Source organism: Pyrgilauda ruficollis, unplaced genomic scaffold (assembly GCF_017590135.1).
Source record: "Pyrgilauda ruficollis isolate IOZ18807 unplaced genomic scaffold, ASM1759013v1 scaffold10, whole genome shotgun sequence".
Lineage (NCBI taxonomy): Eukaryota > Metazoa > Chordata > Aves > Passeriformes > Passeridae > Pyrgilauda > Pyrgilauda ruficollis.
Genome location: NW_024508101.1, coordinates 12,037,543 through 12,181,258, shown reverse-complemented (window position 1 = coordinate 12,181,258; position 143,716 = coordinate 12,037,543). Strand labels below are relative to the sequence as shown.

Genomic DNA, 143,716 nt, shown 5'->3' with positions numbered 1-143,716 from the left:
GGCTGTTCTCCCGCGACGGCGCGGCGGTGGCGGAGGAGGTGCCGAACGCGGCCGCCTGGCAGGACGGCGCCGTGCTGCAGATCGGGGACGCGCGGTACCGCGTGGAGCGCAACCCGCCCGCGCTCACCGAGCTCCGCCTGCCGCGCTCGCTCCTCGCCGGCTTCCCCGTGTGCCCCAAGGTGAGCGCCGAGTTCGCCGCGCCGCAGCACTGCCTGTTCCGCTGGTTCCGCGAGCAGCGCCCCGCGGGCGGCGGGGAAGCGGCCGGGGAGGCCTGGGTGGAGACGGCGGCGGCCGAGCGCGTGTTCACGCCGTCGAACGCGCTGGTGGGGCTGCGGCTGAAGCTGCGCTGCACGCCCGGGGACGGGGAGCAGCGCTACGGCCCGGCCCTCGAGGTGGAAAGCAGCGGCCCCGTGGAGGCCGGGCCCGGCGCCTGCACCTTCGACGCCCGGCATCTCTACACCAAGAAGGTTTGCGGCCACGGCTCCGTCCGCGCCGTCTCCTACAACATCCTGGCCGACACCTACGCGCAGACGGAGTTCTCCCGCACCGTGCTCTACCCCTACTGCGCTCCCTACGCCCTGGAGATCGACTACCGCCAGAACCTGCTCAAGAAGGAGCTGGCGGGCTACAGCGCCGACCTCATCTGCTTGCAAGAGGTGGATAAATCTGTCTTCGTGGACAGCTTGGCCCCGGCGCTAGATGCATTTGGACTGGAGGGGCTGTTCAGGATTAAGGAGAAGCAGCACGAAGGCCTGGCCACTTTCTATCGCAGGGACAAGTTCAGTCTCCTCAGCCAGCACGATATCGCTTTCAGCGAAGCCCTGCTCTCAGAGCCGCTGCACAAGGAGCTGTGTGAGCAGCTGGCCAAGTACCCCCTGGTGCAGGACAAGGTGCTGCAGAGGTCCTCTGTGCTGCAGGTACCAGCTCTGACATGCCTTCGTCTCTTTTGTCTCTTTTTTCCCACTCTCCTCCTCCCACTGTCTCCAAGTGCAGCTGGGCCAGTGTTGCTGAGCCTCAAGCGGCAGAAGGGAGGTGAGGGATGAAGTGTTTGAAACATGGAACTGTGTTCTCTGTTAGCTGGGGTAATGGATAGAGCAGAAGATCAACTTAGGATCAAAACTAAAACATTGAGATCTTACTGAACTGCATATATGGAATTACCAAAATTTGGTAAAAAAAGGCAATATTATTTTGCTTTAAAATGAAGACAGCTGTTAATATTCTGGGCCAGGTAGTGATTCCTGGCTGGTGGTGTTGGCAGCCAATGTTTCACTACTTACTTTTATATGTCAGAATATATTTTATAAAACTTAGATCTTATAAATCAATTTTAGGTTAGTTGAGTGTGCTTTATAATGCCTCTTTAGCAAGTGAGAGGAGAGAGACGAATAAGGTTGGACAGGTGTGTGAGCTTCCTGATGCCAGAGGGTCTGCCCACGGAGCTGTTGTGCAGGTACAAGTAAGATGTGTCAGGTACAAGTAAGGCTGTGTCAGGAACTGCAGAAACACTGGCAGAAGTTTCCTGCTCATGGACTGAGTAGGAGTAACGGGATTTCTTTGATTATTGAAATCACCTCCAAATTTTTGTTTAATTTAACAATTATGGGATGCTACATTTGCTTGCTAAAAACGGAGATTTAGCTCCAGTTCTGTTGCAGAGAGTGAATAAAAAAGTATTTCAGAATGGCACAGCCTGAACTATATCTTATGAAAAAATATGGCCAAACCAGACACAGTCAAAAGAATATTTGTTAAATGATGTGGTAATATTTTGGCTGATACCCAGACCTTATATAGAAGATGATTGAAAAGTACAGCTTCTAAATTGAGTTTATTGGTTATAACCATCAGATTCTTTGAACTGGATTGCCACAAAGGCATAAGCTGACTAGTGCATTTTAAAATATATAATCTCTCTAAGACTTAACAAAGACTGTTTTCTCTCTTAAAGGTTTCAGTTCTTCAGTCTACGACTGATCCTTCCAGGAAGCTTTGTGTAGCAAATACCCACCTATACTGGCACCCCAAAGGTAATTTTGGCACATTCCTGCATGTAGGATAACTGAGTTTGGAAAGGTTTTTGCACTTCCTTGGGAGGATCGATTTCCCACCATTCTTTTGCAGCTATACTCTTTTCTTCTGGAACTGAGGGTTTCCTGCCTCACTTATTATCTAGATGAAATCAAGCCAGACTCCTAGGTCTGTTTATATATTTATTTTTTTAGTGTGCTTAGGAGTCAATAGAATCCAGCTGAAAGCAAGGCACATCACATTACACACAATTCACCCAAAAAGTAGCCCGTCAAATAGAACTATGTATGTGCTTATGGTTTCCCGGACCTGTTGAACTCCCAGAGTAGTGCCAGCAGGGGCAAAAAGATTGGGCTCCAGAAGCTGTTAGGAGAGATTCTTCTCTTCTCAGTTAGTTTTCTTTTGGTTCTGTGCCTTTTTGGGAATATTATTAGGATGGTTGCCATGAAATGGAAAACTGCTGTATATGGGTGTTAAAGCTTCAGAGTTCTTGCATGGGCGAGTTTAAGTTAAAATTGTCTGTTACTCAAAAACCTTCATAGTCACAAACTTTAAAGGCTTCTTAATTCATGAAAACTATTGTGAAATTCAGGATTCCTGTTTCAGAGCTATATATGCTTAAATGAGCAACGCAGTGAGCACCTCCAGTGCTGTTCTGCATTATTTGAAATAATACTTTTTTTATGTCCTTAGGTGGGAACATCCGTCTGATCCAGACTGCTGTAGCCATGTCTCACATCAAGCATGTAGCGTGTGACTTGTATCCCAGGATCCCAGTCATATTCTGTGGAGATTTTAATAGCACACCCTCGTCAGGAGCTTACAGTTTTATCAGCAGTGGTGGCATTGCTGAAGATCATGAAGACTGGGTCTCAAATGGGGAGGAAGAAAGGTGCAGTATGTCTCTAAGCCATCCTTTCAAACTGCTAAGTGCTTGTGGAGAACCTGCTTACACAAACTATGTTGGTGGGTTTCATGGATGTCTGGACTACATTTTCATTGACAGAAACGCTCTAGAGGTTGAACAAGTTATTCCATTGCCAAGTCATGAAGAAATAACAACCCACCAGGCTTTGCCAAGTGTTTCACATCCTTCTGATCATATAGCACTAATATGTGACTTGAAGTGGAAATAGAGTAGCTCTGGCATGGTGCTTTTGGAGGTTTTTAAACAAGAAATTTAATTTAATGTACTGCTGGGCAGCTGAGGTTAGACCCTGACTTGTATGCTACCAAAAGGAAAGCCAAGATGATTAATGAAGAGTTCATGTGTTTAATGGCTCTACTGAGTATTGTCACACTGTTCAGAATGTTTGCATGACAATTTCCACCTTTTTTATATGCTAATGGGAAAAAATACATTGAAGACAGGGTTTTGAAAATTGGATTATCATATACCTTTTTAGTGGTGTTTTTAAAGAACTAAGAATTATTTTGTTTTAAAAAAAAAAGGAATTTAATCTGATTTGTAAGACAGTCTACAAATTGAACCCTGTTTAATTTGGAAATAAATACAGAACCCAAACCCAAATGGATTTAGTTGACTCCATTTTGATTAATATAATGGTAATTTAAGTTCATAAATTGTCTAGTTCACTTACCATTACTATGGCACAACTTCTAATAAGTTGCATGAACAATGTACTTGTACCTAGCAACTTCTGAAATGATGTTCTTAATTATCAGTGAGTAGACTTTGTCAAAAATCAACCATGTTAAATTCAAAGCTATAATTGATTAACACCTTGTGAAAATTGGACTACATGAACATATGCTCCTTCTGGTTTGAGTCATCAGCAGTAAAAGATACTGGAGTTAGGACAACCAGCTTTGGATAGGAGGGAGCTTTTTATCAGTATCATCTGTTTTCAGGTGGGGAGAGACACAGAGCAATGTGGTGCGTTAGTTATCTGTGCCTAAATGTTTACAAAGAAACGCAAGTGACTTGCAAACCCTTATCACAATGGTTTGTATTTTGTTCCTGTCTTGCATACAAAGACAGCCTGAATTTTTAAATGTTTTTACATGCATTTTTTTCTTTCTAGAAATAGCCTAGTTTGCCCTGTTTTGTAGGATGTGGGGAAGTGTATTTTATCCATACCTTCACGGAATGTGTTGCAGTGGGTTCAGTCATTTAACAACCTTCTTGCCCTGCATCATTCATCCATAGGAAACAAAAACCATTTAGAAACCATTCACTAGATCTTCCTCTTTCACACAATAAAACTCCCTTTTTATCAGTTGTCTGTCACTGTTGTCACTTTGGGTTTTTTTCTAGTTGCTGCTGTATTTCATGGCAAAACAAGTGTGCCTGGGTTGATAAAAGCTGTGTGCTCTCTGCTTGCACACCTGCTCACCTCCCCTGCATTCTGGTGCTCTGTAGCTGGGATTCACTCAACTGTTTAAACACTACTCAAACCAGGAAATCATTTTCAGGTGGGATATTTCTGAGGGTTGCTGCTGCTGTCTCTTGCCATAATAATTGCTATGCTGTGAAGGGTGATGGTGTGTGGAAGCTTTTAAATATCTGCTCTTTTCTGTTGTTTCCAATACAATTGCTACTGTGTTTTGCTGCTGTAATGTCATCAACATGATGCTGGTAGCTGCAGTAGCAAAGCCCTGAAGGCAGGTTTACCTTCAGAGATCATACCAGGCTAAAAAGATACAGGCCCACAAATCTCCAAATGTGTCTCAAACAGCATGATGTGAGAAGACAAATCTCATGAACTATCCAATATTTCATTACCAATTCTGCCCACAGATAAAGGGAAATGGAGAAATTCCAGTACTCTGAGTCTGTAGAAGCCTGTGTTGCTAAAGAGTTCATGTAAATGTCCTCGGAAAGCAGCTTTTCAGCAACATAGGCAGTTAGCCTTCCCTCTTATCCCAAACTCTCTTACCTGATCTGCTTTACCACCTATGAATTGTCTCCTTCTTCCTGCTCATGCCACACCAAACTAAAACAGGGATGTGATCCTGTTAAAAATACAGGGCCTTTAGTTCTCTTGCTTGTACTACCATTTTAGTTCAGGATCTTTATGTCCTGAACTTAGTTACCTTAAAGCCATTTGTGCCCAAAGAACGGATACAGGCTTGGAGGTGGGTGGAAAGAGGTGATGAAAGCTTGAAGCAAGACCTTAACCTGCTCCAGCAGATCCACCCCAAAACATAACACAAGACATCAATGAAATGGTGCTCATTTATTCCAACAGCTTTGTCAGGCTATATGTAAACCCCCAGATTTCTGGTTTTGTTAAGTCAGCAGTTTAGTTAAGCCATATGGTAGCTAAAGCACCTTTGGATACAAAAGGGAAGCAAAATTGAATGTGGCAATAAAAGTGGCAATAAAGGATGTTAGATCATTGCACTAGTGATGGAATCTCTCTGAAAAATTGGACCCTAAATAATTTGGGTGGATCTTTGATCAGTTTTTTAAATAAGTCTAATTAAAAAATAATGTGTAATTCAGTTGTGCATGAGTTAATGTCTACTCTCCTAGACCACAAAGTTCATAATAAAAGTATCACTGATTCATAACTTCAAGATACACGTGTGAGGAGAAAATCTTGCAAACAGAATGAAAGCTGTAAACCCCCTATCTGGGCTAATTTAGTAAATGAGGGAACACTTGCACCTGAAGATGTAACATTTGCAAGCATTTGGCATCTTAAAGGGCAGAAAAATTAATTAGAAGATATGTTCAAGAAAAAAATTCAGTATTAATGCCAGGGAAAACACTAAAAATTACTGCATTACAGCTGAGTCAGAAATACAGAGGCCTACAAATTGTCAGCTCTGAAAAAAAAGAGGGGGGAAAAAAACCACACTCCACTGAGTAAAGCAGGGTTGTGGGCCGGTAGGAGAAATATCTCAGTCACTTAGAACAGTAAGATTGCAATTGTGAAGTTTAGAAGTGAGATTGTGTAACTTACATAGGCTAACTGGGCTCCCCTTGTAACTCGAAAGAACATTGTTGTCCTCATTTTTAATTACTGATCCATTACAACTGGGTTACTTTGTCTTTCCCAAAACATTAAAAATCTGTAACTTGTCCCTGGAACCGGAAGATGGAGCTGCTCAGAGAACTGGTGCTCTGCTTGCCTGGTGCTCTGCTTCCTTTCCAAGAAACAGCAGCTCCCTCCTGCTTGCTATGCTGGCACTTGGCTGCTGCCTCTGCCTCCCTGCAGACCAGGGAGAGGGAGTGCAAAGGGAAGCTGGAATCTGCAGGAAGCAAGTGGTGAGGGCAAACACGGCACTGGAAAACAGGCCCTTGCACATGGCAGATAATCCTTTACTATGTTTAGGAGAAATTCAGCCCTGTGAGCTGATGCTGGGAAATCTCCAGACCCAGTACCCTCCATTTAGTTAGGAAACTGCAGCAGCAGAGGCTGACTGCCAATAGCAGCAATGTGTCAAGAACCTGTCGCATGTCAAGAATGAGAATGCAGCACTAAGGTCTAGATTAGGAAAGGCACAGTTCTAAAAACCTGAGGTTTTTGGAGTAAAAGAACTCTTAGGTACACCTTTGGCCCAGAGCCCCCACGCTCCCAAGCTGTATTTACATCTGTGTAAGGTAACAGATGGTGCTTCCCACTGCACATACGCTGATTTTTAACTCCTATTTTGGCCCTCCCTACATGTCTGGATCTTGCCCAGCAGTTATTCTTCTCTAAATCACATCCAGAACCCACATTTGTACAAGTCCCATTTAACTTGTCTCCATTTTATTTCATAAACCTAAACTCACCTGTACATGTTCCTCATCTAGTAATTGGAAAGCTTCATGCCTTTCACAACGAAAAACTGGGTAGGATTTTCTTTGCATCTTTATAAGTGTAGATGGGATTTTTTTGGTTTTGTTACTCTACTTTCCCAGACTACCTGTTAAGGAAAAAGGAAAATCTATTTGCCTTCTACTTGAATTTCCTATCTCTGATTCATTAAACTTAGAGAGACAGTGCTGCCTCCTACCTGGCTGTTGCCTCAGGAGGGAGAGGTTTCTTCTTCAACAGTGGCTCCTGCTGTGGACAAACTCATCACTCACAAGAATGTTACAGAACTAAGGGCACTCAAAGCACTGACCTTCTGAAGGCAGCACACTTGGCTCATTTTTAGGCTTTGGGTATTGTGAAATGTTTACCTGTGTATTTGATATGTACAAAAGCAACCAAGTTCTGCCAGATCTTTCAGACTGGTCTGGCAACTTGAAACTCCTATTATTCTTTCTCCTGGCCATATCTGTTCCAGACAAAGAGGTCTCATCCTCCTGTGACAGTACTTGAATTCTTGCACATCTCTTGTATCACTCCTATTTTTGAAAGGTATAATTGAAGCATTAAGTAAATACCTATATGTATCATGATAAAACAAGCAAGCATGCCAAATATGACTGACAGAAGCATGAAGAAAAAGAAGGAGAAAAATGGTATGGAAAAAGCAAGGGGAAAAATAACCAGTGTGCTAAGGTATCAGAGCTTTCAACAAGTCAAATTAATTGTGTGGCTGCCTTGTTTCTCATGTTCTTGGCATAGAAGGAAAATAGTTTCAAGTCTTCCGACTCCTACCCAGTAAGAGGAGAGGCCTTAAACATTTCCATTGTGGCAGCTCAGCTTTATTCATAAATCCAATGGCAGCATATAAAATGTAGTTTCTTAAGTCCCCATTCTTGACAAGGGTGGGAAAGACATACTTGGACAAGGTGATGTGCAAAGTTTCATCATATCGCACTCAAACCGCCTTTGTCCAGACCTTTATAGAAGGATTTCTTAGACTAACAAGGGACTAATAATGGGGCTTTGAATTTTCTTTACTGGCAAACCCCAAACCAATGTTTTAGAAAACCTGGGCTATTCTTGTAAGCAACTAAAAAAATGAAAATCATGCATGTACTTAATATTCAAGAAATATATTGTGTCACTGTGGTCAAATAAAAGAAAACACACGCTTTCTTCAGTATTTTGTTCCCTATAGGTAAGCTGGCCATCTGACACACTGAATAAAGCTTCCTGTACACAAATATTACTTGACTAACTCCCCAGCACAGCATAACTTACCCATTTGTTTGAATATAGATGGTAATGTATACAAAGAGACATTTCAGCTACTGGAACACAGGATTTCCTGTCACTACAGTGAATGAGGAACACATTTTTAGCACTCATGCCTGTTCAAGATTTTGAACTTCGGAGACAGCAGCTCAGTTCAGGTACTTGTCTTCTGATAGGGAAATGACAAACCATGTTAGTATCTAAACTCTTAACAGACATGAGAAAATTGGGTATTCATGGGAATTGCATCCTCCTCTGAAGAACAGGGCTGTGCTGTACGTTGTTACTGATATACAACATTGTCTTCCTGCATTTCAGTGCAAGCTGCAGCCTTAACCCTCATGCAGACTCCATCACTCTTAAATTGGGCTCAAGATCTTCATTACTTTCTGACTTTGAGAAATTATTCATTTTATAGCAGAATTAAACCTACTGATACAAAAACCCAAACATGATGACTCAGAAATATGAACTTTGTATACACATGCTGCAACTGAAAAGCATAGTGGCTCAACAGAGCTCACCTAAACCTGAATACTTACTCATTTAAATAATTAAATCTCTACCAAGCAGAATGTTTCCTTCACGGTAATAGGCCTAATTTAAGTATCTACTGTTTCATTTAAAGACTACCTCTAACTGTATAACAAGCATTGTTTATTTTAACCTATGGGGAGTACAAAAAACCAGCCTGTATTAGAGACAAGCTCTCTTTTCTAAACAAGGTGTAACTTCTAAGGTTTAATTCAAGGAACTTCATTGCTAGAAATGTGCACATCCACTGCTACTGATCAAATGCATGGGTATATCAGCTTTGGTTAATAAGTAATCAGCAATTCATTAAAGGTGCAGGCAAAACCCTTCTCACCTTACACTGTCTGCTGGGCTTCCATTACACATTGAAGGCATTTAAGGACTGTTTTCAAAAACTCCAGAATGTTCCCTACTTAGCTGTGCTCACAGTAAAAGCACCTTCTAAGAACATAAACCTCACTTACAGCAGAAGCTGCCCAGGAAGGTGTTCTGAACCAAAACTAGCTCGAGTTTACCAGACCTTGTCACTGGGATTTCTTGTAGCAAGGGTAACCAGACCTGGGTGGAAAATGAGAAGCACTTAGCTTGAAACTGCAACAGAATCATGCATTGGGTTCCTGAAGACATCCAATCAACAGGACAGCACATTTTCTTTGGAGGGCTGAACAGTATTTGCTTCTATTCAGCAGACAGGCAACAGAAAAATAAATTCTAAACTACCCATTAGTAGCAGCCCCAAAACACATATTAATTTATGCCTTTTGAACTACAAAGGTGTCAGGGGACAGAAATATGAAAACAGCCAATAGCAGTTGTGTAGAGATGATTTTTGGTGGGCGATTATCATCATTATTATAATATTTGCTATATCCCTGTAAAAGCACTCAGGTTACCTTCCCAGCTAGCCACCAACAGAGTGTGTGACTCTCCTGCTGGGACCCATGTAGGTTTTGACATGTAGATAAAACTATGAAACAGACATGCATGCTTTTCAGGCAGTTCAAATTTGTTTTATTACAATTTTTTTAACTGTTAGTATTTTCATATCTGGACATCTTGAAAGGAATTTTAGATTTACAACTTCAAAAGACATTACAGAATTATGTAAGCCCCAATGACAGCTACTCTACTGCACTGTATACAACTTGGTTGCCTCCCTTCCATGTCCCACGCTACACAGCTCCAAACAAATGAAAATTTGAGTCTGGTGCTCATATTCAAGCTGCAGGAAAGCTCATTATATGGAGAAAGAATAAGTGATAATTTGCATTCAACTATTTCAGGAATCAAGAAGAGAATACACAGAACTATACATTTTATCATTTTATTAGGAATAATTCCAAGTGGGTTATGAAGAAACGAATCCATTGAGTTTGATGAATTTTCCAAAATTTCCTTATGAAGATATGTTCACCAACAAACAGTAAAACTTCAGCAGAACTATTATACACTGGGCAAAAATAGTCAGGCTGATACCAAAAAGCAACATGCAACATAAAAAAAAGATACAATATAAAGGAAGACAATCTGCTGAATATTAAAAACAACCTCAACATGAGCTCTTCGCAACCAGCACAGAACTATTCTACCCATCAAATCCAATTCACACAAAGGCAAGTTGGGCTGACAGAACCCAAGGATTAACAAAATGTTCCTCAGTGCAGTAGATTTGTATAGTGTTTTAGAGCATTTCCTTGGCTTGGAACAAGCAGTATTAGGAAATCATTTTGGCAAGGGAGAGAAATAAATACATACGGAATGCTACATTTTTAAATCAGCAGACTGTCTGAGGAATGAAACAGGGCATCAGTAAACTAAGAGTAGTAGGGAGAAAAAAAATTAAAACATTAATTTATTTGGGCTCAAAGAGTATTCAAAACAGATCTTAAAGATGTCACAATAACTATATTCAGGCATTTAGGCTAACAAGGGGAATAAAATCAGAAGATACACTTTTTCCAAGTTAAGGAGATTTTTACCCAAGCATATTGCTACCTTTGCAACATGTAGCTCGGTAAACAATAAATTGGCAACAAAACAAGTTGAAACGCTGTAATATCCTGCCCAAATATCAGTTCCAGATACTGTAATAACCAAGATGCAAACTAATTTTGTTGTAACAAGCCTAGACCACTTATATCAAACATGTCCCTGGTGAAAGAGTCATCCAGTTGGAATTAGCGTTTTGAGAGTTCATTTGACAGCCAGTCAAGTCCCTCATACAGACCAGTTCCTTGCGTAGCACAGGTAGCCTGGACATACCACTGTTAATGCAGAACACAAAAACTCAATTTAAATACCGACAAAATGCAAGTTATGACAGTATGAGACACTCTTTAGTGTTGTTATAATTCTGTGTTATACCAGTGTTATTTAAATACTGTTTTGTGCTGTGAGATTGAACAAATGCTATTTTTAAAAATTTTGAGAAGTACATGTAGTGTAGAGAAGGTTCAGACATTATTCAGAAATTCAAGTGCTGGCCTAGCAAAGGCTACCACATAGCTTAAGACATCAAGAAACAAATACAGAACTTATATTTGGTTTACATGCTGAAAAATACTTCTTGTCTCTAAAAGACTTCTCTTTGGGAAGTGAACATGGAATTATCTACATGAATGGACATCTGAAACAGCTTCTATGGTCAGGACCTTAGTGTGCCAACACAGACACTCAGATTACAAAAGGTGGGATGGTTTATGTCAAGCAAACCTGTGTCTCTAAAGCTTGAGCAGAAATCTAATGTTTTAGAAGCTACGTAATTTCCTCCTGGAGGTGGGAATGCAGAATGCATTTGTTCTCCCAGAATACTGAGAAAACAGCAAAGCCCATCACAGACTTTGTGAAATGCTGGATGCTTGCATTTCAATGACAGACTGGAGTGTTTGTATGCTTTCAGAAAAAGGTGAGAAATGAAACACCTCTAACAGCTGAACACACTGGATTATACTTCTAAATCACTTATTTTAAACAAGGACCTGAATTATGCATTATGAAGTTTAACAGCAGGTGTATGCATTTTTCTAGAGAAAGAGGTGAAAACTACCCTTTCCCTTAGAGGAACTTTACATTTATAATATATAATAGAGGGAGAAAAGAGTTCAGCAGTCAGAAAGGTGAGCACTTACAGTTCTGTTACGCAGAGACTGAAGGCCTAGTTTATCTGTCATTTCACTGATTGCCATGGCATTTGGCAGATCCTGTTTGTTTGCGAACAGAAGCAGCACTGCATCTCGCAGCTCATCCTCCTGAAGCTAACAGAAAAAACAGGCATGTTATTAAATTGCCTCAGTTAAATAAGTCAGTTACTTCAACAAACACTAAAAACATCTAAGTACTGATTTAAGGGTTGTAAACATTTTCAATCTTGCTCCTGAAGTCACTAATAAGTATTGAGTGAAATTTAACTAGTATACAACAGAACTCCTGCAATTAAAGAAGTCACCTTTCAATTAAAAAAGTTAAATTTATGGGCACCTTGCTGATGAAATATTCTCTAGCACCAATCTGTTCTTCCAAAATTCTTTTCCTGCTGCATTTCTATCAAGGTTTCACAAATGAAAGGTTCTGACACATTATGGGTTCTCTACAGAGTGGAAATTACAACTCAGTGCACTATGTGACCCAGAATTACCAGCAGAATAAAATACACACTGTACAGACTCCCTAAAACTATAAATTCCTAAATCTCTTAGGGAAGCTGAAAAGCATTCAAAAATAGAACAAGTCAGTCTAACAATTATATCTCAGAAGATACTGATATTTACCATTTTCTGCAGTTCTTCTGCTGCTTCCTGGATTCTCTCTCTGTCATTGCTGTCTACCACAAAAATGAGGCCCTGTAGAAAGTTAAGCAGATTTGAAAAAAACAATGTAAATGTGCAGCACTATTCTTAAACCACCAAAATACTCATATTGAATATTGTGATTGCTTACCTAAGAAAGGGGACAAATTTAACAGAAATTTCTGTTTACACAATGCATGATGTATGTCTGAACAACTACCTAAGTCTCAACTTCAAAATAAAGTTAGGGGGGAAAAATGCAGCAAAATCACATTAACTAACTCTTCCCCCTCCCCTTTCACTCACTCTATTGAGAATCACAAGTGCTTCACCATCTCATATTTAACTGAAAAAACCCACACCCTTAAAGTAATGCCTGAATTTGTTTTAAAAAAATTGTATCAAACAGCACTTCTAATGGCATCTCTGTTATTCAAGTGCTCTTCTTACACAATTCACTTTTAACCTTTCAGTCTGAAAACCGTGCTTTTATCATTCTCTTCAAGGAAAGAGAAGTATCTTTTAGAAGTATTTAGTAACAGGACAGTAATAAGGAACTGAAATGAAGTACTACTCTATTCACAACAGTATGGTGGTGCAAGGTCCCTTTTGTCAATCCAGACCTCTCTATTTTTCTGCACCAGTCATATGCATCATGCTACACACAAGTATCATGTAAACAATTCTATATTCAACACAAAAAACTCCCAAACAAACTCAATGCAGAAGTTTTCTGATACTAATAAGCAACTTACATCACTACTTGTAAACCAAAGGTATCAATTTATGTCCCAAAAACTGATGGTAGTCACACCATTATGAAGTTAGCACTTTTCAATCAACTGGTAACAAGATCTTTTACCATATTTTAGATGCTCAGCTTACTAAAACAAATGATTTAGCACAGTAAAAGCCATATATTTTAAGAGTTCCTCACAACAAACCAGTCGCTCTGGCACATTACAGAAAGAACACTGGTAGATCCTAAAGGACTTGATCATTGAGAGGCTACACTCACAACTAGGTTTGAAGCCTTCAGGGGAACAAACTAGCTTCAACTAGAATAAAATCTGGGTACCCTCAGAAGTTGCAGGAAGTAGTGCAGAGCCTTTCTGAAAGAAAGAAAACAACTTTCCATATGTACTCTTCAAAACACAATGAGGCTTTACAAAGTAGGTCATTAACTAATGCCATCTGAGTACTCTTACCTGTGTGTTTTGGAAATAATGCCTCCAAAGAGGTCTAATTTTATCTTGACCACCAACATCCCAAACTGTGAAACAAATGTTTTTATATTCTACCGTCTCCACATTAAAACCTAAAAATGAAGGAGTTCAGTTATTAGAAATATTTAATTCTAGTGTTAAAACATAATTCTAACCATGTTAAAAATAGATACTTCCCAAGGTACACTTCTCCCGAATATGTATAAAATGGCTTATCAATACTGAACTGGTAAATCAGGAAGAAAATTAATTCAAGAGGGAAAAAAACCAAATCACTTAAATCCAAGTCCAAGTGGCTGAGCAAATCTTTCAGCCACAAACTGTGAGGCTCATGGTGTTTGGGGGAAATGGTGCTACTGATCTGGTTCCTATCCTCCTGGGCATCTGCTACTGGCCATGGTCAGTAGCTGTATTCTGGTCTGGATGTCTCTTTGGTCTGACACAGTTATGTTATGGCAGTACCAGACAGTTATGTTTGTCTTGATTCTTATTCTAACCACAAAGATAGCAAATCCCTGCACTCTTCAGAGGCCTGTCAGGTTTAGAATAACAAGAATAAAGATATAAGAACTGGTGATCTTACCAATAGTGGGAATTGTGGTGACAATTTCTCCTAGTTTCAGTTTATAAAGAATGGTTGTCTTACCAGCAGCATCCAAACCAACTGGAAGGAAGAGAAAACTTGCTTTAGTTCACAAACTGAACTACAACCTGCTAATTTAAAAGCATGTCATTTTACATGCAGAGTACTAGAGGTTTTTTTACTGAGAACAGCTTTTTAAACATTCTCAACTCAGTGCTGATAAACTACTGTATGTTTTTCCCCATCTTCTCTACCCAGCACTGAGAGAGAACAAGTCATGAAGAAAACAAGCTCAATAAGATGCTTCCATTCACAACCTACAGGCTCACAAGTTTCAAGTAATCTTCCTTAGTATTTGTGTTAATTAAGTTTTATCATTCACGTTGAAAGTTTCTTCTGTGTAAATCAGGAAGATTTTAAAAGCCTAGCAACAATCTACAAGCAGCACACAGTTTCTAACTGATCACATATTTGTTACTTCACTAAGCTGGGGAAGGCCTCACTTACTCAACCTCCCACAAAGCTCAGCTTCACAGGCACACGTGGACCAACCAAAGCTGGTACTACACATGAAAGACACTTGTTGTCCCCTTATCCCAGCCTCTCCTCCCTTTGCTAAAACATTTCTTTAGCACTGAAAAAACCACAAACATCAGACAGCTCTCATATCCCTCCACCACAAGGGATGTAGGTATTCTTCAGAATATCATTTCCATACAGTGAGATCCACTAGGATGCTCCCATTAGGAGTCCCCTCCTAATGACTGTTGGTCATTACAGAAGACCTTCTGCACTTAAATGTGCTGCTCCATTTCTAAAACAAAACTTAAGCTTCCTGTTTTTCAATGTAAGCTATGTGGCAAATATGGAACACTTCAGAAATAAAATAAAACGAAGCATAAAAGACATTTTTTAGACATCACCAACACTGTGAGCATACACTGTAGTTTTCTAAAACTGTTTGTGAAACTGCTTATTGTTAAGCACTTTAGAACACAGAAATGTAACTCAAAATAAATTTAAATTAGAACCCAAAACCTAGCACTCAAGAACCTCCATAAACAGCAAGTACTAAACACAACAGCACAAAATGTCTCTTTTGTCAGTAACGTTTGCCCAAACAAAAATACCTCCCATCAAAAGAATTAATTAATGCTTTTGCAAGAAACCAAATGCTATCCTCATTTTATACGGATAACACACATACTTAAGCATTCTGAGTTAACTTCCTACTCTGCAACTGCAATATATTAAGCTTTAAATGGTTTGGTGACTTGCCTATTAATAATACAACTGTTTCCTTAGCATTGCAAAAAAAGGAGGATTCAAAATTACCTACTCATTCAGTATGAAACCAAACTCTTGAAAAACCTTTTTCTCAAGACACAAACTGCTGTTGCAGCAAACTAATTTAAAAAACCCTATCTATAATTGTCCTATATTCTAACAGTGTGCACAGGATTAAACATACTGATGCAGCTTCTTTGTTAATGTCATTGCATATTAAAAAAAAAAAAAAAAAAAAAGAAGTTGTTTTAATTCTTAATGTCATAACAGCTCGAAGGTAATGTCATTGCATATTAAAAAAAAAAAAAAAAAGTTGTTTTAATTCTTAATGTCATGACAGCTCGAAGGAAAGGGGGTGGGGTGGAAATCTACCATCAAAACCAAAGCTACTTGACTCCCAAAATGCTCCAAATGAAATGTACCGGGTTTGAGTTTGCTATTGTTTAAGTGTTGGGTCTCCTTCAGAACCACACACAAACATGAACAAAAAAGTCACAGTGCAGCAGAAACTACACAAGAACTTGCAAGTCATGAAACTTGTAAATGGCACAATTTTCCCCACACCAGTTAAGTGTCAGGTCACCTTACAAAACCCTCTAAGCCGACTTCAGAGCCCTCAAATACTCCACCTATGCTGAAAACCAATGTTTTTAACAGCACAGTGCTTGAGGCCCAACACTATTTTCCCACAGCTCAACCTCAAGTAAGAACTTGTAGGACACGTAGACCTTCATAAGTACATATAATGCCTATACATGATATGGCAGGGTTTTTTCCAGTAAATTAATAATAAGATAATTTAGTGAACCAATTAGAGTTACAACTACTACTCAAAACTCTTCTCTTATTGCACCCCACCAAAAAAATTACTCCATTATCGATATAACAAACACTGATAAGATCTGTTAAAATTACCAGTGTTAGAAAGACGCCATTGTCTACACAAACTGCTTGAGTGTTTGAGGTTTATACTAACAGCACAAAGAAAAAAAGCTAATCTCAGGGTATCAAGATCCATTTGAAGACATGACTCAGAGTTAAGAAATTAGAAACTAGTCAAGAATTTTAAACTACTTGCCATATTACGAAAATATTGCCCCAGTTACCCACTCTACCCTTGTGCACCTCAGTGGTGCTGGCAGAAGGCTACAGCTCCTATGCAAGCACAAAGCCCAGACTTTGCTTAAATCCACTCTTACCCACAACTCTTGATTAAGCTGTTGGACTTTGCACCGAGGCAGGCTGAGTTGTAGGGTTATTTATGGGTTTGTGTTTTCTTCTTCTGACTTCACACTTGAGGCAGAAGCTTAACTGAGGGAAGGCCCTTACACAAATCCCCGTGACCCTATTTGCAAAAACCTCCTCTTCTGACCAAACTGCAAATGTTATGAAGTCTAAAGAAGCAAGTAATGAAAGGCATAGCCTCAATTCATATTTCTTACTCCAATTTGTAATTTACCACCCTTTAAAGAAATTTCAGAGCACTAAATCACATTTAATCTTTTGAGCTGGTAGGAAGTGTAACTATTGCTTTTAGTAATCCAAGAATAAACACGTTTACATTTGAACTGAACACTAAATGTAAACCTATGAGCTACTGCCACAATTTAAACTTCACCAAGATTAAAAGCCACATCTTAAATCCTCAAACAAAGTAAATTCCCAATTCTACATTTCCACTGATTCTACTGCCTAACTCACCACTGTCAAGACCAAGGTGTAAGAGACTCAATGAGGGGTGTAACATTAAGCAACTGTACTGCAAAGCACCAAGACTACAATAAAGTACAAATGGGAAATGCAGACCTGTACTTGCAACCATTCACCTTTAAACTGAATCAAACATCCTCTTCCTCTAGCTGCAAAAAAATATCTACAGTGCCTTCAGGCACTGCTAAAATCACTGTGGTTCTAAGCCCTATACTCCTCTTAAAGGGTGTTTTATTCACAGCCTGCCAGTTGTGTTTCTAAATCTCAAGCTTCTAGTTCACTTGTCCCTAGGTACATCATCCCTGCCCACGTCACATCCTCCATTAACCAACTTCCTACTCTGATCACTGGTGGCTGAATATCAAGCTGCCTCTCTCACCACAGCAGAAAACTTCATAAAAACTATAGAAAGCCAACAGCATGCAAACCAACAGTTGTCTAGAACAACACCTGCCCAAATAAAAAACAGCTAAATAATTATGATCTGTTGCAGTGACACAATTTCCAAAGAATTCAGACATTTTTCACCCAATGTGTTTAATAATTACCAGCATTTGAAGCTCCTGAGTAGTTATATCAGTTAACACTTGCACAACTACACCAAGACACAAAACACTAAATTATGATACTGAAAGGTGCACAGAGAATTGGTATTTTTTTTTTAAGGACAAAACCCCATCATTGAAGAGTTTCACAGACAGTACATGTAGGGTTAGGACTCAGTGTTTCTACTCTTAATGCCCTAGCTGCTGAATCTGACTTTCAGACATTCAGCCCTATCCCACAGGTCTTTCTTTTCCCTCATGTTAGGCCTACTTAAAAAGAAAATGCATGAATCTTCTTTACCTGCATTTCTTCCAAATAGTAACTCATTATTTTTTAAAAAATACTTACTTATTCTAGTGTATTTTTTAAAAAACCAAAGTTTCAGTAACAGTATAACATTACATATCCACTTCATATCATAAATGGAATTTGAGAACATAAAAAATAAGTGAGTGCTGTTGGTAATGGTCCCTGATGAGAAATACTCAAATTCTGCAGAACTCAATAACACCAAGACTGTTTTAGGAGCTAAATTAATTCTAATTAATCTTCAAGTCTGCAGAAACAGAAGAAAGCTGTGAAAAGGAAGCTATAATTACAAATCAATTGTCTGTTGATATCAACTCACATAACATTTTTCCCCTAAGTACTTTACCCCATAAAGTTATTTCTCAATTGGTGTTCTACCTATGGAAACTTAAATGTTTGACCTTGTACAGCCCCATTTTCAAACCATACACTGAACATTATAAACTTAAGGAAAAGTTTTAATTCTATCCCAGCATTCATTCAGACACCTCTCCTCGAAGTGCTGATAGATGATGTAAAATGCTATGAAGAGATTAGTTTTAGTGTTACAGTTATACACAAATAATGTCATATTCAGTGTAACATTCTGCTTCTAAACATCCAATTTATGTCCTATAACAGACTCTCACCACAACATACCCCAAGTTCTACTCTCCTATGCTACCTAACAAATACAGTGTTGTCCTGTGCCCTGATCCAGCCCTGCATTTTAATACAAGGCCTTAAAATAATTTTTTAAAGAAATATAAAAATAAATTCATTTGAACCAACTGCTAGAAAGTGCATATTCCAAAGCCACCCCTAACCTAAATGCAACCTGATTTCCTACCAGTGAAGAGCCTTGCAAACAGTTTAGATCTGCATGACATCCCTTTCCTGTTTTCAGTACTTTGCAAAAAGTAACAGAACTACAAATACCACAAACTCTGTCTCATCCTACATCCTACAGTCAAGCTCACTTGGAGACTTGACTTCATTCATTAAGAGTCATATGAAGAGTCTGGCTGTTAGGGAGACAACAAAATCACCTCCTTGAAACCAACACTAAGTTGTCTTGAACACTAAAATGACTAAGATTATTTTGAAATGGACGAGAGTCTCTAATTTCAAACAGTTAAGACACAATAAAAATTACTGGGTATGCAATAACGAACTTTACCATCACAAAATAGATGGAGAACCTGAAAGATCATAATTTTAAAAACCTGCACTACTGTGTCTGCTGTGCATATCCAGGCAGCACTAAGGATGGGTGTGTGCCAGGGAGTTTCACAGAACCCACTCCCCTTGCTGGCTATATCCAAATGAGCACTTTATTTAGTTCCTTAGGACAAGCTACTTCAGTCAACGGCCATGAACCAAATTCCATTCACTTTGGTAACAGAATCTGAGAAAAAATTGGAGGTTAAGAACTGTTTGTACATAAAGCTCGCAGGGGTGGGTAGGTGGGTGGAAGAAGGCAGGGAAGAACTCGAAGCGGAGGAGGAAATACCAATGCAGTATGTGCTGGCTTTGACCTTTTGAACTATAATCTGAAAGTGAGAATCTTCAAGAGCCACTGGCTTCAACTCCTACACAGTCTGTATCAAGGGAACAGATAGTTTCAAAATAAATGGATATTAAAAATTAATCATTATCGGGGGAGACAGTAAAACTAAGCAAGCACTGCAAGAGCTGCCTAGAGGGTTTTATCTGTTTGTACACGAGGCACAAAGCTCATGCCCACGGAGACTATACCGAAACGCCCTTTCACGAGAGTCAGGATACAGACACTACAGGATACAGCCACTACAGCTCCTACGGCTGCCGAAAATCGGCCATTATACGGCAGCTCTTACGCCCCTGGTGCTGCACACACCAGGCTTTGTCACATCCAGCTCGCGGAGCCGCAGTGCCCGGGCAGGAGGGCACGGCCGGGGCGCGGGGCTCGCTCGGCGCCCGGCCCGGGGACAGCGGCCCTGCCCGGCCGCAATTCCATCTTTGTTCCGCGCGCGGCCCGGCGCAGGTGCGGGAATGGGGCTCGGCCTCGCCGGGACCGGCGGCACCGGGGAGCGGCGGGCGAGGCAGGAAGGGGAACGGGCACACGGCGGGAGAAAAGGAAGGGCAAATACAGCCCGATCCTCACCCCCTCCCCTCCCCGCCGCTCTCCCAGCGCCCCCCCCAGCCCACGGGACGGGCACAGCGCGGTGTCCGCGCCCCGCAGTCCGGGACAGGGCGATTCCCCCGCCGTGACCCGCGGCCTCCCCTCCGCGCTCCGGAGGGACTCGGCTGCGCGGCCCCAGCCGGTCCGGGCTCTGCGGTGGCCCTCACCCATAAGGATGCGCATCTGCTTCTTGCCGAAGAGGCGCGAGAAAAGCGAGGAGATGGTGAGGCCCATGGCGGCTCCGGCGGCGCTGGGCGGCGGCGGGAGAGCGCTGAGGGAAGGAGGGCAGGAGGGAGCGCGGCCCGGCCGGTGTGCGCGCACGGATCTCTCCGCGCGCGAGGCGAGCCCGGCAGCGGCGGCGGGTGGTCTGTGACCGGGGACCTCGCTCGGTCTCTGCCACGTCACGCTCGCCGCGGCCGCCCCGGCTCCAACGCGGACACGATCACGTCACGCTCGCCACATCCCCCGGCCGCGGCACCGCCCTCCGCCACACGGCCGCGGCGCGGCGGGAACTACGGCTCCCGGCATGCGCTGCGCAACTCTGCGCCCCGCGCTCATTTGCCATCGCCGCGGGGCACGATGGGGGACGTAGGCGGGCGCGCCCGCCGGCCGCGCGCAGCTTCCGGGTCGCGCGGGGCACGCCGGTTGCGCGGGCCCCGCCCTGGCCGCGGGGACAGCTGGCAGCCCCGGTAACGCGGCGCTCGCAGCCGCCGGGCGGGGGAACGGCAACAGGCTCTGCTCCCAGCCCGCAGGGAGAGACTGGCGAAACCAATCCTCGGAGAGGCTCCAAAAGCACCCCGATAGCGACAAGGTCATTTCATAAAGAAAATAACAAAAACAACCCCCAAAAACTCTAAAAACCAAACCGAAACAAACGGCAGCGCTGCGACCTATTACTATACTATTATTAATTGCACCTATATCTGCACTACTACAGTAATTATTACTAACCCCGCCCTGGCCCCAGCGGCACCAAACCACGCTCGGTGCCAGACACAAACTGAGCCAAGCCAGGGTCACGTTCTGTTAACAGAAGGTATTTACTTACCCTCTACTAAAGAAAGACATCGTTAATGATCTTTATTGTGATAGTCCTGAACCAGATCCTAACATCTGGCTACTAAGCCAGATAATTGAGGCTGTTCTTTCCATAGAATCATAAAATGGTTCGGGTTGGAAGGGTTGGATCATCTTATTCCACCCCTGCAAGGGACAAGGACCTTCCACTAGACTAGGTGCTCAGTGCCCTGTCCAACCCCACCTGGAACACTTCCAGGGATGGGGCACCCACAATAGCTCTTAGGTATCATGTTCAAAACCTTATTCTAATTCTAAATAATATTCTTCTGAACCAAAACCTGGTGCAAAGTTAGATGGAAAGCTGTATTTTTATAAAAGAAATAAATCATACTTTAAATCTAGTTCATGCCTAAGATGTTAATATGATTCTGACCAACCATGAAACCTATCAGAAAGCTGTAATTTAAGGAGTCCAGTTCTAGGTTTCCAATACTCACCCATCCTCTGTTCACAGCATTCAGTATTTACACTTCTTTTTTGGGCTAGGAAAGTTAAACTGCCCTGTGCTTGAGGATAGTTACTTTCTGGATCTCCAGGCTGGCCTATTCTTAGTATATCTGGGTCGTTCCTAGATACCTTTCACTATTTCAGTTCTTTAAGTACAATCTAACAAACACTTGTTTTAGAATCCAGGCCCTGCCATTTGCTTTGCTGAGGATCCTGCAGCTCTGTCATATTCCAGCATAATTGAACTACAACACCACTCCATCACATTTCTGGTCAGCTCAGGGGTACAGCTTCATCAAGCAGCAGTCTTTGCAAGCTGAACAGCTTTGCTTACACAGGAGAGGGGAAAAACCAAGCAAACCAAACACACCCGTCATCTAAGCCACATAAAGTCCAAAGGAAAAAAAAATAAAAATCAAACTCTTTATTTTTGTTTAAAAAAATACATATTTGCAGTCATGTGCTAGCTGTTACCAGTTTACATCGTTCCAAGAAACAACATAGTGCTACAGATTAAATAGTTAAGATAATTTAGGGTATGAATGGCCACTTAATTTCTGGATTAGAAATGCTTTTCACAGGGCGTGCAAAAAATATGTTGCAAATTAGCGATTAATGCTGAAGTGGTATAGTTTAGGTAACATAATAGATACATTAAACTTTTGGTCGTAATTGTATACAAAACATAACAGTATTAAAATACATTATCTTAATAAAAATACCGTTGTGACACTTTATATCTAAATAAGACATTTTTAGAAATATGGTACGAAATATTTGTTATACAAAAGCATGTTCTTATAGCAGGATTATGTCATAAGATTTAAAAAATTCTATCCAAGCACTTAAAAGCAGAGTCATCTTGTTTTAATAACTGTGATCCACTTGACATATAAAAGTATATGCTGTGTGTGCATTATAGCATTATGTTTGCTCTGCTTGAAACTGGTCAAAGTACAACACTGCATGTGGAGCAGCTGAGTTCTTATATACCACTGAAACTTGTTCAAGAAGATAAAACATCCCATTTTTGTTGCTTAAAATGCAAGAGAAAGGTAGTCTTTATGCACATACTGAGAATAATTTCATGCTACAATCTTTTTTTGCCAGTCTGACCTGTCCAGAGGCTTTTTTCAGCTGGAGCTAACATTTTCTCCCTCCAGCCTCATCACCTCCTCTAACACCTGACTGAGTAAGCCAAAAATAATAATGTTAAAAATTATAACAGGAGCTGACTGGTATGATCTCCAACTGAAACAGACTATCAGCTAACTCTACCAAAATTACCCATTTAAAAATCCCTATTAGAACACCACAGTGTTCATTTCCTGTGATGAATACTGCATGCTTACATTTACATGAGTGATCCAGCTGAAATCCTGAATGTCAGCAGTTTAAAACCACAAATTAGTATATAACTACTTTAAGGCATGTAAGAGCACCCTGATAACTGACACTGAGTGGAAAAGACTTCCTTTCAGGAAATTTTTGTCAGCTGCCTTCTCTTCTTTAAAGATGCTAAATCAGTATCATCTTTTGGAAAGATGGTAAGAAGCAGAAATACAGAAAGTTAAGAATGGATTTGATCATTTCAGTTGCTCCTGAAACAGTTTTAAAAGCAGTGATTTACCAGTAAAATACCTCAATTATAAGGCATTCTGGCCAAATCACCAATATGTCAGTTGGATTTACCACTAACTAAAACCTAAAAGAAAAATAATCAGATACTACATCAACAGGACAGTACAGGATCAATATTGCCTACCCCTGAGAAGGACTGGGTATAGCAGCACCAATTGGAAAACATTCTGCAATGCCAGCACTGCACTGTAGTCCTATACTGTGGCCCAGCTTCATATGCCCACAGATTATTCTTAAGAGCACTTATTTCAAATAGTATTAGACACAAGAATCCCTTTAGTTGCATTGGTATTGAGTGGAAAAAAACTGAAAATGATATAGTGGGCTATCCTATTAGTACAGCCCATTTGTAGTGTTAATGCACTGGTTTAGAGCTGTGTTCCAAACTTGGTAAGCCACTGTCTTCTGTGAGACTACTTGCCGTCTGGTTTTTGGCACCAAAAAAGCTCAGCAGAAATCATGTTGTTCCAGTTTTGAGCAAGATGTCCTGTAAGTCATCTGGCAGTGCCAGTATAATATCATTGATGTGTGTCTGCAGCTTTTTCAGCGTGTCAGTTTTCACAGGAAGATGTTCTCTGTCAGCCTGCAACTGCAAAGGTACCAAAAAACAAGATTTGTACTAAAAATGCAAGGTTACCTTAAGAAATATCGAAGTCATGTATTAGAAAATCTGGAAAATTAATTCCTCATTTGCTGACTGAGTAGGAATTTGGACAACAGCAGGTTTCCTCAGCAACCACACAACAGTGAGAACACTGATTTGGGCTTTCAGAAATAACAACAAAATTTGGTTTTGTTCTTCCCTGGGGATTCAGCTCAGACACAGAGTTCCAACTAATTTTAAAGAACTCCAGCAATACAATGCTTCCAGCATACCCAGATGATATTGGGAAGCCAAATAACTTCTCAGGCATGGCTGAAATTGACTGTTTTGGTTTTTAAAGCCTGAATGAATGACTGAATCATTAAACTACCTAGATAATTATGAGTATTTTCATTTATGTACTTGCAAATCCAACTCTATAATGCTTTTATGTAGCTAAGTCATGCTCAGTTCAGTTACTTACCAGTTTATTTTTTAACTTTAAGACAAGATCCACCGTTTCTACCTCAGTATGCTTCTGACTCCAGAAAACCAAGTTCTAAAATAAAAAAATTAGGCATTGAATTATTTATGGTTACATATGTAATTCTCAAAAGAGGTCTTAATCTATACCTAATGTTCAGAATAGGTATTTTCCTTATTCCTATGCCATTTGTTAACCTCATTTTACTCATGCACTGCCTTTACTGTGAACTACAAAATCTGCTTTATTTGCATGTTTGCCCAGTACTTCACATAACAGCAAACTTGCACACAAACACAATACAAATAAATTAAAGGGGAAAAAAATCCTGCCAAACAGGCTCAGTTTGAGAAAGAGCATCTACAATGCCAAATGGCAGTGAATGATTACCAAATCAGAACTGCCAGCACAATGAAATATTAAAGAAGTTCAGGGCAGTGCTTACTGTTTCTAGGGCATTAAAGGAGATCACAGTTGATAACTGCTAAGATACAATCAGGTGAATTTTCTTATGGAAGTTCTGCTCCCCTACCCCCTTACGACTCACCTATGGAAGACATTACTTCATGTACAAAGAAACATTCATTTTGTTGGTCAAAAGAAAAAAACAAAGGAGCAGAATCAGTAATAAATTTGTAATACTTTTCCTATTCTTTGATTAAATTAATGTCAAAGACAGTTGGATAGAGTCTAAGTTGTATAACTGACCTGCAAATTATTTGGTCTGTTCTACTTGAATAATCTGTTTGGATTTGCTACATTTGTAGTGTTTGGGAATTGATGAGACAAAGGAGAAAAATAAATGGCTTTTGAGAAATAAACAGAGCAATTTTGTTTGTTTGTTTTAAAGCTGTAGTGTTGCCTTACTTTGTTTTTGTTGTTCTTATTCCCTCTCTGGCTGTACAACATCTTCTCCTCTGGCAATTCCTTTCTCTATCAGTTGTTGCAACTCAAATTATATTGATACCCACTTCAGCTTCTTAATTAAGGAATAGATCTTACATCAGAATAGTTATGTGGCATTTTTATAAACAGACTTCACTTCTGAGGTTTCCATTACGATGCATCAGTTGTAGGCTTACTAAATAGATCTAATTAGCTGTCAATTAGAATGTCAAATTTGCTGAATTTTTATCTTTAAAAGCTCCAAACCATATTGTAACTGAAAATATGCTGTCAAGGATGCCAAGGATGGAAGCTGAATAGAGTAACATTGTCAAGTAAGAGGAAAAAGCTTTTTTTTGGAGGGTGGGTATGTGTACTTTATTTGAAAATACACAACAAACCTAAAAGTACTAAAGGCAGGTTTTACAAAGGATGGCAGTTGTTATGACAAGTGAACTGTATTTCATATTGTTCTCTTGTGTTCTAGCTTGTACATGTTTAACAAAATCCTGTTTTGCAAGATCAGGATTCACAAAACTATCAACAATGCCACGTTCAACCTATGAAAACAGGAGTAAAACTGACTTGTGGGAGAATGTATTTCTATTACAAGATGATAAATATAATCATAAGCACACATTTTTCTAACCTCATTACAGAGTGCTTCTAAATGAAGGGCCTCTAACTTCTGTGTCATTTCTTTCTGCCGGCTCCTAAACCAACCATCAAAGTTGGGCGATTTCAAAAAATGCCTGGTAAAACACCAAAGAAAAATACATTTTTTAATTTAAGTACAATGTGGTAACAGTATTTTCTACATCATCAAATGTAATGATATTTGAGATTGAGTAAGACATTAGAACCCTTGCTCTATATACTTTCAAAAAGATGTAATATTGTAAAGTAGAGATTAACATTAATTCTAGTAATTAAGACATAGATTAAGAAAAGAAGGTAAAGAACATGTGTCTGAAACACAATAAAGATTAGGGAATTTCAGGAATAAAGAGATCAAGGCTCAGTTTGAAACAGCCTAATTTTTATCTTTGTGTTTGATTGGAAGGAGGAATCAAGCTAGAACCAGAAATAAAACCATGAATAACACTGATCTACAGAAACTTGTAATGTTAGCAAAAAGATTTAAGCAAGTAAAGTATGCTTAGCCCTATCAATTTCTATTAAAGCATATATTCTAAAAGAAAGTCTTACTCAAATCAACCCTGATTCTAAGTTTCCTCAGGAAAAAATAGCATTAATATTACTGATCTGTTTTAATTAATATTTTTTTTATGCTGATGAAAGAAATTACCTGTAAAGTCCTATCCAATCTCCCTTTAAACCTGAGGTAAGCTGTGGTCCTGCTTTTTCCAATGTCTTCATGAAGTCATCTTGGCTAAACTGCCTTAGCTGTGGTGGACTCTATAGACAGGAAAAAAAAAATTAGCAAACTTTAATTTCTGTAATTACCAATTTCCAGCTCTTTCAAATTACACTTCCTTACCTTCCAGGGTGATATGCATTTCTGCAAAGGCATTAAGCTTGCCACGTAACGTTCCTGGGGAAAGGAAAAGGAAAGGTTGTTTGCATAACCAGTATTAAAGATACACAGTCCACATGTGTGTTTACTTATTGCTTGTGACCACAGTATTTTCTCTCCCCAGTGTTAGTACAGGGTGGGGTTGTGCGTATTTACCACATGAGAAAACAAGGAGCTTATCTTATATAGACTGTATTTCCCAACTCCAGAACTTTGAGCCACTACAGTTCAAGAAGGACACGAGGCAAAGAAGGAGAGGAAGCAAATGCACATATAGCATATCTATATCCTGAACTTAAGCCACTGGTAAACAACCTCTTTCTTTGGAAACAGTCCACAGGTACCTGTGTATCTTGGGTGATTCCAAACAGTAACCACACTGTGTACCAAGTGTTTGGAAGAGATTTTCTGAGTCCCTCACCCAAACATTAGAGTTAGAATTAACCCACAGAAGACTGAGTTGTGGCCATCTCTGCTCTAGCAAGACTTGGCACAGGCACAGCCAGAGCCCCAAGGTGTCCAAGGCACAGGGAGTGGGGCCACTGCCAAGTGTCAGGTGTGACAGCAGGAGGCAGCTGTGCCTCACCAGCTGGGCCCAGGCTTGATTCCTGGAGAGCTACTGGACTTGGCGTAACTCCAGAAAAACTACCCCTTATTACTGATGTAGAAACCCCATTACTCTAAGAACTCACTAAAGGAATAATGAAACTTTCCGTCAATTCCAAGAAATACCGCCGAAGTATCACACTCTGTGCTTCTGTAGGACGTTTCTGTTGGACTCCCTTAAAAAAAACCCAAAACAACAAATCACAGTCAGTCTGTTACTCCAAAGTATGTAGGCAGTTGTGGTAGGTTTACTTTTTCTGAATATTTATTATGAATCTGTATTCATTTGCCATGTGCCCACACACAGCACTTCCTACCCCAAACCAGGGAAGGAAAGCAAGAGCATCAAGTTCTTTTGTACAGACATTTGTCTTTGCAATTACTGATTTTTTTTATTTTCATGTAAAGAAACTCAAGGAAAGAAACGTTTCTATAAAGAAGTTTGCAAATCAGTTAAAATCTGGAACCTCTGATTCTTATACACCCCATGTGTAAGACTTTTAGACCAAAGAGACCAGAGTGGGGGTGGTTTCCGGCAGGGATGGAAAACCTCAACAGACAAACAGATAAAATATCTTTAACTCTCTAAATTATTAAGCTAACTTATTGAGGTCCACCATTCATATAGTTATAGAAGCTGCTAAGAAGGCAGCAGCCCTTCTACAGTAAGGGTGTATATACATCTATTTTGTTATGAACTGGGGAAAAGGAACCAGAATCCAGTTTAATGAAACCACTGTACATCACTACACAAAATACACAATCAGCTGCCATTAAGAAGTGATCTACACCATTACCTTTTGCAACTGCTTAACGATTTCTTCATCTCTGTTCAAGTATGGCTTGTAAGAGGTATAAACACCTAAAGAAAAAAAGCAGCACACAGCCAAAGGAGAAATGAGGTACACCTTTTAAAACGAAAACACTGGCAATTTAACTCTGAAGTTATTACCAGGTTTGGAGTCCAAAGTTTTTAGGTTCTTCAGTTTTTTCACTTTCACCTGCTTTGGAACTTCACCTGCCAAAACACATAGAGCCACCTTACTTGAAGACTATCTAATATTTTAAGGAACATCAGAAACATTGACAAGTATCCAAGTACATATCCAGAAACACCCAGCAAACACATGAGTAACAGCAAACTTTTCATTTCATGTAAGTGTTCCCTGTTGAAAAGAAAAAAAAACCTGAAAAGCCAACAAAAACCGAAACAAGCAAAAAGTGAACCAAAAAAACCCCACAAACAAAACCTGCCTAAGGATGACCTTCTGAATCCAAGCAGCCAATTAACATACAGATATAGAGCAGAGAGTAATTATTTTCTGAATTTCATATTTTTATTCCATTTTCCCCTTGTTCCCCTTAGTGTAAATACTTTTGGGAAGAAATCTTTGGTACCTTGGCATAACTAAAATTTGTATAGAAGAAAATAAAATAGTAGCCATGGATTAAGTGTTGTAAGAAAATGAATTTAAGTCTCCTTTGTCATAGGCCATACTAAGGGCTTTTGTTTTCCCAATTTATCCTGCTCCAACCAGAAGACCCTAAACCCTGTTCACAATATTGCAGCCTCATCAGAACCTCCCTCCTAAATCTATTTGGATGCTCGACTTTAGAAACAGTAACAGTTAAATTGCTCTTGGAACTGCAGAATGGGGGGAAACAAAGGAAAAAAAAAACAACAAAAGATAATCAGAACCCCTCTTTGTCCCTAAAGAAATAAAATATAAATTTTTTAAGACAGGTCAGACAGACATATCTGTATAACTTCCTGATTAAGCATTTCCCATAGCTACATCAAAACTCAAATTTCATACTTGAACCTGTATATCAGATTTGAAGGCCACCTGTTTAAATGGATTTGCAGAGTTTAATTAAGACTCTACTTTCCAAACATTAGCTACACAGCAGCAAAGCAATTCTTCACCACACTACCCTAAGCCTCCACAGGTATTCTGACCATAGACAGACATGATGTTTTAAAGTTAAGCAAAACCTTGCCTAATTATATTGAACACAGTATGCAATCCTTAATTCAGTGTACTCAGAAGTTAAAATTAACTTCTTCTACCAAAATTAATTTTATGGTGTTTTATCTTAATTGCATATTTATGCATTCCCACTGTCAGAACAGCACAGTGAACCTGTAGCAGCAAACAGCTACATTCAGGAAATTCACACCATAATTAGAGTGGTGGCAATTGGCACGTTATCCAAACATCACATGAAAATTCTACTGAATCGTGTACGGAAATCATCCAGACTGAACAATTAATAATTACTGGAATATTGCCAGATTAGAAATATAATATCAAAATATTGTCAACAACTTTTTAGATTACTGTAACATTCAAACATAGCTTTAACATGGGTCTCATAATCTGCGCTGGCTGTGACTAATTTATTATATTCTACTCACACTAAAATTAACATCAATAATATATTATGCCTCATTTTAATACCTTATTAGCAGACATACAAATTCAGGATTCTGTGAAAGGTAAAACATTATTACTAATGAGTATTACTATCTTTTGCATTTAAGATACTAGATTTGAAAAGACATAGAGCAGTCAGGATTCTAATTTCACTTGACAGACTTACATCCATGAAAACTTAGTTAGCATTAAACTAAATAAATGGAACGTAATTACATATGTTTGTAAATAAATAAGCACATAATTAGATCTGCTTGCACAGGATTGTAGAAAATATTTTTATTTTACCTGGAAGTTTGATATCTCCAATTCGGATAATGTGAGGCCAATGTTGAAGTGTTTTAGCAAAAAAGGGATTTGTCACCCCTAGAATGACAGATGGCCTAGAAAAGTAATGACAATGTTTAAAATATGACAGCAAGAGCTTCAGCCTTAACAAACAGAGAAGATCAACTTAAATTCTTTACTTGAAATTATTTTCCTTTGGTATTTAAGAGTTAAATTTTAAATTGCACATAAGAGCACAAATATTTACCAAAGTTTCAATGTTTTAGAAAATAAGACAGGTATCTTAAAGTACAAAGAACAACAACTGCTGTTGAATAGAATAAAAATGACATCATCTGCATAGACGTGGCTAAAGTCTGCCCACTTGCAATGGTGAGAAAAGCGCATTATCTGTTACTAGGGTTTTGTGATGTGTTGGATTTTTGTTTGCTTTTTTATGAGCAGGAATCTGACCCATACATGCAAGACAAATTGCTACTTTTCAAGGTTTGATGATAACAAACTCTCAGTACTTGAATGTGCATGTCATTAAGAAAATGAGACACTTAAAATCCCACTTGCTTTAAGCAGCAGTTATCAAGTGATGCAGCACAAGCACTTTGAGAGCACCGTGCCCCAGCTCACACTCTGCCAGATTTTTCTGCCTGCTCTGAGCTTGGCACCTGGCTTGGGGGGTGCACAGGGGCACACAGGGAACAAGAGGCAGTAAGAGCACAGTGCTGCTGCTACAGCATAGGCCTGAAAAATTGGGATTTATAGCACTGATATGATGAGGTATGAACATGTTTTTCAATATAGCGGTTGCCATCCATTTTACAGTCAAACATCAGCTAAGGAATATAGCAGTAAGTCTCATTGAAACTGCCATCTTAAAAATAGTTTATCATCATTTTGTTAGACTGGTCTTAGAAATCCCAAAGTTTAACACTTTCTGTACACTACCCATAAGTTTCCCTGCTCCCCTCTATTATTAAGATAATAAAATACACAGAATTGGCATAATTTGGACTCTTCATCTTCTTAGAGCCATGGTTTTAAAAACCTATTTCGAATCTTTCCAAATTTTTGTTTTCCATAAGAAAGGGCAATTTCATCTCTATTTCAAATACTAATCCCTGTAGTGACCAACCTTTCTAATTTGCTACAGAGGAGTGGATGGAATTTTGAAACATGGGTTACTAAAGTTTAACCAAATTCTTCCTGGAATTATTTTTAGAAACTAAATTACATACTGCATGACCATTCCCATGAAATACAATCTAAAACATATTGCCTGTGTTTATGTGTTTCTCCACTGCTCTATCTCTGGCAATAAACCCGTTGAGAAGAATACTACAGTTAAAAAAACAACAAAGCAAACAAAAATTCTAAATCAACAATCTCTGCCTGTTCTGACATTAGAAGAAATTTATATTAAAAGATGACTGAATCTAAGAAATGCACTCAATTCCAAAATCAACCTGCATTTAAATGACATATATTAAGAAACACAGGAGGTGTAGGCTCTCAAAATAAGAGGATTTAAAAAAAATAAAGGTAGAAAAAATGTGTCTTTATAGCAGTTTCAAACATCACTGCTTTTGGAATTCACACTCTTAAGAAAATAATTTCTGACTTATTTACATTAATAACCTAATACATTTAGTGAACAGATACTTGATTTTTAAATTGTCTCAACTAGGATACCAACTGACTTAGCTTTACAAAACAGCTGTATGGATGCTGAATTCTAAAAGTCACTTTGTTTAGCAGTTAATTAAAAATTAAAACATTTACAGCAGAATTTCCCAAGAAGCTACTCTGGAGCTGGTGTTGCACAGACAAACCCTCATGGAAAAGCAGGAACTTTTCTTGGGTTCATACTTGCAGTTTGACTTACTCTGTACAGCAGTAAGTATCAAACTCAAGCCTGGTTTAATTATGGCATTGTTTTGTAACTTTGTCTTATCTAACTGGAATAAAAACTTAAATCAGCTAATTACTGCACTCTGCATGATAATCTCACCAAAAAAAAGAAAAAAGTCTAAACCTAATTCTCTAATTATAGAAATCCAGAATAGTTAAACAGTATTTTAATACAAATTTATGGTCATGAGTGGCTTTGAGCAACATCTTCTCCAGAGAGTCTGATTTACTTACGGGGCTTGTGTGCGAGTTGTGTATTCTTTGAATTCACTGTCATGGATGGTGAAGTATGGCCTGAAATCACTGCAGTACTTCAGTGGTGAAATACAGCTGCAAGGTACAAGAAGGATGAGCTTGGTTTATGTACTCAGTGCAAACCTTCATGAAAGACACAAGCAGATCTAAAATTTGTAATGCTTTATTCACACTCAGATAATACAAAGGTCCACTCAGCTGGAATCTTACACTGACTCCTTTAGCCATAGTTAGAAAGCTCTACTACATTTACCTAACAAGGGCCAACACAGTTTCTGAAGATTCTGCTGGTGATGGTGCCATCACAACAAGTGGTTCTCCCAGCAGCACCAGCTCCCAAAGCATCTGAATGTGGAAGAACACTGGACAGAAACACCTAAAGACAGATTGAGGTATTTTAATACATTTCACATCATAAAATACATACTACTTCTGGTTAATAAAGGCATAAAAAAGAAGTTTGTGGTAGTATTTTAGTAGTAATTTGAAAAACATAAAACACTTTTGTAAAATGGAACATTTAATGAACTTGCTTATTTATTGCAGTTTCAGTCTGTATATTGCTGAAACTGTGTTCTAGCAAACTTTACAGAAAAAAAATATTTAAACCAACAATGATAAATGTTAGCTTACAAGCCATGAAATGTGTTAAGGAACTGCCATAAATCAAAAACATGCGGGAGTTCACAGGTAGGAATTAACCAGTCCAAACACCTACCTGAAAAGATCTACTTCATGAACAGTCGGTAAAGCCATGGAGATCTGAGCATCTGCCTAAAAGACATCGCAATGCTTGGTTTTTACTCATCAGAACACCTAGGTATTAAATGAAATGGTTTCCCTTAAATGCTTACAGACAGTAGACAGGATATAGTCTAATTATTTATGCACTGCTGCAGTATATAGTACATTATCTCCACAACTACCTTTGTGTTCTATGACCAAGACATCTCCCAAGAGACACACACACCCCACACACCACCCCCACTTACAGGCATATGGCTTTCAGTCCAGAAAATATATAAAATACTGAAGCTGTTTCCAACAACTGCACATGAAGACACAGATTAGTTTTATAAACATCTTCTATGGCTAAAGACTTTTAATTCTGGATTCATCCTCAAAAAAACCCAAACTATCCAAACATTAAAAGGATGTTCAGGTTAATAATTTTGTCAGCCAATTATCCTCTTCCAGGACCTGGATATCTCTACATGCTCAGGGTAACTGGGTTAGAATACACTTTCTATGAAGAATACAAATCTGGACTACTCCATTCAAAGTTCCAAAGACTGTGGATTTCATTATTATCATAGTATATGATGATTTGCTACCAATCTTTTCCAACTAACAAGTTTAAAGAACGAAAGCAGATCTCTAGCTTTGCCTGGGGCTATATACAATATCAGTATCTAATCACTACCTGGTGCATATTCTGTACTATCGGTGCTGTTCCAGGCTTGTCACGATATGTTGGAATCCGCAACTTGGAAAGAAAAAGAAAGATTTATTTTCCCTTGTATTGAATCCAGCAGACACTTAAAATGCTGACTTAGAAACAATCTGTAATACTTTGAGAGGATATACTACAGCATGATGCTTATTTACTCTACAGAACTTCCACATACAGAATTTCCAATTGAAAACTGAGTAACAGAATATGAAAATAATACTCCAGTTTAAAAAGAGACTATTGGTAAAGTAATTCAAAACTGTTACTGTAATTTCAATAAAAATACCGCTATATTTTGGAAACAATGATCTGAAATAAGGTCTTGGGGATTTAAAATGGTACAAAATTACTTTTAGAAAGAATTCTCTCCTAAAACATCAAGATGTTCTGGCAAGTGAGACTTGCCAGAATCCTAACAGTCTGAACATGAGTATGCTTCTCTGGCCTCACAGTTTGCATCTGTTTGTCTTGAATACTACAAATTTAATCATAGTGGAAGCTGGTATGCACAAATGGATGCCACTTACACACAACACTTAAAACTGCCCAAACAGTATAAAAAACCAGGGACAATATCACTGGACACTAATTATGGCTTTACTCAGTTTAGGAATGCAATTTCAGTTCTCATGGGTAAGAATTATTGATTAGATAAACGCAGGCAATACCCAAAGAAAACATATCTGACACTTCATCACCCAGCATCCAGAACCATTCTATTAAATTTCTGCTTTTAGTATAGTTTCAGAAACTTCTTTCTCTCCCTGGTGATGCACACATGTTTTTCCATGGACTTGAGAGTATCTACTGAGAATTTCATTAATCATGAAATTAATACAACTCCCAAAGGCCCAGTTCTTAACCACTGTTTAAACTCAACAGTTCTTCACTGTGCCCTAGATACAACTTCTTCAGCTTTCTTCAGACATCTTTCACTGCCATTAAAAAATGTAACAGCATAACCAATTATTTCTAGTGTGTGGGACAAAAAAGATTTTTACTCATCAACTTTCAGGAATGAGAATGGTTTTCATTAATATATTTAATTTGCTTGACTGGAATTTAACTCTCAGTATTTTCAAGTGCTACTTTATGTTTGATTTGACAAACATAATTAGTACTAAAGTCTCCTAGAATGCAAATTCCAGTGTGATAATGCAGACACTGCAACTAGTAGTTGTATTGAAACATCACTTTTTAGTGACTACTAAAATTAAATATTAACCTAAGCACTGTAAAAGATCCTCCCCTCCTCCCCTCAATTAAAACACCTAATCAAGATCTCCCAGACCTTCACTCTGAGTGCTGTAAACATCTACTCCTGTTCGGAAGAACAGGACAGTGAAAACAAGGCAGTGAGGAACTGTAAAGTGAAAGGTGGGGAAAACACCCTCAGGGAAGAACAAGTGCAGGAATCCTTACCTTCATTATAAGACCCATAATAGGCAACTGCAGAACTTTCCCTGGAACTGGAGGTGGCCAACGATCAACGTCACTACAAACTGAAAGAAAAATACCAGAGTTTCTGCAAGCTCTAAACCATGATCAAAGAGTCACCTTTGTGCACACTGCAGCTTGAAATTAGTGCTAATAATCCACAGCAGTTCTACTTGTCTCTCAATTACACTAAAGATTTACAGCCTTTTGGACATTATGTATTATTCCATTAGAACTGTAAAGATTTTCATTTCAAGAAAACAATGTTCTTTGGTCTTCCATTTTATGTAGAAACAAGACTTAAAATTAGTTGAAGAAATGTTATCTGAGAAACCATGAAAGTACATACTAAAAAAATTTGAAAAGAACAACAGCATTTATGTATATTGGCTACTGCAGAACCAATAAACACCAGCAGTTAAGGAAAAATCTGGTTTGTAGCTTGGCTAGAAAGTTTTCCAGCAATTTCTTGTAAACCATTATGAATATAATACATAATTCTCATAGCTTCTGCAGAGCTTATTTTGCTCATAGCACAACCTCTCAAGAAAACAGGTGATGATTGACAAATGCAATTCTTTTATGGTTTACACGAACTGTTGGTCAGTGAAAACACAAAAACATTTAACAAAACAATTAAAGTTGTATGGGGCAGGCACAGTACACAAAACGGAGCTCTTCCAGGCAAAGAGCAAATAACTTTTCTATTTGTCTTTGTCCAGCTCTTTTCAGCTCTGCAGTAAGGCTGAGGCACCTTTTACCAGCACTGCTCTGTCACTTTTTCCATTTGGTCAAAAAACAAACAAATCACACACACAAAAAACCAAACCTCAAGCAAGATGACATTTGTACAGCTGCTTAGCAAAAGTTGTCAGACTGCCCAAAAAGACTTGGGTGGTGAAGAGTGCAAAGTAAGGACTGCCATCAGCTCCTTGTGCTCAACAGCTGGTCCTGAAATACACACAACCCTAGATGTGTTTCAGGAGGGACCTCCAACTCTCCCAGGGAAGAGCCAGAATTGAATTAGCTCTGTTCAATGATCTAGAAGTCAAGCCAGTTTGCTGAAACTTCAACCCTCTACCCTACGAGAAGACAAAACCACAAACTAGAACACGACAGTGCTGTTTATTTCTCCAGAAAAAGTTTGTGACAGTGTAAGAGCTCAACGTTACAGGATCACTACCTGCTTCCAGGAAAGCTTCACTTTTTTCAAAATATTCTGGTGCTATTTGCTTAAGCATGGTACGAAAGAGATGGACATAAGGCAGCTTGCTGATGAGGACCAGTGACTGGAATAAAGAGTAACAAAACAGATTTTCAGTCAACATTTTCCCTCAATTCTACTGCACCTGTTACGTTCACACAACACCAAGTGGGACTTCTCTCACACATGCAAGCCAACCACACATCTGACTACAGGCAAACTGCAAACAACCAACTCCCAAAACTTCCCAACTTTTAGTTTTTAAACACAGACACAAAACTATCTCTTCTGACAGCAGAGCTGCAACATAGCATAGCTGATGTAAAATTAGACCAATTTACTATAAATTAACAGCTAATTTAGTTGGAGAGCAAGACAGTTTTCCTGCTCCTCCGCAGTCACTGAAAAATAATTGATTTCCAAATTAATATTTCCCTAAAAGAACTGAAATTACCTTCTGAAAATAGCCTCTTTTTAATGATTTGTCTCGAACTTGTCTGAAATACACATAGCCATAGTAATATGCTGAGTCCTTCTGCAAAAGAAAGGGAAGAATTCAATACAACCAACTGTTACTGCCCTCCTTTTTGAAGCATTCAAAATACAGTTAAAAGCCTATTCCCCTGTGAGCTCCAAAGTTTATTAGATACAATAAACTAGAAGGATTACTGTGTTTATTAGCATTATCTTTTTTAGTAAGTACTTCAAAGAGAAATCATCATGGGGAAACAGCTGTGCTTTCTGGCTTTACTATTTTTATATCTACATTCTCCTGACACACTGTGTAACCAAAACCAGAAATAATTTCTTGAGGAATAAATCAACTTTTATAATTCTGCAAAGTAGCACTAAAAATATTTTAGCAGTTAAAAACCTTAAAGCCATGACTTGAAGAGATAAAACCTAATCTTTCATTGTGTTAATTTCACAAAAGATTCTTGGAGTATTAAGAAGTAGGCTCTCACATTTCAAAGACAAGACATCAGCTTCATCCTTCCTACAAACAGGAATTCAAATATTTGCCACATAAACAGAACTAAATTCAGTTTGAGAATCAGGCTCCCAGAGGTCTCAGTACTCCCTTATGGACATGATGAGAACAACTTTTGGCCACTACCTCTTTTAGGTAACTTCTCCAGCTTCAAAAAGTGAAGAGTGGAAACTGAGACAGCCCAAGTTGCTTGGAATTTTTAAAATTAAGTTATAAAGCATTTCACATTTCCACAACAGCAATGGTTCTTACAATTTGATCTACAGGTTCCCAGTCAATAATGAAATAGATTTGGGCTTCTATTTAATTCCTTGCAATCCAAAATCCATACTAATAAAACAAAGAATAGTTACTAAAACTATTATTATTATTATTAATTTTTATTATGATTATAACAACATGCTACAACAAACATGAGTTTTGACTTTCAGGACATCCAGTTCAGAGATTTTTCTTTTCAAACATTATATTTAAAGGTGGAGACCCACAAATTAGCATTACCCAAAAGAAATTTAACTTCTTTTTTTTCTCATTTCCAACCTTTAAGTAAACTGGTAGATCTCTATCCAATTGGTCCAGAAAACAACACAAGGAGACTTTCCTTCCAGGAGACCGTCGGAATCTAAAACAAAATTGTGTGTCCCCAAGACAACCTATATAGGGGAAGAGATAAATGACAGACAGACAGCATTCTGAGTTTGTGCCTTGTTTAATATCAGCACTTGCTTACAGCCAAAGAGGTATCAGAGTTCTGGTTCACTTATCTTGCATTGCCCTTGTGAACATTGTAATTTCATAAGTGGAAAATTAGGCATCTTTGTCAACAGTAAATATACTGTCTGCAACAAAGAAAGAAAAGTCACTGCCTCACAGTGATTATCATGTCCTCAAACAGGTCAAATGGCTCTCCTACTGCCATTCCCCATTTCATTGGCATGCCCATATAGTTTTGACCATCTTAGCCATGTCATCCCTCTGCTACATGGCGGCACTTTCTTTACCTCTTTTTGTGACACCATACAGTTCATACAGAAGTCACACTGTAGGAGTGCATTATGCTGATGTGTAACTCCACAGGCAGGCCTAGGATTCATCATTCTGAAAGCTGCAAAGCTAATTGCTGAAAACTGAGTGAAATTGAGTAGGACTTCCCAGTAATATCCCCAAGGAGCAAAGTTTTCCTCAATTTCTATCAAAATGAATTTCTTAGAGAAAAACGTAACTAATTCTCCACAGAACTGTTTCACCAGACTTTTCAGTTCCATTTCATCTTCTCTTTCAGTCACACACATTCTGCTGCAACAAGCACAGACAGCCCAACCCCTGAGCCAGATGCTGTGGCTGTGCAGAGGAACACTGACATGCACAGAGCCCCCAGTCTGAGTCTCAGAACCCCTTGAAGCTGCAGGCAGAAATCCTCCATGCACCAAGACAAAACCAGAAGTAGCAAAACATGGTGAGATGGGACCATTCCATTCAAGCAGGTAACAAGCAAGGATGCAATGATAAGAAAAACCACAGCACGTGCCAATAACACACCACTAAATATTTGCTTCAACTTTTCAAAGCTTGTTCCCTTCATCCAAAGGAAAGAAGCCCTCACGAACTATTATAAAAACCTACACAATGAAGACCTAAACTACCTTTAATCATTACTATGTTGAAATATTCAGAATATGATGTCTTCTTATTTAACAAGCTCTTGCAGAGAAGATTGGCAAATGTCTATTCTTTTTTCAATTATCCATGCAGAGAAGATAAAGCATTGTTTTAAAAATGACTGTACTGCAAAACTCAGCTTAAAACCACAAGTGTTGTGTTCTAGTAGCTCATTAAATCAATTTTCTCCTCTAAATTCACAGCCACAAGTACTGGAATAATATCTCTTTGTAGCATTAAGAGAAAAAAGTTGAATTAACGTTTTGAGCCATGAAAACCTGGGATGGGCTGACCTCAAATTTAGCTGCAAGCTAATGACTTCCTTCACTGCTCTATTACATAAAGCTTTTCTTTTTATGCTAAGGCCTATGATGAAAAAATAAATCCTAACAGACAGGACACACTTCCAGCCTTGTGGAAGGCAGGTTTTACACAGGCTATTCCCTCTACATCATTTGAAACTTAAACCTACCAAGAATGATCAAGAACCAACAGTTCTTAATAGGGACATTATGAAAAGCAAAACAGTGGAATTTTTCCCTGCTGAAAGTAAAACCTCCTCACATATACCTATTCTGCCTGAAGCAAAATACTACACTCTTATTTGAAAAAATACACAAAAAGTTTGAAGAAAGCAACCTTTGTTCCTAACACATGATTTTGTACCTTCAAGATACCTTTTAAAGACTGAAGATATTTATATTCATTAAGAATAAGACTAATTAGAAGATACAGTTAACTCAGATTTCAGTAACAGAAAGAAGCTGTGCCTCTATTTGCATACAGAATAGCAAGAACAGAGAAAATACCTTAATTTCAGTGACATTTAGACAAAGGAGAAAAACTAGCCAAAATACTTTGTAAAATTATGTAAGAGAGAGCTCACACACATTAAAAGCACACATCTGCATCACCCCCTATCCAAGCTGTCATACTGCAGAGCATCCAAAAGCACAATCAATGCAGTTAAAGGCACAATGCTGGTCCTGAAATTTTGACTTCTGTACAGAAATGAATGCGAAAGAAAGTGTCTGAACTTCTGTAATTTCTTTTTGCAGGTGGTCCAACCCATCAGCTACATGTCCCAGTTTCTCCTTGGCAGCAGAAGGGCAGAAGTTAAGATTCAAGAATAATTTAACAAGCAGGACCACACACAGCTCCAGGCACAGCAAGAACAGAGAAGATAGCTGAGGTTTTCCTTTCACAACTGTTCTTTCAAAATGCTTTTGAATTTAAAAGTCAGTTTCACTGTTATGAACTTAGAAAATATACATTTAGTCCTTTATGAGAAGAGGGTTCCATATACTTCCATTTGATCTATTAAATCCTTCAAATTCCATGCCTACTCTCCTCTCTACAGTAACAATACTATTATTTTATTTAAAGAGCAAGATTAAGATGTTCATTCTTTACTTGCCCAGTATTCTGAAATGTCTGCACAAATGTCATCTGGAAGGTCTTACACACTTACATAAACCAGAGAAGAATCCTCAGACCTTACTGCAATGCAGACAGTTGCAGTTTTACATTTAACCTTAGCTGCAACATTTCTGTATTGCAATGTTAATTAAGATATATAAATATGTACTTGATCTAAAGCCCAGAATACATCCTGTCAAATTCTTTTTTAACACAGTTTATTCTAACAACAGACTACAAAGAGAAGAAAGCACTTACCCGAATTAGAATCTGGAAAAGACAAATAGCAAATATTGGTTTTCTAAATGGTAGGGAAAAGAAAAGAGAGCTGTTATATTTTCTGAGATATAAATATATTTCCTAAGCTAAAACCAAATGATATATAGCAACTATGACTTACCTCTTTATCTGTGAGTTTGGAATGTGGAGGATATATCACCTACAGGAAAAAAACCAGTATTATTTTATTTGAAAATAAATTGGGCATAAGCAATAAATTTCCATCAAATATTTTAACAGTACAACCCTTGAACAGCTGTAGGAAAACCCCTTCCCAGCTGTAGGACATTTTCAATTGTAAGCTATTAATATTATGTCTCAGTTCTTATCTTCGTATGCTTTTAAGCTTTCTTGATCACCCATCTTTACAAGGTATTTTGGATGCCAGTCAGAGACCACACATGTTCATTTAAAAAGGTATATTCAGAATATACATTCAGAGTAGTTGAGATTTTTTGTGCAAAAGGTCTCAAAGGAGAGCAAGATTACATATTTTAGATTTAACTGGTACATGCAAAACGTAGTAGATGATTACATTTAAAGCAAACACACATTATTGTCTGAAATCAGTTGCAATCAAAAGTTAGGCTGGAGTAACCAAAATTCAACCACAAAACAAGATCTCTATTATTACCAGCTCTTGGAGGATGAACACTAGTCCCTAATGATGTCTGTGGAAGCTCAAGGAATAAACTCGAAGTCATGGCTTTTTGTACTTACAGAAAAACAAATAGATCATGTAGTAAGTTTGCACAACACAGAAATCAACAATGATGCAACACAGCTAAGAAGCGGAAGCACAATTACTTCCGAAAAGAAAGGATGTACAAAATCAGTGATTATGCAAGCAGCTGGGAATAGAATACACACGAAAGAGGACAAACCTCAGACACCTAAATTTCACCTAAAAGGGTCCTCAAAACAACACACAACCTCCTCCAAAACTCCTGAAATGTGTGGCTAGCTTATAAGCAGAAAAAATTTGACATAAATTCCAGGAAAACTGACATAAATGATGTTTCAAAGAAGGTTTCAGGGCCTCCAAAGATGGGACCTAGTTGAAAAGCAGAAGCTGAATGCAGGAACAGTAGCTTCATGCAGTCCTCATCTTACCATACAGCTAACATCCCATTATCTCATTTAATCTTGTTCTACCAAATGCAAGTAAATTTATTTCCTGGTAACACAACACTATCCTACTCTATAGAAAACAACAGATATACCCACTGGCTGATCTCTGACTAAGCACCTTTCTGTCCTCCAGCCATAAAGTCTCCAGTGCATTTTTTTCCCCTCAGTCTCCTATCAAATGGTGGCCAGCTGTGTAAGACATTGTTAGCACAACTGAAGCTGAAAGCAGACACCAGTGGAACACCTGCATTCTGCATGCAGTAAACCTACCACTGTCTTTTTTTCAACTCTTAATACTTTCCTTTGCTATCTTATGCTAAGCAGCTGTACACTAAATGTAACTTTCAGAAGCTGAATGATGCTGAATTATCGACATTTAGTCAGAAGACTGGCATACAGATTTGAATTAATACTCGTTCTCCTCACTAGCAGGTGTTTCTTCCCAGAATTCCTATATAAACTGAAGCTAATTATTCTTCCTGCAGCTACATATTGGAGGGGAAAAAAAAAAAAAACCAACCACCAAACAAAACCAAAACCCAACAAAACAGGCCTTAGTTCTGTAGACATTTTAAATCTCATTTTATATATCTAGTTAAACTAATGAGACTGTCAGCTGAGAAGCCTCAGCCAGGACAGAGGCTGTGCTTCCCTCAGCCACTGAGCACAACACCTGCCCAAGTCACAGGTTATAGAGAAACGTTTGTCTTTGTTGTTATCGTCACCTTATAACATCAAGGGAAGAGAACTCAGATAATTAGCACAGTATCCTGGTATTATCTGCACTTCTTTGTGGCCAACAGTCATGTATTTTACACACTGTAATAGCTTGGTTGAATTTTAGGCCAGTCTGCCATGCATTTACACTGGCACCCCTTTAAGGCAAGAGAAAGAGAAAGAAAAACAGACTTTCCCTGCAGACCAAGAGTTCGCTGCGCAGTCACATGGTGACCAGGGTGAAACAGGATGTGAAAGTGACCCGAACAGTAACTCTTCTCTCATTTCCCAGCACTGTGAGCTCCCCGTGCCCTCTCCAAGTGGTGCCACAGCTGTCCCTGCCCTCCCAATGCGGTGCCACAGCTGTCCCTGCCCTCCCCAAGCAGTGCCACAGCTGTCCCTGCCCCTGCCCTCCCCAAGCAGTGCCACAGCTGTCCCTGTCCCTGCCCTCCCCAAGCGGTGCCACAGTTTTCCAGCCTGTTGCACAGAGCACAGCTGGGAGCCGCAGCCGTGACACTGCCACGGGCCGGCATCTGGCTTGAAGGAAAACACTTCAAACCTGTAGAGAACCTTTCCGCACACCTCAGCGACCTGGAGAACGCTGTTAATAATGAAGATCACTCACGTCCTCCTTATTATCACACTTTTTAACACCTAGATGCCATAGGAATCAGCGCTATTCGTACGCAAAGGAAGCCAACGATGTACTTCATACAAATCTCGGGAAGCGATGCAAGCCATTTACAAGCGCCCGCTGCCAGCACAAGCAGCACCACGAGCAGAGCTGCACCAGCCTCGCTCGGGACAGCCGAGCCGGATCACCGGGTCGCTGCCCGCTCGCCGCTCCGGGGCTCCGTACAGCCACGCTTCCTCAAGCACGGCCGAGCTTCCCCCGCCTCTGTGCAACACCGGGGCCAGAGGAAGGGCCCGATTCCGGCGGGGCCCCGCCGCAGCCCGCAGGGCGAGCGGTGCCTCCCGCCCGCCGCCGCACGTACCTCCACGGCCTGGCCCAGCTCCAGGTCGAAGCCCACCACGCACACGCAGTGCAGCCAGGCTGAGAAGCGGTCCCAGGGCAGCAGCGACAGGCACTGGTCGGGACTCTCCGGCTCCGCAGGCTCCGCATCCTCCGCAGCCACCTCGGCACCACCCGGCCCTGACTCCGGGCCCCGGCCCCGCCGCGACATGGCCCCGACCCCGGCCCCGCCGCGCGGAGTCAGGTGACTCGCGTGGCCCCGCCCGCTCCCCCCGGAGCCGCTCGGAGTGGGAGGGGCCAAGCGGGCACCGAGGGGAGGCCAAACCATTCCTGCGGGGAACGGGGGGGGGTGGGGGCCGTAGGGAGGGAGCGCCCCCGCGCGGCCCGCCAGGGAAGGGGCGCGGTGCGCCCGGGCCGGCCCGGCCCCTCCGAGCGGGCACCGGGCGGGCGGAGCCGGTCGGGCGGGGAAAGCGGCTCCTCCCGGGGCTGCAGGCACCGCACCCGGCCGCGGGGAGCCCGCCCCACCGGTGCTTAGCCGGGTGCTCGCGAGGGCAGCTCTGCAGGCAACGGATCAATCGGCTTTCTTTTCTCTTTGGCATGTCAGTGACAGCACCTGCTGGGGGCCGCCGTGGCTGCCAAGTAATTAACAGGCGTGTGTCCATCGTGAGCTATGCACGGCTGAGCACCGCACGGAGGGACATGGAAATACCCCTCTGGCTCCTGGCTGGACAGCTTCAACCTCACGGGAAACTGGGATAATAAAAAAAGCATCTAAATCTCTTAAACCCTCTTTTAGTGCCTTAGCCAAAGCCCAAGCTCTTTAATAATGTAAGAGCTTTCAAATATTCTTTTAACACAGTCCAACAGCTATTTATATTTCATTATGAAACATTTTGTAGAGTTAAAAGTGCTAAATAGCTACTTTATTTAACAAAAAAAAAAAAAACAAAAACTTGCACTCACCTCCCCTAAAACTCCTGACCTCTTTTAATTAAATTATTCACACTAGATTTTTGGTTGACTGCTACTAGAACAGCTTCAGCAGCAGTAAGTGTGGATGAGCTGCTCCCTGAATCACTACATGCCATTTTTTCTCCAGAACAGGAGTTGTAAATATTAAAACCAAGATGATGAATCTATATATACTTAAAAGAAAACGTAGGACTCCTTGCTCTGTTGCACTGTTTCCTTAAGGCCCATTAACAACATTTGTTTATCTATCAAAAGCAAACTGCTAGAAATTAAAGTATGCTTTGATCACTGGAGTAATTTTCTAGACAAAAGATGAATAAACATATAACTCAGACAAAATAATAACACACAAAATTATCATGGTAATAACTTGAGGTACAGCAGCCTTCAGTTATCATAAAGCATGAGTAGCAAAGCGAATGTTAGATAGACTGAGATAGGAATGGGGCTCTGCAGTGTGCAGCCTCGGGCAGGCTCTGTGGGAAGGTTCTCGCTGTCTCTCAGGTATTTTACAGTGATACCAGGCAACACTCACAGATTTTTCAAGTAGTTAACTCCTAAATTCTGTAGAAGATTACTTTTGACAAAAAGACATGACTATGACTGAGCTTAATCAAGTTCAAACTCAGTGCAATGAGTCTCAGTGGAATTTCATTTGCTGTTTCCATTTAAGAACTTAAATGGCCTGGCCAAAAGCTTTTATCACTTGGTTTAAGAAAAGATTTCATGTCACTGCCTCTTATAAGCCTTCCCTTGTTTATATTCTTGCTGTCATGTGCAAACCAAATTTTTTAGCTATTATCATCATGCATGTCCTTCTAGTTTTTGCTGGCCCCTTTTTAAATTTCCATGTGAATAAAAAAGTGTAAGTGTATCCATGTGAAATAATAAAAAAAAGTACTTAATAAGAGTGATACATTTTATTAAACAGTAAATTAATTTCATTGGATGCTTAACAAATAATCTTTTGGCAGGAGAAAGTTAAGAGAATAGACACACGATCCCTGATAAAAAAAGTACAAAAGAAAGGATTCTTACCTACTGGAGATATTCCCAATAAACAGTGATTCAGAAAGATTTTCACGTAGCCATTTAAAATACATTTTAGTTTTGATAAAATGTGATTATCTCCTTCAGTTGAGAAAGAAAAATATTTCTGCATGTATTGTAACATTTAGAAACATCTGAGTCTCTTCTTCAAGAAGCATCAACGCGGGACAAAAAACAGACTTCAGAGTTGGGAACCACCTGAGAGCATTTTGCTACAAATTACAATAAAGCCTCATAAAACACTAGGGCTCTGCATATGGAATGTGCCCTTAACAAATCTCCAGGAACTCTGCCTTGTTTTGCACAAATACAGCCATCTGTTAATATCTGGAAAGGTTTGGACAAGAGAGACTGCTAGAAAAAGCATGCCCTCGATGTCAGTTGCTGGAATAAAAATGAGAAAAGGCCTGTGTGGCACAGCTGGGTTCTAAAGATCCACAACTGCTCAGTGTTTGAGCCTGCCCTGCTTTCTTCCATGCTCTATCTCGCTCCCACAGCTGCGATCTCCGCGGCGCTGCCCTGCGTCTCTTAGCAGGATGGTTTCTATCAGGTAGCAGCAAATGTGGTGTTGGCTGCTGGCTGGCCAGGTTCCACCAGCTTCAGCAGGGAGTGACTGTGCAGACGGCTCACATCCACAGAGAAACACCAAAGAACTGCATAAACATCATCTGCTCATCTCATCTTCCCCTCCATCCCCCGCCTCGAGATTTCAGTTTAAGGCAGTATTTTATTTGTATTTGAAAATTATATTTGGTCTAATAAAGACATTCAGTTAAAACAAATAAACACACACACCAAAAAAAAAGCCATTATTATTTTTAAATAATCTTTTCCGTTTTTCAAACAGCCACAGAAAACATCAAACATTTCAAAAAGTCAAAATTAATATTGACTGTTAAATTGATATATGAAGAGAAAAGCAAATAAGGGCTGGCCACATGATGACTATGTTCTGCTAAAATGATAAAGCAGTGAAAATGCCAGGTATTTCAATTTGCCTGATTTAATTTGAAATTAAAACCACTTCATGTAAAATTAGCTATATATTAGCTAATTTTTGTATTAATGTATTGCCCGTTACATTACACTTATGTATATATACCAAATACATGTATTATCAACATACTGTGCAACGTACATTATATATATAAACAGGATATATAGCACATAATAAAGAATAGATTTTAAATCATTGTATAAAACATTCATATTTATTACATAATCTAAATTGAATAGTACGTTCAGTATATGCTCACTACATACATTACATTAATGTAAGTGTTATGTTGGTAAGACTCTCATTTATATACTGGATACAAGTATCCTTTTTTTAACCGGAAAATAGGAGCAGGGAAGGATCTGAAAGAAAATGGAATAAATGGAGAACCTACCTGACAAGAGAGGATTAGACAGGTAAAATTGCTTATTCTTTCAAAATTAATGCTGAAAGATAATGCAATTGTACTTTACATAACCAGACAGAGAGTTAAAAGATCACAAACAGAAAATAAGTCTGAAACTAAAGAACAAGAATAGCACTAAAATGAAAATGTGTAACCCTTCACTAAATCTGGGGTGATCATTAGAACAAATTTTTTTAACACTGGAGAAAACTTCTCTGAAACATTTCCTTACTTTTTGACAGTTTGGTTCAAGAATGTTTTAGAAGCCAAAATCTAGATGTTTTGCAGGTATGCACATGAACTATCTCAGCTGCATTTCATCCTCCTGAAACAGACACCAGCTCTTTAAGGGACAAATGTGACAGTCCCTTAAAGAGCTCCCTTTCCCTTATCCAAGATGGCATGGAACGGGCTCTTTCTGCCCTCAGCTATGATGGCTATCATAACATTTTCATGGACTTCCTGCCCAGAAAAAGGAGGGACACAGCTGGCTCCTGCTGCCCTTACCTAACATGGCTGCGAGGCGCTTGCCTGCTCAGCTGTGTGACAGCGTCCGCAGAAATGAAGCAGAAGGAGCTGAGGCTTCCTCCCTCCTCCTCCCCTTTCTCCTCCTCCTCCTCCGAGCACAGCACAGAAGCCAAGCACTTCATACACAACTCCTCATCCACCTGTTGCTTTCCAGTTCTGGGATGGACGCTTTCTGGTAAGCAGCAGACACCTCAGAAAATCCCCATACAATAATTGTATCCTCATTTCAGAATGCCACTGCTTTCTGTATTTTCATCTGACTCTGTCCCTGATAATATCAGCCCCTGACTCTGCCGCTGATAACTTCTGAACTCATCAGGCATTTTGAAATAGGAGTTGAGAAGCCTGAGGGATAACTACACCCACGCAGCTCCACTGAGAGCTGGCACTCATGCAGAGAAGGAAGGGTCAAATTAATGTCCTCGATGAGCAGGGGGTACAGCTCAGCTGTTCCATGAGCCTTTTGGCAGTGCCAAAGAGAACTAGAAAGGCACATACCATTGCCAGCTAGTTTTCTCATACCATTCTGTGAGCCTGTCACAGTGGGATTTCTCCAGGGGATGAAGAAGGGTTCAGGAAAACATAATATGCCAGTGACTTACAGTTTAAATGACACAGTTATCTTATATTATTATTATTATTATGTTATTATAAATACTTAGAACATCAGAGAAATGTATCCACTGCTCAGTTTATTATTTTACCTGATCCCCTTAGGTCCTGTAGATGGTAATGAATCTTTTTCATCTCTAATTTTACTTCCAGTCTCCTTTCTCCATTAAACATGCACACAAAACTACAAAAAAAATGCTCTCAGAAACATTCTGTTGATTCCAACACCTGTAGCACCCTTTGTCCCCACTTTTTACACTTTGCAATTCCAAAGTGCTCTCTACTATTTCTACTCATGCAACTCATTCCTTCAAATGTAGCTCCTCATGGACCTAAATTTATTCTTTCTCCATCACAATTTTATATCTTTCCTTCTCCCTTTGATTAGTTATGGCACCTTGTGTGCTGTAAGCAACAGCCACACTGAATTTCCACTTATTAAAAAAATTAGTAAGAGCAAATTATGATTATATTTATCAGAGTAGTACAATCTCATAAGCTGATGAAAGCCATGAAGTGACGTGCCAGATTTTTTTTTCCCTGCCAGAAGAATTAAAACAACGGATAAACAGTTCTAAACATTCCACCTATCAGTTGTTTGTTTTCGTCTTCACAAAATCAGACCTGTCTTTAATCTTGGATTTAATTTCTGTTTCAAACACAGATGCTAGAGCCTAGTTTTGCTGTCATTTTCTCACTGGATTGTTGGAAAAAAACTAGTTTGTTATGAATCAACCTCCCTTCCCCAAATCACAATGCAGTCAAAAAGAAAGAAAAAAAAATGAAGACAGCCCTGAGATTTTACTGAGCTACAACTAAGAACACACCAGTCATGCTTTGTGTCATACACTGCACTGCCTTACCTTGATCGCTGCTTTTCCCCTCATCCACTGCTGAAGCGCCTGGCCCAGCTCCTCTCCTGTCCTCCACGGCTGCCAGCTCTTTCTGCCATCTCCCATATCCCTAATCCTAACACCCTGTCACAGGGTAATTATAGTGCTGGCACGACCCCAACATCTACCTTACATCAACAATTCCCACTTGTTTGCTTTACAGGGAATGACGGAATTAAAAATGTATTTGGACTGGAGAGACTCGTTCGGCACCAGATGACCTTGACAAGTGACCTTTCCTTGGCTTCTAGAAAACAGGCATAAATATGACCTTGGATGATGCTCCATGGCGTACTGAAGGAAGACACAACACCAGTGACCCTGCCTCAGTTCTGTCGCTGCAGCCACTGCTCCAGGAATCCCCCTGCTCCAGCTGCCAACCTGCAACAAGACACGGCAAACGCGGCCAGCATTCCCCCGGGCCCAGGACACATCAAACCACACCGCGGCTCCCTCGGCTCTCAAGCTTGGGGCATAAAACGACCGGACGCGCACAGCGAAAGCAGGAGGATGTTCAGGAGACTCCTGCAGTTTCACATGCAAGCTGAGAGCGGGTAACCCCAGCTCCTCCTCTGAGCTCCACCTTTTCACAGAAACACAAAATATTCTGAGTTGGAATCAGATCATGGAGTCCAACTCCTGGCCCTGCACACGGTGCCCCAAGAATCCCACCGTGATTTGTGAAGGTTTGTGAACTGGCAGTCTTGGGGCCATGACCACTTCCCTGGGGAGCCTATTCCAGTGCTCGACCACCCTCTGCGTGAAAAGCCTTCTCCCAAAATCCAGCCTAACCTCCTCTGACACAACTTCGGGCCATTGCCACCCCCTTACTTATAAGGGCCGACGGGCCGCGCTCGCCCCCTCCCTCCCAGAGCTGAGAACAGCGAGGGCAAAGGGACGGCACGGGGCCGGGGCTCACTCACCTCAGCGACCTGCCCCATGCCAGCACGTGCCAGCCGTGCCGTTCCGGGAGGAACACCGACCCCTCTCCCCTCCGGGCCCGGCCCGCCGCCCCCTCCCGCGCGCCCGGAGCGGGGCGTGGCCCGCCCGTGCCGCAGCCTCACCGAGCGCAAGGCGCATGCGCGAGGCCTGCCGGTGCGCACGCTGCCCGCCCCCGGCCCCGCCCCGCCCCGGCCCCGCCGCCGCGGCCACACCGGGAAGGGCTCCAGGCGCTATGGCGGCGGCTGCGCGCAAGGTAAGGGGGGAGCGGGGCGCGTCCCGTGCCGCCCGCGGGGCCGAGGAGACGCGGGGGGACGCGCTGAGGGACGCGCCTGACCCGGTTTGTTTTGGGCCCCGCAGGTTGGAGGAAACTTCCTGCGGCCGGTGGCCTCCTGAGCGGCAGAGCGACAGAGCGGGAGCGCCCGGGCCCGGCCGCCAGGCCTCTCCCGCCGCCGGGGCAGCGGAGCCGCACTGGGCGGGCGGAGAGCGCGGGGGTGCGCAGCGGGCCCGCCTCATGCGCAGTCACCTGCGGAGAGGCTGAGCGGAGCCGCCGCCGCCGCGCCGGGAGCTCCTGGCGAGCACTTCCCGGGGCAACCCCCGTTGCCCGCCCCTGCGGAGCCGCCGCCGAGGGACGCACACCGACCCCGCCGCCAGCCGGAGCCACCGCCGGGGAGCGACCTGTCAGGGAACCTCGCAGGCCGGCCCCAAGAACCCTTCCCACGCGTTGGTTTGTCCCTGGGAGAAGGCGAGTTGGGAGCCTCTCCATGCCTTATCAAGTTCATTATCTGAGCGGCTCCCAGAAGCTGTAGACCAGTTCAGCTTTATCTGGTGTAAGGGAGAAAAACAGTGTAGCTCTCGCACTCCATCCTGTATCGAGGACCACCTATTCTGCTGGGGTTTAACACACGAAGATGGTGAAATGCCGATTGCTGGGTGAACCATTAGGTCCCTGTTGTGGAACGAGGGCTTTGTATTCACCTTCCAGTTCCTGATCTGTGCCGTGTGTGAGAGGACGCTAATCTTTCTCCTTCATCCCCCTTCCCTAACCCTTTCCTTGCTTCCATGTTGCATTGGTCAGACTTTTGGTCAGTGTTGTTTACGGAAGGGGGGGGGGAAGAAGGCAGTTGAGGTTACAAACAAAAGTACTTGTATGACTCATCTACTTGGATTTAAGACATTGTATCCTTCTTTCACGGGGCCTTTGCTTCTCTCTGAAGGAATCAGATGCTTTTTCCTGTTCTTCCAGGGGAGGATGGATTGAAAGTTGTACGTTTTAGACTTTTTTTGGGCCACTGCTGATATTATTAAAAGACATAATGGGACTTTTTCACTGGATTATTGCCAGAATTAGTTTACACACTGAAACAATGAGTTGTTAAACCTCTCATGATAATATTTCTCCTGCTTTAATATAAAGTTGCTGTGGAGGTGTTTTTAAAATTGTGGAGGACAGTCTGCATCAGAAGAGGCTCTCTTCATCTCTAGTTGGTGTGGCAACCGCAATCTGTCCTCGATGCCTTCAGCCTTGGCCATCTTCACTTGCCGCCCGAACTCCCACCCGTTTCAGGAGCGTCATGTCTATCTGGACGAGCCTGTCAAGATCGGCCGCTCCGTGGCTCGCTGCCGGCCAGCCCAGAACAACGCCACGTTTGACTGCAAGGTGCTGTCCAGGAACCATGCTCTTGTCTGGTTTGATCACAAGACAGGCAAGGTAAGATGTTCGTTTAAACACTGAAACTGCACGTTTGTTCTAGCAAGTCCCTGTAGATTGCGGACCACTCTGGTTTTGCTGTCATAAATGTGGTTGCATAGGTCAGGAGTAAGATTTGTTTTAAAGTGGTAACTTTACAGGTAAGTTGGTAATTTTTTAATAAGCAGAAACTTTGAATATTATGAAAAGTATATGAAGCTAACAGTTGAAAATGGTTAGTTGAAAGGCTTTGCTTATTTATTACTGGAAATAGGTGATTTTGAGGTGAGACGTGCAAATGTGAAAGCACATTGTATCAATATAGTGGTGTAACGGTATTTTTTTCAAATGCAGAGAAATTACTGTTTTATTGGTGTGTGAAAATTGATTGTGAGGAGCATTGAAAAATGGATTTTAAAAAGATACTGTGCTTGTTTGGCACTCTTCCTGCTTGTCCTTTCGAAATTTTGTGGAGTGGTTTGTTTGGTTCTGATAGGAGGTTTATTACTGGCAACAGGAGTGTAATGGATGGCTTCCATTATATAGTCTTACTGTTAGTGAAAATTGTTTTAAAATACATCCTGTGTTCTTAACTGTTCCTCTCTCAAGTCTGGCAGTCTTGTTAAGCAAAATTGAGGGGTCCTGTAGTGCATGTTTTGTCCACTAGGGATTGAACTGGGACAAGTAAAGTTGTTTTACTTAATGTCTGTCAAGTTAATTTTAAATATACAGTGAAAAATTAACAAAGGACAGACCGCAGTTGCTCAGCCTTGTATTTTTTCCCCAACTATATTGATGTTATACTCTGGAATGTAACATGTTCTAAGTCAGCTGGTTTTTAGCTTCACAGCAAGCTAAATGCAGTCAGTGTAGCTCTGGATTTTAAGAATAATATGGTCTGTAATTCATGCAGATTTTTTCAGTAGTATGACACAGCATGAGGAGCAGTACAGCGCAGTCAAAGTTCTTAAACCTGCCATTGTTAACTATCCTATATTATGCAATACTTGGACATGATGGGACAAGACAAGCATTTAATTTCTTAGGGCTGGATTGTGGCTTTCAAGTTACCTGCAGGTAATTGTGCAAACTGCTATCTGTATTAAATGTTTCATTAAGCATCTTGCTTTGGCTCTATTGTGTATGTGATATGCATTCTTGGATTCTAGAAAACTTAAGTGCTTGAAATACTTTCAGTTTAGTCTTTAACTTTTCTTGTTTGATTCAACAAAGTAAAATGTTCCAATTTATTGTGCTGTTTTTAAATTAGAAAGTATTATGCATTTAGCTTTTTATCAACATTTCTTACGATTTACAAAGATTTTAAGACCCCCACATGCTCTATTATGGTTACAAATATGACCTGTCATTTTCAAGATGGTTAATTTGAGAAAGCACTGAGTGTTGAGCAAGTCTGCTAACTGATAGACAAGCTTCAAAAGCCATCAGCTATGAGGATTTTTGTTTCTTTTTAAATTTCAGTTAGCTTTGGCTTTTCTTATACAGGTAAAAAATGTATATGCTTACTCATTTATCCACTTTAAAATCTTAGTAGTAGTAGTAGTAGTAATTAAAAGGATTTTGTTTGATAGTTCTTGGGATAACATCATGTGAACATTTGACAGAAGTCTGATGAAAATTGCCAATGTGGGCATCTGTAGCTATAGTAAACAACTAAAGAATGGATTTGTGATCATGGCCTGGAATCCGCTCCTATTGCTTGTTAGATATGGTGTTGTAAAAGGTTTAAAGCACAGGTATAGCAGTGAGGAGAATTTCAGATTCTGTGCTTGGTTGTTGGCTGTATGGACTGGCTTTTGATCTGGTTGAGTATCACAATGGTAAATTGTGAGACAATTGGCAGGGTGGGGGAAATGCACCATTAGATATAACAGGTATCAAATGCTGTTGTGAAAAGGCAGGTAGAAGACACTGATAAATACAGGCTTGATCTTGAATCACAAGAACTACTTTAAAAAATTCTGTGCTGTTTTCAAAATACAAACAAAAACATGCCAGAACATTTACGTGCAGGAACATCTATTATCATTGTTTACATAACTGCTAATAAGCACATCTCATTTAGGAAATTGTCATTATCCTATCAATGACCTATATTTAAACCTGCACAAATTCTCTTTGTCAGAGCATTTGTAAACATTTCTTAGAATCTTATATATAGGACATTCATCAAGTCTGGATTTTTCTAAAGATAAAATACCTTCAAATGTTAATTTGGTAATGAGAAAAACCTTCAGACATTTCAAAATAGTTTGTTAATGATCTGGGATTACAGTTTCATAAGTTGTGGACTTTGGCAATACCAGTTTCGGGCACTACCAGTCACTCACTCCAGGCTCTGTTGCCTCCTGAGCTGCCTTTCAGTTATACTTTATTACTCTTTTTTTTTTTTTTTTTTTTTCATGAGGGCTTGGAGTTTTATTTTGTTTAGTGAATCATGTGAGTGATCCTGTTTACTACATAGTCTGTAAACAATTTTGTCAGTATTATCTGTAAATAGGGTAGAACCTGAAGAGAGGGAGCATCAGTAAGCTATGCTAAGGAAAGTAGTACAGAATTTTTTTCCTAAGGCAGAGGAAGGTATAAGCTGAAATTTGTTGCATAAGTAGACCAAGCTGAAGATAACATGTTACTTACAGATGAAAGATGTGAATGTTTATTTTGTATAAAGGCACTTTAATTATGCATGGAAAAAGTTATTTGCCCAGGGAGATAATGTCTATGTAACACCAGCATTATTAAGGTTGAAAATAGAATGAGTTTTCAGGATCACCAATACATAGCAATTAAAAGAAGGTACTTAAAGCTGGATTTGCTTTTTAAAATATTTTAAACATTATATGTAAGCCTAAATATGTGTATGATAAAGGTAGAAGGAGATGGTGGTGGGATTATCTGTACTTTGACTTTTTCTGTGCGTAGTAATATTTTTAAAGACAACTGGTGCAATGCCTCTTCCTTCCTGTGTTTGTAGATACAGCATAATAACTCCTAGTTAACTAGTGGATTTTTCATGCAGTGATAACATTAGAATATTATAATTAGATTTCATTTTGGTTTTATTTTTTTTTTTTTAGTAATTACAAGTTAATGAATCTGGGTTTTTTTAGAGGTGCCTGAAAAAGTGACTCACTAGATACGTAGGAAGTTGATGTTGTGCTGAGCATGGAGTGTTCAAAAAAGTGTGAATCAAAGCAAAAGAAAAAGTGGGTTATATTTCAGAAAATCTAAATGTGTTCAGCTCAAATCACTGCATATGAGAAGAAACTCTTAAAAATAGTGTAACTGAAATAATGTTAAACTTGGTTTTTTGGGTTTTGTTTTTGTTTCTAAAAATAAGCAAGTGGAAGACCTTTGAGAATTTGTATGTGACTTCCAGGGTGAAATGCTTCTGACAGATGTTGTAGAAGCTTTTAGTAGAAACCTGAAGCTTCTGAACAGATATTTAGGCTTTCAAAATCTGGAATTATTCAATGCCTGACATTGTTGTGAGTTGCTATTGTAAGTACTTTTTATAGGGAATTCATTGCCACAGTTTACCAAAGGCTCTGAGAAACTGAAAAATAAAGTATTTTCTTAGATCAAAAGCACTCCAAAGAGCTGGTCATGTTTAATAACTGAAAAAAAATGTTGATGTGTTAATGGTAGCTAATGCTATTATTTTCGTTTAATTCAAAGTGGATATAAATTGAATTGAGCACATTCATATTTTGGTGATGCAAATGCTAAGTAGTGTATTGAAACCCATAGTTCCCCTAATAGTAAATGAAATTTGTTAAAGCTGTGCATTATGGCTTCTGGACTTAAAATATGTGAGATAAAAATACTACAAAATACTTAAAGAAAACAAATACAAAACAGATACTCTCCCTCCTTCCCCCCCCCCCCCCCCCCCCCCCCCAATACAACCCTCAAAAACCAAACTCCAAAAGAACCAACCAAAAATCCAAGAAGAAAACCCAAACCCAACCAATGATACAAAACCCCAAGAACTGAAAACAGCCAGCCCAAAGGCACAGCCAGTTTAACGTGATCTGAAGGACACAGTGAAGTTTACTCTGGTCATGTTTGGGTTGACACCAAGCCTGGGAGTGTTGGTGTGGTGGGGATGAGTTGATCTGCTCAAGGGCAGGGCAGGCACCCACAGGGACCTGCTGTGCTGAGTGAATGGGCAGACAGGAGCCTCAGGACAAACGCAGAGGCTGCACTTGGAAAGGAAGAACTCCTTGCAGCTTATTAGACCCTGTCTAGCATACTGCATTTAATTTTGGACCACTAATGCAGGAAATGCATTGACAAACAGGAGTTGAGGTTAGGTAGTTTTTTTTTTTCTGTATTGTACTAGGGAGTAAAGTAAATTGATATAAAAGAAAGCAAACAAAATTAGTAAAGAGGAAATATGTTCCTCACTTAACATTACATAAAATGTTTTGTGGATATCAAGAACTTGGCACGATTCAGGAAAGCACAGAACATTTTCTTTGGATGTTCTGTTTGTTCAGAAGTATATTAGTAAATTTGTCTTAAAAAACTAAGTGGGATATGAAAAATGGTATTTGGAATTGCAGGGTTTTGGTGGGAAGTTTTTTTCCCACGGCTTCCAGTAGAGAATCCTGTGTGATACTCTGGCCTGTTTAGTGCTGATCTATGTAAAGTGTGTTTAGTTTCCCATGTATCAGTAGCACTTATTTCGATAGATAACATGTCTGTTATTTCGGTTTTCCTCTATTATATCTTCTGAGCTCTCTGTTAGGATTGTTGTCCGAGAGATGAACAACTTATTTCGATAGATAACATGTCTGTTATTTCGGTTTTCCTCTATTATATCTTCTCAACTCTGTTAGGATTGTTGTCTGAGAGATGAACAGATGTTTTATTTTTCAGTACTCTTGATGTTGCTGTATGCTTACAGTCTGCAGTGGAGACACTGGCTTCGGAACATTGAATGTTTGTCCCAAGTGCCCTGGGGGACTGACCTGGGATTTGCTGTAATGCACTAAGGTGAAACTCCAGTGCTTAGGTGCTTCTGGTAAGAGGGTGATGTCAGGCAGCCCTCACGTACACCTGCTAATATTTTTATGTAAGTGCTTTTCACCCTGAATGAACCATCCAATTTTATACTGATATGATCATGAGAATAGTATGGGGTCGGGAGCTCTTGCTTTTGACCAACTTCAGCCCCATGGTTTTAGGAGATGGTGTAGGAGTGCGGGCAGCCATTTATAGTAGAGGTAAGTCAGTGCTGACAAGGATTTCCCTGCAGAGATACCATCAAGAGCCACTGCTGCAGAGTTAATACTGTAATTCTTGGAGCTGATCCATTGCAGTCATGCTGCATCTCTCCTGAGCCAGGAACACCAACACATTGATTAGGCTTTAAAAACAAACAAAAATCCCTTTTGTATTTGTAATGAATTTTTACAAACCTCAAATGAATCAGGTTACTTAGCTGGAATGAAGGCCAGTAAATGTGTTTTTCTTAGATCTCTTATGGGATGGTTTGGGTTTACTCCTGGTCCCGGGCTTATAAATGCAAAACCTTGCTTCCCTACATTTTCATTATATAAAGTCGTTCTTGATTTTTACTTTTTTATATGTTAGTTGGGCAATCCAGTAATAATTTGCAGGTGGATTTACATAGCACTGGAGAAATACTTTGATTTGGCTTTATCTTCTTATTTTTCTTAATAAATGTGACAGTCTCGTTTATTTATCTAATGAAAGTAATTGAATTTAAGTATGCTGTGAAGGGGCATGTGGGTGAGGAGTGTCTGTTTCACTGTGCTACTTTGGTTGTGTTGATTTGAGTCTGATATAGCTAGAATTCTGCAAAATATGTTGATACATACTCAGCTGTTTTGTTGCATTTCGGGATTTGTAATTTCTTTTAATAGATAGCATTAAGTGAAAATGATGAGTGTTTTTGGAACCAGGACAGTGAGATTAGAGCAAGAATGCTGTCTCCATCCCTATAGCTAGCAATTTTACACTCTATTGCTACTAAATTATATGACTATTTGTTGTCTCTGGATTTTCTTTAGACTCACATTAGTACTTGCTTCCTGTTAATGTTGTTCACTTGCAGAGAGTTTGGATTATCCAAGAGCTCTGAATTTTGTTAGGTCTCACTGTGACCATGCATTAATTTTCCCAACTTCTCTGTCTTTCCAGAAAGGTTTCTGCTTGTGGCAGAATTTTTGGAAAAAGGCTCAACATTATCACGTTTTTGTTGAATATAGGCAAGTGTTTTTTCAGTCTGTTCTTGAAGTGGGAAGGAACATCAGGCAGAGAGATGGGTTGAACTATACCCATCTTGCAAGAAGACATATCTCTCTGCCAGAGGCCTAGAACAGTTTCCTCCTTGAAAAGGAAAATCATTGTGCTGGAGCCAGACAATTAATTGGATACAATTTCCCTGTTGTGTTGTACCAGACTTGTGTGTGATTGAGCAATGCCTTAGAGTTTATTTCAGTCTTGAGAAAGTATAAATAAATGATGAACTTCCAGCAGGCTTATAATAGAAAGTCCAAAATCCTGTAGTAACACTGTAGTTGAGTGGAAAAACACAAAAAAATGCTAGCAGGAGTTTGACTTTTTTTTCTTTTTTTTTTTCCTTTTTTTACTTTCATAAAAAATAAACATAAAAAGTACAGGGATTAGTCAAGGGTAGTTTAGGACATGAGGAATTTATAAGATCTTTGCAGAGCTAAGGAACATTACAGTGTTGATAGTTGAACTGTGGTGTGTAGTGAAGGGAAATATATGCTATTCATAGAACTTTTAGGTTATAAAACAACAATCAACCATTGGAAAGAATTGACAGTTAGATGGGCTCAATTGCAGATGTCCTAATAATGTAAAATTGGAGAACTTGTAAATAAGTACAAAAAATAGTGACAGTATTGTGCTGAGTTAAAGTAAGTTTTTCCCCAGTAGGAATACCTTTAGTTTTAGTTTTCACATGATAAATATTTTCAACACATTTGAATTATTACAGAAAGTCTTCAATACAGAAAGCATACAGTGTGTGATATATATATATATATATATATATATATATATATATATAACCTATATGAGAACAGAGGGGTGATCTTTTGCTCTTGTGTTGACAGTATTGAATAGAAACCTAAGAATTAAATTATTAGTGCTGCATATTCTCATAATTACACTTGTAGCATTTCTTCCATAAAAATAAAACAAATGTAAGAGCTTAAGATAGAAAAGTAATGGATGCATGTAACCATGTATTGAGTAATACCCTTTTTTAAAGGAAGGAATAGAAATGTTATGTTTCAAATCCAGGATGAAAAGCTCTGTAATGGGCCAGATAGATATTTGTACAGCAAGTTCTTTTCAAGACATTTGGTACTGGCTGCTGCTATCTGCATATGTCATTAGTCTTATCTGATACGGAAGTTTTTGCTCTTAAATGGAACTTTTCCAAAGTTGTTCCTTCTTTGGAAGTGGCGTGAGCTGAAGTTTAAACCTTGATTTGTCTAAAACTTAGTCTTTGCCATAGTATCGATGTTCTGTAAGTGTTTTTTCGTTTGTTTAACCCCACCCCAGCAGAGTTTGATGGTTATGCCTTGCTTTCTGTTTTTGGTTTGTTTTTTTTTTTTTAATTGGTTTTCTTGAAGTGTAATGCTTAATTATATAGGCTAGGAGCCAGATCTCTTGGTTCTGCAAAGCTGAGCATTTAGCCTGCCTACCTTTTTGCCTTTTAATATCCTGGTGACCTTTCCCAGTAACTCGTGGCACAATTAACTGTCATTCTCTCCTTTTTTTTCGTTGTTAGCTGTGGTAGTTATGCCAGAACTTAGGAGCAATAGAATTGCAAATCAGTTTCTCTAGTATTACTTGTGATTTTATTCTCCCATTGCTGGGTTTGCACTTTTGCCTACTGTTTCCAGGTGCTTGAAGAATCTGAAAGCTTTCATTATTTGTACTTCTTCATGTTTTGAACTCTGTTATTTTAAAAATAAGCTTTGTTTTTTATATCTGATTGTGAAAGAATCCATTCTGCAGCCAAGTTATTTTTGCAGGTCTGTGATCTCTGTAGGGAACTCCTTTTTGTCTTCTTATCGTTACAGGGATTCCTCTTGCTGGATGCCAGAGGATTTTTAAGTTATGTCAATATTAACACATATTTTTAAGGGACAGAGAATAAGTTTGATGAAGTTCCTTTCGTTTCTATGGATTCCAGAACTTTAGGTCATTAAGTAGTTAAGGTGGTATCTGCTTTGAGTGAGGTTACAATACTGTGAACAAGGGCAGCAAATCCTGTGACATGGATGAACTGGCATAACTAAGGTTGCTGTGCACCTCAGGAGGTTGTTCAGTCCAATCTGCTGGTCCACAGCACTTCTAATGAGTTGAGGTTGCTTGTGGACTTGGAAGAGAATTTTGTGTACAGAGTAAATCCCTTATAGGAAATAAGCTTCTGAGGTCAGTGGCAGGCATATTAGGTGGTAGATTAACCTGTGTTGCTGTTATCTTAAGTTATGTTTCTAACTTCCAGTGTGTGTATGTATGGTTAGAATTTAGTATTATGCTTACCTGGAGTACTTCTTTTATAGTGTAACTTAAAATTATTACCAAAATGTGCCAGGTAAATTTGAGAAGAATTTCTGGAGGAAAAGAAGCACTAAATTAATGACATAAGAATGTTCCTAATTCCATAAGGGTGGAAATAATACAACACTTTCACTTCTAGCTGTCAACCACTACTTCCTTTCTAAGTACTCAAAGGGGAATTTTTTTTTTTGGTCTTCCTCTTTAAGGACCTTTTATAGACTGTGTATTTCAGCACTTGTAAGAGAAAGCCAGGAATACAAATTGTCATGGAAAGGATATGTTTGTTTTTGCAATCTCCGTAGCTATTCAGTGTTAGGTAAAGCTGCTGGTTGTGCTGCTTAAGCAGAGCTTTGGTCGGTATATAGATATTGTCAGTGACAGTGGAGGCTGGTGATTTGAACTGTGAACAGAGCCTTCCTATGTAATTAAGGGAATAAGTGATAGGGTGCTATTTATATTAATAATATGTTACCTATAACACAGAAAGGCATGTGGATGTTTCTAAGTCTATTTGAATGCTCTTTACCCATGGCGTCATTCTGATCTTTGGTTACATTTATGAATGACTCTTAATTAGAAAGTTAAAAGTATGTGTGCTGTGTTTAGATAACTTCTAACTTGCACATAGACAAAGAAGAAAATGTTTCTGGAGTTTTTGTACTTGAACAAATGCATTACGCAAGTACAACCTTGCTTTCAAAGTGCATGTCTTGATCCTGAATCTCCGTAGACATGCTGCCTCACTGACTGAGATCAGCACAGACTGTACATCCGTCCTGTGGCAGCATATTGCTTCCTGATCAATTGAGTGCAGATCTACATCTTAGCTCCAGACTGACCTTCCCTGACCCCATGTTCCAGAAGTGGGCTTGGGAAGGGTTAGGTTGGCAAAGCACTGCACCAACACACTTGTCCTTTCTCTGAGCCACTCTGGGACATCCACATTGCATTCCTGGGGGCTCCTTAGGTCACCTTCTTCTGGGATTTCGCCTGCTTCGCAGGTCAGTGTGAATGTGCCTGCAGTTGAATAATTTTGTATGCAGTTGTGCAGGTAAGAGGGTTTTTTTTGATCTCCTCTGGTTATCAAATATAAGTGTGCTCATTTTCCTTCCTTCCTGTCCCATGCAGCTTAATGTTGAGCCTTCCCAGGATAAGTGTTGCTGGTTAAATTTTAGATGATAATCTGGGTTTTATAAACTAATACTAAAGGATCTTCATGACTACTACTCTCTGTTTTGGGATCTGTAACTTGTACTTTCTTTGATGTGTGATATGGTTTAAACTTGCTGTATGCATCTTTGCATCATAATTGCTGTTTTGTAAATAATTACTTTGCAATATCCTTTAAAGCCTTTTATGAAGATGTAGTTTTGAGTCTAATGTTAGTGTACCTGTAATCTTGCAACATGATTTCAGTGGCTGGATCTGCTTGCTGATGTTTTGCCTCAAATCTAGAAAGCATGTTAAACCATTCTGCTTTCAATATTGCTTCAGACAGTTCTTACATAGGTGAGCAAAGCTCAGTGGAGACTATTCTGTCTTGTTCAGACCAAAACTTTTCAGACAGTATTATTCAGAAATAATAAGTGCTTGGTTATACCTGTAGACATTTGGAAGAGGTATTTTTTTTTGACTGCTACACTCATGCTGGGATGTCCCAAGTATTCTTTTTCATGGGACAGTTGTAGTGGCAGGATTTTAAAATGTGAATTCATGATCATATATGGACAGAAAATGTTTTAACCTTGAAGTTTGTGTTTACAGACACAGTCAACATGCATTTTTATTTCAAAGCTGGCTATATTTAATATATAAATGCACGTTTAATATTTTTATTTAATGGAGAGATAGTGGAGACATAAAAAAGAAGAGAAGAGGCAAATCAGCTTTCCAGGTACAGTCTCTTCTATCTGAAAACAAGTTGTGACTTTTGGAAATAGTCACAATTTCCAGAAAAAGTTCTGCTTGAATTTTCAAATAATGTGGTAAAAAAAGTCACAAGAAAAACAAATATTTTGGAATATAGGAAGGGGCCAACTTTTTAAAATTTTAATATTAGCAGTGACAGTATAATTGCTAGGACATGAGAAAGGACTTTAGTGAGTATACTGAATCAAATATGAAAAATGGGCCAATTCAGTCTTTTTTGTTATTTTTGACCCATATAACTCCTGCTCTGGGGTTTCCTTTCCATAAAGCTAGAGATGATACAGTGAATGGACAGGACCAACTTGCTACTGGTCAGAGAGTCACAGAATTGTTTGGGTTGGAAGGGACCTTAAAAATCCTCTAATTCCAGCACCCTTGCTGTGGGCAGGGACACTTCCCACCAGACCAAGTGGCTCAGAGTGCCATCCAGCCTGACCTTGAACTGTTCCAGGGATGGAGCATCTTCCAGTTGTTTGGGGCTTTTTTCCCCATTATTGTTCCTTTCTTGGTATTTTTAAACTTCATTTTGCTCATTAAGTACTAGCATAGTAGTAATAGTAGTAGTTATTATTATTATATTCCAAAGCAGAAGAATTTCTGTCAGTGCTTTTAATAATTCTTGGTGAAATGTCCCATTTCAGTGGAAGAAAAGCACACCAGCAATAAATTACTAGAAAATCACAGAGGTGTTAGGTACATTACATTTGCTCAAACAGCTGTCAGGAGTGCACTTTTGTCAGTTGTGTCCATGAGCAGGTCTGAGGGCCATCTTAGCAGGGTTCTTTTGGCTTGTGTAAACTTAGGCTGGTGGAGGTGAACTCCTTATTTCCCTCATGCATTGTATTTCTGAGCATTTGAAAGAGTATGAGCTATACTTGCCTTTCTAATGCAGCCTTTGAAGTATGAGTGTTGTTTGCTGTTTAAAAGAGGGAGGAGAAAGTTTATCTATTTTGATAAACAAGCCTTTGGAAAGAGCTCTGTGACGTTGCTTCAAGAAGGATTATGATGACAGGAATGTCTTGTATATTTATTTTATATAATCACAAGTGGTAAATTCAGTTAAATGTGGCTTGTTTACTGTGTAAAACACTTAAGATACCTGCCTACACTTGAGGCATAGTAAGGGTATTATCATTTAAATGTCTGAATTATGATGATTTACATACTTGTTTAACATGCTAGCAGCGTATGCAGCCAAACTTAAAAGTTTTGAGAACATTATCATTTAAATAACTTGAGTTGTTTAGTTTTTTTCAAGTATTAGAGCATTAGGTTCTGGAGAACAGACATGGATGACTGTTCTTTATAAAGGTGTTAACAGGTTTTTTCTGCTTGGGTAGAACTGTTAAAGATGTCCCATAGCAGAAAGCCTGCATGACTTGCATCTTCCCACAATGCTAATGAGAAATTGCATTTTGAAAACTGTGGTGGAATATAGAGTCTTTGTTATTTGCTGCAAAACTCAGAGCTGCAATTCAGAGAGAACTCTTGCTTTTCAGTTTCAGTTCTGCTCTTTTACAGGATTTTGTTCCAATTCAGAAGTACTTTTTTCGCTATCGATTTGTGTTCCTCTGTGCTTTCTAGTACCTTTGACAGAACAACTATAGCAAATAGCACAGAAAAAAATCTTGTCAGCTTATACTGTGCAGTGAAAATGTGTTTTAGAAAATCCAAGGTCACTGAACCTACATGTTTCTGAAAATGTTGGTGGTAGCGCTCATTTAGAGGATGATGCTCTTGCCACCATTAGGGCAGTAATTTAATTGAACAGGAATAGTGAAATGGAATAGGCAGCAAAAAAGCACAGTGAAGCCCAACATCAGAGTAGGGTGTTCCTTGTTTCAAATAGCTGATCCTCTTGAGGCCTAAAGCCTCTGTAGCAGGGAGTTCGTCTCTGTATTGTGTTTTTGTCAAATGCTGGGTAGTAACTTCCGTTCTTTTTTAATGTATGTATATTACCGTTAGAAAATATGATATTCAGGTTGGAATTAAACTTCCCTTTATTTTTTCTGGTTGAGAAGGTGAAAAATAAAATGTTCTGCGAAATACTGTTCTTAGGAAAGTATTTGACAAAACTGAAGAAATAAGAACAAATCTATGGCAGAAAAGGTTGTAGGTACACTGAATATTTCTAAACCAGTTGTTAGATGCCAGGTGAGCTCTTCTGCATAACTGGTCCATCATTCATCCTATCCTGCTCATTTTGATTCTCACACTTGGGCCACTCTTAAAACAACTAAAATTAGACTTCAGCTCTCTTGTCTGTCCTCTGTAATGTCAGTGCTGTCTTCCTTCACACTTTGGGATGAAAAGAATTGCAGATTTTTAAGAGTTACCTGTTTTTCACAATGCTTCCCCACTGGATTACATCTATAGGTAATCCCAACTGCTGCCTTCCTCTTGCTGCTGTCTCTTTCTGCAGAGTGCAAACAACAGTGGTAAAATTCCAACTTTGTGCACCTTGCCTTCCTCTCGTGTCCAAGTGGCTTTGAGTACAGATGGTGATGGAGCAGTCAGACATAAGTCAGTTTAGAGGCAGGAGAGAGGGAAATCAGGGGAAAGAGGAAAGGCTGGAAGAAACTTCTCTGCTTCTGTTTTTCATTATTTCTAAATACAAGCAACCAGTTCTCAGGTCACTTCCTCTGGTTTGAGCTGGTAGCCATGGAAGGTGGCCTTCAGGTGCTGTGAGGGCAGGAAGCACATCTGTATAGTCAGTTTGGAGAACTGTTGAGGTGAACTTTGTGCCAGCACTGAGGCTATGCTGGGGATAAACACTTGGGTGAGAAGAGCACTGAAGATACCAGGGAGTTTGCATGAGAAATTCTGCAAGGATGGGATAGAGAGAGACAAGGGAATCAGTGTTACAAATGGATCAAGTGATGCAGAAGGGAATAGTGAAACTGAAGAGCAATTGAAGTCACAATTGCACACTCTAGATTGCAAGTCACCCTTTAAAAAAAAAAAAGAAAAACCAACAGGAAACATGTATTGCTAGTAAAAACCCAAAAAAAAAAAAAAAAAGAAAACCCAACAGGAAACATGTATTGCTGCTTCTCCTTTTTAAATGTACTTGTACCATTAGGCACAGGTGCTCAAAAAGCAGAGTTCTGCGCTATTGAAAAATGATCGTAAACATTACAATTATCATTTAAGGTAACAAAGCTTTTTATTGACTATTTTCTGTGTTATGCTGTTTGATTATTTAATTTTTTTAAATGCTTACTTCTCTCAGGTTCTATTAAAATATTCTTAGCATGTTGAAAAGAGCCATTGTTATGAGCAGTGCAGGAATGGCAGTTGCAAGGAGCTGTATTTGTAGTGAAGTGAAGTATTTCCAGAGCAGATAGACATTTTATTTTTTTAAATTGAACTAGTCATGTAATTGGAAGATGGGTGATCTTCTATGAAAGCTTTTAGGAAAAATAGTTTCAGCCCCTTATATAAAACTGTTCGTAGTGAGGAGTGTGCTGTCTCTCTGTCATATTTGAGACACTTACTGTTGAGAACTTCACCTGTTTTTAATTGTGACTTGTTAATGAGAGGATTCCCTATTAGAGTTCACTAGGTGGTTTTGTTTAAGTTGAAATAGCAGCATGGAATAGCACATGGAATAGCAGCATGAAATAGCACAAATACTTGGCATTTGTGTGCTCCTGTCGCAACTAAAATACTTTGTTTCATACTTAATGTAGTTTTGAATACGTTGTTTCATGAAGAAATCTACTAATTCAGTTTGCATTTTAGTTGATATTGAGTAAAGATTAATGCTTTTATCCTTGAAGTGACTGATAATTTCATATCTGCAGAATGTAAAAGCTCTAGTAGTTTTCTTTTAAAATTAATGGTAATTGTTTTTTTTCTGTACTAAGTTCATTATTTGGTTGAATAAAGTGACTTTGTGACTTCCTGTGAGTTTTTTGTTTGTTTTGTTTTTTTGTTTACTAGTTTGCTGTTTCTGGTATTTAAGTTTTCAAGCTAAACCTTTTGAAGGGAAGTGAAGAAAACATCAAGGTTCCTGATGTGCCTGTTAAGAAACACTGAGGTTGAGAAACAGGTGGCAGAAAGCTGCTGGGTGGTGGCTGATGATAGTGTGTCATGCTTTGCATTAGTTCTGCTTGGCACTGGATGAGTGGATGGTATTGGAAGTCTGGAGACACTCAGCTGCTGAGTCTGGAGGTTGGCAGGTCCATCCAGTTTGTGCAGTCACGAGGTAGATAAGCTGCTCAAGTTGTCCAGTTTTGAATTAAGTGTGAAAAGTATAACCTAACAAGGTAAATGAGGCACCTTTGTTAAGAGCACATGTTTATTTTTTCTGACTTGAACTAATTTTAAGAGACAGAGAAGCAAGTAAATGTACTAAAAATGCACTTTGTCCCATGAGATGCTGTTAAGAATTAAATAATATACTTTAAGCTCAGAAGTTTAGCACCCCTTTGTTTCTAAGGTACCTTGTTGAATGTTGAAGGAGTACAGGACATTCTGTGATGTTTTTCCAGTCCCTTGTGTGCTTTGCGTGCTGGGAGGGGACTGGTCTACACTCAGTTCCACCTGTGAGTGTTCTGTCTGTGAGTGTTTTGTCTATTCCAAAAGAAACCAGCACACATAAACAGGGACAGAGCTGGAGGTGTCCTGTGGTGCAGCTCTGGAGGCGGATGTCGGGGAGAAGAGCTCAGCAGCTGTGCACTGCGCAGGGTGTGCTTCCATAATAACTGCTCCCAGCAAGACCTGCTGTGAATGGGGGAGCTTGGTGGGATGAAAACTATTTGAGATACAGAGAGAAGAAAGCAGGGAGCTGACTGCTGACACTTTCTGGAAACCTCGATGGGAGATAGTGAGTACAGGCAAGGAAAGTGCAGTGCAGTGAAGCCAAGAGATCTGTAAAGGCTTGGGGTGGTGTGTACGGTACTGCCCTGCCGCCGTCTGTCATTTAAGAGTGTCTCAAATGCAGCGGCTTGCTCAGCCCCGAGGAGCTGCTGTCAGGTGGCAGCAGAGGCAGGAGGTAATTTTGAGATCAAGTAGGAGGAGGACCAGCTTACTTCTGTCCAAGTCTGTGGTAGACAGACTAATTCCTGCCTACTACTGAGAGCTATGTGGAAAGGTACTTCATGTGAGAGAGCCTTGCCTTTTACTTGCTTCCCGTATCGCTTAGGTTTTGTAACTTCGGTGGATATTCACACAAATTTGTGTATAAGCAATCAGGAGAGCTGTTACTGATCTGTATACAAATTTCATGTTCTGTTTCTAACAATAACATCTTAATTGTTTTAAGGCTGGCTGGGCAAACTTGTGAAATGCTTTTTCTGGTAAACACTTGAAAATTCATCTAACAAAAGTGTCACAGATTTGTTTGGGATTTAAAATTTATTTTTCTTTTATTAAATAGTGCAAAGCTGTAATAATCCAGTGAAACATTCTACCAACCTGCATCATGTACTGTGTTTGATATGCCTAGTATTTGCTTAAGACCCGAGTATACTACTTGGCTGCAGAAGAAAATCTTTTTCCAAAAAATTTAAAAGAAGAAATAGGGACACACATGTTTCTCTTAAACTTGTGTTTAACCCTGTTGCTGTTAATGCTGCCAATTCCCAGTGGCCCAACCTATTTTCCTTTGAAACAAGCTTTGGATAGCATCTAATTCTAATTAAAGTTTATTAAAACTTTGTACTAACAGTAGACTAATTATAGGTAGTGTAAAGGTCTTGCTGATTTTCCTTTAATCAAAGTGTAATCTTGTCTACAGCTGTATTAAATTTAAGCTTAGATGACAAAGCTCTTGGAATGTCAAAGCTTATTACTTAACAGCAAGCATGTTTTTTGTGGGAAGGCTGGGTTTATGCTGGGAGTGCAGTTTGAATGTTATGTGAACTTAATTTGAGGGCTCATCTGTTTTGGTGATACACAGTACAGATGCTTTTTTTCCATGGAGTAGATGGGCCAGTGTAGATGGGACTGGTTTCATGCACAGTACCAGCGCAGTGCCACTATTATTAAGTGTCATCATTTTTAATGACAAGCTTCCTGAGCTCTTCCATGTTCTGTTTGGACTATAAATTTTGAAAGAATTCTTTAAATGTTTTTGTTTTGGGCTTCTAGTATATGTCCTTCTGTCAGTTGAGGTTTTTGTCTTTCAGTAAATGACTCATTTTCCTGGTTTGGTTTGGTTTCTGGACCTTGCTTTCTGCTCTTCTAAGAGCATAGATAATGAATTGTAGCAGAATTTAATATATTAAATGTCAAGAATGCATTTCAAAAAAAGGTGATCTTTGTACAGAAAAAGCCTAACTGTTCTCAGAACAGCAATATTTTTTAAAATGCTGATTAGACACAGAAGAAATCTGCATGTTAATTTTGGTTCTTTTGCAGCATATGGCAAATTTCTAGCTAGATAATTTTTACCATTGATTAGGAAGTTTAATTTCTATATTTAATGGGAAAAGCCGTTGACAGCATTCTGCTTTTTACCTATGCTTGCTTATTCTGGATAGAATTCCAGTAACTTGCATAATTTCAGTATCAAGAACCCTGAAGTTGAGAAACCTAATTTTAAAATTTGAGAAGTATGAGAATTGTTAATGTGGATGTTGAAGCACAGAAGTAGCTTGTTTGGGAAGCTTTAGACTCTAAAGATGAAATTAATATTTTGGGCAACCCACAGAATATGTAGGTATATTCCTATAATTAATGGAAAATTCAGTATTAAAAAAAAAAAAGAAGTTGAACAACCAACTCTTCATTAATATAAGCAGTGTTCAGCTGTAGTTTCTGCTCTGCTTTTTGTGGCACTGGTTTTACATTACCCAGCCCGGGCAGTGTGTTGTGTATCGTGGCCTTGCCCTCTAGTGGCTGCAACTCAGCTTTAAAGAGTGAATGGAAAAGGCATTTTCATGCTTAGGGAAGGGATTTGGGAAGCTTTTTATGGTGGTGTAAAGAATTGAATCATCGGGGAAGGCTGTTTCTTCTTAGACTGACAGTCTAGAACCTCTGATGCTAGAAAGACATTCTTTTTTGTATTTTGAAAATTTTTGTCTGTGTTCTAGAGGAAAGTATGGTATATTTAGTAAAAAAAATTGTAAAGCTTGACAATGAATTTTCAGAGGTCTGGGTGACCGCTCCCTCAGGCTTTTCAGCTGAAAGGGTGTAGAATTGCCAGCAGTACTTTGCAGTTCCCCTGCTGCTAATGCCCACTGGCAGATTGGTCACGGGCACTGAGGTATACTGGGTGCATTTCTGTTGACAAAGAAATTAAGAGATTTGGGTTATTGGTTGTTTTGTGTGTGTATAATTTTTTATTTTCAGCTTGTCTGAAGAATCACATTCATGGGCGCAGGTGTTACGAGTGTAACGTCCTTGATGACCCTGAGATGGAAAATAACTAGGGGAAAAAAAACAGCAAAATACTTCTGTCGGTGTAGAAAGCTGTACCAGACAAGTTTTGCCATATTAGCAACTGTCTAATCTGTAAATCCAATGTACCTTGCATGAGATTTTTGCCCTTGACTAAGACATGTGAATTGTGAGTCACCATGTTTGGTCCTGCAGTTACTAGATCCTTGAACTCCTTATCTGCCCTCTGCCCATCCCTCTGCTGGGCTGGTTCTGCCATGAACCTGTGAGAAGATTGGCCCTTGTCTTGAAGCCAGTAGGACACAGATAAAGACATGAATTATGAATATTCTGTAAAATTGCCTATGAAAAATCAGCTCATACGTTCTCTCCCATTGCTGGCTGACCCATCTACATATGTGGATTTCTTAAGTTTAAAATAAATCTTTTTCTTTATTGTGGAATTGTTGGTCTCAAAGGAGCACCAGAATAAATAAGCCTTTGTTCATGAATGCCAGTATTTAATTACTACTTGCTTTAAAAGTCCTGATTCAGGAATGCATTGCAAATAAATACAGCCTCCTCCCAGGATGTTTTCGCTCTCACTTTGTTGGAGGTATGGCTTGGCAATGCCTAGAGTACAAATACTAAACTCCCAATTGTCAGATTTCTCCTCTGTGCTGGAAAATGAATTTTCCATCTTTGGATAGAGCTTCTTTTTTGGTGTTTGGTTTCCAGTTAATTGCATTTGCTCTCTGCATGGAACGCTGAAGTTCAAAACACAGAATGAAAATAAATTAAATTTAGTAATTTTTTTTAAGGTTTGGTCTGCCCTTGATGCAGACAAGTCTTTGGAAAAGCAAGGAGGAGCGTGTTGCCCTGGTGACCTGTTGTTTTCAGTATGAGGAGCTGTGTAGTGAACTCTCCCTACACTCTATTTGGGTAATACTTGTGGTTTGGACCTCTTACAAAAACATCTTGTTTGACATGATTAAAACTAGTGCAGTGTCATTTGTACTAAGGCAGTTCCCTTCAGTTAGGACTTGTACTTTTGCATCTTTATTGGCTGCTTTGAATTTATATCACAGTAGCTTTAAGTTTATCCTCAGCATGGGCCTTTTAGCTGTAGTTTAGCAATGTGCTGAACATTATTTTCCTTGTGTCACTTGTGCTGTGTGAATTAATAGTTCAGGAGCAGATGATGGCAGAAAGCAAGCCAACATTGCTTTGTGCAGAGGAGAGGTGAATTAAGGAGGCCTGCTGCAGATGTTTCTTTAAAAAAAAATAAAATACTGTAGTGATATTAGACAAGTCCTTTCAGATGGAATATGTCCCTTAATAAAAGAGAGGAACTTTCTTAAATTTTTCAGGATATTTTGAGAGTTTTTACATATAGAGATAATACCAAACCACTGCTGCATTGCATTTAGAGGTATCTGTGAAATATGATACAGGTTTTTTTCTTTATCTGAACGTGTGATCACTGGAGTTTTCTCTGCCATAAACCAGCAGCAGTATGGAATTAATGATAGTAGGTAAACACAGTGCCTTGTGTGGAAGGAGTAGAAATGAGAAATAATTTGAAATAGTTTCAGCAACTCCCTTTACTCTCTAAGAAGTTGTAAAGTCAGCATGTGAAAAGTGATTCTTCTGTGCCAGGAGTAGAGGAGCTTTGATGTAATGATTAACTAATTTAGCTACTTAGCAGTGAGTAGCAAGACAATTAAGAAGCTTTTGCAGTTCTGCACCTGCCTTGAAACATCAGGTTATGTTGGGAGTTGGAGTTTCCTGATAAACTAAGGAGCTGCCTCATAATCTTTTGCTTTGGTATAAGTACTTCTCTTCTGGCGGAGTATCTGGTAATCTTGGCTTCTGTTGTGGTTTTTCTCCAATTTGCTTGCAAATGAAAATGTAATTGTTTGCTGATAGAAGTTCAGTAGTGCAATTTTCTTAAGGAAAACTTCCCTTTCAATTAATTTTTTCCTAGTTATTTAGTTACTTTGTTAGCTCAAGATTCTTGAGGAAGCAGAAAGAATGGATAATGTTGGTGTTGGATTTCTCATTCTGAGTATTTACTGACAGATGCTGATAGTATTTCAAGATTGCTTTTTAAAAAAATCTGGTTTTCATTTGTTTTCTTCTTTTTCTGTAGTTTCTGGATAGTCTTCAATGTTTTGCCATAAAAACAATTCATTTGGTTTCTTTAGTTGGTGTTACAGAAATTTTATTTAGTTTTTGTTTATGTAAGGTTCTAATAAGGTCAGTTAAAATCCAAAGACCAGGAGAGATATATGCCTTACCTCTGCTCTTAAATTAGAGCAAAGCTCTGTGCAAACAGGACAAACCTCTCTCTTTGTCACACTTTTCATTGCAGTAGTCAGAGACAAAACCATATTTTGTTTTGGTCTTGCACTTCATTAGGCTGGCCAAAGAATGTTAACTATCAAATTTAACCATTTTTGGATTGTGAATTTAAGAATAAAAATTTTTGTTTTCTGAATAGTCATAGTGTTCTTCACTAGTGCAAAATATTTATGGGTGGTTTTGCCTCCTAAAGGTAAGAGTAAATTGCAATAATACACTACAAACCTCTAGAAACATGTATGAAACATGTATTTGAAAAGAAATTAAGCTGCTCTTTACAGAGCTTATTTATTTTATCTAGATACATGTGTCCTACAAATACAGTCTTTGGGAATTTGTACATGTTGAGAGCAAGTTAACTTTACTTATTGCAGAGTTTGAGTGTGCCATATTGCCAGTGTTTCATTACATTTGTTAGAGTAAATAATAGTGTTTAGCTTTCAGTCTAGTTTTGTAGGAAAGTATTCCTATAAGGCTGTCAGGATTGATGAGTATTTCAGCAATATTTTACACTTAGAAGTAATTAACCTGAAGAAGCCTGGATTTCTGGATAATGGCCTATTAGAGTGTTTTATTTCTTTATTTTAAAGCTGCATTAAGTTGCAATCTATTTCCATAATTGATTAATACAAAGAACACAGTAGCATTAAGTGAAACCTCAGGAGGTCACCTTGGCCATATGTTTTCCCCAGGGTCCATGTTTGATGTGATGATAGAAGTTGATCTAAATTATACAAAGTAATCACTGGTGTCACAGTGATACCTGATATGTGGCTGTACAAATGTCTTGTGTAACAAGAGGCTGGGCTTCTTTAATGAAACAAAGCAGGAAACTTCTTTGCAAGTACAATTTCCTTCTAAAAACCTGTTTTTATCCACATTTTACTGGTTTTATGAGTACATTGCACAAGTCAGTGGTTTAATATGGAGCAGGAAAAGTTTTTTCAAAGTCTCTGGGTGTTATGTAAGATATTGTCATCTGTGACAGCAGTAAGACAAAATAAGTCTCTTTTTTATATTGTTTTAGTATTCTAATGAGTCAGTTTGAGCATCTTGGAAAGATCTGTGAATAATCATTTCCTGGGAAGCTTTTTGTTGACTGTACTTTATTGTGAATGTATTTTAGCTTTGCAGTTAAAGCAATGATGTACCTTAAAATTCTCTCAGCATTTTCAGGATGGGATTCAAATAGTATTTGAGAATTTTCATGTAGGCTGAACATTCATTTTCCTCGAGAATATTGTATGTAACTAGTACTGAATTGGGTAGTTTCTTGTGGAAACTTTTGTGCTTTGTCTATATTCAGAATGGAATTGCATATTTTCTGGAAGTGTTAGTATTCTTCTTCTCTTTTGTGATTCATGTACAAAAGTTTTAAAGCATGATGTATGTGAAAGGACAGGCTTTCATTCTGCTGATAAGAGAATAAATATAAAATTATTCTAGTTTTCCTGAAGCCATACAGCACTTACAGCAAAAGTCTGATACTTAGAAATTTTTGTGAACTGTGAGGACAAAAGTTAAGTAAAAGAGACGTTCTAAAGAGTAGTAATTAGTAACTATGGTGACACTGTAGCAAGTCAGTTGGCTATATATAAACCAAATTACTTGTAAATTAGAACTCTTCCTCTACATCTCTTCTTTTTAAAAATAGCTTTTTGCATCAAAATTAGTGACACTGATGTGTAGAGAGGGATCTATTTTTATATGGTGGTGTCGCATTTTGTGGCTTGAAGTTTTTGGTGAGTATCTGTCTTGTCATTCTTCTCCTTTTGACAGTGAATGCCTTTTTGGATTATTTGAATAATCTGGAGATAGATTGGGACCCTGGTGCATGAGCAACTTCTACCTTTTGCAGTCACTTCATTCCACACTTTGTGTTTCCTGCAGAAAATTTTATTTAGAAGAGGAATGAATATTTTGTGTCATGCATGGGATTGCTTGTGCTCATATCCATCATAAGTCTTCTACCAGAGTGTACTAAGTACAGAATTTTGGAGAGGCCTTACAGCATAATAGGGAGTGTCCAGGACTTGTTCTTCTGTGACTTGGTGTTGTTCTACATTTTTCCATTATGGAATGTGATTACTGTGAGGTGTTAATTTCACAACTGTCAAGTTAGGCTTGAAATGTTTGTTTCTAGAAAATAGTTTGTGTGTTACTTGAATGCTACCACTTCTGCTGGAGGAGGGTGAAGGTAAATAGGTTAACAAGGGGAGCCATCCTTTGTGATAATGCTTCCATTCACATTGGTTGTGCACAGTCATAGTGCACAATCATAGAATAAAAGCTTTGTTTTCAGTTTAATCTATTACTTCAGTACTGGTATATATGATATATTTATCATCTTATATGAAGGATTCTTTCCCTGTATAAACTGCTATCACCATAACACTAATGGGTGTTTTCAGACATTTTCTTGTTTTAGGTGTTTGAACGGTTGATAGTTCCTTTCAAAACTAAAGTGAATAAAAGCAATCTGCAAGTGAATTAGTGATGTTCCTACAGTTCTGCACTGACTGATGTTGAGGGATTCAGGAATTGTAATGCAATTTGTTTACTTACTTTACATTTTCACAGAATCACAGAATGGTTCAGATTGGAAGGGACCACAGTGGGTGATGTGGTCCAGTCTCCCTGATCAGGCAGGGTCATCTGAGAGCAGGCAGCACAGGATTGTGTCCAGATGGTTCTGAATATCTCCAGTGAGGGAGACTCCACAGCCTCTCTGGGCAGCCTGTTCCAATGTGCAGTCCCTGCAGAGTAAAGAAAGTTCTTCCTCATATTCAGGTGGAACTTCCTGGGCATCAGTTTCTGCCCATTGCCTCATGTCCCATTGCTTGGTACCACAGGCTGGAGCCCAGCTCTGTCCTCTGACACCTCCCAGCAGATACAGACAGATGTTGGTGAGGTCCCTTCTCAGGTGTCCATTCTCGAGGTGCTCCCAGCTCCCTCAGTCTGTCTTCATAAGAGAAATGCTGCAGTCCCTTCATCATCTTTGTCACCTCTGCTGGGCCTGCTCCAGGGGCTTCGTGTCTCTCCTGGACCGAGGAACCCACAATTACACTTTTCTATTTCATGAAAGCAAGGATGATGTAGGTCATGGTTTCCTTAATTTTCTTAATTCAGCTTGAGACAGTTGTCTCCTAATACAGAGAACTTCAGATTTGGACACAAGCAGTAGAGATTTTTCTCCTCATTTTCATAAAGATGCAAAAATTTTCAAATGTGAGCATGAGTTGTTGCTTTTGTTTTAAACTAGAGAACTTGGATTGTGTTATAGTTTGAGGTCCTACACTTAAACTTAGCCATCTTCTGTCATTCTCTTAAGTATGAATTACTTGGGAAGATGTAACAATACTGTTTGAGAATTATATTTGAAAAAAAAGCTCACACCATTTAAATAGCATATTTTTAAGATCCGTGTAGCTAGTTGTAAAGCTGAATAATTAGAATTGTTTAATATTTTTAGTAGCATTTCTGTTAATAAAGACCACTTCATAATACAAATCAAAAATCATTGTAAAATAAGTGTCTGATATCCTCTTTCTGAATTTTTGGATGTAGAGTAGATTATCTGTACCTACTTGAAGAATGGTATAGAGCTATTGACTGATAGTAACCCTGAGTCCTGAGCTTTTCACCTTCAGATGAGTAAGTTGAATTGCAACTACTAGCAAATGTGTGGTTTGAATAAAGATTTAGAAAGTAAATGTGATTCTTAAATGAGCGCAACACCTAGGAGGTGGCATTAAGTCTGCAAACATACTTTTTTTGTGCTTTTCTTTTTTTGTTAATGATTTTAATATGCCAGAATTTAAAGTTCTGATAGGTGTAAGTGTATCTGTAAAAGTCAGCAGTTAAAATAAGCATTGTCAAAAAAGTCTGTGCTGAAATGTTCACGGGTACATCTTGAACGTTTTGCTTTGTTCTGTTGAGAAAGGTGACATTTTGCTACTGAGGAAGGCACTAGAGCAACTCAGGGCTGTAGCCAAACATGTTTTATGCACAGTTAAGTGAGTGTTGGTGTCTCTCAGTGCTGGTCATTGCCTTTCTGCATACCTAAGGTGAATCTTCGTCCTCCCCACAAATCCATTCATCTTCCCTTCCCTGTCATAGTCCATGTCCTTTTCAGGCAAAGTCTGCTGACCACTCACCCAAAAGTTAAGCTGAGTGACAGGACCTATAGTGAACTTCAAAGCACTTGAACAACCAGGGCATGGCAAGGAACACAGGGATTAATATTTTATAGGGCCTCAAATAATGCATCTGAAAAGGCCAAGCTGTGTTTATACCCAGGCTCGGTTACGCTGGCACAAAGCTGCTTTTACTGGCATGGTTTACTTTGCTTGACAACAGGTATGAGTAACCAGCAGGGTTGTCCTGGCAGTACAGACAACAAAACTTCGAGGTGTCAACAGACAAAGGAACAACTTGGTTAGCAGAAGAGCATATTCCCTGCTGTCCTTTCCCCTCTCCCCCTTTGAACTAGTGGCAAATTTGGAAGGATCACATTGGATTCCTGGGAATAGCTGCAGATTGTAACCTTTTCTATTCAGTGTAGCAGGATTTACATTAGGCTTACACTTTGAGTTAAAAAACACAGTGACTTTTTTTGTCCCATGCTATATCAAAGCATGTCAATCCTTTTTTTAAATTTTATTACTCATAGAAAAATTGGTAAAGTTTATTGTTTTTTAGAAAAGTTACTGAAAACTACTAGCAAGTTTTGCTTCACTTGAGAAACCCAATACTTACAGTCCCTGAAAAGCCAACTGCCACTCCTTCTCTCTGTTCAATCTGACTGGAAAATCCCTTTCTTTGCAGCTGGTTGCTTTTAGTTTCATAGTGGGTGCCTGCCTGGGGTAGTTAGAAACATTTTAAAAAGGAGTTTTCATAAGAACTCAAAAGTTAATGCGCTAGTTTTGTTTCTGTTGAAGGAGCTGGGGTTTAGTAAGCAAAGAGCTATTAGATCTATGTGTTTAAGAAATGGAAAACTAAATAGAAAAGCAATTTTGCTTGATGTACCCCACCCTGTGAATTACTCTTGCTTATGGAGACAAATACTTCTACTTCCTTGATAGATGGGTGGAGTTAGGCAAGTGAGAGGAAAGGAATTTAGGATCTGTCTAAGCAGACCAGAATGAGGAACTCAAATCAATTGGATCTGGAGGTAATTTAGCATTTGAACTTCTCTATCTTACAGCCAAAGGACTGACCTGGAATTCAGTATGATTTGCACAGCGTACTCTGCTAGCAGAGTGCTGCTCCAAAGTGAGAAAATTGTCGGTGTTAAGACTTCAAATAAGATAAAATAATCTTGTAACAATATGAGAGAAAAAGATTTCTAGCCACAATGTGGCAAATATTGGCCATGTAGGTTTGACCGTGGTATATATTGTTTTACAGGCTTTGGCTTTACTTGTGCACAGGGTGTTTTGTTTCCTGGTAGAATTCTCAGCAGGCAACGAGTAAATGAACTCAGTTACATTATTGCTTAGTGAAGTATTACTTCAGGGCAAGTATTCTAATTTCTAGATCCCTATTTACTTCCTTCTTTTGAGTATTAGCTTTAGTACTCAGGGGGTGCATTTATAATGCCTGCATTAATTGTTCAATGATTATTTAGTGTGAGTCAGGGAAGAATCTTTCATCATTAAGTGCAGCATTTTATGGTTTAACTGCTCTGGCTAATAGCCTTGCTGCCCCTTTGTGGTGGTAACCATGGCAAAAACGAAGCTGCCAACTCCTTAAGGGTTATAGTACATAATTTGACAAAATAATTTAAATCTTTCTGGTTCAAGCTGAAGCCACAAAGGTATTACAGGACCCTGAAGCTCATGGGAATTGTGTGTACTTCTTTCACAGAGGAAATAAGAGGTGAGAAAAAGCGTGGTAAACTAGGAGATTCTGAAATTGGGAATCTTTTTCTACATTAGTTGTTTAGGCAGTGAAAATTTATTTAATACATAAAATATATTACTTTTTGACTTTGTGTAAAAGGCAGTAGCCTACATTTTGGTACTTATTTACTTAATTATTAATTCAGCTATGGAAAGAGGCTGAAATAGATTTAATTATATGTAATAGTTTCTTCTTCTTTCTGCGTTTTTTGATGTAGAAGTTGTGTCTCTTCACATACTGAATCTCACATCTCTGTGGACAAAGTACCTGAGTTTTCCTACAGTTTTCCTCACTGTAGTTCTCAGAATAATTGCCCTGAACTGCAGTTTCAAGCTAGGTTAGATGAAGTAGCAGTCATGTGTTCTTAAAATGGCACATGATGGCTGTGCACAGTAGTAGCAAATATTAGAAGTATTAAAAAGCTGGCCAGTTGTTTCTTCCTGTAGTTGTACTGTAATTAAATCCAGATAATCAAATCACTGAAGAAGTGTGCTACTTTCAAGATTTTCTGTACATCTGTGAGCCCATATTTTGTCTTCTCTGAGATCCTTCAAATGTGTCTCATCCTGTATCAGGCCTGTATATGGCTTGGGAAAAAAAACATGTCATGGCTTTCTCACTTGTCAGGCTAATTAAGGAGCTCTCTTCAGCCTGCCTCCTGGAAGATGCTGCAATAGTGATCATTAAACAGAATGGGTTTGTTATTGCTAGTTGGTTTTATTACTTTGAAGAAAACATTAACCTACATTTCATAAGTTAGGTTAAAATCTGTCATCATGGAACACAGCAATTTGCAACTTCCTAGTATCAGCTAGAATTAACATATTTTGTGTTTAGATTTGTTGTATTATGGTTTCGGGTCACTATGGAAGAATCTTCTATTTCTCTAATCAGAAAATACTAGCAATTTGTTATAGTGGAAGAATCATAGTGGTATCTGACTGTGTGAAAATAAGATATGAACTGTTTTAGCAGGTTGTTGATGCTCTTCTGAGTCATTGACCTAGAAGAAGGAATGTGATTTTTGTGCACCATAGGTCAGAGCAGAGGAGGTACATTTGTACCATTTGCAAAACTGAAGAGTAACTTGAAATACTATAAATACTAAATTTGTGAAATAAGCACATAATTCCTTGCAAAACAGGGAAACAAAAATCTGTAGTTCTTTGAAACTTCCATGATGTAGTTTCTAAGGAAGGTGGACTGTACTGGGGAATTTTGTGTGTACTGATGAACTGCAAGTTTTACTTTAAAATAAAATCTTCACAAATTTTGTGGAAGCAGCCTGGTAAGATCTCTGCAGTTAATTGATCTTATTAATGGCTTGTAGATGGGAGGGGATATAAACAATAAATTACTCAAGAAGAAAGGCTAGGATTTTTTTTGTCTGCAGTGTTATGATAGTGGAGCGTAAGTTTCTTGGATACTTTGTGTGTTACCTTGTATTTTTTAAGAAAGGAGGGGAAACCAGCACTGGCACAATATATACAGCTATCCCTTGAATTAAGGATGTGGTAATACTTCAGCAGTCCTCAAAAGCTGAGTTGTTTTGAATGTGCATGAGCTGCCATCTCTGCTCTACATTGGACTTGTTAATATGAGGTACAAAAGGGCTGGGACTTCGCTCTGGAGAGTGAATTATAAAAGCAAGTATAATTAGGCCAGTATATGCTGTCATTTTTTCTGTCAGCACTGGCTTGAGCACCTCCTTGTTTACCTTGCATCAGCTCGAAACTGGTTTGCAGTAACTAAACAAGTGCCTGAGCCAGTCCAGGTGGTGGCACAGCTCGGCAGTGAGAGCTGGCAAGGGCAGGAGGCATCGCTGCTCTGTGAGCTGGCACTGCTGCCTGAGCTTGGGCTGTGCTGGGAGCTGGGAGGACAGGTGGTGCTGGGTTCACAGAAGATGCTGTGTTACACAGCTGCTGGGTAAAAGGTGTTGGTTTGGGAATCTGAGAACCCGCTGTGCTTACCACATAATTAAATAGCATATGAAAAACCGGTATGCTGCCACAAGTACTAGTTAATGTATAGACACATTTGTTTCAGGGCTTGCACTTGATTTTATTTCCTGAAGATAGCTTTAGTAATTATGCAAAAGGGATGGAGAGATTAACCTTTGAGAAAGATCATTTGAACTAGTGAAAACCAGCATGGAAGTAGCATTTGAATTTTCTACCTGAAAGGGACTGGCTCAGTGGGTTCCTGAGCAATGGCTACATTAAAGATTACTAAATCCTTCATAGCAAGATTTGAAGGCAGTGTGTTTTCCCCTCCTTAGGCATCAGCTACTAACATGTGGCTTATATTGCTTCTTTACTAGATGCAGGAAGAAGTGTATTTACAAACAGGATGAAAAGACTTGAAGAGCATCACTTTTCAAAAGTTTATGTAATACAATTCAGTAGTATGCACTTAAGTGGACATCAGTAAATGTAGTGTGTATTTTCTGCTGACATTTGTTTACAAATATCCTTTTGCACTTTGAATGTTGTGTCTACCGATGTTTTACTAGTTTTGTATGGCTGATGCTCTGTTGCACTTCTTCTCCAGTGGTCACTGTCCTGTATTTCCTTTTACTATCTTGTCTGAATCCCATTTGCAGATTCTGCAAAAATGTGGTTACAAGGGGCAATGATTAATCAAAACGTTGGGAGGGATAAAAGGCAGATATGCACAGAGAAGAAAAGGGTGGAGAAGAGCAAATAAGCAGAAGCATGTTTTGTTTCTCCTTGCCTGTGACTCACTTTTTCATAACAGAAGAATTTTTGAATGAAGAAGAAAGCTAATTGAAAACAAACAGGAAGGGAGAAATAATTACCTCTGCACTGAACCATGAGAGGGTTCAGTACTTTCAGACTATTAAATTAATGAGCTAATTAATTTGGTTGGCTTTTAAGCATATAACTTATAGAAGCTATATGATATACTATTATGTTAATAGATAGTATTTAATATTATGGAGAGTATTATTTAGAGTAGAGTGGGTTTGATTATTAATATAGTGAATGCAGTCATAATTTCTTGATCTACCCGTAATGTATGCTTACCTTCATCTTTATCAGCTTATGACAGATTACTGTTTTCCTTCAGTTGAAGATCTAAGGCGTATCTGTTGGGGGGAGGGAAGTCTTTCACATACTGCTTTTCATTTCAAACACCACCTGAGCTTTCCTGTGCTGACATTCCCCTTGATTAGTGAGTCCAGTGACACAATGGAATTCCAGCTCTGTGCTTAGGGCCACTGGGTTATGCCATGTAAGATCCATATCATGCACTCGGTGTCATTTTCCAGTACAAGATCTGAGGAGCCCTGGTGCTCTACTCTCACTCCATTCAAAACCCATCTTTCCCTTGACACTGTGGTTTTGAGCTATGTATCAGGGGTTTTTTGAGGCCTGATATAAGAGAGACAATTAAAAACATGGAAAATTTTGCAGGGTATGCTGTGAAAAAGGAAAGGTCAATTGCTTTTATAAGAAAAAGATGGAAATACATTTATTTATCTGAACACATAATCTTTTTCCCCAACCTTATGCCTGCTTTGGGACTTGATGAGATTCTTTATGAGTGCAGGAAGCCAGTGATTTCTACCATTCCAGCAGGTTCCTGTAGCAGCTATCGTTATCTTGGAGTGGTGAGATTGACTCATTCTAGTAGTGACACCTGGCTGTCAGTAGCATTCTGGTCCCCTCTTCTGTGCTGTCACTGCTCAGGTCATAGCCGGTCACTCTGGTCTTCTGCTGGTGATTCATTTGTAACCTCTTCTCAGATGCAGAAGTTTAGACTACAAGTCTTGCATCATAAAAGCAGTTTCAGATTCAATAAATTGCTTTTAACATTTAATTAACTCTGCAGATGGGTATTTACAAAAGTACTTGAAATCTTGAAACTCAGTTAATGATGTGAACTAGTATTGCTGAGAAGTAAAAGCATCCTGTTGGTTTTCTTTAAGTTTCACCATGGTCTTTTATTGCAATTCCTGAATTCTGTCTTTTGCCAGAGGTTTTCCTTGAGTAGCCTTTTCTGCAGCATGATTGTCACGCAATGCTGTTACCTTGAATGTGTGAGCAGTTAGAACTTGTGTGTTGACCAACTTAAATATGAATTGTTATATGTATGTGGCAAAAGGTGTTGCTGCTAATGACGTGTGATCCTCTATTGCAGGCAGTTCAGGCACACTTTGTAGCAATTATTTGCATAGTGTATGTGCTAGAATTCAATCGTATGTGAACTCAAAATCCAATACTTCTTGATGATGGGAAGGTGTTGCATCCTGATGAGGGTGTTTAGAGTTTGATACATTTGTTATGTTCTGGAAATAAATTTTATATAAATAAAATTTTACTTGTGCTTGTATTTCTTGTCTTACTTTTCCCAAATACTTTATTTTTGTTTTTGTTTGTTTGTTTGCAGTTCTATCTTCAAGACACTAAAAGTAGTAATGGTACCTTTATTAATAGTCAGAGACTGAGTAGAGGATCTGAGGAAAGCCCACCATGTGAAATTATGTCAGGTGACATCATCCAGTTTGGTGTAGATGTGACGGAGAACACGCGGAAAGGTAAGGGTATGGATCATTTTTTGGTTTCTTTTTGAGTATATTTATTTGGAACATCTTACTACAATCCAGTCTTTAAATGGCATTCCCATTGTAAGAAAACAGTCTTGTTTGATTTTTTGTTACTTCTTCCCTCCTTTGTGCTGGCAGTGAACCCTGGCCCCATGTGGTACCTGATCAAGAAACATGTCTGCTCAAAACACAGACTCTATTTCTACCCTCACACCCCCAGATGGACTACTGGGTTTACTGGGTTGTTTCCATGGCCTACTTTCTTCCCTTACTGAGTGCAGGGGAAGTGTAGGTCTGGAAAAGGAGGCTCAGCTGGGGCTACGTCTTCATCTATTGCCTCACTTAAATTGGCCTACAGCAATTTTAAAAATGCAACACAAGCATGTGTGTGTAATGCTGTATTGGGCTTTTTGTATTTGGATTTTATTATTATAATTGCAATTACCTTTCTTTCAAGCCCTTTGAACCTTAACGTTTCAGCTAATAGTGTGACAGAAGTATGAACCTGAATTTCTTGATCAAGTAGTCAGCGTAAGTTTCAAACAGGCTAACTTAATTCTTTTCAGGATACCCACTGTTCCCTTCTGTGTTGGCTGCTGATTTTGATTTCTTCAGGTACTTTAAAATGAGAATAGAAAAAGGTTGCTAGTTGACAAATGAGGTGATGGCCTTTTTATTTGTTTTGTTTTTCTTGCTGTTTTCTTCCCAGTATGCATGCTCAGGAGATCTTGTATTATGGCAATAGCTCTGTATCTGTGCTAATTAAAATGCAGCCTCTATCTCTTTTCTTTTGAAATTACGTAGTACGTCAGAAACCATTTCTTTATCTTTCTGGAGACTGGTTTGTATGGGGATTATCAGACTGTAATCAGTTTTGTTGAGACTTTTTAAAGTTCCCTGATGAGTCTGCTGCTTTCTGTAGGCATTGAACTTTTGGCCATGTTCTGTAGAATCCTACCTACTCAGTAGCACACAGATCTGGCAATAAAATGTCAACTGCCATCACCCCGTTACTGCTTTTCTGAACAAGACCTTCGTAGAGCTTATCCTTAAAGAGAAGTGTATTAGAGAAGAATGAAAGAATAATATTAAATTGGAAGGCTGATTATGAAGTTTTTTAAAACAAGCAAATAAAGAAAATATCCATCAAAGCAAACCTCTCACAAACCGGCCCCCTCCAAAGTCCAACAGACCAAACCACAGTACAACAGGAGAATTTCATAAAGTGCGTTAAGTGAACAAAACATAAAGATGGTACCTGCTCTGTTACTTGTGAATTTTGTCTTTAGCCAGACGAGGTTGTAATTCTCAGATCTGAACTATCAGAGGAAGGCTAATGAATGTGTTTAAAGAAAACATTGTTAAGTAATGATGGTGGTGGTATTTTGTCATCAAGAGCTTTTGGAGCTGTAGGATTTTTGAGTGATTCATTGTAGTGAAGGTCTTATCACATTGTTTTACTCTTCTCAAAACTGATGTTGCAAAGATTCAACTCCAGGATGCCTAGCTGAAATTGCTGGGAGTTATTTAAAGTATTTCCATGTGCAGTAATTGCAAACATTTATGAATACCAGAAGTACACATGGAAGAGATCAAAAGTATACACTGCATCTAATGAACTTGGAACTATTAATTTGATGAGATGCTGTCCTTGCTAAGAGAAGCTGAATTTCTTCAAGTGTATTTAGACTAAAACAGTTTTTATTTAAGATTTAGTTGGAAGAGAAATTGGATTTGACTTGCTTTTATCAGCACATTGCAGTTCATGGAAACATTTGCAGAAAGTTCATAGTAAGCAAATTCTTGCCATGAATTTTTGCCAGTAGTAGTTATTTGCTGTGGTTTTATATTAGTTTTACAAAGCACGATACATTACACAAATGCTGGTGACCTGGCATTTGTGTAATGAGTGATCAGATTATGCAGCCTTCCTTGTCCTTTTCTCTGCCTTTGAACTTGGAAGCTGTGCTCATGTTTCTCATGAATGTGTTGAGCTCGCTAATGAGGATACAAGTTTGCTTTCTTCCCTCTCTGCTCCCCCAAGCAGAGAAGGAAGATTGGATCATCACAGAGTGTTTACCTATGAATGCCGTTGGAATGCATATAAACATGGGTTTTTCACCAGCTGGTTTCAGTAGTCTTAGGTGTTACTGTTAATCTAATCTGGTCATGAAACAGACAGGAAAGTAGTTTTTAAATTGGTCATTCCCTTTAAAAGCACTTTGCACTCTGGTATTTACATAATGCCTTACTTGCACAAGACATTTCAGCAATCTGCTGTGTGTAATTATAAGGTAATGACAGGACAGAATGAGTGTACTTGCCCATGTAAATTCTGAATTCTGCCAGTATTGCTAGAATACATTTATTTTATTGTTCAGGCTGTATTTTAGTAAGTAATTTCCTTGCAAGTGTGATCTGGATTTGGTTCATTAATAGTGGCATGTTCACTTATATCATTTTTCAGGTTATCAAGTATGAGCACCAATTCCTCAGTTTCCTGCTGCTGAGCCAAAGTCAGTAACAGGTCCTGGAGAAGTGTTTGCAACCCTCCTGCTTCCTTATTTGTCCACTTGCTGTATTACTGACAGGCACAGGGGACTCACCATTTCCCCCTCCTTAATACAGCACTTACCTACTAACATCTCACTGTGCTTTTCTGTATTAGTGTGGTTTATATTCTTTTAGCACTTTCTTAATATCCCACTTGTGCCAGAGCATTCCAAGATAATTGGTGATACTTCCCTGCACAGCAAGCAGCAACAGCATTGCCAAGCAAGGTCAAATAATACCAACATGATTTAGTTCAAATGCAGTTTATGCACTTTTTTCTAGTCAGGTTTGGACTCTCTCATGCATCTGTTCTGTCCTGGGATGTTTGAGGGAGGTTATGCAAGTGGGGAGCCCCACAGCAGTGTGTGCTGCAGGGCAGTGTGCAGACCCCTGAGGGGTGTAGGGGGCTCCTTAGGGCTGGGTACCACATTGATGAGTGAAAACGGGAGCATCATTGGCAAATTGTCTCTCTAGGAAACAAAAACTGAGACAAACAAATGGTTTCTGTGTTCCCGTTGTGCTATAGCGCAGCAGAACCTGTTCGGGTTTAGGACAGGTCTCAGGGGTTTTGGAGCTGTGAAATATGGGTCAGCTCCGTGTTTTGGAGGGGAACAAGAAATTTGTGTCTGAAGGTGGAACAGCAGATGGAGCAGGAGCAGGGTTTTTTTACTCCGTGGAGAGAGCTGTGGGTGTGGAGCGGCAGTTTGATGCTGTGGAGGGAGCCGTGGCTCTGGGGCTGCAGTTGGATGCTCGGGAGGGAGCCGTGGCTCTGGGGCTGCAGTTGGATGTTCCGGGGGGAGCCGTGGCTGTGGGGCTGCAGTTGGATGCTCCGGGGGGAGCCGTGGCTCTGGGGCGGCCGTTCCCGCTCCGGAGGGCGCGCGCGGGGCGGGGCGGGCTCGGCGGCCGCGGTGGCCGGCGCTGGGGCGCTCCCTGGCGGCGGCGCTGCGCAATGCCGGCTGTGCCGGGGCCGGGCGGGAGCGGCGGCCCCGCGGAGCGCCCGGAGGTGAGTGGGATGGAGAGGGGGGTCAGCCATGGGGACATGGGGTGCTTCAGCTCCATTGGGAAACCAGGCGTTGCTTTACTGCCTTTTCTTGTTAATTCCTCACAAGAAATACTGTAGATCTGAATTTAAACCATTGCTGCTGTTCTGTGCAGTCAGTACTGTGTACATGTTTTCTGTGTTGCTGTACCTCAGGGTTACTCCTTATTTTTCCAGTTGCAGGGATTGATAGCTAAAGGTCAGACTGCAGTGTTTGGATGTTGTTTCCTTTCTTACTATTTTAATTTTATGAGTTTGTCAAAATGCTTGGTAGCTTTTCCCAGTCACTGTGTATTTGATACCTTTTGCTAGATGCCCGTTATATCTTAATTTGACACAAATAAAGCTCCTGCAGATTTTAGGAGATTTTTGTCAGTCTAGCTGTTGACAGAAAAACTTCAGAATTATATAATCTTACAGCAGACCTACCTGATAGGTGACCCGAAGGTAAAGCTGTCTGTTGCCATTTAATGTCAGGTATCCTAATGTTTTTCTTATTAAAATCACTGATTTCCTCTAAAAGAAAGAATTTTGCATTATGAAAGCTATGTATTACAGGGTACAGCTAATATTGCTAATGTATTTTTAAAATGTTTTTGCAAACTGGATTTATTAAATTTATAAATAAAGACCCCAAACCCTGCAGTTTAATCTGTTCTGCCCTGGCATGTAAATTTAATACTATACTAGGTCAGCTTGAAAAAACAAGATGCTCTAGTCAGGAGAATACGTCTCCAAAGCATTAGCTAAATAAAGGTTAAAACCAACTTGTCTTGGTTGGATCATTTCTCCTCTATATTTAGATTCTATTGAGGTAGCTTCCTTAAAGACCTGTCTCATTTCCCTGGAGTATTACCAGTGTCCTAAAACGCCCATTGCCCTTTTTTTTTCCTTTCAAAGCCAGCTGAACTGTTTTGCTGATATTAACGACAGAGAAAGGAGAACAGTTCTTTGTTTTTGTATGTTAGTGGGTGCTGGAGGTATAGTGGTCCACAACAGGTGACCACACACTCATTTGTATCTCACTTGTGGTAGTGTTTTTGGAACAATGTACAGCTACCTTTCCATGTATCTGGAAATAATTTCTGCTTCCCAGTTAATAGAACCATACAGGGAAAAAAAATCAACCAAGACACACACATAATTTGACTGTTTGCAAAGGCACTGAAAATTGTATCAGTAACATTTTTCAAAACATGGTGTAGAAGGTTTGAACTTGATGTAAAAATCAAATATTGCATTTCTTCCTCTTAGGATCTTTCTTGAGTTAAATCTTGAATTTAGTCCTCAAGGAGCAAGTTTACCTCTTCTGAAATGAAAGGCCATAGTCTAGGGCTATGCAGTAGATGTGCACTGCAAGCACCCCAAAATAGAAATGTGTTGTCTTGAATGATGCTGCTTTTGGTGTTGAAAAGGATGTACTTCTCAGTAGTTCCTACACACTTCCTCTGCATTTCCTTTTCCATCCTTTTTTGTAAATAATAATTACTTGGCAAGTTCCAGATTTTGAAGTAAGTGTCAGTGACACAAATTGGAGGTGTTACCTTCTAAGTCCCTGGGTATGCTTGTCAGAATCTTGTCAAAAAGGCAGCTCATTATTTTGTTTGTCCCTCTGCATTCCTGTTACCTGGTGCAGGTAAGATGCATTCTGCTTCACTCATTTATGAAAAAATATCCACTTTTTTAACTTACTACAGTAAAGACAAGTTTCAGGTATTGCTGCACGTGGAAGAGTTGGAACTGGAGCTGCTGCACAGCCAGGACTGAGTAGCCAGCATGACCTCTTCAAGTTTGTAATGATGAAGTTTCCTGCCTCCAGAGGAGGTTTGAGAAAGCAGACCCAGGCACTGGTGCTTGAAGGTGTTCATGCCTCCTCCTCTTTGCCTGTCTCAGGGTTTAAGACAGTTTGCTTTGTTACTGTAACATTAAGCACTTAATGAACTTAAAATGAAGTAGTAATGGATCATGATGACTTAGTATTTGTTTCTTTTCAGTTACCCATGGATGTATAGTCTCCACAATCAAACTGTTCCTTCCAGATGGAATGGAAGCTCGATTGCGATCAGAGTAAGAATATTTATTCACATGTACCAAAATTCATCTACTGTATGATGAGGATTTGATGGATATTGTGTCTAAAATCATCATGGGAGCAGTTTATTTTCCTGTAATCCTCCAGAGCGAGTGCATGGTTCTTTTGCAAGCATTATGAGAAAAAACACTAATTTGCTTGTTGTTTTTAGTAATTAAGACAACTCTGAAGAATAAAGAAGTTCTCTAAAAGAAGAAAAAAATTCTTATGTCGTTGGGCTTTTCTGACTGTGGTTTACTCTGCTGAAATGGGCATTAGAAACAGAAGAATACAGAGAAAAAGAAAGCAAATAAGCAAATTCTCCTGCCCTCTTTCTTTATTTGTGATTGTTATTTTGGCTCTTTTAAATGCACATAAGCTTGACTAAAGTGAAGCTAATGGAAACTCAGATGAATATTGACAGCATTTTCTGTGTATATGTCCATTTTTGGGAAATCTTCCAAGAGTACTAGAAACCAAAAACTTTAATATTTTGTTTGTACTGAGTGCTAATCACAAATGGCATAATTTTAGTCATCTTTCATTACCAACAGTTTTGTGGGGTTTATTGTTTATTTAAATATTCTTTTATCATTAGTATCCATAAATACTTGTGTGAAGCTTTAGGGTATCTTTGCTTACTTGTGGGAAGATAAATAAAAGTAAATTACTATAGAAGATTTTCCATATAATTTCATGTTCAAACAAGAAATAGTAAAAATGTATTGGTGTTATATTTTTAGTTTTGATGAAAATGTGCAAGTACAACATTTATGTATTTTGTGTCCACTTTTTTTTTTAGTGTTATCCATGCACCATTACCAAGTCCTGTTGACAAGGTAATTCAGTAATTTGCTGGTTTATGCCTTATTCAGACACATACTATTTTCAGACTTGTTATAAAGATGAAGAAATGGTGAAATCTGTCCAGTAACATTTTGATATGTTTTCCACTGACTATTTTTACCTAGTTTAATATTTTGGGTGACATTTAAGGTAGAGAAGTAATGCAGTATTACAGTGTATATTTGAAGGTAAGTTGACTTTTTACATTGTGGCACCTGAAACATGGCTTTGGAACAAATCCATTGATGTTAAGATGGTTAATTTCCAGGTACAGGATGACAGACTAACAATTGTTGATAATTTATTACTTGATGTTCTGTGGGACCCAAGAGTAGCTCATGATTTGGTGTTTGGGTGAGGTCTGTGTTCTTTATACCATGTTTTTTATGGAGGAGGAGCTGTGCTGCACAGTCTGGAAAGCACTGTCGTGTTCCCAAGGAAGACTGGGACCAAACCTCTCTGCCTGTCTTGTAGAGCCAGAGTTGCTCACTGTAGAGTCATGGAGTCAGTATTGTTAAATGTAATTCTTAAGCTCAGCTTTGGTAATGCAGGGGACTTGTAGAAAAGCTGCTAATAGATAGTCCCTTGAGAAAAGTCATCAGGAGTTGATTATTTCTCTAGTCTCTAAAAAGAAAGATAAACTTAAGTAGGTTCTAATCAGAGTTTTATGCATGAAGAACAAAATATCAAGCAACCGTGGAAACTTATTTGTGAAACCAGCAGCCTGAGGAGTTTATAGACTGTTTAAGTTCAGATTTCAAAACAGTATGTGTGACTTGAATCCAGGGCAAGGGTAGAAATCCTGAGGAGGGACTGCAGGTGTAACTGTGGGAAAACAGTTACAAAATATTTCAGTGTAGGAAGCCTACAAGAATTAGTAAACAAATGGATTGGCTGAAATAAACCCACAGAACAACCCCCCCCCTTCTCTCCAACTGAAGAACAGTTTACTATTATACAAAGGTACTACAGCTATTCCTTAATTCTGAAATAGATACTTATAAAGTGACATGATGATAACTCATAGGCCAGCAGGAAGTGTGCAGCCATAATATGTGTGATCGAGCTGGAAGCCCACAATTTGTGTTTGTCATTGAGTGGAATGGCTTCACCTTTGTGCCCCTTGTTTCTTTATTGTCAGCTCAGTCTCAACTGTACCAAAAGCTGACTCATGAGTGTGGTGGTGGTTCAAGAACTTGTGCAGAAACACAGTGGGACCTAAGTCCCAAGTCGGGAAGTTCTGTGATTAAAAAAAGCATAAATAATAACAGAACAAGAAAGGAAGCAAAATGTTATTATTAGATAATCCGGAGTTTACCTTTGTGCGTAGATTTAAGTGAATTTCACATTACTTCTATTTAATGAAAAATCCAAAACCATTCTGATTCTTACTTGTCTTCTTTTTCAGGTTGCTGCTAACACTCCCAGTATGTATTCTCAGGAATTGTTTCAGCTTTCACAGTATCTACAAGTAAGTTTTCTTTTAAGGTCATTTAGTTTGGATGAGTATTTTTGTTCAAAACACAAATCTTATCCTGTGGCTTGTGTCTACTGGAAACTAGAAAGGAAGGGACAGTGCTGGCAGCTCTTCTTCCTCACTGGCATCACCAGCCTTTCTGTGCCTGCTTCTGTGTCAGTTTGATAGGTGTGCTTTTCCCAAGATGTCATGGCACAAAAGAGTTAGACTGCGAAATGGTAGCACGTTTAAACTGTGTGCTGATAGATAAAAGTAAACTCTTTAGAAAGGATGATATAATCAACTTTTTTGCTGGTAAATTCTTTCCAGGTTTAACTGTGTATAAGTTCTACTGATTCATTTTGCCTGGTTTTGTTTGATAATGGCAATTTTTATTTGTTCACATCAAGGCTTTTGAGATAATATCTATCTTTATATGTATTTGCTGACATAGCAGGAAGGAGCTCATGCAGATGCTCTTTCTTTGGAAGCCAAATACATATTCACTCACCAATCTGTTCTCTCTCCATATCCTGGAGTTAACGAAGATGCTCTTCTGTCTTCCTGTCATAAACCAAAAATCAAACAGAAATAGTAGTTCTTGCTTGGCATTTCTTTTTTGTGACCTCATTTGAGGATGAACAGCTCATTGCATGGAAGCTGCCAAGCTGTCCTTTGGTGTCTGCAGTTTTGTTACTTAAGAGATGAAGTATCTTTAAGTCTTGGGAAGAACAGCAGTGTGTCCTTAGCATGAAAATGAATGGTTTAGGAACCTGAGATTATAGGATAGCATTTTCTAATTAGCTATCCAAATAAATTTGTGGATGGATAAAATAGAGTGGGCTTATTATGGTTTTGAACAAGTTTACAGTGTTTACTGCTCACATTTCCTTTTTTTATTGTATTTTGGGATCTCTTCTGTTGTTTCTGATTCCCTGAGTTGTTCTAGCTGAACTGACTGGTGCCCTGCTCCCTTCACAGGAAGCCTTACATCGGGAACAAATGTTGGAACAGAAGCTGGCAACCCTTCAGCGACTACTTGCTGTCACACAAGAGGCTTCAGATACTAGTTGGCAGGTATGTGCAGGATCCTTTCCTTATGGACTCAACTGTGCACTGCCATATAAATTTAGCTGTTAATGCAGGGAAAAAGCAGCAGAGATAATAAAAAGTTTATGGTGATTCTCTAAAACTGTGCAAAAGACAATGTTTAATACATTTAGTGGTTGTGTACCTTTGAAATAGCTGTTAGCAGTAAGTACTCCAACAAAATTCAGATCTTTAAAGCAGAACTCTACTGGCACTACATTAAGCATGGGATAATTCTAAGGTGATACTTCTATTCTTCTAGGCTTTAATAGACGAAGACAGGCTGCTATCAAGACTAGAGGTTATGGGAAATCAGTTACAAGCTTGTTCAAAGGTAAGTAGTTCACTTAAAGTCAAATATTAGGAAAACTGAAAGGCAGCTCTTTTCAAGTGTTTTGGAAGTAGCTAGTTGTAGGAAAGCATTTGTAGCATAAGCTTTCCAAAAGGAGCCTATGCAACTTTGATAATATGAGTAGCACAAAAACTGTACATCTGCTCTGTATTTCAAGGCATCTCAATAAGTGGCTGTTGTTTTCATTGCCCATGTCCTATCTGGTATTCAGAGTTACAAGTATGTGCTGCCCTGATTATTGTTTAGGCCACCTATGTCTGCCTTGGATTTTAATTGTTATTTTATTTCTATTTTCTCTCAACTATCTACATTATAAAAACTTTTTCTGCAGGTCCTGTTTAAGGTCTTTCCTCTGGGACCTGGTTTGTCCAGTTCTATGTCTCCTAGGCTTGACATTGTCTTAGCAGTGCCCAAAAAAAGTGCCATAATTCTCCTGTGATCAAAACTGACCCCTGAATGTGTGCTGCTGTACATACACTTGAAAAAATCGCTTATTTATACCCAGTCATGTCAAGAATCTTTGATCACTGATTCGTGCATAACATTTTCTCATCTATCAGAAACAGCTAAAAATTTTTAATAAAACAGGCTTTATCACGATCTAATTAATGAGCAAAACAGTAATTATTCTGTTCTTGAATTATTTTGTACATGCAGAATCAAACAGAAGACAGTATACGAAAAGAGCTTATAGCATTACAGGAAGACAAACACAACTATGAGACAACAGCCAAAGAGTCCCTGAGGCGGGTCCTTCAGGAGAAAATTGAAGTGGTCAGAAAATTATCTGAAGTGGAGGTACTGAAGTTTCATTCCTGGTCATCTGGAAGTGCTGAAATAGTTGTAAATGCTGCTATTTAGATCCCTGCTTTGTTGCTGTGTTATGTCAATATCTGTTGTACTCTGCACTTGCAGGATATTAAGTAGTGTTTATTTCTCCTATTGGACAGGACTAAGATTGTTAAACCATTAATGAGAAACTATTCTTTCAGCTCTTCCCTTTTCTCTCTGCTTTCAAAATTCATGATGCTGTCTTACAGAAGTGTGTGGGACATACACAGGGAAAATGACATACATGCATTAAAAAAAAATGCTGTAAGACCTTGTTTAAACTGCAGCATTTATGGAAACATACACTTGACCACTTGTACAAAGTGTGCTTTAAATGGAGCTTTTACAGTCAGAGTGTTAGACACTCTTTTAAGATTTTCTGCCCCTGTAACATCTCGCATGATTCTCTTTTCCTTTATTGTCTTTTCCTCTATCATTATTTGCTGTATTCCCTTGATCAAGAAGTCTCATAAGACTAGTTGGCATCCTGTGCATATATACTGCTTGGAAAAAATAGATCATCTGCAGTGTTTGGTAGTTTATTGTCTGTCTTTTGTTATTATTTATTGCATAATCATTCTGTCTTACAGCGGAGTTTAAGTAATACAGAAGATGAATGTACACACCTGAAAGAAATGAATGAGAGGACTCAGGAAGAATTAAGGGAATTAGCTAATAAGTACAATGGAGCTGTAAATGAAATTAAAGATCTTTCTGACAAGCTAAAGGTAATGACAGAATTTCATCTGACTTGGGATAGAATAAATGTGATAAATGGAACAAATAAACACGGTTTAGTTTTTAATGCAGCTAACAAAAAAGTTAAGAAACTTGTTAAACAACAGTTAGCAATGGAAAGATGCATATCATCTGTATATTCTCTAGGTTCAGTTTTAGTGTAATTGAAGCTGGCATCAGTTAAGTAACTTCCTAAAAAGTTTCCCTCTTCATTCACTTTGAAAGGTACCATATTTCTGGGACTGAAATATATTATAGTATAAAATTATGTGTAGTATAAAACTTTACATCCAGCTGCTTTTATTAGGACTAATAACTTTCAAGCTAAACATCTGAAAGGTAAGAGGAATAAAAACTAGAATTAGAAATAAATTTGCATTTCGTGTTGCCTCTTCGTGCAGTTACAACAAACATAACTAGTCCACCATATTGTAATATGGCTAATCTTCCATCTTGCTATCAAGTTTGATATGAAATGAAATACCTAAATCTAAGAATGAAGTAAATTAATATTTAAGGCCCTTTATGCTGGAGAACAGAATAATCACTTTATGATAAAGCCTGTTCTCCAAGAGTTTCTAATCTAGGTAAGTAGGAGTTGTGAAGGAGGAAGGTAATGGTGTTGTCTCTGGAGACCTGAGACAGTTGCTGCATTTATCTTGGATAAATACTGGAACTGGAACCTAGGTTCCTAGTTCAGTACCTCAGAGAAATTTTTCTTTCAAAATTAAAACATTAAATTGCTGCTCTTAAGGCACATGGTTTCCCAGTAATGGGTTGATCACTGATGGTGATGAGTGTACCCAGAACGATCAAAACTGAAATTTATTACCTTGTTTTGAGGGAGGAGACAGTTTAAAACTTAGGTTCTTGAGATCCAGCAAGGAAGAAGAGGTGGCTTGCAGTCAAGGTGGTCTGTGCAGTGTACATTCAGTTCAGAAGGGTTCTTGGGTTTTGATTGAATTGAGATGCTGGAGACTTTGGGCATTTCTTAGTTTTAAGACCCTTTACTGTTGCTGTTAAATTTATGTTCCTCAGTCAAAAAATTACTTAAGATATTTTGAGATTTTTCTCAGTCTACTTGTAGTGAAATTTGTATAAAGGTAATAGATTTCAGTTTTTTTCATTTTTAAATCTGATTAGCAAAGGAAGTTACTTAATTACATTTAGTTACATAAAAACCAAAATCTATCCTTTCACATGTTAATTTTGATTTTTTGGGGGATTTAAAAAATCTTTTTGAGCAGGTAGCAGAAGGAAGACAAGAAGAAATCCAACAAAAAGGACTGGCTGAGAAAAAGGAATTGCAGCATAAAATAGATGAAATGGAAGAAAGAGAGCAAGAGCTTCAAGCAAAAATAGAAGCTTTGCAGGCTGATAATGACTTCACCAATGAGCGGCTGACTGCTTTACAAGGTTAGTCAATAGCGGGGAAAAAACTTGGATTATTTGTTTTTCTTTTAATCTGTGAAATACCTTTTTCTTGGACTTCTGTTTACAGTACGGTTAGAACACCTGCAAGAGAAAACTCTTAAAGAACACAACAGCTTAGGTAGGTGTGATCAGTTTCTTGTTTCAAGCTGGTTTCCGCGGTTGCTGTTCCGTTACTTTTGTTCTGATAATCCTGTAGTCTCGGTGTCTGGCAGAAGAGTTCCGATTCCCAGTTTTCCCAGCAGGGAGCTCTCCTGGGCTGCTGGTCCGTGTCGGGGCAGGGCCGGCAGAGGGCGCTGCTTCTGCGGGTGTCCGCTCCGGCCCGGGCCTTGGAGGCGCCTTCGAGCCGCTTTAAAACGCATTTTATATACATTATACACACGTATATGTGTGTAATAGGCAGTAATTCTTTGGCGTTAATTACCTCTTAGACGTTTGAACAAACAGCAACATCATCTCTAGCAGGACACACATCAAACTGCCTGGTTTGTGTGATTAGGTACTTGTGAGGAGGTGGTGTGAAAAGCCAGGAACATTTCAAAATGCTGTGTTTATAAAGAAACAAAGCCCAAAACATTTTTCTTGATTACAAAAATAATGCCCTTTCTTAATCCTAGGCATACAAGTTGACGACTTCATACCTAAAATTAATGGGAGCACAGAGAAAGGTAGTGTATCTGAGGGCTACCTTTTGTCTTATGGTTGATGCTTGAAAATGAACAAATTCAAAATGTTCTCTAAAGTTTTGCTTTAAATTTTTTCTCTTTGCAAATGAACTTGTCCACTCCTGACCAGTTTTTTTTTTTTTGTTTGTTTGTTTGTTTGTTTTTTGCGTATACTTCCAGTCACAGTATTTTTAGAAAGTACTACAAAATACAACAAGACCACTTGGAGGTCTCTTTTTGTTCGTTTGTTTTTTTTGTTCGTGATGGGCTGTCACTGCAGTGAGTAGGAGTCTACTGATTGAATGTTGTCAGGGTTGTGACACAAGAAAGTGGAGGACTCATTTATTGTTTTTCCTTTTAATTTTCCCTGCAACACATAGACATGCAGTGTTTTTCTAGTGAAGTTGGGTATGATAAGTAAAGTCAGAAAAACCTATTTTTTTATAGCTTTAATATGAAAAATGTGAGTATATAAAATTTATAAACAGTGGAAACTAACTTTTTAAAACTCCAGGAGTAGCTTTATGTGAAACAGGAATTCATACTGATTGAACTAAGTGATAGGGTTTTTTAAAGGCCAGTTAGTTAGAGCCAAATATTTGAGCTCATGTGTCTTAACATACACAAAGTTTTTGAATGAAATTGTCCAATATCACATATAGCAAAAAATATTCCAGTTATGATTCCAGATTGTTTAATTGACTGAGATATATTTGTCCTCTTATATAATTTTAAATTTTTCCTTGATGTAGCTTGCTTCTACAGTCTGAGAGATGGTGGTAGCATTGGTTTGAAAGCTCAGGGACCTGTACAGAGAACTCAGGGTTTTAACCAATATTCACATTGTTTAAGGACTCCTCTATTTATATTTTTGAAACAGAATTTTAAAGCTCCATATGCATATTTGTAAATGACAAGGTTCTTAACTAGGGAGACCAATAGCAAAATTAAAAGTTAATAATGACTTAATCTCCGTATTGGGAGCAGGAGGAGAGATCTGTTAAACACCTACAGGAGCTGCAGCAAAGCCTCCCCTAAAGCTAAGAGTACTGGCTGCTCCTGAGTGTCTTAGCATTTTAGGCACTCAGCCGTGGTGCATCCTGAGGTTAGCAAGCAGGACATGCAATGTTTGTTTCCACTTCTCTACACTGCCATGGGATTATATTTTTGTATAGACTCATCCGTCTTGCTGATGCCTAATTTTAGGTTGGTAATAGCTTAATATTTGATAGAATGGTTAAGAAATAGATGTGCTTTTCTCTTTTTTAAACTAGACCTAATTTGACACATTTTGTAAAAGCTTTTGAGCTGTAACTTCAAATATAAATTATTTTATAGAGGAAGGATTTATGACATTATAGTAGATTTGATTTTTTCTGAAGGAACACTTTGTTTTAAAATTGTTGGTAGGAATGTCATGTGAGATTTTTAAATACTGATACCTTTTATGAGTCCAAATGTTAAAATTGCCCATTTAAAAATCATTGTGTGATTACAACAAATATCATTATATCACTGAAACTCACTTTTTTGGTCAAAGGTGAAGAAGCAATCCCTTTTGGACTTACTTTGGGTTGTACAGGAGTTCAGTGTCATCTGAATTGATGCATGACAAGATAGATTCCTCCATCCTATGAGTAACAGTGGAACTTGTACTTAAACCTGGAAGTTTTAGGAAGCTGTTTGCCAGGTTATTTTTCTTTGAGTACTGGCAACATATAACTGCTAATTCAAGTTCTCTTTCTGAGTGTTTATAAAACCTATCACCTTTGTTTATACAACCTATCACCTTTTTTGCCACAAACATAGCATGCTCTTTCATTAGTCTGTATTTTAGCGTAGCTTTTCATGTCAGTTGTACATTTTTCTGCATCTCTGCCATACCTGGTCCATCCCCATTTCTCTGCCATTTTACATCTTGCTGCCCTGTGTTCTCTTCATGACAGTCTGTGCCTTTTTGCATCTTCCAGTCCCTTATGTAGCCCTTGTATGACAGATGGGCAGTTATTTGCTCTGTCAGATTTTGGCTTTTGTTCTCTTAAAAGCAGCAGGAAACAGTTACTGCTGAATTTTTTTGGGTTTTGTTTTGGTTTTTTGTTTTGTGGGGTGTTTTTGGAGTTGTTTTGGTTTGGGGGGTTTTTTTGTGGTATTTTGTTTGGGGTTTTTTGGGGTTTTTTTTTTTGTGGGATTGTGTTTGGGGTTTTTTGGGGTTTTTTTTTAGTTCTTTTGTTGGTTGGTTTGGTTTGTTGTTTGTTTTTTGCTATGTAGTTCTGCATTATTTTAGAAGAGCTAAGAATTTTGGGTTTATAAAGCAGATTGAACAACTTAGGGAATGAAAGAGGAAAACTGTGAAACTCACGTAAAATCAGTATGCTTTTAAAAATTCTTTTGTCTCTCTTTCTCTCAAAGTGTGTGCACAGGCACACTACCTGGCCATGACAAGAATAATGGTTTACATTACTTTTTTCTGTGGCTGTAGCAGTCAGGAGATGTATTCAGAGTAGAGGAACTAAGAACTCATAGCCTCTCCAGAGGCTTTCAATAAAAAAAGTGTATTAGAGAATGATAGTTAGGCATTCATTTTCTCTCATTGGACGTGCAGAAAAGAGGAACTTTTTGGTACAGCAAGCCCCTGGTAAAAGTTGTGTAGAACTAAATTGTTTCAAAAAGTGGTATTTTTCTCCATGTGTTGCACCACACCTAGCTTTCATCTTTAAATTTTGTGAGCCAAATATTACATGAAGAAAGATAAGAGAAATTTGTATACAGTCACTTAGAGGACCAGGTAAAAATGAAAATAAAAAAAAAAAAAAAAAAGGAAGTTTAAATGTGGAAAATAAATTTTACAGTCATGGTGCTGTTTTTTAAAAGCCCTGTCCTTGTGAGTTAAAAAAAGTTTAGAGTAACTTCAAAATACAGTAAAGCTCAGTATTGCAGTTGGGCAGCTGATGTCAGAGGTAATGGTTGAACAATTTGGTTAGAATGTACCAAATTCTGCAGGTTTGTACTAATGCCAGCCTTTTCCTACTGCTGGACTCTTGGTCAAAAGATTTTTGAGGTTCTTCAGAAAGGAAATGTTTGCACCCTGAAGAGATGCAGGATTCTGATGGAGTTGGGAGCTGGACAAGGACTTGAGTAAACCTGGGAACAGAGCTCAGTTTTAGGAACTCGCTGCAGAACTGTCTTTTCAAAGTGAAACTGTTTAAAAAGTATAGGCATATATTCAACAACTTTTTTAAAATTGAGGGTGTTAGATATGAAAAATCAACATGAAGATTAATGAAAAACTTTGGAAATACCCTTTTAAAGCTAATAAAAATGCTGAAGAATATAGGTCAAGAGCATGTTTCTTCTGAAAATGCAGCTGAAGTACTTCTTTCTTCTGATCAGTTTAAAAGAGTAATCTATTTCCTAGTATCACTCAGACATCATTTCAATTTCATGTCTTGTCTGCTTGCATATTAACTCAGATTTGATTCAAAAGTCCATCGTGAATACACTGACAAATATTGTTAATATGCCTTTCAAATTTTTTGTTGCATCAATTTGAAAATGATAAGAAGATGTAAACTGAAGTGTTTCTTTCTCTACTAGAGCACTTTCTTTCAAAGAGTGGAGGGGACTGCACTTTTATTCATCAGTTCATAGAATGTCAGAGTGAGTACAAGAGTGTTCACATTTGCTTTAAAAACAACAGAAAACACAGAAAAGGTGGATGAAACCAGAATTTGTCACTACTATTTAATATTTCTGTAGAAGCAGAAATTTTCTAAGCACAGAATTGTGGCATTGTGGTATTAAGCAGGTGTAATAGGATATCTTTGCTCTTGCAAAGTGACATTGTCTCTTCTCAGTTCATCCATTATTGTGCCCTAACCAACAGAGGGTGGTGATGTTGCCACACGGTGTTTAAAACTGAGTGTAATTTTTCACCTGTTACAATTTAAGTTGAAACCTGTCAGTTTAAGCAAACATCACAGGCAGCAAAGGACAGAGAAGGCGGTGCCTTTTCACATATCTGTAATTTATCTGACAATTAAAGGCCTTGCACATGCTCCAGATTAATTGTAACAAAAGAACCGAAGGGAAAACAAGTCCATAGTTTGTATGTGGAAATCCAAGAGACTGTTTTAAGAAAAACAGAAAATTGCATACCAGTCTTTAGAAAGATGTGTTATTCTGAAATGTGAGACGTGTTTTTCAAAGCAAATGCTTTTAAAAATGAGTAATGAAACAGCACTGTCTGCACATCTGTAATTGAAGAAAAACTGAAGGTATTTATACTTTCTGCCTACTGAAAGAAAAATACCATTAGAATGAAGAGAAGCAGAGTGCTATTAAACTTCAAGAAAACCTGGGATTTTTTTGCTTCAGAGTTTATAGAAATTATGTACCTAAAATTGAGCAGAGAAGCATCTAGATGCAGAAATAAGACAGGATATTTTTTGACATTATGCCCATTGGACTCTTTCCTCTCAAATTTTTATGAGGAAGGGTAGCAGACTTGTTTGATTTTACTGCTTGTGATCCAGATTACAGTGCCATAAGCCAAATTACATGATACTGCTAATGTTTGTTTAAGAAAATTTAAGATTGGAAAAATCTTTATTTAAAAAAATTAATGACTGGTAGCTGTCTTCTGTAAGGCTGAAGTTTAAAATAATTCTGAATTTTGCAAAGATCTTGTATGAATCTTCTTTTTTCAGTACATAAAAATGAAGTTAAATGCTTGAATAAACATTTTTCTTGTCTAGAACATGAAGAGCACCCTGTGTAATGTTCAAATAAAACTGGTTGCCTGTTTGCATTGTTCGGATGTTAGCTTAACCTATTTTGGCAAAACTTAGGTTAGTATCACTTCTGCAAACTAAATGTTACCAGTCCTGTCACTATTGAGAAGGAACAGTGATCAAGTATCTGTTAAAATATTCTAAGATATTAAAGAAGTACTAGTGAGAGTAAAATTAAGATCAGTGGATTTATGCTTACCCTTTCTCAAGACATTGAAAGCTACAGTGAAAACACTGCAAGGCCTCAACTACTTCATTTTTAAAGGAATTAATAAGAGTTCAAATGAGGTCAGTAGTTTGCATTTTTTATGACAGTCTAAGTTTTTACTCTCACATCAAGAAAAATTCAAAATCATTGACTCTTTTATTTGTTCTTGGACTGGAAGTTTGCCTTTTCCACGTTCAAATGTGTTTGGTCAGGCCTCACAATATCATGAGGTTAAAAACTCCAAACTGTAGGATCTGTTCTTTGCCTTTTGTATGTAAATGCTGCCCTACAGTCCTATTTCTGTTCTTTGCTCTGTGTAGCATCAAGAGCTCGGGACTCCTGGGGAGAAAAGTCACAGTTCCAGAGATTGTCAGGAAGTCGTTTTAAGGCACACAGCAAATAGTGTAGAACAATATCACACAGACTGGCAATACAGAGCAAGAATATGTAGCTCATCGTGTGGTAGTATGTTGGGGTTCTGCCCAGAGGTTTAAGTACTGAGAGAGCAGCAGGTTTATTAGTTAAACAATAATGATATAATAAAAATCCCAGAAACTAGATGGTTTGTAAAATCCAGCTTCTGTAAACTTTTAAAGATATTATGTAATTATTTTTATTTTTTAAGACCAATGCGCTCACAGTATCATCCAGTAACGTGTCCTGACCTCTGACATCTGTGGAGTGTTATGAAATCTGGCTCTGAATGATCTGGGAAGTCTCTTACTTTCTGATCATTACATCCAGTTCACTTGTTGCTCATTCCATAGCTTTTTTTTTAGTAACCACTGGTCAAAATCAGTGATATCAAGACCAGAAGTCATGGTGCTTTTTGATCAGTACATGATATGCATTATTAGCAAAAATGTGATGATGTATAGACCAAAGTGAGATTTGTTGCCCTGCTAACTTCCTGTCTTTCACTCCCGTCTAACCCTTCTTTATTTGTGTCCTTTTTTTCCCCCCTTACATTGTGATTTTTGCATTTGATTTTAAATGCAAGTCAATTTCCTTCTTTTCACCAAGCTGATTTTTGCAGATTTATTAATAGTAGTTTTTGGATGGATTGAACGTATTAAATTATTTTTAACTTTTCCTTTGACCTGGAGGCGGCTAAGTAAAGTTCAAGCTGTTTAGTATCGCTTTTTTCAGATGGTTGGAAATTTGTGCGTTGAGGAACAGGTTTTTTGTTGGTTTTCAAACCTGGCCTACTTCAAAGACTATTTTGATGCCAAAATATAAATGTAGAGGGGTGATGTTACTTAAGTGATAATTGTAAAATTAGTCATTGTATTGCACATAGTGATAGCTTAAATCTGAAATGGAGTTCTTAAATTGAAAAGATAGGAAATGCCTAAAAACCTAAAGGAAAGCTGGCTTTAAGCTGCAGAAGAAAATATGAATTATCTTAAGGACTAACTGAAAGCTCAAGTTTGCAGCAGATTGTGTCAGTAAAAACATTAATTATATCTACCTCTCTGCTTTCTGCTAAGTAGGGACTGGATAGCATGAAAGCTAAAGTTCTTTCGTGCCAGAAATTAAAGCTAAGATCCTTACCCTAATTTGTATTTTGATGGACAAGATTGCATGTCTTGATTCAGGGAAAACACTAATTGATTTAAAAACAAATAAGGTGTGTGAAGTTTTCTGAAATAGTAAAATTTTAAAATGCAGAGATTTGAAAGAGCTGTTTTAAAGAAGACATCTCTTTATCTTTTTTTCCCCTCATTGTTGTCTAGATTCTACCATTTTTAGTGACTAGTAATGCAGAGATTTGAAAGAGCTGTTTTAAAGAAGACATCTCTATCTTTTTTTCCCCTCATTGTTGTCTGGATTCTACCGTTTTTAGTGACTAGGGTGGTAATAGTGAAAAATAAGATTCTATGGAGTTTGGTGATACCAACATCCAATTTTCTGTTTTATCTAAAATACCATATCTGTATTCTCTAAATACCAGCATGCTGAATTGATTATTTTTTTGTTGGCTTATGCCATATATCAATTCTTGAAGCACAGGGAATGTTCACTTTTCTGAAAGCGAGGTGTCAGTCACAGAGTGCAAAACACTGGCTGTGCCCTGCCCGTGCCAGGCTGCGCAGGGACTCGTGTGCTGCTGCTCAAGGTCTTGGCTGCAGAAACAGTGCCAGGGATAGTGTACCTTTTGTACAAATGCTCAGATCAGTAATGGACACTAGAAAACAGTAAGCCATGGAAATAAAAAAAAAAAAAAAGCCAAAAACCCAAGCCTGCAGTTTCTTTTAGTCATGGAAACAGAGTGTAAAGAATTGCTGCAGAAGTTTCAGTTTGGAAAACATCTGTGTCAGGAAGGATAGTTTCTGTTTTGTATTGCAATTATTCAGGGTTTAACAGTTACTGAATTGTGAAAGCTAAAAGATGCATCAATTCATAATGCTACGTTTTCCTCTGTAAGCTGATTATAGAAGCCTATTTTAAGCTAGCAGTCTAGCATGGTTGAGGTGTTACCCCTTCAGCTCAAGCAGTTGAAAGCTACTTGTTTTTGTCTTCAGCTGTTTTATTCAGATCTACAGGGAGAATTCCCCAGCTCTTTTCTTGCTGCCTTCCCTTCCACCCCACTTCCGTCACAGCTGAGTCCTGGAATAATCATATATGAAGACTTTTGTTTAGATTTATTTTATTTTAAATGGAAGAGGACTCATGGTATCAGTTGAACTCCTGACTTGTGTCTGCCAGTAACTTGATTCCCTCCACAGTGCTTTACTCAGTCTAGGCACAGTCATTCTCACAAGCTTAGAGGAACTTGAGGCTGTTCTGAACTTGGATGATGAGTGATCTCCTACAGTTGCTTGAGACCTAAAGCCAGTCCTGAAAATCCAGTGTGCTGTTGCATGTGTTTCTGAAGCAGTGTTAGTAAAATGTTACATTAATGCAGAATAATATTTGTAGATAAAAGTAGGTGGAGGGAACATCTCTTTTCCACTGGCTTATCTGTCTGTGTGGGAGGGGGCAGAGTACAGGGCAACCTTTTGGCCATGAAAACCTTCACACTTCAGGTTTTTTTGTCTGAAAGTTTGTCTGCCAACTAGGTTTGTGAAAGATCTCTTCTCCCAGATCTTGTCCTGCATCTGTCCTTCAATTGTCATAGTTACAGCAACATGCCACCAGAGGAATAGAGGGACAAATTCATCTTCAAACATACTTGAAGCTGAAAAAGCTTAAAGTTTTTTGGGTTTTGTTGTTTTGCTTCTAATTTGAAGAGGATTTACTTCTTTAGCCTGAACTCTCCTGTTTGTGCTGTTCATTCAGCCTTCTCTGTGTGTCAGTTTCCTGTTGACAGCACATGGAGTATCCAGCAAACTGCATTCCCTACCTGGTTATCAGGGATCTGACAGGGAGACCATGGAGGGGAGGCAGAGGGAGCTTCTCAGGCCTGATATTTTGGGGACTAACAGCTTTCAACATGGACTAAACTGTGAAATCTGCTGCACAGAAACGGAGGATGTGATCTTCTGTGTTGCCATTGCTTCTTAAGGAATTAGAAATAATGAAATCTCATCTGGAAAAAGAAATTAATTATTCAATAGTTTTGTTAGTGTCCTTCGTTAATTCAATCCTGTTCTTCCCTTCAACTTCTTGGTGTGCTTGTTTACCTTTATGTTCTAGCAGGAGTTAGGATGAAGTTAGCAATCTAGTCACAAATTCCACTTCTAAGATTTTTGTACATCTCACATACATGAGTAGACTTCGCTAAAGTAGACTTTGGATAAAAACTCCTTTTTTCATGAACCTGAATGTAATGCATTCCTAGGTTTTTGGAGGATTTTTGTGCAGTTCTCTTGAAAGGTTTAAACAGAAAAGGGTGTTTCTGTGTATATTTCACAGGCACTGTTAAAAGCAGTTGTGATGTTGAGGGGACTTCTCTATTGCTGTTTTATGTGGTGCATTTCTAGATTTCTGCTGTGTTGGGTGCATGTCTGTTTCATGCAATCAAATTTTCAAATTCCTTTTTTTGATAACTAAACTTGAGAAATGTGTTAATTATTTGTTGCTTCTGATTAGTTTGTTTTGGGTTTTTTTAAGTACATAAAATTCATTTTTCTAAATTCTCATTAGTGAAATGCAGCATTATGTAAGTTAATAAGGAGAAATAATTATGCACTGTATCACAAAGTTCTGATAGGCTTGTGTGCTCTGTTTCATTATTCCGTGCCAGAATAAAGTTTTTGTTCAAGGCTGAGTAGGAAGTAATATTATCAGCTTTTAATTTGGTCATGGAATGTACTCTACGTAGATGCGTGCAGGGAAAATTTGAGCTTGGAAAGTAACACTTATTTTGTTTGGCAGACAAGATCATAGATGAAGGACATCTAACCAAAGTGGAAGAAACAAAGCTTTTGAAAGGTTAGACTTCTGGATTATTTAACTGTTTTTGAAGCATGCTTTTTCTGTCACTCAGTGCATGTTCTGTGTTAAGCCAGCAGTTTGAGTTTTGATTGAATACGCATTTGAGGAGAAATTCAATCAAGGGGAGGAAAATTGTTTGCTGAACTCTACTCCAAATACTATTGTAGGCTAAAGAGATTTAATGGAAACCATTTTTGATGATTGAGTGCATGAAATGCTAGTCTTAATATTGACTGAGTTCTTACTTGAATATGCATTAAAAAAAAAAAAAAAAGTAATTTTTGTAAATTCAATTCAAGCTTTGGTGCCTGCATGAATTCCAAATGGGATTTTGGTTTTATTATAGAGCTACATACAAATAATGTTTGGTGTAATTTCAAGTTTTTAAAAAAGTGTATTTTAATTTTACTATTTTCTATCTTATCTCATAACTTTAAAATAAGTATTAACCTCCTGAATGTGTCTTTTATAAGTAAAATATATCTGTGCCTCTCTAACTCTTTTCTCTAATATATAAAGCAAGTTAAATTAAAGGAGCTAATTAGAAAAGACTTGTTAAGGAACAGTCATCCTTACCTTACAGTGCCAAGGTCAGGATTGCTAACAAGTGTGCAGGTCAATATTTCTCAAGTGTCCAATAATGTAAGATTGTTTGGACTTGCAGGCTCTCTCCTCTCTTGCAGCTTTTTATTGATGTCTGGACAAACTGCCTCAGTTCTTTACCCTCTGAGCTTTAGCAAAGTGTTGTTGTGTTGAATAAATGTTAATTTGCTGAAAGGTCCAGTGTTTTAGAGACATTTTAATTTATCTTCTCTTCCTTTAATGCATGGAGTGGCACCTTTAACTCCTTTCTGTACATGAGGAAGCTATAGACAAGGTGCCATATTTGGCAAAAGAATGCATACAATAACTGTAACGTAACACTTGCATGCCCCTTCCATTGCAAAGCTCTGAGCTATTTTTAGTGTTTGGTAATATATTCTAACTCATCAAGTATGATGTCAACACATTTTAATATACTTTATCACTTTGGCTATATTTATTCAGCTCAGTTTTATTATGGGAAATAGGAACAACTGCTGTGATATAATATAGTACAGGAAAGAGTTTTGTGCTTACGACTCTGGTTCCAGAATAGGAAGCAGGTTTCTAATAATTTGTCTTCTGCTGTTTCCCGTGTAGAACTGGTGCATCTTTCGTCTGGTGCCTCATCTTTTGTGCCTTGTTTCAGACACAAGGGGGGAGGGCAGGAGCGGGGAAGAAGCTGGTGTACCAAGGGTGGGTGGGAGGGAAGTATATAAGGGGGTGCTGTGGGAGAGAGAATTAATTCAGTGGTTGGAACTCGCAGTGTTCCTCCCATTTTGCACAGAGCAGGGAAGCAGTATTTCCATGGATGCCCAGATATGGTAAAGTTAGTTGGATGTGGATCTTGCTCAGCTTAATGCTTCTGGATCGGCCACTAATAAAAGTGACATGGGTGAGGCTTTTAGGTTATACTTTTCTTAGTAGTTAAAAAAATAATGTATTGATTTAGTAATTATGACAGTTTTAGTGGCAATCCTGTTAGCTTGGTTCTGTATGATAATGCAAAATGTTTTGATTTGAAACACCTTTAGATATTAGTTAAAAACCTTATTTCTAAAAATAAGAAAGATCCCTTTTTGTTTTAGCAAAGAACCATCCACTCCCAAGGATTTAAGTTTTTAACTACAAGCAATCATTATGAATTTTGAAGTCTGCTAAAATGAGAGTTGTGTTTGTCGTACCTGAGGTCTAAACCTCTAGTACTTTAACTGTACAGGTGCTTTTCCCCTTCCTCTTCTCCAGTAATTTCGGTTGTATTAGGGTGGGAGGAATCTTGCTCTTCATTAGCTGCATTGTTTGTACTTGCTGCCTTCTGTTTCATGTATAAGTGGATGTTAATCTGGCACAGAGTTATAGAAAACTTTTCGTGTTAGATTAAGAAAACTTTGTGGGTTTTTTTCTGTTAACCTGTCCATGTTCTGTCGTGTTGATTTCCTCATGCAGCCACACAGATTGTCTCCAGTTTCCGCTTCTTTTGTTCTGGGGGAAGTTAGTTCTGTGTATTCTCTTTTTATTTGAAAAGATGTCTTATTATTCCCTTGGTTTGTACTTATTTTCGTACACTAACCCTGTTGTATAACACAATTTATTTATTGATGTGCTTCTTTCTTCCCATGTCCTGGTACTTAATTGCTGCATGCACATGTGGTGAAATTATTTGTTTTCCCTGTGCTTTTCTCCATGGATGGGAGATGTCTGTGTACTGGGAATGCTGTATTGACCCCTTTTCATATAATGTCTCTGCCTGGAACTTGAGACTCAGAGGAGACCTCTGTTATCCTGCAGGTGGGCAGCAGAGCTGTCAAAAGCAAGGCTCTGAATAGGCAGCCAAGAAAGATTTCATTTTGCATAACCTCACCTGCACGTTGGTGATGGTTCCTTGCTGACAGACCTGCTGGGTTAGCCCGCACCAGAGGTGGTGTGGCCTTTTTAATGGACCTATCAGAACTAAACCGTAATTGTTATTTAAGAAAAAATTTTAAAAATTTATTTCAGTCATGTAGAATATTTAGACTTTGAGTCAGGGGTGATTCTGTGTGGGACCAAGCACTGGTGTAATTAAATCCTCTTAATTTTGAAAATATATGATCTCCACTAAAAATCTAGAACTGGGGAAAAAAGACTCAACAACAAAAAATCCAGCAAACCAAAAAAAAAAAAAAAACCAAAAACCAAACAACTCTGTGGCTTCACTAAGCTGCATGTAATAAAGTGCTGAATTATGTATGAACAAATATTTCATGAAGATAATTTTTTTGTGGCAACAACATATACTGTTTCTCTTAATATAATTTAAACTGAAAATTCTTTCTAGAAACAAATGTATTAATTTATACTGCTGTGATTCTTTAATGGTTCACACCACACTTCTTTTGAACAGTACGGTATGTACAAGGCTTGTTATTATGTAATTTGTCCAAAATACTGAAACACAGTTTTATTCTTAACAGCAGTTTTTTTCTGACTTGCTACAGTATCTGCATTGTTCTACTTTTCTTTTCTTATTTGTTTGCTGATTGAATCAGCTTTTCCACAGTTCCAGCTGGCAAGAGCACAGCATTAACCCAAGTTCAAGCTGTGCACGAGGCGATTGCATCCCTTATTAGAGGCTAGGCTGGGTTAATGATTCCAGGGATGCGGAATCCATTTTAGCCCAGACTTGCAAAGAAATAGGCACCCAGCAGGTTTTTAACTGTTTCTTAAACCAAGTTGTTTTCTATTGACATAGCAGTAGTTTGGTGTACAGGAGAAATCATGAACAAAGCATTTATTGATTGTAGTTGCTTTTCCTTGTCTCTTGCAGAAAACCAAGCACGAGTCAAAGAATCGAACGATTTGTCTGACACCCTTAGCCCAAGCAAGGAAAAAAGCAGCGACGACACTACAGGTAAGAGTTTAATTGAGATTTCTGTAACCTCTGATTAGTTTGAATTAAACCTAGGTAATCATGAGCATTTCTTAAAAGAATGGAGTATATTATACAGAGTTAGAGACAAGCTTAGAGTGGTGTTGTCTATTTTGTGGCTTCATAATTTGACTCTTGTAAATTGAGAAGGACATAAAATCTTCTCTCCATGTAAAGAATGTGTATATGAGAACTGTCTACAGTCTGCCTGCTCTCTGAAAGGTGTGGGGTTTTTTTTTAGATGCTCAAATGGATGACCAAGATCTAAATGAACCTATTGTCAAAGTAGCTCTTCTAAAAGGTAAACAAATTTACTTTTGCAATTTTAGATGCATAATCTGTAAATGTAATCTTTTTGTCTACCTGATTGTTATCAAATGATAAAAAATAGTAAAATAGAATGCTGGAATTCAAAGATGTTAATCATGTAGTATGGAAGAGTTAAATATCAGTTATGACTCCTTTGGGTGATATAAAAACACACTTCTGAGTGTTGCTGTAGAAATCATCTGTGTCTAAAAGTAATCTCTGAACTCACCAACGCTGTTCTAGGAATTTACATGTTACAACTTTGACTTGAGAATTACGGTCAGCACACATTTAAGATTATAGCTGTGGAGAGGAGGGATTCCTTCACCACTGACATTTGTCAAGCATTGTCAAATTTTACTTGCATAGCTTCGATCACTGTCAGAAATGTTTCTGTTAGTTTGCAGCTGGTGGGTTAATCAAAACAAGATTTTAGATTTTCTTTTTTTAACACAGTCAAGATTGGAAGTTTGTGTTATAACTGTACTTGGAATGATGGCTGAGGCTTAGCTTTGAGCTTCATTTCTATAAACGTAACATTTTTATTGGTTTTTATGCATTGAAGGGATATACTTAATTAGCCAGCTGATATTTGCATATTCATTAGCTGAAGATTTCTGTGGCATAATAATTAGTTATTATATTTAGTCTATTGAAAATCATTTTATGCTTCTTTAACAATTAGACATTTGATAAGATCTGTAAAATTATGTTCCTATTGGGATCGCAAGTAAAAGAATGTCACAGTTCTTTGTGACTCAGGAAAAAAGGAAACCATAATGGAACGTAGGAGACCTGTAAAAGAGCTTTTCTCTGCAATTGTTTACACTCCCTAATTTTACGACAGAAAGGCTTCCAAAAATTGCACAAATTACTTTTGCTGTTTGGCAACATGTATAATATTGAGTCTGATGTTTCCCAGTGGACATCAGTTCAGCAAAGCAGTTTAGAAAGGAGTGTTTGAGATACTGGGCACGTTTCCTTTGGGGTTTGCTCTAATGTCTGCAACTAATAACAAGTATGTTCAGTGACTTGCTATGCTAGAAGGTACAATTTGATAATGTTGTTTGTAGTGATTATAATAGTCTTATTTTTGGTTATAAAACAGAGGTTGGCAGCAACTTTTCTCTTCCTCTTGAGGCTATTTTTGGGCCTCCCTATTTTGCTCTCACGAAACCATTAAAAAATATCTGTGCAATGAATCATTTGCCCTTTTAATTTTTATGAAGAGTCTATAAACCCACAGTTTTGTTTGAGTTTTTTTTCAGAGACCGACTTCATGTGCCTGATTTTGCCCTAAAAAGGATCTGATTTGCCTCAGAAAGGTTTTCAAGTGGACTTGTTATGCAGCCATATAATTAAGGAAGAGTGAGAACATTTTTGATCTGGCGGCTGTTTGGAATGCAGAAACGGCTGCTGGAAAAGGCAGAGGTCTTGTTAAAATTCACAAAACAAATTAGTGGAACAGGAAAATTATGAGACTTCTGGTTGCTGTAGATTCCTCCAAACATTTTCATCAAAATTTTTGACTGCATTCAGGATTTGATTTAAGTTTCTACAAGTCAGAATCTGGCAAGGAGGGGATGGGGGGAAGCTGTGACAGATTAGTTGGCTTTGTTTTTTCCCCCACAAGGTAAATGACTTTATTAACCATTCATAACAGTTCCCTGGACACTTCTGTTTAAACAGGCTGTTTGTGACTACTTATTGCAGAGTTAAGGGCAGGTAAATGTTAAACAGATGGAAAGGAGCAATAAATGTCATTGGAAGACTGGTAAACTTGTTCTTACCCATGTCCTTGTGTTTTCATAGTAATTAAAAGAGTGATCCATGGAATCTTAGTAGGAAATGTTTCAGCTGAGGATTTGCTAAATGGTGGTAAATTACATAAGAAATTTTGAATATCAGCAGTGGTCTGTCAGCTCAGAAAGTTTGGGAACCATTGTTTTATGTCAGAATAACCAGATACTTTACTTTAAATATATGACATGTGGATCTTATGAAGCTAAAAAAAAAATCTCAGGGTTGTAATTGTTGTGTCTGACTTCACCAGAGTACCCTGAAAATTGTCTTCTGAATAACCTGAGAAATCCTGCAAAATTCTGAATGTGACCTTTCAGAATTGAGGCTTGAAGAAATACTGGTTGCTCATAAAGTTGCTACCATAGGCTGGGCACATACAGATAAAGGATCAGTTACGACTGTGTGGGCTTCTGTATTATCTCTGTTATTAAAAAAAAAAAAAAATTAAAATGGTTTAAAAAAAGTTTATAAAGCAATTTTAAAATTACCATTAGAATCAATGTTAATGGAAGCCTCACTGTATTTGTGTGGGAAACAAAGTGGTGTTAATTGAGAACATTTCTTAAAGTGTGGCAAACAAACTGATCACAGATTAAAATTTTCCACGAGGTGGAAAAAATGAATGAGGAAGAAAAAATGCTGTATTTGGCCTTTTGTTTTTTATTTAATTCTTTCTGGCACCTTGTTGTAATTAATGGTAACTCCTTAGCCTTCTCTGAGGACAGTTGGTCGTGATGTGAATTTGCTTCTAAAGGGAATTCATTCGAAGGATGATGATATTTAGTAGTTTTATTGTTTGTAAATGGACAATCCTATTCACTGAAGAAGTCAACTCACTTTTCAAAACTAGAATCAGCACCAAAACTATATTTGCTTTGAACTACAAGACACTTAATTTTCAGTTTGGGTAATACTAAAAAGCAACTATTTTCTTGTGCTTATATTTCTTGGCTTTTGATTTAGAAGCATGTCAGGCACATGGAAATTCCCCTTTTGTGTTGATGTAGGAAAGAGTTTACCTCTCATCTCTTTTGAAGCAGTACTGTCTTTTATGATGTGTGCTTTCATTGACTAGAAAACACTGCCACCATAAAAGTTCATTTAGGGTGTCTGTTGCTGGATTTGGGACACTGCCTCTTTATCAGGCATGATTTGAGCATAATTTGTCGACTTCCTCATCCATTTCTTCTGAAAAGTCTCATTAAAGAGGGTTGAAAGTCTAATTGCCCTAAATCTTTATCCATGAGAAGCTAAGAACAAAACATGTTCAGTAAAGAGAAACTTGGATTTAGAGCTAATAAACCATAAAACAAAGTATTTGGATGAAATATGTAGTCCTCTCTGTTCTTTCTGCTCTCATAATTTCATTCTGAAAAAGTCTAAAAGCACATGTGTGTTCTCAGCTCTGCTCAAACCCACCAGTTTGTTACTGTGAGAGCAGCAAAAACAGCCCCTTAGAGTGATGCAGTATGAAGTCTTCAGCATGATTTGCTAAGCAATTTTGTTAATTAAGAGCAAGAAAAAAATCTATAATTACTTTATTGATAACATATACAGCTAAATAAGAATGTCAAAAGTACAATGATGAGCTAAATTATAGTTTATTTTTATTTTTTTCCACATTAATGCAAAGTCCAGACAAACTGAAGTATTCTTTTTTCTAAGCCTTTATCTTAAATCCATGTGTTCTATAGTTGCAGACATTGACCAGGTAACTGTGTAAACTTTTTCCACCCTCTCCCATGATACACAGCTGGAATTCTTTCACCAATTTCCTTCTTTTACCTTTCTCACCAAATAAGCTTTATATCAAGCTTTAGCCCTCTACCTTTAGAGTTTATTAGTGCTGTTTGTGTCTACTGAAAGATCAGTTTGTGCACAGACACAGCTTAAGGAAAATCTAGTAAATGAGAGTTTGCTGGATGCTGTTCCTGGCTTTACAGATGCCTGCTGGCTGGAATGTTCCTGTATCTAACTTCTAAATGTGTGCCCATTAGAGGACACTGCTCTTAGTAACAAATACTTAGTTTTCCTCTTTTAAATTCCTCCAAAACTTTAGCTGTAAAAGTGTTTTATTTGTCTGTGACTGCGAGTGATCTCTTGTAAGCCCAAGAGGCATTTAATACGTGTTTTAGCTAATACAAAACTTATGGGGAAGAGCAAATGTTTTTATTTAGAGTCTAAATAATGTGCCTAGATTTATGATCATATTAAAGACATACCTAATGTTTGAAGATCTAGTTTAAAAAAAATAATCAAGTGCAATATTTATCTTAGTATTCACTAAGGCCACTGAATGACATAAGGAGGTTGGAATTTTTCTTCTTTTTCTTAATTTTGTTTTAGGAAATTTCCCTAATCTTTTCCTTTCCTTGTTGGTCCCCAGAGGGAGAGAGGGAGGTTGAGCCTGGCAATGCAGTGGGTGGGTGGCAGTAGTGAATCATGGAATAGCAGCTCTTGCCTGAGCCTGTGCACTGAGACAGGCTTAGAGGAGCTTCCTTTAAAAAGAGACAAGCTGTAAACACAGTCAAGGATTGTCTGAGGCTTTTGTTGTTCCTTGTTTTTGTCAATACAGAAATCCTTGCCAATTTATACAGTGTTTTTTAAAACTCTCTAATCCTTCCTTGTTAATTTTTGTTTTATATTGCATGTTATGTCTAATGAATGATCTAAGGTTTGCATATGTTTTACTACTTCAAAAAGTACATTAATATTTTTGCTAATGTTTGCCTATTCTAATTTTGAGTTTAACTAACTTTTGAAGGTTTGTGTAAAAAGTTGCCAGTCAGCACATGGCAGTGCAAATTAAGCTGTTGTACAAACTTATGATTCAAAGAAAATGTTCTTTTATCAGATGAATTGCAGGGTGCACAATCAGAGACTGAGGCTAAGCAAGAAATTCAGCAACTGCACAAGGAGCTGGTTGAAGCCCAAGAGCTAGCTAGGACAAGTAAACAAAAATGCTTTGAACTTCAAGGTGAGACCCAGATCAACTTGGTTCTGTAGGGTATTCATGAAAATTCTATATATCAGCTAGTTCAAAATAAACCAACGTCTTTTCATAGTATTGAATACATACTTGAACTCAGTATATTTCATCCTTATTTCAGCTATCCTTATTTAAGCTATTATTAGCTTATTTAGCTAATGGATGTAATTGAATGTCTTCAGTGGTAGCTCTGTGTTAGATCATCCTATCAGCTATGTAGCTCTATTGTTTTTAAGAGGAAATAGTATAGTTCAGTTTAATTGCATATTGTTCAGTGTTCATTAGGGGTTATATTTACAGCCTTTCTTTTTTTCCTTCCTCTCATACCAGTTTACATTTAGCACACACGGAGTTTTCAGATCAGGCAACAGATTGTATGAATTTCAAATTAATTGTAATACTACCACAATAATGGAATGATGTCCTAGTATTAACTTTTATTAAACTACTTACACAGTTTTACTACCTTTGATAACTTCCTGAAGTAATATGTTTGGCTAATCTTTTCACTTAAGGAGAGATTGTGACTAAAATTAATTACACAGGTGAAATTCATGTTACTAACAAAAACTCTTGGGCACATTTTCACTTTTATTTGTAGCTCTCTTGGAAGAAGAGAGAAAAGCATATCGAGTGCAAGTTGAAGAATCCAACAAGCAAATAAATGCTCTGCAAGGTAGGAATTTTTTCCCCCACTCGTTAGAGAAGCTATATAATTTTAACTGTTTCTGTGGCATCATAGTCACTAAGAAAGGAAAATGTTTAGTTGAGTGTATGTTTTAAATCTGATTTCTTTCACCATATCTTTGAATGTTGTTGTGGAATGTTTCCTTTAAATTCCTATGGTTGTAATAGTAATTTAAAAAATGCAAAAGATGTAGTGTGTATAGGTACCTCTTCTTCATCTCCCTTTAGTCTTTCTCACTTCTAAATGAGACTGCCTTCAGAGGACTCAGAAGCTATAGGTGTTCTTGTTCTAGTCAGTCTCTTCACTTCCTTATAGGATCCTCTTAAAGAAATTTTTCATCCTGATCCAAATCCAGCATCAGAGCATGCAGTAAAGTTGCTGCAGCAGAGACCCTGTCCATGCCTTTTTGAAAATTTATATACTCAATCGTGCTCTTTTCAGCTCAAAATGCATACAGCAGGATGTAATCCAGTGATTTACACAACTTCTGAGTCAGGTGTTCAGTATCACATTAACTTCTCATCCATGCATGTGAGTGAGCTCGTTGGCCAAGAGTCTGTCAGTCTGTCCAGCCTTAATGTCAAAAAAGGCTATGTTACATTGTAATTTCCTTAGAGCAAGTGTTAGTTTGAAGAGCTACTCAGCCATTGATTATTACAAAACTCAGGAGCTTCATCCTTGGGATCTTTGTCTGCATATCATTTGCTTTTAACCCAAAAATGTCTGGAAGGCAGATGAGCAAACAAGCAGGTGGACTGACAGTCCTTACTTTCTTAGGAAGTCAAAATAGCCCTAGAAAATTATTTTCTGGGCAGTAGTTTGTTGGGTAATGTGGTACTTGTCATGTAGTTACACTGAAAAACTTCTGTAATAGCTCTGTTTTATGTGGCTGTCAGCAAAGAACCTTGACATTTTCTGTCATTGCTCTTGTACAAAAGAGAAGCTTAAAGAATGCTCATCTTCAGAACGGGAGGAGCAATTTAATTTTGAGTGTTATCTTGCTAAAAGTGAGAATTCTCCAAGTAGTAAATGCTGTAACAAGAAATAGAAAATATTTGATAGCTATTTCTCTGCACAACAAAAAAGGAATTTTTTTTTTCCTAAAAAGAGAGAATGAAAGTAGAAACTTGACAGAGCCAAACTTAATTGCAGGATTCCTCTTCTCAATTCAGTACTTTTTTTGTTTTCTGGATCCTTCTCAGAGAGGTCTTGCTAATGTTTCCTCCTCTCCCTGTCGTAGTTCAGAATGTTCTGATGTTCACTCTGTGCTTTGCTGCTTCCCACACTTTTAGGGTGTGACACATCTCACAGTTTGGGAAAAGCTGTCAGGATTCTCTTGGCAGCCCCTGTGAACTGCAGGGAAGGAAAAAAAAAACAACTGGCAGCTTCATGAAGTAACATTTCTAGAAGTATTTTCAGGGAATCAGTATTTTAGGCCAGCCAGTGTTGTTGGCTTTGTTTGTGATGGAGAAGAGAAAGTGCCAGAGAAGCAGCTGAGGTCATGTCTCTACGTGTCAGGTTCGTTAGATGAATACATAGGTAGAGCAAGGAAATTCAAGTAACTTGTTGCTCCTTATTTAAAAAAAGTGAAAGAAGCAAAGCATTCAGTTTAGATGAGGTAATGGCTTACATAAACGAGAGATGTAATGGAAGTTTTATTTCTAATTGTCCTCTCAAATTATATCCAATGCTTCAGAAACCATTCCCATATTGTTAGTAGTGACTTTCCTGTGTAAGTTATTTCTACAACTCCACCTAACTTAGAACTCGTGTGTGTCTTTGGATTTTCAGTCCAAGGCTCTGCTTGTTTTCATGCCTGAACATATAAAGGGAGAGTTGTTCATCCACAGCATGCACAGGATAAAAAAAAAACACGTTTCTTTGAAATGCTGCCAGCATCAAGAAGCAGGAATTTAGCTTGGCTTGAAGAAAATGCTATCAGGAAGATATGGTTTGCATTCCTTTGCTCAGGCACCTGCTGTATTAGCAAGTTGTAGTTCTTTGTGTTTTAGTCCATACTGTTTTGGTAGGTTCAAAGCTTCTAATGTAAGGATGCATGGAAAGGGAATTGCTGATGCATCATGTGTTTTCCTGCTGTCAGGTTGTTCTCACCCACTGCTTCGTTTGCTTTCTGTTAGTATAAGCCTGTAGAAATTATTTTCAAACAAGGTTGTAGTAAGCCTCATTTTGCTCATCTTTATTTCAAAATCCATTATGCTGCAAATGTTTTTGTTTTGGAACAGATAGACTGTTTCATCTTACACATAACTGCCATGAAATTAATTTACTATTGTCTATAATAGCTCTTATGTATTACTGTATATAATAACTACTGTATTTTTTCCCATTGTGTCTTTTTCCTTCAAAGTGGGGAATTGGATAATTCATAGGTTCTTTAGTGTATTTAATGAGATAAATGCCTTGCTGGAGCCTTTTTAGAGGAGGGCACAAAAAAGGTGAATTTTTCTTCTTGATAGCACATCAACTATGTTACATCAACAAAGTTTCTAGGTTGCACCAGTATATGAATTCTTTCTGTATTGCTGCATATGTAGCTGCTGAAAAACTCAAGTATAATTGCCATGGAGGTGCAGGTCTCTTTTGAGTAGCTCTGATGCTCTATCAGTTTACAGCAAGACTTACTCACATTCTTCCTGTCATGTTCTATAATGGATTGAGATGACAAAAATAAATACAAGTAACCTAGGAAGATTACTCAGCCTTGGTTATCCTCCCCATGTGTTTCACTGTCCTTGTTTTGCCCTTTGGTTCTGAAACATAAAACTTTAAATCTGTAATTTTGAATCTCCACAGTATGTTACATTAGTTTTTCATGTGCTCTTAAGAATTTTACCTTTTCTTCTCAGAGTAATTTTTCATTAATTTAATAATTGCTTTTTTACATGTTGAAATCAGTGAAATATATTTTTTTAAGAAAGTGAAATAGAACAACAGCAAATTAAGCACTTTGCTCCCGTCAGTGTTATAACTGTAGTTCTCCTGTTCTTTCATACTTCCCTTTCCTCCGCACTGTACTTCTTTTTTAACTGTTTGCACTGGATTCTATTTGTGTATGTTTTTATGAAAAATTGTGCTCAGAGATGTCTTTAGTAATGAAAGCATTTTAGATGGGAATAATTTAAGGTTTGCTTTGTGCAGAAATGTCAAGTAGCCTCATGTGTATGTGACTGCTTCACATTTACAGTAAGCTTAAAATACTAAAGAACCTTCTTCTAGCTCGGTGTACATGGTGCAGCTGTCCCTTTCAATTTAAAATTCATCTTGTGCTTTTAAAAATGGATTTTGCAAAGAAATAATGTGTATTTCCTCTTCTGCATGTTGAGAACAGAGTAGAAATTATTCTGTCTCAAATATTTATAGACATCACAAGTTAACTGCTGAACAGGCAGACATTTCCAGTGTAGCTTTGCAAATGTTTGGCCTGTGACAGAAGCTTTCTTGATTTTCCTCTTTTCCCTGAAAGCCCCAATGTCCTTGTCCTCTAATACTTGTTTTGCTTACAGTGATGTTGGATCTAAATCTTGTTTTCAGATTTTGGAAAGTTGCTTTGGTATCACACACACAGCACAGCCTTGGCTAAGAAAGCTTTGTCCAGACATAATTTTTGTTTCTTTTGACTCTACGTATTACATGGCCCACATACTTGCCTCTTTAAGGGTAAAGCATTTGACAGGGTACATATATTTTTTCAATTGCATTAGGCTTCTTTAATCCTGTTAAATATCAGTGTGTTGAGAAAGGGAGGTATGGGTTTTTAGGTTTTTTGTAAATACAGTTTGAGAAAATATTAACATGAATCTCTGCTTTCCAGCTCAGTTGCGAAGGTTGCAAGAAGAAATTGAGAATCTTCGCAAGGAGAAGGAGAATGAAATTTCAACCACTCGAAATGAACTAGTCAGTGCTCAAAATGAGATTCTGTCACTTCAAAAAGTAGCAGAAAAAGCAGCCTCAGAACGAGACACAGATATTTCTACCTTGCAAGCTGAGCTGCAGACGGTGCGAGCGGAGCTTGACCGGTGGAGGAAAGATGCCTCGGATTATGAAAAAGAAATTGTCACTCTGCAGTCCAGCTTCCGGCTCAAATGCCAGCAGTGTGAGGAGCAGCAGAGGGAAGAGGCCTCTCGCCTGAAAGGTACTTGCTTGAAAGGATGTCAGAGAGCATGGCTGCCAGGGCATGCTGCTCTCTGTGATGGATGGCAGTTACTCACATCACTGCTTCTCTGTCCCTTTGTAGGCATTTACTCTGTGTGTGTGTGTATACACACACCTGTGTGTATCTGCGTATGTACCAAGGCTTGTGGTGTTACAAAAGTCATATTGTGTGCTTCATTAAACAGTTATTGTCAATAACAGTTCATCAAACTTCATCAAACAGTTATTGTCAATTATGCCTAATTTAACTTAGGTGCTCTTTGATATCAGTAGACCAAGTGTAATTCCACTTAGAAAACATGGAAAACTTTTTACAGTTTGAGGGATTCATACTGCCAGAAATTTTCCAAGAGGACTTGTGTAACTTCTCTATAGTTTAAGCCTGTTAAGGGGGAGCTCCTGACTTTTTAATTCTACCAAAGTGTCACTAAAGCTTATTGCTTTAAACATTCTTTTCCTTGTAACAGAGGCATGGTATGAGTGATTCTCTTGCTATTTTCAAGCCTTGGAAATTATTTTCTTCAAATATGCTTTTCTACCACTGTTTCTAAAATACTAGAGTCGACCCATAAAAAAGACTTTTTTCTGCTTCTTTGTACCTTAGAAAAAACTTTAATGAAAAAAAGTAACTTGTCTGGCACTGGTCATAAACCTCATAACAGTAGAAGATAATGTAGTGTTTTGCAGGTGCTCATGAGAGAATTCATGTGACATGATTGCAAACAAGTATATTTGAGATTTATGGCTGATACCAGCTTTTCCTCCATTTATTAGCTGGTGTTCCTTGAAGCAGTCATGAAATAATTTTACTTAATTCAATTAACTTATTCATTGCAGATGAACTTGAAAAGTTGAAGGCAGAGTGGATTGCTCTGGAAGCTGAATGTGTTAAACTGAGGAAGGAAAATACTTCGCTTACATCTGAACTTCAGCGACAAGAGAAGGAGCTTTCTAGGTAAGGACACAAGGTTTGTCATGGGGGTACCACAGCAGCTGAAGAGTTTTGGTGGTGGTGGTTTTTCCTCCCAAAAGAGATACTAAATGTTAATTCTTCATAGCGTGCTGTGGACATATATTTAAAAGCAAGACCATGGCCAGCCTTTTGTGTCAGCACTCTGTCTAGGGAGGCAATAATGGTCTGTGTTTCTGTGATTACTCTAAGCTGATACTTACACATCAAAACCCATATGTTAGGCTTTCAAGGGTGAAAAGTGGCAATTTGTGTAAATTTAAAATGCATAAGGAATCAATTGGAATTTGTTTTTCAGCTCTCAGAAGCAGAGTTTAGCACTAACCAGCGATATAAGTGTTCTTGAAATGTCTCGGAAGGAACTTGAAAATCAGATGGGATCTTTGAAAGAAAAACATCAACGGGATGCAGCCAGTCTGAAAACTCAACTCAGTGAAGCTGAAAGTCAAGCAAAAGATTTTCAGAAAGAGGTAACATGAAGTATTTCCATTTTGCAAGAATGTAATGCCCAATGACTGACCTGTTTAGGCTAAAAGGAAAGGGATTTTTAATTCTTTGCTTTTCCTAGTAAATAATTTTTTTCACGTGTTTATTGCAAGCAGTTTAAATGGTAGCTGTGAAAATACAAACTGGGAGTCAAATCTAAAAGGGAAGACTTCGGGTGAATAGGCATGTTCTTTGAGAACATCCTCAACTTTATTTACATGCATTGCTGTAGTGAATTTACTTTTAAGATATTCAGACAGGTAAATCATTATTCAGAGTCTTCATGAACATCATGGGCCACTTTCTTTAGCTGTTATGAGTCAAAGTTAATTTTCAGTCTAATCTTCCCAGTGAGATTTGAACTCTTATTTGGCAGTGGGACTACATATTCTTTACAAAGATCTTTTATCTTAGTGGATTTGTAAGTGCATAAGGAAGTGTGAGCATTCTGAGCATTTATTTAATCTGCCTGGCCTCTAAAGATTATGTCTGGAAGAAGGCCATAGTCTCCAACACTTACTTGCTTCCTCTTATGAACGTTTTGAATGTTTCTCCAGTCACTGCTCTTAGTTTCTTTTGCAGTCCTTTTGTTTACTCCATGGTTAATTCATCCCTGTCACATTCCTTACAGTTCTCAGAATCTGAAAATCCCAGTTGTCTTAATCTCTGTTTTGTCATCAGATCAGTATTTGTAAAGATGTCTCATCTTCCAAATTTGTGGTGAATGCCAGTACTGAAGGTCATTGGTTCTGTCCTTATTAAGCCCAGTCAGGAGGACTGCTAGAATAGAAAAAATGCAATGTGGGTTTGAAAAAGGACAAGCTACCTATTCTGTAGGAACATGTAATATTCACCCAGTACTGTTTGTACTTGACCCACACTGAGGATTATGGCATGACAGTAACAAGGCATAATATTTTTTTAATGCCTGCCTTGCTCTTAGGTTTGAATTTGCTGTGTGGGAAGAGTGATGAATTTTGAATACAGTGTTGAATTTTGCACCTATTAGAGGCGTGTAGGTATGTAAGCTGCAGCCTAGATGGCCTAGACCACTATTCAAATGTGGAGGACTCCTTGTTCCCCTATTTCTTGTTTCATCTCTGTAGTTTTTACAGTCCTTTCCAATATGGGAATGAATAATTGGTATGAGAAATTAATTAAGGCTTTGCATTTACTTTGTATTTCTTTGTGTTTAGTGGTCCTAGCCCTGCCAAGCTGGGCAAAAAATTTTAATTTAGAAAAAAAGGAAATCTAAATTCCACCCTGCTTTTATGAAAAGAGAGTGTGCACTGATGCAAGGCGAGTTAGTCTAGGCAGATGACAGCAAAGGGAGCTGTGTGCTAAGCAGATGTCAGCATGTGCTGGGTATCCAGGGGTCCACAGATTGTTCTCTCTTTGTCTTTAGTATGAAAGAACACAGACTGTGCTCTCGGAGCTGAAGGCAAAGTATGAGGTGGCTGAACAACAAAACCAGTCACTCACCGAGGAGCTCAAACAATGTAAAGAAAACCTGAAGCTGCTACAAGAAAAAGGAAACAATGTAAGTCTGTACCAAACGTGTGGGGAAGTCAGGTTATGACACTGGCAATCCTGTTGATTGAAGGAATATGGAAGAGTCAAATAGAAAAGGATGGACTTGTAAAGAAAAAAGCTGGGTACCATATTATGCAAAATTCCATTCTGGTCCTACCTGTGCAGATCTGCAGATCGTTACACTGTTACAATTACACATGAAAGTTAAATTTACAGTGGCTTGACAGTTTTAAGTATGTCCTTAGATACCTGCTCTCTTGAGAACATGTGGCTTAAAGACTAGCGAACCAGAAAAAAGTCAAATTTTCTGATTTCAAAGAATGATACAGGGGTAATAGCTGACAAACCTGTGTGCAAATGAATTGAGTAAACCTTTTCAAGCTGTTCTCATTTTATTAGTATTGATTACAATGGATGTTCCCACCTTACTCTTGCTTATGCTTCTTAACCATGGTTATTTCTGGTGGGCTCATGCTTTAAACAGTACAGCTGAACTGTCCTTGCTATTCACTAATGAAAATAGTGCTTTCTGGTTTTCAATTTATTTGAGAGGTTGTATCATTAGAACTGAGTTGCCAGCTAGAGACAACTTTTTATTTTACTGAGATTCTGAAATCTTCCAAACATTAAGGGTGTGGCAGACATATTATAAGGTGATCATACCTTATTTTAGGTGCCTTACTACCCTGGGGATGCTGGTTTTGCCTTCCTGTTCTACCTCTGTGGCCAGTGCAGGGTGAACAGCTCCTGTAATGCACAGTACAAAACAGGAGAATAATGAATGATCTGTAACAGCCTTTAGCAAACTGTTTCTCTGACTACAAAGAAGGTTTTACACATCCTATCCTCTAAATCAGCTGGCTGCTGGATGCCTAAAGTTTGTATGAATATAAACCTTGAACATCATGGAGCTGTCAAAGTTGTAAAGAATTCCAAGTCTTTCTCACTTTTTACAGACATATTTTAAGGAGTATGATTTCATCATTCTCTTGGAACCTGATCCTTGCTTAGGATTTTTATGCAGTGCTCAGATAATGCTGAGTTACTTGACTTACTTAAAACAGAAGTAAAAAACAACCACACTAAAACCCCACCCCATTTTAATAGAAGAGATCACACTGAATAAATAATGGTGAATGTGAGATTTTCTGCTCTGTTAAAAACATTAACCTCAGAATCCAAATGATCAGTGGAAAAGGGGGAAAAGGAAAGGCTTGAAATACTGTGAAGGAAATTGGAGCACCTGATGAAAGTGGAAAAACTGAAAGAAAATTTTAGGGAGAATTAGAGGTGAGTATTTAAGTGAAAGCAGAAACCACAGCAGTTGCCAAAATCTGCTTGCAGAAGAGGAGTTAATTGTGACAGTTGAAACCTGGAGGTCAGGGTGTGATGAAGAGCATCCTCCATATAAGGGCAAACTCACTGCTCACCAAACATTACTCACAGTCAGTAATGTAAAACATATCCATCTTGGGGATTGTTTCAAACATCATGGATACTGGGCTGAGTTCCAAGGTCAAATTTTTCAAGTACCATTGCCCCTTTATGCTGGAATCATTATCTGCTACTTCATTTCTGAGGACAGAATGTGACTTCCCACTGTGGGATTTGTTGCTTTTTGCAGCCCATCTGTGTCTGAGTTTGCATATCTTCATATTCTAAAAAAAGATGCACAATTTCATTGAAGCACGTAGTTAAATGCTCTGACAATAGGGAGATTTGTTATGTATTGATAAGTTTGTGAAGGGAAAATCTAATAATTTGGAGGTGCTCTCATTGAATGTGATGGATATTTATCATTGGTTTCATTTGCCAAGGATGTGTATAACTTACAAAAAGATATCTATAGAATTGTTCAGTGAATCAGCAAATGTTAGAAAACACAAGGCTTCTGTACTCCATTTGGGATATCAATTAAGTGTTAAGTTTTAATATTTAAGTTTTACTTTTAAAAAAGATTGCAGTGCTGTGTTTTTGAAATGCTTAGCGGTGTGGTGTACCACTTGTGTTTGCATGCTTGTAGCCACTGGTTACTTCCTGATGCGCTTTACACAACAGATTTAATGATGTGAATGGTTTGAGAACATCAGCTGCTCTGGTTGATTTAAACCTCTGGCACTTTTTGAACACTGCTGTGATTATTTCTGCCAACAGGCTTTCTGTGGGAAGGTGGCACTGTGATTCGTGGCACCCATGACACAAAAATAATCTTGCATGAAAAAGTCTTCAATAGTTTACAGAATTTTTTTTTTAAGTATTTGCCTTGATTGAAAAAAAATTAATTGAACAAGACTAGAATACCTTCTAATATTCCTGTATTTTGAACCATATTGGAGGTTCTATGAATTAGTGATTCCTACAAATTCATAACAGGATGAGGTTTTACTTACTAATCACAATGTTTTAGAAAAGTTAAGCATAAATTTATCATTTATTTATTTGACTGAACAAAATCAAGGTAGCTTCAGCACAAACAGTTTTAAAAATATTTGGCATGGTTTGACCTTAACCTCTGTGTGTCTTTGTGTGTGCACAAATATATAGAGTAGGATACAGAGAAAGCAGATGTCTTCCAAGGACAGATTAAAAAGCATTTAGGTCCATTTTTGCTTTTAATTTTTCATATCACAGATAGAGGCTGTTCCATCCAGAATGTGCAGTAGTTTCCATGAGTAGAACACAGCTGAGAAAAAGTGTGGCTGGTTCTGAGGAGGCCGTAAGCTGGATGAACCCTGCAGTCTGGCCAGCTGCTGGTTTGCCTCAGCTGCAGCATTTGATCAATTTGCAGAATTGCATTTGGTCACAAGGCTGCTGACCTGGCAGAGATGCTGAGCTTCGTGGTGTCTCTGATAGAAATGTGCTTCTCTGCTTTTTAGTAATGTGGATTGTACAGTCACGTTACAATCTCACAGAAATGTCTGAACTACTGGGTTTGCCTGTGGGCATAATTGTAGTTGATTCACTAATAGAGGAAAAAAAAAGATTGTTTTTCCAGAGGCTGGTGATGGAAAATGGAAAAGGCTAACTAGCAAGGAATGAAGAAATAGCTGAAAAATCCAATATTTGGTGTGAGTCTATCTCTCAAGAAATCCAAATAGGATTTCCTCTTACTTAGAAAAACTAAAACCAACTATAAATAAGATACAGGCAAATCAATTTAACATTCGTATTGTTTTCAAGTGCTAAATTCCAAGTTGTGACACGAGGTTTCTTGGAACATTTTCTGCTTACTTCCCTTTATTTTTGAACAACCCTGTTCATTTGAGTAGAATGGTGTACTAACTTTGTATACCAGATTAGATAATGCTGTAATGTGTTAGATGTCTTTAATACATTTCACTTAAAACAAAACTTACTGACTTATTTTCCCCTCTCTAAATCATCTTTACCTGATTGATTTATAGCACAAAGTGATTTTTAATATCCCTTCCCTTCTTTAGCCTTCCATATTACAACCCGTCCCAGCCGTATTCATCGGCCTAATCCTGGCTTTCCTGTATTGGTGTTACGGCCCATTGTGGTAGCGAAAGGTACAAGCACTACTGTTCAGTCAATGTATGTTTGTCCCTCACCTGTTTGTGCCATTTCTGTATCAAATAGTGCATGGTGAAATGCTCACAGGTGTTTCTTTACCTGAAGCAAACCCTTCATTTAATATGCCATTCTGTTGACACTGACGAGCTGAGCAATCCACTAATCATTTAACATCTCCGTGATTTCTTTAATTCTAACAACGGATTTTGTTCTAACTGGTGCTTGAACGTGCCTCTTCTAACTCGGTCTCAGTTTGTCTTTAGCAAATGGGCTGCCTTTTGCACAATGCTGCGATGCTAGGGCTTGTAAGAAAACTTAATTGCTTAATTAACTGTGAAAAATGAAGAGTTTGCCTCTAATAATAAAATTCAACAAGCTTTGGTCCCTATCTATGGACTAAGAAATTCCTCTCTGGCTCTAAACACTTTAATTTTTCTCACTATTACTGATGGAAAGATGGGGAAAAAAAGACAAGAAATAGGTGGTTGGTTTGTATTCTGAACTCTCAGCTTGCATTTTCTCTTGTCTCTCAGTGTGTCCTCCTCTTAAAATGCCATTGTTGTCATGCAATGTTGTGACAGTCTGTTAAAAACGGTGTTGTTAGGATCTGCTACAAACGAAGTCACAGATCTGGATTTAAACGGTCAAAAGTTAAAGATGTGCATAAACCTCTGTCTAGCCTTGACTTGGCATGAGCGATGTTTCAAACATCTCAAGCCTTGGCACGTTCGGTGGCAGATTTCTGTGAGGTGTGTGCAGTAACAGACCTGGAAGCACGGAGCTGCCCAGGGTCCTCCAGCCCGCCCTGAGGCGCGAAGAGCTGTGGAGCTGCCTGTGCTCGAGGAACGCTGCGGTGCTCCAGGTCAGGGCTAGCCTGCAGCAGGGCTCCTGGGTAACGCTGTAGTGGTGCCCATCAACAGCTACTCAGCACTTGCAGGAACCACGAGGTAAACTGATTAGTATGAATTAGAGCAAATATGATATTGATTTCTTTTTTCTCTCCACACAGAGACAATGGCCTTGGATGCCTGTGATGGCAGCTTTGGTTGCTGTAACAGCCGTGGTGCTGTACCCAGGCCTAACCAGAGCTTCTCCATGAGAACTGTTGTTGAATCCATACACCGTCCTCCCTTTAGAAGCTGGCAACATTCATATACTGAGGGAAAACAGATTAATTCTCTTCCTTTTTACCTCTTAATACAGCACAGCTCTGCGTGAGAACAGCAGTAGGGTCATTTGCTTTAAACTGTATAAAATGTATCTGTCTATAAAGAGGGAATAAAATTGTGATTCATCATTCTGTGAGCAATATTTTTGCTTACAACTTCATGCAAGTTTTAAATTAGTATGTTGGGGTTTTGAATACTATAATGGTGGCCTAAAGCAGGCTTCTTGGTACCAAATTATTTATAATGACTAGGGTCGTGGACACTGACTTTAGAATCTGATTGCTAGACTTAAGAGGAAAATACTGATTTGGACATCCAAGCCAAGTAACCTTGCAGATACTTGGGAAACAGATGCAGTGTGCTCAGTGCCTTTCAGTATGATCTATTTTTTTTTAAACTAGTGTATCATTTTACTTGCTGTTAGTCACTGAGCTGTTGGGAACAAGACTTAAGAAAACTTCTCTTACTACGCCTTTCGAAGGAAGCATATTTTTCTTCCATAAGGATTGCTTTATTAATGGGTTTTGGGAATAAACACAATTCATGTCCAGCCTTAAAGAGATAGAGATACTGATGGTGAAGACCAGCCTAAAGTATTTAGTGTGCGCGTGTGCGAGTGCAAGCATGTGTGTGTTCTTGAGTGACCTAAGGTGTTTCTGGGAGCAAGTACTTGGTCATATGATGGACATAGTGCATTGATTCAACTTATGTTAACTTTAGTTTGAATGTAATTTATTAAATTTCATATATTTAAAGAGATACATTCTTTAAAAGTATGAATACCTTCTCACATATCACATGTATCAGTTTATTTTTTCAGTCATTTGATACCTTCTGACTTGAGCTGGAGAAGCTCTTTAGAATAAGCTTTTGTGGACGTAACTTTATTAAGAGAACTGCTACAGTACGTCTGTGATAGCTGAGAAAATCTAGATGCATAAAATACTATGGAATTGGAATCATATACCTGATGAAACATTGTCGGGTGAAGATGATTTTAATTTGGTAGTAAAATTTTGTGGCTCCTTATCACATGGCTGTAAGTATGATGCAGTGGTCCCCATTACAAAGTTTATTTTCTTTATCTAAGTACTATAACTATTGCTATTTGCTGACTTTTGGTGGGAATCACTGTCGTTAGTGCTGAATTAAATGTAGACAGTAGTTGTCTTGTTCAGCTCAACAGTTCTGTCAAAAAAGTTTATTAAAGACTTAAATAATATGTTAAAGAATGGTAAAGTAAATAATATGGCTCTGCTAAAGGAAACTTCAAAATAGGGAGGTCATCTCAGCAATTCAATTGGCTTTAAAGAATGTTATGGCAATCGACAGATAGTTTAAATATTTAAATAGAAATTTAGTATATAATTTACTTTGTGAGGTTTTAAGGGTCATTGTCATTTAATTAAAGGTTCTATCTTAAGTTACATGGGATTTGCTAATGGGAGGATGATTAGTTGGAGAAAATAGTCCACAAGTGACTTGTAGAAAATAACTATTGTCATTTAGTTCATTCATTTCATCCTTTTCATCCTTTTCAGTTGCAGGAAGCCACCCAACCACAGAACACTCGTATGCCAGTGGTACTTAGTACCTCTTGTATATAGGTTATTGCAAATATTGTTCTGAAATGCTTAACTTCAGAATTACATTTTTTTAAGTAATTAATTGTTTTAAATCTATTTTGTAAAGATATAAAAATACAATAGAATTTCTGGAGTACAGATTAAACTATTTGCACTAACACACGTGATGTGCATGATTTAATAAAATAACTTTACTCTCCCTATGCATGTTTGAGTTGAATGTCATTTGAAAACAAAGATTCATGCTAAGTTTCTTTTGCACTAGATATTGCCACAGTTACTAGGCACAATGTCTGCAGCATGTCCAGTGAGAGCAAAAGACTTTTTTTTTTACATTTTATTTCACATTTGTGCTGGTTTAAGTTTTGGTCTAGCTGATCCCTCTGTCTGTGGTGTTCAGAAGGAAGTGGGGTAGGAGAGAGTCACGGAAGGCTTGGGAGCGCATTGCCGTGGAGGAGGACGAGGTGCTGGAGCTGCAGGGTGGATGTGCCCATGGCAGGGGTGGTGATGTGGGAGGAGCAGTGGCTGCAGGTCCTGGGCAGTAGAGGAAAGCCCTGCTGGGGGAAGGGAGCCTGATGCTGCCTCCTCACCTCTTGAGCATCTCAAACTCCCTGTGTGTCCCTGTGTCAGCTGTTTCTTTTGCAGTGCATTCCCTCCCCTCCTCCCTGCAGGTAGCCTGAGGAGGTGGGGGTCCCTCCCAGAGCCCTGGCAGCAGGGAAGGTGCCAGGTTCCCTGGGGGCACCTAGGGGGGCCCTGCACCACAGCAGCTCTGCCTGGGGCTTCAGTTGTCCTTGTTTTAAGGACAAATATTGTGTTTTCCAAAATCTTTAGCACGTCAGAGAGCTGCAGTTTGAGGCTGAACATGGTTGTATTAAAAGGAGAAATATTTCTAATTTCCTGACATGCATGTATGCATATTTATACTCTATACACAGGTGCATAGTACACATTGCATGGGGGCTTGTGCTTACAGGTATACCTGTGGTTCCCTAATATAGTGCCTTTTCCAGGAGTTCTTGACATTTGCATGCTCAAAATGATGAGGAATGAGCTAAAATGCACAGTTCACTCTTCTGTTGTGAGAATCCCTGGAGAAGGGTTGGGTAACTGGGAAGGTGCTGTTCTTCAGTGCTTTGATACTAAAACACCAAGTGGAGTTATTTTGCAAGGATTCCTTGCACAAATCTTTCTGGGTTTTTATTGCTTTTTTTCATGGTGAATGTGTGTGCTCTTTTACATTCATATTTAGGTTCTTTCTTCTGCTAGGCTTGATTAGCTAAGCCTTGGAGTTACTATACCAAGCAGCTTTTCACACAAGTGCGATGCTCCACTTGTAAAACAAGTGCTCTGAGCTTGCACTGAAGTTCAAGGTTTTAAAAAGTTTCCTCATAGTAGCAAAGTTAGAGAGTTGTTTTATCAGTTGCTAGTTCAGTTTGGAAGATTTAGTATCAATCTTAGAATATCTGAACACTTCTTCAGATTTGTCCTGGTGTCTTGAGTGAGGCACCTTTAAATTCTAAAAGAATTTACCTACGTGGGGACAACAGTATCAGGCCTTTTATTTAAAAATACAAATATGTGAAAAATATAGTGTGATTTTCCTGTTCCTTGTAGCTGAATTAAATGCGTTCTTCCAGAGTCTTTGCCTCATCCTTTTTGCAGAATGTCTGGATTTTTTGGTGCTAAATGTAGAATTGTGAGCCTGCACAATCTATTGCAAGAGTTCTCATAAAACAGTGAGAATTAGTATCAGATAACTGATAGCTGAAGCAAAGGTAATCAATCACCTGTGCATGTATTTTTGGGGTATATCCCTAAGTTATTTTTCTAATCAAGTCTTCTGAAGTATGTTACCTGTTCCAGATTTGTGTGCTTTATGTAAGATTTTGAATGTCTCCTGCCTTAATCCATAGGGTTCTGCCACTTGCAAGAATCATTTCTTTGGCTTGAATCTTTTCCATGACAAATCCACTGCCAAATTCATTCCACCAGCAGCATCTGAGTGCTCTAAAACACCAGGTCACCACTATGGCTTTTGGGAAGCCACTGTCCTTTGCACTGGCTCTGCAAGTGGGGCTGGCCAGGTTTCACCAGGGGCCTTTTTTCCCCTCTGGCTGCTCATCCACCATTAGTGTTTCATTAGCAACTGCCTCAGAAGTTTGAGTCTGCTATTTGAGTCTCCTGTTAGTAATAGCAATTGATCATATAACAGAATTAGAAGCCATATTCTTTCCTTCTCTCTTGCATATACCTCTGGGTCTGTTGGAAGAGTGATTGCTTCCTGCAAACAGCTGCATTGAATTCCCCAGATCCAGCTGATTTGCTCATCCCACTCCCTCTTTGCACATGCTTATGAACACAGAATTCCTCTTTCTCCTCTGGTGGGGAATTGGCTGCAGTATACGGGATTATTTTCAGGGTTTTTACTTTGTACAAACTTGCTGAAAGTGAGCAGAGGTTTGTCCAACCAGAGCCAAGTTCTTCTGCTTGGAAGAGAGGAGCTGCACCCATTCCTGCTTAAAAGCTGGGTGCTACCAGTGTCCGACTAAGGGCTCCCAGCAGTAGAAAGTAAATCAGCAATTGAAACACAGGTTTTCATTACAGGCTCAAGTTCCCATTTGTAAAGGCAAGGGGAACTCGTCTGATTATTAATCTGGATATCCCAGTCATAAAACTTCAGTCTGATTTCAGCAGCAGCAGCAGAATGTCAAGAAGTTCAGCATTTGTTAGAAAAAAAGAATTCTTGCTTTGAGAACTTCAGGAGAAGGATCAGTTGCCTCTGTAGAAAGGTACGTGAGAAACTACTCTTCTCTCAGAAAAAACCCAAACCAATCCCCAGCCCTGTGTTTGAGTTCATCTTGCTTTGGTGGAACTCCAGTACGGCTCTCTTGGAGGATGTTCTTTTGCTGCAAATCTTGTGCTGATCTAGGGATTTGACATACCATGATCATACCTTCCAATCCTACTTTATGTGAATGAATTTTTAATTTTTTTTCTTCATCCCTCTAGTTTTTGTTGTCAGGTTTTTAAACAAATTTTAATTTTCCAAATGTTATCTTTTGAAGAGTAGATGCCAGAACAGAACATGTCCTTACAGTCATTACCATACTAACATTATATGAATAGTCAATAAGCTTTATATCCTGCTTGGTATTCTTACTTGATTTTCCACCAGAACTTTTTTTTTTTTTTTTGGGTTCACTGACTTCTAGCTTCTAGATTTAACCTTGTCAATCAAATCACTGTACTCCTCACATCACCCCAGTATGAGGTGCACCCTGTGGTATCTGACTTTGCAGTATTGCTTGGTAAAAACCACTGTAGGCAGCAGGCCCAAGCAGCAGCCTGTTCCCATTGCTGTTCAGCACAGCACTGAAGGAGGTTTTATTCCCTTTAGGTTTCGTAGGGATGGCTCCTGAAGCTTTATTCTAGACTATTGATCATACACTATTGAACAGTAGTGAGAGAAAAACTGATCCCTGAAGCACAGTAGGGAAAATATTCATAGAATAATTCCTTCATTTAGTTTTTACAAACTGACAGCTGTTCTACATTATTAGTTAACAGCGATAGTAGTGTAGCCATCACTTTTATTGGAATATCATGATTTACAGAAGTCTTGGTTTAATAACACTAATAAACCCATTTTTTAGAAAACTTTGAAAAGGGCAATTTTCTAAATGCTTTGACAGGTATGAATTATTTTACATTCTTGAATCTTTTGCTGACTGCTTCCTGTAGATTGTTCTATGATTTGCTTACATCTTAGAGTGAAGCAAAGCCAGTCCTTTTCCCAGGATCAGACATTTTACTGTCTTCCCTCAGCCCCATCATGTTGTTTGCACATTTCTGACACCTCCCTCTCCAAGCACTTCAAATTTGAGGTTGTTCAGGTGGCTGAGTTTCTCAGGGTGCTCAGTGAGCATCGTTCCCAGAGCTGTTGTGTCTCACTCCAAGGCACCGAGGGATGTGGATGTGTGTCCGTGCTGTTCTGGGATTGCGCTTGCATGTGGTGGAGCAGGACGTGGTCACTGGTGTTCTGCAGCCATGAGAGAGAGAGAGTGGGGGTGTAATTGAGATTGGTGGCTAAATGGTTCTCAGCTGTGGGAATGGAGATGTTGGCAGGGAGAGGTAGTTCCTCTGTTATGTCAGGTGAGACTGAAAATGCCAATGTGCTGCCAAAGTTTGTCATCCCTTCATCGTGTCTGGTGAGCAAATCCAAAGCCTGGGTTAAACTCAAAGCAATGTTTTATTACCTGATCGTGTTAGTCAGTAAACTGAGACAAAAGAGTGAAGTCATCTTTCTGTTCTATTGGAATAAAATGTAACAAAAGCTTACTTGTATTTGTTTCAGTACCCACTGGTGGGACATGGATTTTTATTTTTTTTTTAGAAACACCGCGCACACACTATGGTAAAGTACTGCCTTCAGTATGGAATGAATTTGCTATTTTAATCTTTTCATGCTAGATCATTTATGAAGTTTATATTCTATTTATATTTCTTGTAAGGAGTTCTTGCTCTGGAAAATAATTTTATTGAGTATGTCATCAGTTTTGATGTGACAAAACTACTTCTTGTCTTGAATACAGTGGCTCTTACTTTAAAAATGTTCCAAATATGCAATATGTCTTTTGGGATGAATAAATGGTAAAAATTATGAGAATAAATTTACATCACAACAGAAAGCTGATTTGTATTGTACATAGTCTTTCATTCAGCCTAACTCCAAATTTCAGCACTCCCCAACTTCTGAACCTGCTACACTCTGCTTTACTGCAATAGAAGACAAGTTACTAATTAATGAATCGATTAAAACTGATTTCAAAGTTGGAATCTATTTACCTGTTTATTTTGTGCAAATGGGATTTGCAGCCACGTGACCTTCCCTCTGTGTGACATGGTGAAGCTGGGCTCCAACAGGTCTGAACCCAGGGAGAGAAGGGCTGGAGCACGGGGTAGGAATGCAGCCTTGGTTTGTGCAAGAGTTTCTGGGTTTAGTGGTGAGACATCCTCAGGGCATCAGTCACTGATCATCCTGTAAGAAAGACCAACAGTCCTACAGTATTTTATCTCTACTGTAAATCAGAGGGAATTCTGGAGTTCTGTTTCAGTGCTGACTCAAGAAAAGGACATTCAATGAGTCACTCACATAATTTTCAGCAAGTTTGAGGAAGGAAAGTCTCCTCCCTGTTTGGAGACTGTGTGGTTTGGATCCACCCCAGGGTGCAGTTTAAGTACACATGGTTTCACTCCAGGCAAGCAGTAAGTCCTGGTGTAAGACCCAGGTAACTTATCTCTTATATTTTTCAATTTAAAAAGTTAAAAGTCAGAGTTGGCATTAAAACATTCTTCCAGATGCAATAGATGGTTGGGGAGGGGAGGAAGCCTCAAAAGGTGATAAATATATCTGCTGCTCATCCTGGGACGTTGCTGGTAGCACTTGATGTGTTACAAGTTTGTCTTGAATTCCTGTCTCCCAACACCGGCACAGAGCGCTCTTCCTTAGACCCTGAATGAGTTTATTTCTGAGTTATGCTACAGGTGAAAGGTGGTGATAAACTTTGCTCATTTTTAAAGGTTCAGTGTCAATACTCCAGGCTCACTAGGTCTGATATTCAAGGTATTTGGTGTTTCTGTTGTAAGTGTAGCAGCCACATCTGACTTGCAGTTCTTCTGTTGCAGAGCCTGACTGGAATCCAACTGTAGCTGGCTATTGTGAGACATTTATTGCTCTTTTTTTTTTTTTTTTCCACTTTGTAATTATTGCAGTGGCACATAAGCAAAGACATAGCCTGCAGCAATTTCACTGTCATTTTTTAATTGCACTTCCAGCCTTGGGTTGGCCAGGTGTTGGTGTGTCTGTGCTGCATGCTACAGCAATAGTACATCCTTCCCCTGCAGACTTCCCTGAACTGTAAGTCTTCTTTAGAAGAATTATGTCCCAATCATAAATAAATCAATATTAACATATTATAAATATTAACATTAAATATTAACAATCTCCCTTATTACTACTTTACATGATTGCTTTTGCAGCGAGTGAGGGTGTACCTTAGCACATCATGTCCCTGTTCAGGAGGATGTTTAGTAGATAAATACCAAAAAAAATTCTGGTGTCTTATATGGAGTGTTTCATTTGAAATCTAGAGAGTGGTAAAAAATCATTTACCCCACAGTGATGTTTCTTCCAGTAATTGAAGAACAAATACTGGAATAATTCCATCTGAATGAGCACTTGTGGGATGTTTCTTTGGTGAGAACTCAATTGCCTTGTCAGATGTGTAGGATGTTGCATCTGCTTGGAATGTGAGTCTGTGAGACATCCCTGCTACTGAATGACTGCCTTAGATGGGCAGGGAAGTGTATCAGGGAAATCTTTGTTGTAAGTTTGTCAGCATGGAAGATGAGCCCCAGTATTGGCAGGGACAATCCTCATCTGAGGCACCTCAGTTCTGCTCATGTGCACGTGGACTCACTAACAGTGGTGTTCATTTGGTCCATTTAATGCAAATTGTTTCCAGTTCCCATGAAATACATTTCACTGGAGATTATTCAAACGTGGTAAGTTTTCAGCTGTAAAATAGAGAACAATAATTGTGTATTTAGTCATATTCTGCAGCTGTGTGGCTTAATGTTTTAATTTCTTGGACTTCAGACCAAGCTAGCAATCCTGCTAGCTCAGACACTTCCTTAGAAAACTGCTGTATTATTCTTTAGATTTTGAGTGTATTTTGGTAGTCTTCAGTCCTTTTGGTTGTGAAGATCCTCTGAAAATAAAAAGTTCTAACTGTGTGATGCGGAGGTTGATTCCTGCAGCCTCTGAAGTGCAAGTTTGGGGAGCAGTGGATTTGTGCTGCTGAGTGTGGCCAGAGGTGTCCGTGAGCCAGGTGTGAGCAGCCACCTCCCCTCGGGGAGACAGAGGATGATGAGTCAGGGCAGAGTCACGTCCTGTTAGCACCGCCTGGGACAGCACCACTTGGCTCTTCCTGCTTCTCATAGTGCAAGCTGAAATCCATAAAGTGGAGCTCACTGAAGTGTGGGAGAGGCCAGTGCTTCAGCCGTCTGTGGCTGCCCAGTCTTGCATGCAGGAATCTCACCTGCCCAGAAGCAGCACAGGCTCAGCTCTGTGTTTGTGGGGGTCTCAGGGTCAGCTGGGCTCTTCCCACGGCTGTGCCTGGTGGCTGCAGACCCCGGCACAGACAATGGCCCTGCTTCCCTCCAGGGAGAGCCCCTGCTTTCCTCTGCAGCCCCAGGCTGAGGTGGTTGCTGTGGCGTGGCTTCTGCTTTACAGCTGATGACACCTGCCTCGGTGCCTGCCAGTGGCCAGAGTGGGAGCGCTGAGCCCAGCAGCTGGCTGTGCCACTGAGGAGCTGTGCGAGCCCAGCAGTGCCTGCCTTTGCACCTCCGTGTGCCCTGCTCTGCCTCGTGGGCTTGGCTTTCGGCTGGACTCCAGCGTCTTGTTAACTGATGGACTGAGGCTGGATATTGGGAATAAATTCTTCCCAGTGAGGGTGGTGAGGCCTTAGCACAGGTTGTCCAGAGAAGCTGCGGATGTCCCATCCCTGGAAGTATCCAAGGCCAGGTTGGATGGGGCTGTGAGCAGCCTGCTCTAATGGCAGGTGTCCCTGTCCCTGAAATGGAATGGTCTTTAAGGTCCCTTTCAGTCCAACTGTGTGATGATTCTGGGAAGGTCAGGGTCAGAGCAGGTGCTAGTTACACCAAGGTGTTGTGGGTTTGATCCCTGTGTTAGTCCTTCAGGAGTTGGACTCGATGATCCTTGTGGGTCCCTTCCAACTCAGACTATTCTGTGATCAGTTTGTGCTTTACAGTGCACATTCAGTGGAGCAGCCAAGCTGTGTTTGCGTGGATTCCTGAATCAAATGCTCATGGAGCAGGAACGAGCGGGTGTAGCAGAGCAAGGAACTCCACTTATCCATACATTCTGTTTTAGTGGGATGAACTTTGTGCTCCTCAATGCATTTTTAACAGGATAGAGATGTAGATAATGGTATTTTAAGTTTTTAAAATTCAGTGTGTTAGAAGGGTGAAGTTGGAGTTGCCATTTGTGATGTGTACTGTGTGCACAGATCTCTGATGAGGCATCTTAGTTTGAAAGAGGGTTTTTAAAAACCTTCCCCAAATATGTTGGCTGTCTCCCAATAACTTTTAAACTGGCATTGAAGCTGGAGAGGATTTTTTCTTTTGTTTCTGTGCTGCATTGCTTAATGCATGCAAAACTGACTCGTTTAAGAAAGGATCTTCTACTAACAGCTTGAGACTCAAATCACAGATTTCAAATACATTTCAAAACATGTTTTGTGGTGGAAGATACTTCCCCTACAGCCTTCTTGGGGGTGTCCTTGCTGGTAGTTGCTGCTTCTGTTTTTCCTCAAGTATGTCAGGGTGGTTTTGCTGAAATAAATTATTTGTCATCCTCAGAGCACAAAAGCCCTGGTGGCTGTGGTGTCTCTGAGCACGTCACCCCAGCAGCCCCGAGCTGGCTCTTGGGCTGTTTTGGTTTCCTGGACAATAAACCAGTGGCCTGGGAAGCCTGACCTGGCCTGTATCAGCATGAGGGGTGGCAGCAGCCTGCAGGAGGAAGGTCCAGGTGTCTTGAGAGGAAGGAAGTGAGGGGAAAACAGCGCATGTTGGGGAATGTTCCCACACAATGCAAGGGAGAGGCATGGGGTAGGGGGCACGTCAGGAAGGGAAGGGTCAAATGGGTCAGGGAAGGATGTTCCTGGGTTTTACCACAGAGGGGAAAAGTACTCTTCCAGCCTTGAAAGAGCATGCCCATCCTCTGCTGGTGTCTGCTGCCTGCCTCCCTGAGCCGGCGTGGCGGTGGAGAGCCCCAGCCCGGGCAGGGGGAGCTGCCCTGTGTGACCCTGGGGGCAGCGAGAGGGAAGGTGCTGTTTAATGTTTAACACACTGGGCAGGAGAGGGGCCTCACAGACAATGTCTGCCTTCCTGCCCTATGCCTGAACCTCGTGGGAAGCCTGCTCCATTCTTATCCCCTTCCTGGCACTGACCCGTGGGTCTGCTGTGACCCGAGGCTTCCTGTCACCCCTGCAGGGCACCTTCCACCATAAGAGCCAGGTCCGTGGGCTTCCCTTGCCCCAAATGCAGATGATTTCTCCTGCCTATTGCAACAGGGAGGTGACCTGGAGCTGTGTTTGCAGCCTTAAGCAGATGAACAACAAAACAGCTGCCAGGGGATTGTAACTGGAGACCCTTCTGGTCACTAAGGTGTCCAGGAAGCAAAGTCCTTGGTCTGGGCAGTCGCAGCTGCAGGAAGCATGGTAGGATGGGATTTGGTGGAGACCACACTGCAGAATGCAGCTGGGTACGCTGCCATGGGGGCACAGTGCCACTGCAGGGCTGGCAGAGCCCCGGTGAAAGCTCTGCCGGCCCAAGTGCCTGCACTTGTGTAGGGCACAGTGGAGGGTGCACCTGAGCCTGGCTGCATCAGGAGAAGGTAAGAGCTGGGAACATCTTTTCTGCTCTAGCAAGGACAGTGGTGCCAGCACATCCCCTGGTCTGTGTTGCCTTGGCTAAACTGTGTACTACGAGTGAGATGCCTTTGATGCATCTGTTGCCTCATTTGTTGCCTCATCCATGGAGCTTGGCTTGAGCCATCCCTATGGCTGAGAGACAAAGATCCTTTTAAAACTTAAAAGAATCTTTGTTCTAGTTTTGTTTTGTCTAATTCTCACTTGTGTATAACAATGTACATAATCTATATGGAAAAAATTATCTTCACTTAAATGTTGTTTTCTCTATACACATGCCAGTGGAAAATGCTTCATCGATACTTCCTAAGATGCTGCAGACCCAGACAATGCAGTTCTCAGTACTGCTTCAATCTACAACTACTGACAAATAAAATAGTTTGTTAATTTTACCAGAAGCAGATGTCAACTTTCTAGCCTTAAAGCAAAAAAACCCACAAACCAACAAAGCCCCCAAAACAAAAGGAAAAAACCCTTTAGACTCAGTGTGTGGCCTTAAAGGCAACTGTCCCTATGCCTGTGCTGCTAATTGGGCCCTGCCTGTCACCCTCATTAGCCCTTGGGCTTTTGGGCACTGCTGAGAAGGAACAGCCCCGTTACAGGGCGTTGGAAGAGTTGTTCATGATGTCTCTCTGTGGGAAGAAAAATTCAGTTCACACCCTGTAAGTCCAAACTATAAGGTAAAAATAATCCCTTTCTATTCTCTCCTAAACAGAACTGCTCCTGGAAAGCAGAAACAAACCCTAGTAATTGCTCTATGTCCCTGGAGTCCTTAACAGAGCATCTGCAGACATGACAGGAACAAGACCTGCTCCGGATCCCTGCAGTTCCCCGCAATGGCAGAGATCAGTTCATGCGTTACTGTTTCAGTGCTCTGTGTGTGCTCAGTGCTGTGGCACTGCAAAGAAGATGACTTTATTTTCCTGCTGCAAAGAGGTTGAATTCGTAACATCCTGAACATATGGAAGGAGAGTTTTCTCTGACTGTCAAAAATCTCATAAAATGTAAGCTGGGGGGAGAGGGGAGGCCACGTGCATGCTCAATGTTCAAGAAAAACCTATTTGTGCTCAGTGTAATGACAATATTTTTCAGTTGCAACTCCTGTGCAGAAGTTTAATCTCCCTGCTGTGGACAGAGTGAGAGCAATGAGAGCTATATCACTTTTAACGTGGCCAATTTTCTAAGAACAAAAGAAATCTGTGTCAAGTATGCTATTTGGGTCATTTTTGCACCTTTTTTTGTCTGTGCTTTTATTTATGCCCTGGCCACTTCTTACACTCCCCAACCTTGAAAGAAAGTAGACGTGGTTGATAACTTTAAGAGGAAAGAGACTGGTTTCCTAGATCTGATCTGAGCACCGTTGCCTTTATTTATGTAAACAGTGACATCATCTTCTATTGCAGAACGGGAACCCTAAACAGTTACGGGAGAGCAAATTTAGGAAGTGTCCTGATGAGACAAGTGTGATTCACCTTCAAGTGTGTATATTTAAGAAAGGTGCTGTATCCTGAGTCAGATAAATTCTGTGAATCTGACTTTACTCCAGCTCAAGCTGTCATGCATTAGCAAAAATTAATCACTTTTTTTCCTTTTAAACTATTTGAAAAGTGGTGCTTGCAGCCTGCTGGGGAGTGTGAAGAGCAGCTGAGCTGGTTTTTTTGTCCCCTTTCAGCTTCTCCAGAAATCTGCTTTTGCACTTCTCCAAAAGCCTTTTGTAAGTGGTGCCTGACCCATCCAGTGATGGTAAGGGCTGCCTTGTTCCTGGGATTCAGTGTCAGTCATCCAGGGGATGGTGTTCAGGGCATTGCTGAGCTGCCAGTAAAGCACTCAGTTTCCTACTGGGGGAGTTTGCTGATGTCTGTTAGAAAATACCACCACAGCCAGGTTCAGCCTCTTCTCCATCACACAGCATGGGGAAATGTGCATCCTTTTTGGCCAGAGCTGAAAAAGCAAAGCCATACAGCACAGTGTGGCTGAGTCACTGCCAGGGGTGAACATCTGCTCCACAGCTTGTCATTCAGCCCTTGAAGATGTTCTGTGAGCAGCCAAGAGCACTGGCCTGGCTGGGTTCCTGCATCTGTTTTGTACCTGAATGGGAAATCACTCTCTCCAAAGGGAAGGGTGCAGATTGGCAGGCTCCACCTCTGTGCCAGCTGCACGTGTGCAGCAATGCATGGATCAATTTTCCCGGAGAGAGAAAACCCTGGTTTCTCCTCACTTGGGTTTTCTGTGCCATATTCAGTGAAAAGAATTACTCCTGTAGTGGATTACCATGAGGGAAGTAGACAAAAGCTCCCCATTTCCTAGCACCTGCCTTGCTGCAGGGACATGTCTCTGTGCCTCTTCTTGCTGTCAGGAAGTGACTACATCTGTGCTGGTCAGGCAGGGACAGCACGCTGAAAGTTCTTTGAGTTGGCTTTGTTTGTTTGTTTAAAAATTAACAAGTGTTTAGCAATCATTAGTGATTGTTTCCAGTGAGTTTGCTTTCAAACTTGGCCTCATGTCATGGGAAAGGTTGGGGTTAGGTGCTGTTGGACACTGGAAGGTGCCATGGCCCAATGTCCTAAACCAGAGAACCTCCTGTCCTCTGAATTCTTTCCTCCGTGAATGAAGGCAAATGTTGCATTACACCAGGGCAGAACAGCATTTCCCCAACCTTCCTTGTCTAGTAGCTGTTGCCACTTTTCCTTGGCTTTAAGCCAGGCTGGCTCAGCAAACCTTTGGGTCAGATTCCTGGTTTCTGTCCTCTGGCAGTTTCCTTTTCCCGCTGGCGCTGCCCGGCTGGAGCGGGGGGAGCGCTCCTGGACCCGCAGCAGCCCGGGCTGGCCCTGCCAAAGGCTCCAGGCAGGTTGGGGGAGGTCAGCAGCTTGCTTTGCATGGCTCGTGCCAGGTTTCAGTCGCTCTAATGCCCGAGTTTAAACCTGAGGAAGATCACATCTGAAGGTGTTCTGGCTTTCCAGCTCCCTGTGGGAGCAGTAACTCCCGGATGGCACTTTGTGTTTTGAGCTTACCAAGTGTCTTCACTCTCCTCTCAAAGCAGCAGCTTTATAAAAGCAGATGAACCCAGCTGGCAGAAGTGAGATGGTTTGGGGCATCTCACAAACACACACCAGTTCCTCACTGGGGCCACATTACAGCAGTGCCCCAAACAATCCTCAGAGTGCTCCCACTGCTGGGGCTCTGCCAGGACCAAGGGCTGGCCACCTGGCTGACATGCAGGGCAAGAAGCAGTTTTCACTCCTCCTGCTTCCAGAAAGGTGAGGAGATTTGGACCAGTTTGGGACAAGCTGATCCTCATTTGGAGATGATTTTGGGTGCCACCTTCATGTGACGATTCTCAAGAGTATCCTTGAGATACCATTTATCCAGAAGATTTGCTGTGCCTGGTAACTTTAGGGATGTATGTTTCATGCCTAGTCTTACTATGATCCTGGTGAGCCATCTGGAAATTTCATCCTATGATTACTCCAGGATCTGGAAGACCTTTTGTAACTACTAATCCCAGAAACAGATTTTTCCTTCATCCTGTCTGTCAACACAGCCTTTAACTTATTTTTATGGGCTTCAGCACATGTTTGAAGCATCACTGCCTTAGGATACAATTTATTTTTTCCAGAGTATCTCAGTACTCCTTATGTCTACTTATAGCACTTTCTGAGGAACAGCTGTTTCATGGGTATTTATTAGGATCCTCTGCGTCCCTCAAAACTTGACACATCTCTATTTGCACACCTAGAACAGGAATCAGTGTGACTTAGCATGCCATGATCATGAGATCCTAGGAAATTTTGCTTTGCGGTGCCACGTATTTTGCTGCAAAAAAAAAAAAAAAAGAGTAATGTTTTTATTGGTAAGACGTGATAAATATTTCATTAAAAAATACCGATGCAATTAAAGCAAGGGGGGTAAAGCAAAAAGACAAATCTAAGATAACTGGTGCCATGCTAGGTTCTTGATATTTTGCCCCTTTTTATTGTGTCTTGCCCTTTGGCTCTTGTTCACCCACCAAAATAACTTGTGGATGAAGTTTGCCCTATGTGTCTTTAACTGCTCTGTGGAGGGAGTGGGATATGGCAGGCAGGAATCCTGTGTGCAGGAAAAGCAGTTTAATAGAGTGCCATCAGTGCTGGGGAGTTTGGGAAGGCCTGTGTTGTCATCTTGCCTGGAACCATGGCCCTGTGTTCCTGCTGGAACAAAAGGCCCAGGCAGAGGTGCAGAGAAGCTGCCTGGAGGAGCCTGCAGGACACGTTTCCCGTGGCTGGAGCGGGGCAGAGAGGGGAAGCAGGACGAGGCTGTGTGTGTGCACAGCCCAGGGAGGGGCTCGCTGCAGCTGCCCAGGTTTGTTGTGTGCTCTGTGTAGAGTGGAGCACACAGACTGCTGCTGCACTTGCAGAGCTTTGTGTAAAGCCACCCTCTGCAAGTCAGCAGCGGTGCAGGGAGAGCTGCCTCCTTTTTCTCTCTTGGGAAGGAAGAATTCTCAAAAAATGGTTTTACATTTCTTGGGAACAACAGAAAAGCTTGACCTAATTGCTGTTCTAAATGTATGCCCATGGCTTCTGAAAGGCCCAGCAGGATATAAAACCACCAGTTACCAGTTCTGATTTTTGCCAGAACTTCAAAGTGTTTCCTTTTAAGTAATCTTAAAACTAGTCCAAGAAAACACTAACACCATTACTTAGATATTCCAGTTGTGCCACCAGTATGGAAACTTAAATTATTATATTTCCCACAGGCAAAGCTTCCATCGTTAGTTAAACTTGATGGTCTTCTGCTTGCTTGTAGGGAAGATACAACCTCCTTTCCATGGTCTGAAAAATGGTTGCAGCTCAAAGCTGAGCCAAGAGTGATGATTGATGGACTAAAAAATAGGACCTTAATATAGTAACCAAAGTCCTATTTAGACTTTAAATGTTTTTTAATCATAGTCATATCCTTCTCTGGAAAAGAAGCTTCACATGCACCAGCCAGTACTCATTTAATAAACATTTCGTTATTTTACTGTTTGAGATTACAGTTCCCATCTTTATCACTTGTGCATCATGCCCAAACTTCATCAGTAGAGATAAAAGCTTGTGTACCTCCAGTGATTAAGAGCAAAATTAGTCAGGTAGGACCCAGTTCTATCCCCTCAGTCTTAGTTCTTGAAAGCTTTGTAAGCTGTGGGTCACCTGCCTGTGCCAGTGTGATCTGGCAATGTGTTTATTTGTGAGCGAGGTCACTGCACAGGATTCATTCATGTGTGCTCAACAAGCCATGGCTGCTCTGCTCCAGAGATTATAACTAAAAAATATCAATGAATTATGAAATTGAAAGGGACGTGGGGTTTTTTTGGTCAGGTTGTATTAGGACTTTCTTGATAAGTGCAGTTATGTGGGCAGAGTCTGGGGTATTTATTTTTTCTACTGGAGTGACCTCAGAGTAGCACTTGACCTTTTAGTGAAGCCAAGGTAGGTTTGTCCCTTGGCCACTGGGCCCAGGAGAGACCCAGGAGATGCACCAGGTCCTGGTCAGGAGGAAGTTCTGGAATGCCAAACAGCCAGCAGGGCCAGCAGAGTCCCATCATACTCGAAGTGTTTCAATGACTACAGGATGTGTGGTCAGAAATGAAGAGGTTGTTCAAGAATCATTTAGATGTAGAGAAATCCTCCTGCTTAAGGAAATATCCTGCTGAGTTTCTCCTGGAAAATAGTTTGATGTGTAAAGTTGTATCTTTTCCAGATTATGAGATATGGGATTTAAGAGAGAAGTGTCTAATTCTCCAAACTTAGAAAGCATGTGGGCCTCAAACTCTTTTCCCAGTTGGAAAATTTGCTGTTAAGAAAAGGAAATAGATTTTTATAAGCAATATTTAATTCAAGCATTTGGCTAATTCTCCTGCTGCAAAGCTTTTAGGTCAAATTCTGATTCATTGATGTGGATCTGGAATAAAAGGGATTAGGAGAGGAACTGGACTCTGATGTTAGGAAAACTTTGGTTTCTTGTTCACTTTTTCCTACTCATCAAATGTATTTTTAACCTATGTTTCTATTTTAAGTGTTGTAGGGAAACTTACTCCTACGTGTCTGCCTTTGCTCTTTTTCTGCCCATTGTCATCAGCTCTGCCATGGGTGTGTTCCATTTTACTGCTGCAGAAAGGGATCCTGAGCATTCTGGACATGGCATTGTTGTACAAATGCTGGGAATTTCTACATTTATTCCATTAGGTTAGAGAATGGAAAATAGGTGGTTTATTATTCTTATTACTCATTAAAAGTATGTGTTAAAACAGTGCCCTGTTTCACAATGTGGTGTTCTGCAGTAGCCCAGGGCCCGAGGGAAGCCATGTCCAGTACTTTCCTTTTGTTTCTGCACGTGTATGTGTTCATAGGAGTGCGTGTTGTGTTCAGGATTCCTACAGGGATCACTTTGGGGATCCATCTGAAAGCTTTTCATCTGGCATTAAGGTCATTCTCCCTCTGTCTGTCCTTGCCATTTCTCTGTTGTGTGTGTGACCCTCAGCTCCTGTTGTCCACGATCCCACTCTCTCTCAGCTTCCAAAACCTTCCCATTTCCCATAGTGAGTACTCTCTTTCCTACATCTCAGAGACCTGGCAGCCATCAATCCAATGTCATTTACAGTATCCTGTAACACCAG

General features: G+C 39.2%; 4 protein-coding genes and 1 long non-coding RNA gene across 43 annotated transcripts in view; 2 read left to right on the top strand and 3 right to left on the bottom strand.

Annotated features, from left to right (window-relative positions):
- PDE12 (phosphodiesterase 12) overlaps positions 1-4,277 on the top strand; it is a 4,657-nt gene extending 380 nt beyond the window's left edge. Inside the window, exons 1-3 of the mRNA XM_041464419.1 lie at positions 1-917; positions 1,952-2,030; positions 2,725-4,277. The exon at positions 1-917 is cut by the window's left edge and continues 380 nt beyond it. Coding sequence (XP_041320353.1) covers positions 1-917; positions 1,952-2,030; positions 2,725-3,167 — 1,439 coding nt within the window. The 3' untranslated portion in view covers positions 3,168-4,277. The remainder of the gene's footprint in view (positions 918-1,951; positions 2,031-2,724) is intronic.
- Positions 4,278-9,600: 5,323 nt separating this feature from the next.
- Positions 9,601-20,692, bottom strand: ARF4 (ADP ribosylation factor 4). The gene is made up of 6 exons (XM_041461811.1): positions 20,369-20,692; positions 14,207-14,287; positions 13,606-13,715; positions 12,380-12,451; positions 11,741-11,866; positions 9,601-10,876 (listed from the first exon to the last, which is right to left on the bottom strand). The coding sequence occupies exons 1-6, from the start codon at positions 20,433-20,435 to the stop codon at positions 10,790-10,792; spliced, it is 543 nt and encodes a 180-aa protein (XP_041317745.1). The 5' UTR covers positions 20,436-20,692; the 3' UTR covers positions 9,601-10,789.
- Positions 20,693-22,129: 1,437 nt separating this feature from the next.
- On the bottom strand, positions 22,130-43,895 carry DENND6A (DENN domain containing 6A). 2 transcript variants are annotated; one of them, XM_041463540.1, is made up of 20 exons: positions 43,636-43,895; positions 40,914-40,952; positions 40,772-40,814; positions 37,976-38,088; positions 36,899-36,979; positions 36,424-36,529; positions 35,226-35,305; positions 33,774-33,836; positions 33,069-33,124; positions 32,604-32,726; positions 32,330-32,425; positions 30,191-30,285; positions 28,417-28,482; positions 28,262-28,326; positions 27,551-27,640; positions 26,823-26,876; positions 26,631-26,740; positions 25,971-26,073; positions 24,437-24,511; positions 22,130-23,958 (listed from the first exon to the last, which is right to left on the bottom strand). In XM_041463540.1, exons 1-20 carry the CDS (start codon positions 43,822-43,824, stop codon positions 23,827-23,829), a joined length of 1,779 nt encoding a protein of 592 aa, XP_041319474.1. In that variant the 5' UTR covers positions 43,825-43,895; the 3' UTR covers positions 22,130-23,826. The 2 variants fall into 2 exon arrangements, with proteins under 2 accessions (XP_041319474.1, XP_041319481.1); XM_041463547.1 differs by lacking the exons at positions 36,424-36,529; positions 36,899-36,979; positions 37,976-38,088.
- Positions 43,896-45,490: 1,595 nt separating this feature from the next.
- On the bottom strand, positions 45,491-50,175 carry LOC121349996. 2 transcript variants are annotated; one of them, XR_005954623.1, is made up of 2 exons: positions 49,995-50,175; positions 45,491-49,654 (listed from the first exon to the last, which is right to left on the bottom strand). It is a non-coding gene; the product is annotated as an uncharacterized LOC121349996 (long non-coding RNA). The 2 variants fall into 2 exon arrangements; XR_005954624.1 differs by having other exon boundaries at positions 45,491-49,452.
- A 1,348-nt stretch (positions 50,176-51,523) lies between these two features.
- On the top strand, positions 51,524-126,112 carry LOC121349827 (sarcolemma associated protein). Of its 37 annotated transcripts, none has more exons than XM_041460607.1 (23): positions 51,524-51,721; positions 82,235-82,382; positions 87,978-88,050; positions 88,857-88,893; positions 90,309-90,371; positions 91,338-91,433; positions 91,708-91,779; positions 92,455-92,595; positions 93,219-93,356; positions 94,614-94,782; positions 94,868-94,918; positions 95,415-95,465; positions 99,057-99,119; positions 104,781-104,837; positions 108,229-108,312; positions 108,572-108,631; positions 113,297-113,419; positions 114,033-114,107; positions 117,952-118,272; positions 119,130-119,247; positions 119,561-119,732; positions 121,154-121,288; positions 125,825-126,112. In XM_041460607.1, exons 1-23 carry the CDS (start codon positions 51,524-51,526, stop codon positions 125,912-125,914), a joined length of 2,535 nt encoding a protein of 844 aa, XP_041316541.1. In that variant the 3' UTR covers positions 125,915-126,112. The 37 variants fall into 37 exon arrangements, with proteins under 37 accessions (XP_041316541.1, XP_041316535.1, XP_041316558.1 ...); XM_041460601.1 differs by having other exon boundaries at positions 82,235-82,388; XM_041460624.1 differs by lacking the exon at positions 125,825-126,112 and adding an exon at positions 124,722-124,817.
- Positions 126,113-143,716: the final 17,604 nt, after the last annotated feature.

Coding starts and splice junctions, on each gene's coding strand:
- ARF4 (XM_041461811.1), bottom strand. CDS start 20,435: ATGGGCCTCACCATCTCCTCGCTTTTCTCGCGCCTCTTCGGCAAGAAG. Junction 12,452..13,605: donor ATTATTTCCAAAACACACAG/GTAAGAGTACTC, acceptor AACTTTCTACAG/GGCCTCATTTTTGTGGTAGA. Junction 10,877..11,740: donor AGTCTCTGCGTAACAGAACT/GTAAGTGCTCAC, acceptor CTGCATTAACAG/TGGTATGTCCAGGCTACCTG.
- DENND6A (XM_041463540.1), bottom strand. CDS start 43,824: ATGTCGCGGCGGGGCCGGGGCCCGGAGTCAGGGCCGGGTGGTGCCGAG. Junction 36,530..36,898: donor AAAGAGGCTATTTTCAGAAG/GTAATTTCAGTT, acceptor TCTTTATTCCAG/TCACTGGTCCTCATCAGCAA. Junction 35,306..36,423: donor TGAAGCTTTCCTGGAAGCAG/GTAGTGATCCTG, acceptor TTTTTCTTTCAG/TTTGTAGTGACGTTGATCGT.
- LOC121349827 (XM_041460601.1), top strand. CDS start 51,524: ATGCCTTCAGCCTTGGCCATCTTCACTTGCCGCCCGAACTCCCACCCG. Junction 88,051..88,856: donor GAAGCTCGATTGCGATCAGA/GTAAGAATATTT, acceptor TTTTTTTTTTAG/TGTTATCCATGCACCATTAC. Junction 99,120..104,780: donor TCAGTTCATAGAATGTCAGA/GTGAGTACAAGA, acceptor TTTGTTTGGCAG/ACAAGATCATAGATGAAGGA.